Genomic DNA, 124,381 nt, shown 5'->3' with positions numbered 1-124,381 from the left:
TTTAAATTGCCTTCTTAGAATCCCACATCTCTTAAATAGTCATATCAACAGGAGAGAACTCAACAAGCGCCTCATCACAATGAATGCAAATCTGATTGACTGGTGGCAAATTTTGTAAAATATTAGGAATAAAAAGAAAATCGTCAACAATACTGTCATTCGTAAAGGCAACTAATTTCATAAATTGGAATCTAAAAAGGGTTTAGAATGTCAATATGGGAAGTAAGACTATAAAAAAGTTTATCAATAAGACCCTTAATATGATTTATATGATGAGAAGCACCAGATTTGAGAATCCAACTTGAATTGGAGGATAAAGCCATAGCTAAGAGAGCTTGCCCTTTTCCCAAGGAAGAAAACATAGGCATGGCAAGATTGTGTTTCCATATAACATCTTCCAATTTTTCTAGCTTTGCAAAAAAAAGTGCATCATTATGTCCTAATTTCCCAAAAAAACAAAATTACAATTAGAAGATGACTTTCTTGAGTTAGGAGGGGGTTTAGCATTCAAATCATTCTTTTCCATGGGCTTTGAGGGAGGCTCACCACCTACAAATGAATATCTCAGTTATCATCCTATATTTATCATTGCCCTTGGAAAGAGCATCCATTTGAATCAACTTGATCTACTTCCTAGTCAATCTCACACCCTCAAAAGAAGGCATTTTATGGTCTTCTCCCATGACATCCATAGTAGAATAGAAGGTAAAGGCAAACACTTGAAAATGACCTCAAGGATTATATAGGATCAAGAAATACACTCCTTATCTTGTCTGGCATGATCACATCACTTTAACTTCGACAAAATCAACTTGAATCATGCAAGTAAATCATGAATGGTGTGAAATGCATAAGTGGAGAGAGGAAAGAGATTAGCTTCAAACTACACAATCTTCAATCAATTGACCTTATCATACAACTTTGAAAGCTTGTCCTATACCTCTTAGGTGTTTGACACTTTAGCAATGTGTAACAATGTAGATTATTTGACACAGAGAAAATGATTTATTTTGCCTCACTCGTTTTGTTACAATGGAAAAGCTACTCAAATGTCTATGTTTACTCGAGTTGGTCTTCATCCAATATTTTTGAAAGACCCCAATCACAACAAAAATGCCATGTGTGATAGTCATTGGAGTGAGAAATTCAACTCTATGGTTGGACATGATGAGCAAGAAATATATGTAGAATAAATAGATTCCCAAAATATATACAAACTAATTATCCAATTTTGACACCAAGATTGCCAAAAGACATATAGAAACTTGGAACTTAAGCTATTAAACCTAGCATAAAATAGTCGTCCACAGTGAAGTTTGTTGAAATAGCTTTTCGACGATATCTTGTTTGTTGAAGTTTAACTTTAATTGCAAAAGTTGAAAAGAAGACCTATTGTAGTCACTTCTAGTATCAACAATATCTATTAGTCTCATTATACGACCAAGCTCCAATGCACAATATCACCAATGTTAGATCACTTTGGATATTAAGGCCCACAAGGACACCACACATCCAAGGGAGACTTGTTTACACGTTGCATGAGCCTTGTTTACAATTAGTAAAAGACCGCCAAACTATGTAAAGTTAAAAAATAACTTTCATTCTCCATCATGGAGCTAAAAGCCCCTCCCCTATGCTATATTCAGAATTGCACATGAAGGGGCCCATGGCAAACCATTGAAGCACAAATGAAATATCAAAACCCAGACTTAAAAGTGAATGAAATGTTTTCAAATTTAATTAAACTCTTCCAATCATCAAACGGTTGATTTAATGAATATATTTTGACAAATAGCATATGAGAAAATGAAACACACACCCAATGCCCAATCTCACGTGGTAACCACTACTTTTGACTGGCAATTTTTTAAAATGCTATGATCCATCACCAAAAATAGATATCGATCAAGAAAAAAGTGTTTACCTTCAAAAGAAATTCGCTAACAATAGAAATGTTGCCGGCCACGACTCAACCACAAAAACAAAACTAAAGCAAATAAATCTAGAGGACAAAATAAATATTTCTTACCAAGTGATAATTGGCAGAATGATTGCCATAAGGCGGCCCTTACAAAAGAAAGCAATGGACCTCAAGCCCAGTGAGAACTCAATGAACAGGAAGGAGTTGCAGTTAGTCACTTTAGAACCAAGTTGGTGTGCCCACGAGCATGTACTTCAAACAAAACATTCACCAAACATTGATAAACACAATAGAAGTTATTTCACCACCCAATGGCTAACTCATTGATGTGAATGAGATATATTACAATATAGAAAGCCTATTACAATTGGCTAATGTATAGTTGTACAGTATATTATAATTCTCTCAAGTGTCTAAAGTGATTGGTAGGCTCATCTCTTGGCACGTCTGTGGAAAGCTTTTGAACTTAGCTTTCGCTTTGCTGATTATGAAAATGGAAGCTCTCACTCCTGACCATGATGTAACATAGCATGACATGCTCAATCGTCCAGTTCAATTGGTATAATATCAAGATTTATATTGACGTGTTTATCTGGATACTATCTAGATCACAATAGCGAAAGTAAGAAAATTGTATTCTCACCCATTGCCTGTAATTTACCAACACTTGGATCTGTTGATTTCAACTCTTTTGTAAATAAAACTCTATTATCAAGGAATCACAATAGTTTTACCATGCATCTTCAATCACTTTTCTAGAAAAACTGAATTGGATAATGTGTTAGATTTATAACTCAATTTGATATAAAGGTTACAATTTCGAATTATCACAATAAGTAGTCAACAAACTGGTAAGCAAGCCAGCCCCATTTTAATACTTTATTCTCATAATTGGTAACTATTTTTCCTCACCATGTAGTCATTATATGGTTCAGTCCAGTTCACATTCTACATAACTCTAAAACATAGATGCATCGTGTTTGAAAAAATATTTATAGAATAGACATGAACTCACATACATAAATCATGCAGCTGATGCTTGCACCAGAGCCAAATCTTAAACTTAAACAATGGAAAAGAATAATAATTGGGATTAAAATCCTTTCTCGTTATGAGAAACTCAATTGATACTTGAATACGAGGCTGTTATCTGATTCTTCCAAAACAATCACCAGCAAAACCACTGCTAACCCTTCATTGTGGACCAAGAATGATGTATGGAAAACATTATCCATGTTTATTAGGATATTGGCCATCTGATTTGTTCTTTAGTCTACATTGTTCATTTTGATTTTGGCCATTATGGCTTGGATGATAAAGAAGACAAGCCAAGCCGTTCCAATAATCACCCAGGCTTTGCCCATGTTTTTTGGATGAAAAATATCCCAGTTTTTCAATTTTTATATGCCTCCTATCAGGTTCCAATCAAACCTTTGTAACGAGCATAACTCATGATTAACGAGAACATTGCAGCACAAAAAATCCCTGTAAGCAAAACCACCTGTTTGTACAAGCACGCACACATGGTAGCAATTGGTTAATGGTTATTTAACATAAAACAAGGTGGCTCAGGCCATAAATTTGGCAATGGCTTTTCAAGAAAAAAAAGCTGAAGATAAAAAGGTTTCAGGGCTCCTTACCCATTTGAACATATATCCATGATTTTCGTTCCATGGATACGGAATATTCACTCCGAATATTCCAGCCACCAAGGAGTAAATAGAGACAACTACTGTTGCTGAACTTAGCACCAACTCTAGCTGGAAGACAAAGTTCAGAAAGAGTTAAAAGAAGTACAGATTCTTTCTGTAAATGAAAATCAAAACAATTTAACCAGCTTATAATAAGCTAGTAATCATATAGTCATACTACATTTATTTCATTAAACAGTCACTCACAATAATTAGACCTCACTGTAACCAGAAACCCTAAAACTATGAAGCATTAAATATCATTGCAATCATGTTGTCTTTACTAGAATCCAGAGGACTTTCCTCTTTACAAAAATTCATACTTCAAACATTTCATGAAAAACACAATCTTACTGATTGGTTGGAAAACCTAACATTAGCCAGCAATTGCTCCTCTACATGTCAATGACAAGCAGAAGGCAATGACATGGAGAAAAGAGCGAATAAAGAAATTTAATATTTACTTAAAGAAAAGCAAAGAACGGCAACATGGTAGCAATAAAATTGATATACACATGTACAATTAACTCATTATTATGTGAAAATAAAAAACAAATTTCCAAACAAGCAGCATAAAATTTAAAGAAATAGAAGAGAACGAAAACATTCCTTTACCACTCTTATATTAATTATAATTGAAAGTTGCCCCTTATCACTTCATTTCCAAGGACATGAAAATAAACGAAGTTATGCATGCAACTTAAAGGACAAGTACTTGTTACCCAAATTAAAAATCCAAATGCTGCCTTAACATGATAATTGAAATGAGATTGCTAAAATAAGACTGAGTGTCAACCAAAGATCAGGAAAGCGCATTAACTGAATTTGAACTATTCAGCAGGGAAGCAAATAAGAAAGTATGATCAATAGTAACACCACCAACATGAAATTTAACAAGAAAGTTTTATCAAGATCTCAACAAGTTATTACCTGGATGAGCTGATTACGATGATTGTCAAGCTGCAAAACAAGAATAGAATCCACTGGTTGTTAGCATTTAAAGGTATAGATGTGACTAGTCTATGGTTATAGTTTTGGTTTTTCCCAAAAGCTAATATATGGATACCTGAATATTGATATAGTCTTCTGTATCATCTATGTACTCACGGAGCTGCAAATGGCAGACAACCATTTAGTTTTCATGTGATAAACAAAAATATATAAAATAAATGCATGTGCCCTTGCACACAACTATGTTGATAAATGATATACAATTGTGCTTCAAGAGATTAAGCCGTCTATTTGCAGATTCTGGAATAACTCAAGGAAATATTAAATAGGTTTTCTCATTGCACAATTTCAAGTCACTTTGAGAGTCAAGGATGTAGTTCTCCATTACCCCACTTCAATGTTGCAACTCAGACATTACTCTCAACACTCTAGTTTGTTCAACAAGTCACAACAAAATGAAAACTGTTGATATTTCACAGATAATAAGGAAATATAGATTGAGGTAAACTAATTGAAGCAAAGGAAAAACTAGAATAGAGAAAAGAAAACAAGATGGTAAAATTGGTCATTAAAATGATAAATAACAGATTCTCAAAAAAAACTGAACATTTCCACATGAAAAGGATTGTGTAACAATGAGAAAGAATAGGTTGAAATAAATAATGGCAGAGAAGGAAACTAGAAGAGAGTAAAGCAAACAAAATGGTAAAATTTATCATTAAAATGATAAATAACTGATTATACAAATAAAATAAACTGAAATTTCTGGATGAAGAGAATTCCAAAGAGAAATAAGATATTTATCAAAGGTGGAACTTTCAGCAAAGGAGAGGAATGAGGTACACAACATCAGTAGACACAAACAACAAACTTTCAGCGACAGGAACAAAGAAACTTCCATTGGTGGCAAGGTTTCAAACGAATGCCACATTAGTAACCAAAGAAAAGTGCCCAGATACCTGAACAATATAAATGATGGCCCGAAAAGATGAGATAACCTCAATCCACAACCTAAGTAACCGATGAAATCCTTCTATTAATATGAAGTCTGTCCACAAAATAAGAAATGTATAAACTGTAGAATTACATACATTCCTCTTGTAAAACAAACATATAGCTAGTGTATTCTTTTTTAAAAATGGTTATCAACATGTGTTATTTTCATCAGAACCTTGGACATGGCTCATATAAAATGCATCATCTTGTAAAAATTAATCATACGCAAATGCATTCAGATTATATGCTTCTCGTATTGACAACAACCTACCAGTGCATCCATATGCTGCATGATTGAAGCCAGAAACACAATTTTTTGTTGAAATTACTACAAAGAGAACCCACATGACAAAGCCACTGTCAAGAAATCTAAATGTAATTTTCTTAACACAATTATTCCTTTTGGACTGTCTTTTGCAAGATTTCCCAATTACCAGTCCATGGATGCAAGCCTATGGACCACTAATACGAAAGTGCTGTTTTTATGACATGCTACTAGCAAAATTAATACATCCCACAGAACATTTAGAGACATGAAAAGAGCAATTCAGTCCAGTCTGGGGTGTTATGCTTCATCAAAAAATTCAGACAGATTAACTAGAATACCTCTTGGAATCAACAACGTAAGGTAACAGTTACATCTTACATCATTCCAGACAAAAAAATATTATTATTTGGCTCTTCTATACCCTTAAAATTCGATGCTAGGCTCTCCCTTCTGGTATTGTCAAAATGCAGGGATAGTGCATGATGCCATAACCAGAACATCATTCCAGACAAAAAAAAATATTACTATTTGGCTCTTCTATACCCTCTGAATTCGATGCTAGGCTCTCCCTTCTGGTATTGTCAAAGTGCAGGGATAGAGCATGATGCTATAACCACAAAAGTAAGCAGTTGGTGAGCCAGAACTGTTTGATTTATTTGCCAATGTTGATAATAAATATAGGTCAGGCAGGAGGAAAAATGAAGGAAACTAAGGAGCAAACTCAACTAAGCACATTGAAGTCGCATAAATTCAGAATAAGCATAACAACGTTTTAACCACAAAGCACAATATTGCTGCATAGAAGCTGCAATCCAGTTGTGGACTGCAAAGATATATCAATATGAAAAGAACGAAGAATTATTTTGAAAGGGATTTCTTCACTAAAAAATTTGGGAATCGAATTAGTGGTAAAATTCAGAAGTTCTAATATTGGTAAGGCATTCACCATATACATCAAAGACCCTTATTATAAGAAATTAAAGCTAAACCCAGATTTCAACTGATCTTTGACCACGCAAATTAACAAATGTCAACATTTCATTATTTCCAATGCCATTTGTTACATCCCAATTTTTGACCTAGCTTGAAATATAGCCGTTGAGGTTCACATGAAGTCAGTTGGCAGTTTAATTTGATATAATTTAGCGAAACGGTAAGATAGTTAGTCGTTATGATTTCAAGTGAAGATGACATGCTAGTTATTCGTTAATTGCGAATTCATGGAGTTAAGATGAAAGGTTAACTGTTATGATTTATGAGTAAATAATATATAAATTAATTTCCAAGGATTTCCTTGCAGGAAGCATGTCGAAGGGGAGAAAGCATTGTCAGAAAAGAATTAGGCAGGGCATCATCATCACTGGGCAGATGGGTAAAGGATCTAGCCAGAATACGTCCGCGGGACTTGCATGAGTTGTTTAATAATTTAATTAAAATAATTGGGATAAAATATTAAACGTATCTTAAAGGATTTCAATTTATCTTTCATTATGTTATTTAGATAATAATTTGTATTCATGCATTTAATATAAAATGTTTCAATAATTTAAATAAGTGATTGCAATAATAATAATGTTTGGTTTATAATATTTGAATTATATTATCTTACTTTTAATCAATTTAATTTTTGACGATTTGAACCTTTCAATTATTTTATATAAACACAAAATGGCACCCTTACATTAAATTTCTAATCCTATAAAGCCACTTTGTATGTACATATTTTTAAACTTAATTAAGACAATAAAATAATATAAAATAATATTATCAATTGGACCCTTCATCTTTCCTCCCCTTTTCATTTTCTTTTTCCCTCTTCTCATATTCGTTCTTTTAAAAATTAGAAGTCGAAAGGAAAATCTTGTAACGGCAGGAAGCCGTAATGTCAGGTTTAATTATATTTATATGCTGGCCTTGTCGTCTATCGGGCACCTTTGATATCCATCTCATATTCATTTGCAATACGTCCATCACCCTGCTCAGTCACAGTATCTTTTACCCCTGAATACTCATGTTCTTGAAAATCTAATTGTCCGCTGATTCTGTGGAAGATCTGAAAGAGGCAAGCTGAGCAAAGAAATAGTGAACCCAACTGTAGAGCCGTGGGTCAAGTAAGGAAGTGTTTTCAAGTTCTTCTTCCATATTTCAATCATAGGTTTTGTCCTTCCTGAGTCAGTTTTGATCCAAATCTTAATTAATATTTAACACAGTAATAATCTTGTTGTTTTTCCTTACGTTCTGAATACTTGTAAACGCCTTAGAATCTGTATACATGGTCTTATTATGCAGTTTGGTGTTAATAATGTAAGCTGACTATGAAAGTGTTAAAGCTTAAATAATGTTTTATCTTCTTTCTCCAGTAGTACCGATTGCAATCACTTTGAAATTTCTTTTAATATAGAATAATCCATTATCAAACCATGCATGCCATAATCTGTAGATTTTACCTGAAATGTTTTACTTCAGATAATTATGTTTAATCAATATTGTAGACACCTAAAAATCCTTTAGAAAATAAAGTATTTTTATTTTCTGAAAAATTCCCGATGACATCATCATTAATTAATTAATTAATTTTTATGCCATTAAATCCTTTTATCTTAATTAAAAATATTTAATTAAGGAATCCCTCCCAAAAATGTTTAAATCTTATTTAAACATTATTTCCTTATTTATTAATTATTTAATTAATAAATTGACCAAAAATCCTAAAATAAATAAAAAATTTATTTTTTTCCCAAAAGTTGGCCAATTTCCTTATGACCAATAACCTCTTCCAAAATCTTCTAATCCTTCTTTAATTTTGATTAAAGGCTAATCCCATCATTTCCTACCCCTAATCCCAACTCAAAATATTTAATTAAAATTAAATATTAATCCTCATGTTTATTAAAAAAGTTTTAATAAATATCTCCTCAACCCAAACCCTTGAGATAAATAAACTTTATTTATCCTCAAAACCTTATGAAGTTCTAGACTCTTCTAGAAGGACTTTATCCTCTTCCTAATCCTATCTCTAAACCCCCTTTTTAGCTTAATCCACCCCATCCACCCACACTAACCAAGTTTAGCTACTAACTCACCCACCCTCATTAAATGCCATCCACTTGCATATCTCTAACATCCCTAATCTAATCCTAAAGCCAAGCCTAATCCCTCCCTAACCTTGTCACATTCCTTAAGCAAGCTTAAGACTTTCCTAAGCCAAGCAAAGTCAACAATCTCAACTCCCTCCAAAATATCCCAACCACCCAACCATAAATGCTCTTACAAGGCCATAAAGACTCTTACAAGCCTATTCATTGCTCTTACAAGCCATTTATGAAGGGTCTTTATGAAGATATTATCCCTTGAGCCTCCTTTGTTGACTCATCCTTGCCCTTCCTTCCATCCACTCACCTTGTGACATGTGTCACTCCCTGATTGGTGCTAAACAAGCACAATCCATATGCTCCCCTTTGAGTGCATCCTAGCCCTCCTTAAGCTTTCATCTCTCCTTGCATCCTAGCCCTCCATCCCTCAAGCCCTTTGCCTATTTAAGGAATCCTCTCCCAAGCCATTTTAACACAATCCATGAAGTAAAGTTATAATGCTATTTTGAGAGCCAAATCCATACTAAAGCCATCTATCCACACCAAAAATCCACAATCATCCATTGAAGCCTTTGGAAGCATATTGAGCATACATCCTATCTATTTAGACAAAGCTACTCAACAAGAGAGCTTCTTATTGAGAGAGTCCATTAATGGCTCATATTCTCAATTGAGAGTTCATCTTAGTCTATCTTGAAGTTTATGAATTTTGTTTAGTTTGTAGAAGCTTTATTTAAATTTGGTTTCTATTAGCATACTAACATTGCTCATATACATTTTGGCACGCCCAGTGGGACCCCGCATGGGTCATCTTCATTAGCTTTTTTAGTCAAGTTTTTATGTTATTTGCTGATTTTGGCTAATTTTTCTTGTCTTTGTGATTGGTAGGATTGCATAAATTGGTTTTGTAGGTCCACATGAGCATGAAGAAGACAAAGGAACTCATAATCTATCTCATAGTGTTTGCAGATTTTTCAAACTTATAGGTGGACAAAGAACTTGAAATTCTTCTTCCTCTTCTTGTCTATATTCTTCTTATTCCATCTACTTCTTCTTATTGTGGGAGTTCTTGGCCATTTTTTTTTAAGGAAGCAAAATCATACACACTTCTTTTTAGTGCTTAAAATGAACCCCCAAATCATACTTAGATCTATTAAAAAATTAAAAATTTTCAAAAAAGAAAAAATCTTTTAACAAGTGAAACTAAACCAATCTAATCATTTGCATCCTTGCAACATCAAGGTTTTAGATGCATTCATGCAAAGTTAGGAACACTTTATTTTTGGGAATTTAAAAAGAACTTCAAGTTTCCATTTCAAAAGGTTCAAAATCAACACTAAGTGCACACTAAAGTTCTTTAAAAAAAATCTCATGAAAACTAAGAGTCCTAAATGGTTGCCAAAAATTGTCCTAAAAACTTTGTTATTTGTTCCAAACAAATGTCTTGTTGCAAAATCTTGAATGTTTCTTAGGTTTTTCATGCATCAAAACAATCTAGGAATATCATTTTTGGGCTTAAAATATGCAAAGTAGAACACAAAATCTTGAATGAAAACCAAAGTCCAAAGAGTCATTTTCACTTTTGAGTCCAAAAACAATCTTGAATGATCTAAGGTTAAAAAAAAGCACTTCAAAGTTCTTAAAACAACACACAAAATCTCAATCTTGAATGCTCAAAAGAAAACACTTGAATGTTTAACCACTTGTCTTTGAATGCATGTTGCTAAAATCAAACTCCACTCACTTGGATTTTTAGTGGTGTTTCTAAAAAATTCCATGAATGCGCATTAATCTCGTTCACACTTCATTTGGGCATAAAAATTGAACAACTATTGACGTGGAGGGCCTCCTGGCGCGCGCTTGGCAATCGAGTTTCACACATCTTTGTTTTGGGCTTAAAACAAACTCACACTCAATCTTGAATGCCTAACAATCAATGAACATCGCATGGTTTTGATGCATTTTCAATAATGCTCGCATTTCTTATGTTGACGATTTCTCGATTTTCATTATGTTGACGACGTTGTCAAGTTGGAATGAACATTGTATGTCCTAATCACGAGTGTCTTCAATCATAGCTTACAAAATTTAAATCATCAATTGGAAAAGAACAAGCGTGTTTTTTAGCCCAAGATCATCCAAGTCTTCTCTCCCCTTGTCGTCTTTCGAGGCCATCTTGGGTGCATAAGATTAGAATCCAAAATCTTGTCTTAGCTTTTTAGGAGGCCTGCTTGGGGATTTCATCACCCCTTGGGACGACCTCAACTCCAGCGTTCCGGCGGAGTATAAAGATCGGGAGGTGAATCCAAAGACACCTCTCTTGGGATCAAAATTTTGTCACTCGGGCTAAGCCTCAAGGAACTTTATACCCTTGAGAAGTGAAAGAGGAGAAGTGGGTTACCGCTCCTCTCGGCTGTGTGACATCTTTTTGATTTCATCTATGGATTTGGGCCTCACGTACCTTGCGTATATCGAGGACTCCCTAGCTATAAAAAATTTCATCCTTGTAGAAAGCTTCCTAGGATGTTGGTGTGTTTGACGTGCTTGCTCCAAAATTTTGTCTGCTTGTTTGTTCATAGCTTTTGAATGAATGTTTGCCAATTTTGGTCGAAATCCCAGAAAAGCAAAAATCTCCCAGCTCAAGGCATACTTAGCGTAGTCTTTGCCTCATCAAAAAATCATCCAAGCTCCCCCGCTACAATCGAATCTATCTAGTTCCTTGCTTTAGAACAATCCCAAATCCAAAGTCCATCCAAATCATCCCCCCCCCAGCCAGCTAGTAGCCCAATCCAAAATCACACCCAAGCCTTTAGAGAGTTGTTGTCATTCTGCTGGAATTTGCTATCCAATCAATCCTACCAATCAACCAATCTCACCAAGGTTATCCCTTTGACAAAGCATTGTCTAGGGTAATCCAGCTTTGTCACTTGTATCCCTCATCACCTTGAGCTAAAGGTTGGGATCCACAAGTGGTCAATCTTGTGTCATGCCATAGGATCACTAGTCTATCCTTAAGTTGACACAATCACCACGAATCTTGCACATAGGAAAGCAAAACTCTCACTTTTTGACAGCATGCCCTTGAAGTCTTCCATCCACAGGAAAGCCAAAAATCTCCAGCCAATCCTCCTTAGGTCTGTCATACAGCTTTGACTCTCCCTAGGAAATCTTTCATCAGCCAATCCAAAATCTGTGCTTAACCCAAATCCAACCATGAGCTTCCGTGTTCATCCATATGCAAGACCCCATCCCCATCAAACTCATCATCAAAGCATGAAGTACCAATCCTATCATGATGTGTTTGGTCGCATTGTCCTTGCTCCCGCTACCTCCTATTCCAATGATGATGAAAATCTTGTTGACTATGACGGGTATATTGAAAGCCTTAGAAACATTCCCCCAAGCATCCCCCAAAATCCAAGAGTTATTCCAAACTATCTAGTCATGCCATCCGATATTCCAGCTTCCCCTCCATCACCCCATCAACCAAGCTTCCAATCTTCCACCCCCATCACACTAGCTATTCCTGTCAATCCACCTCCACCTTCGACACACGAGTCTCCAAGGAATCTCCTAGAGGAAATACAAGAAAATTTGCCTCCAACAGTCGATAAGCCATGTCATCTAATCCAACCATGTGAAGTAGTCAGTGATGAAGCTTCCCCATCTATAATATCACCTCCATCTCCCATAGCTATCATCTCCATACCATCCATCAAATTGCTTAAAATCCTTCCACTTCCCACAAGCATCAAAATCCCACCACCTATCAAATCCCTCCAAATCCTATCCACATCACCTCCAAGCATTTCCCAAATCTCTCGTAATGACCCTTATGCATCCATCTTCTACTCACCCATCTCCACTACTGAATCTCCCATCTATCCATTCGCTGCCTTTGAAGAATCCATCCCTTCACCTCCTATCACACCATCCACTCCAAACCAATCTTATCAAGATCCTGCCCAAAAGCATGTTGACATCCCCCAAAGCATAAATGAAGATATCATTGTACCATGTCTTCCATCCATAGTGCATTCACCATCTCCTCCATCTCCAAAACCTCGAGCCATATCTCCTCCACTACAAGATATCTTGTCATCCCACAAGCTACATCAAGATCCTATCCTTCCATCTCCCCTGCTCCATGCTTCCATCTTACCACCTATCCAAGCTATTCCACCATCTATAATCTACCCTCTTGGTTCACTTACATTCATCCATGGTGGCCCTCTCTCAGCAGAAGAATTAGGAACAATATCTCCCCATTGCAATACACCTAATAAATCACTTCTACCATTTTCTGCAAGCAAAAAGTTTCCTCAGCTTGTTCAAATGCTCAATCGATGGCATTATCAAGGTCAAGGTTTAGGACCACAAGAGCAAGGAATCAGAGAGCCTATTATTGCACAAAAAAATCTAGGATTTCATGGTCTTGGATATGTATCCAAAGGCTCAACATCTAAAGGTGTTGGTACACCACACCCCCAAACCAAGCCTATCTCCAAGCCCACCATGACAGCCTGCCATCACTCCTTCAAGAAATCTTATGTCATCCCCCCTCCACCATCTTTGCAACCCAAAACAACCTACCATATCCCCCCTTCATCCGCTAAATCCATTTTGGGTCCCTATGTCCCAAAATCTACCATCCTCCATCCTCCTATTAGCCATCATAAAAATTCTATTCCATCCATTCCTATGCAAGATCAACAAAGGCACATATCAGGGCACATCATCCATCATCATCCCCCTACATGCTCTTTCATATCCTCTCCATCTCACAAAGCTTCTCCTAACCATCTTCCCAAAGCTTACCACAAAAATGTAAATGCCAACTTCAAAATGCATAAAGCTAAAAATCCACATCCTAGGCAATCATATGTCTATTCTAAAAGACATACTCCAAAAAGGCAAAATCCAATCAAAGAATGCAAAACAATGCAAAAGCCTATGAAAAGAAAATCCAAAACCATGTGGATCCCCAAGAAAAAAGTTGAAACCCAATGCATAATGGCATCCACCATTGCTAATCCCCCATCTAGTGACTCATGTCCCCCATCTCCTAACTCCATCTTGGGTGCCTATATCCCTAAGCACGCTTCCACAAATCCTCCATCACGCCCGCATCTACCATCTATCCCCTATATGCTCTTTTCACACCCGTCCCAACATGTGCCAATGTTGCTCTTGCAAGAATCCCCATCTCATGCTCCTTTCCAACCTTTTCATTCCTCCATCTCTTACCATCAATCCCATCTAATCCAATCTATTGCATAAATCACACATCCAGTGTACCAAGAACTAGCAACAAAATTGAACATTCCAACAGCTAGTGAAAAATCCCAAAAAAGCCAAAATAGCTGAAGAAAGCCAAAATCATTCCAGCTAAGTCCAAAGTCAAAAAGTCAAAAAAGAAAAGAAAAATAAAGTGTCCACTGGTGAAAACTTGGCAAATCAAGCGCCTTGGACAAGTACCATGATGAAAACTTGGCAAACAAGCGCCATGCATAATACAGCCATCCCCGGCTTAGCCTATCACCCTCATGCTTTTGGTCATCTCTTGACATCCAAATCCATCTTCCAATCTATCCACCTATCCTCCATCCTCCAGCTTCCATCTCACACAATCCACTAATCTTATGCAGCTTCAGCCAATCATCTCAGCTATCATCCATCTCCCTAGCCCCCTCAGCTTTTTCCATCCTAGCTTCAATCCTATCACATCCATCACAAGACCTCCTTCCGCATGTTATCTTCTGATTGGGGGCACTATATTCCTTGGATATCTTGTCTTGTCCATCCTCCCTTGTCATTGGTATCTAGCTCTAGGCTATCCTCATGCAAACCCAATGTCATCTCTTTATATCCATCATAATCCTAGCTATCTACCATCCTATCCATCCATCTCATCCTGCTCCTCTAGCTATCCTTGGTCACAAAATCTCTCATCATCATTGGATGCATCTTGCCAAATCCATATCTTTCGCTATCACCCCACCCTTAGCTTTCGCATCTTGCACAACATCGAACCATCCCGCTATCCTCTCATCCTGAGCTTTTTATCCATCTGTATCATACCTATCATTGGTCTGTTAGCTTGTACCATATCTTGATTAGCCTACTTGTACATATCTTGGTCCATCAGCTTGTACATTCTCTTTAGCTTAGTACCATTGTATCTATCCAGCGTTCGTGTCAGTTCATCCTTGGTCAACATCTTGCACACATCGCACACTTTGGTTAGATATTCCAATGCATCCTTTAGCTAGATTTCCTATCACCAAAGTGTTATCTTTCTTAGTTCAGCTTGCCAGACGCATCACTCATCCAAATCCACTAGCTTAGGTGCTCTCCGATAGGTCCTTGCAGGATATAGCTTTCCTCATGTCTGATCTTGGTCCGTTAGTACCTCATCCTACCCATCTCGTTGGCAAACGGTTCTCTTTTGGATTTTCACTTTCTTTTGATTTGGGATCTTCCCTTTTGAGTATTGAAGTATCTTTTCCAAGCAATCTCCTTGTTCCCTCCTCAAGGTTGCCACGATCTTCCATATCATGGTATACTGTGAATGGGGCAATTAGAGCGTAAGGTCTTGATCATGTCTTTTGCTTGTTTTCTTTTTTGCTTGTGGGTTACCCAGTGTCGTTTCCACACTGCTTCCTCTGGGATTCATGTGTGATACTGGGGAAATCCTTGCGTGTTTGTTTTGAGTCAGTTCGTCAGTCCTCTGGATAGTTGGTGAAAAGGCCTTGATGTTCTTGGTAACCTTGGCAATTAACCAACAATCCTATAGCAAATCTAGTGCTCAAATACATGGTGGTACTTCTCTTTGAAGTATCCCCCCCGCTCAAAAAGCTTCAATGGTTTTCCTTCATCTCCATTATCCCCCATCCATATCCAGCATCCATCTCTCCTACCCCAGCTTATGCATCAGTATCTCTTTGAATCACTCATCACTCTTAGCTTTAGGGATCCACAATCCTAGTCTTAGGGATCCACCAATCCAAATCAATCCACCAAGCCTCATCTTTCGAGATCCACAATCCTAGTCCTAGGGATCTCCGAAACCCATCTTCCACCAATCTGACTCTTTGAAATCCTGTTGCATCAGATTTATAATCCCCTCATCCATCTCCCTATCCTGGATTCTTTTTTATAGCGCTCTGCTCCTTCATCCTCCATCTTCCCTAAGGTCTTAAGCTTGCTTCCTCTTGTGCCTCTGATTCTCCCTTTATCATTCTCTCATAGTAAGAGTTTGAGCTAACTAAACCTCTTCTCTTAATCCAATTTGAGTCTCCTTGCTCATCCCAGATTCTTGTATTTTTCAAGAAGCCACCAAGCCTCGCTTTCTCTCCCCGCTGCCTTCTTGAGGGGGCATCTCATAGTCCATTCTCTCCTCTTCTGCTCTAGCCTTGGGCATCTTATTTTCTTATCTTTGATGTCATGCCACTTGCGGCATCACATCAAAGAGGGGCAAAATGTAGACACCTAAAATCCTTTAGAAAATAAAGTATTTTTATTTTCTAAAAAAGTCCTGATGACATCATCATTTATTAATTAATTAATTAATTTTTATGCCATTAAATCCCTTTATCTTAATTAAAAATATTTAATTAAGGAATCCCTCCCAAAAATGTTTAAATCTTATTTAAACATTATTTCCTTATTTATTAATTATTTAATTAATAAATTGACCAAAAATCCTAAAATAAATAAAAAATTTATTTTTTGCCCAAAACTTGGCCAATTTCCTTAAGACCACTAACCTCTTCCAAAATCTTCTAATCCTTCTTTAATTTCGATTAAAGGCTAATCTCATCATTTTCTACCCTTAATCCCAACTCAAAATATTTAATTAAGATTAAATATTAACCCTCATATTTATTAATTATGTTTTAATAAATATCTCCTCAACCCAAACCCTTGAGATAAATAAACTTTATTTATCCTCAAAACCTTATGAAGTTCTAGACTCTTCTAGAAGGACTTTATCCTCTTCCTAATCCTATCTCTAAACCCCCTTTTTAGCTTAATCCACCCCATCCACCCACACTAACCAAGTTTAGCTACTAACTCACCCACCCTCATTAAATGCCATCCACTTGCATATCTCTAACATCCCTAATCTAATCCTAAAGCCAAGCCTAATCCCTCCCTAACCTTGTCACATTCCTTAAGCAAGCTTAAGACTTTCCTAAGCCAAGCAAAGTCAACAATCTCAACTCCCTCCAAAATATCCCAACCACCCAATCATAAATGCTCTTACAAGGCCATAAAGACTCTTACAAGCCTATTCATTGCTCTTACAAGCCATTTATGAAGGGTCTTTATGAAGATATTATCCCTTGAGCCTCCTTTGTTGACTCATCCTTGCCCTTCCTTCCATCCACTCACCTTGTGACATGTGTCACTCCCTGATTGGTGCTAAACAAGCACAATCCATGTGCTCCCCTTTGAGTGCATCCTAGCCCTCCTTAAGCTTTCATCTCTCCTTGCATCCTAGCCCTCCATCCCTCAAGCCCTTTGCCTATTTAAGGAATCCTCTCCCAAGCCATTTTAACACAATCCATGAAGTAAAGTTATAATGCTATTTTGAGAGCCAAATCCATACTAAAGCCATCTATCCACACCAAAAATCCACAATCATCCATTGAAGCCTTTGGAAGCATATTGAGCATACATCCTATCTATTTAGACAAAGCTACTCAACAAGAGAGCTTCTTATTGAGAGAGTCCATTAATGGCTCATATTCTCAATTGAGAGTTCATCTTAGTCTATCTTGAAGTTTATGAATTTTGTTTAGTTTGTAGAAGCTTTATTTAAATTTGGTTTCTATTAGCATACTAACATTGCTCATATACAAATATAAGAACAATGTTCAATTTTGAATACCAAGAAATTTCATAGGCTGTAAAGTCAGAATCTTAAAAATAGGTTCATGATATAATGGTTCAAGCACAGATACTCTTTAACTTTTGTTGCATTGTTATAAGATCTAGGTTTGATTCCCACAGTCTATTTTGTTTGGTAGCTGATGACCCGACAGGCTTGGTATTTTTTCAATATATGTTTTTGCATACTTTTTTGCTTCTACTAAAATCAAATTGGATCTTTATGCTTGATTGAATAATCGTCTATCCAATTACTGAAACCAATATAATACAGACTGAATCGGGTTGATTAGTAATAGATTTTCTAGTTCTTGGAAACTGCCATAAAATCATAGATGTTCTTTATTCATAAGGGTGTATCAAATCATGTATAAGAGATATGGAATTGCAATGATAACTGTGAACAGATAATTCAGTTTAGAATGTAATTCATACCCTGCAAGAATGAAATTATTATCACGAATCCAAACACCATGGAAACTCACTACGTGATATGGTAAAGAGGAGTTAAATAATTAGACATTCAAATTTTGAGATCTTTTAATAACATAATTATATGATCATGGTTTGTGAAATGTTGGATGCATGTATAATTGCCAGAACCGGTTAATCTGAGAATTCCTAACACCTGGGGCTCACCCAGCTGTGTAGTCAAGTAAAAGGGTGGCGAGGTGTAAGAGAGGAATCGTCATTAGTATAAACCAGTATCAGTTATGACATTTCTATATTTATCATTTAACATGAATTAATTAATAGCTCATGCATATTCCTATTATGATGATCTCCTGCTACCAAGTCCTATGGCGTGTTTATATCTTGAAGTTCAGTGGATGGTAAGATGTTCCCTGTCAATTCCGGGTAGGGAGGGCCTTTCTCGTTAGAGATCGTGTGGGGATATATTATGGTTTGAGGTCAGGTGGTTAAGCCCCTGACAATGTTTCACCTCTCTCAAGATGTCGGATATGCGTCAAATAGAGATAAGCCATGCATTCAATTGTTTATCGGAAATAGGTAATATCATTTTTGTTTATGAGAAGGTAAGATTAAATTGAAGTATCTCATTGTTATCATCATTTTTACTTTCATATAAATGAATATTGAATAAGAATTTATCTAATCTTAAGAAATTGTCATAGATAAGCAATTGGAAGGAAAAGAAAATCCGAAGCCCTAATTGATTGTGTGACAACTGGAACCCTAATTGATACAGTGGTATTGGAAGCCCTAACTGAATCCGTGGTATTGAAAGCCCTAGTTGAATCCATGGTTGCAAAAGCCCTAAATTGAATATGTTGTCGCGAAAACCCTAGATAAAATCCGTCATCGCGGAAGCCCTAAATTGAATCCGTGGTCGCGGAAGCCCTAAGTAGTAAAGCGGTATCAAAAACCCTAAATAAACCAATGGTAATTGATACCCTAAGTGGTAAGATGATATATGATGCCCTAATTTAAGTTATAGTGGTATTTAGTTACATTCATCAAATGATTTTTGAGATAGCAGTCGATTTGAGAAATTGTTATAGTGTATTTGTGGACTAAACCAAGTGGTTGCAGAAGCATACTTAGATGATTTTCAGTCTCAGTTTTCTGAGGTATGTGATTTCAATTTCTGAAGTAATTTCATTAAAAGGTATTTCAAGTATTTAGTTATGAAATTTTCATTTAACTGACTTTAACGGTAAATCTTCTTCACATGAACATGAATGATGTAACTACCTTCTTATGAAATCGAAGTTATAACTGTATTCTATGCTTATGTTAGATGTTAATTTAGACCTGGAAACATGGACAAAAGCAAGATGATTTTTATCCATCACAGCCCAAAATGACTTTTTTTTTGCTTAATAAAGCTAGAATGAAGATTTGGGGCCAACAATTTCTAGGGCAGTCTAGAAGCAAAACCCTCATCACCTAGCCCAAATTGAATGCTTGTGAGACCACACAAACCTTCAAGATACATGCATATATGCTCCCCGAGAATATAGAAAGTGCCTCGTGAACATTCACAAATCGCTTCTTTTGGACCAAACTTTTTAGGCAAAAAAAAAGAAACTTTTTAAGTTTGTTAAAAAAAATTGATTTCGGACCAAATTCTTCCAAATAGCTCCCAGGTTCATCCACTAGAAAGAGAATGCACTCAAAAGCCTGTTGAAATCCACCCCGATTCCTCTATCAGGATTAGCAACAAATTTTGTCTGCATAGCAGAATTACCTACGAATTTGACAAAAACCCGAGTTTGTGCAATATTGAGCTAGACTTTGCTAGGTATAGTAGTGAATCTGGTAACTTAGCTTTAATAGCTTGAAAGATAATGTTAGCAATAAATACACCATCCATCACCTCCCCCAGACAATCAAATGCTCTCAAAAGCATTGCCCTTTTAGGGACACTACAATAACATTAAACTTTCCATTCATTAAAGATGACACCCCTATGCAACCCACAGATACTTTATAGCATAGATGGAAAACTCACTCAACAAAAACTTGCGAAAGCCCAAAAAAAAACTTGGGAAAAATTGACTAAGGGAAAAACTCAAGTTCCTAAAAAACAGGTTAAATGTAATTTAAAATACATCTTAATGCAAAATTCAATGAGAAGATGCATCCAATGAGTTAATCAATGAGAACACAAAAGAAACAAGCAGAATTCAGATATATATAACTGCAATGTGGGTACAAAATCGCATTCTCATGCAAAATGTTGATCGCACAAAGCAAAATAATAAATAGTTTCTATACAACTAGAAGTAAATACATCATTGCAGTTAGTTTCTATAAAACTAGAAGTGAATACATCCTAGTAATTAGTTTCTATAAAAACTAGAAGTAAATACATCATAGCAAAATAGTCTAAGAGTGAGTTTGAACAATTTTGGTCTGCTAGAAAGTAATGCTTCTCTTGGGTGTGAGCAAGTGGTTGAGCTAAGTCTGTTAGTACTCAGGCATATAGAATTGAAACCGAGAGATTTATGAGAAAATGAGTTAGAATCATTAGAAAATCCTTGTTCTAGCTTCAATTTGACCTCAAATAGCCAGGAGAGGTTGTGGGAGATAACATTGGTAAAGGCATGCTAAATCCTAAAATTTGGCTAACCCTGGAATTTTTTTAAAACCACCAAAATCTAGAATCTGCATTTTAACTCCTATGAAGTTGAAATCTATCTCAAACATCCTGATAGTATTTATAAAAATTTAACTTAAAGTATAAGAAGGGAAATATTTCTTATACTTAAATGCCATATTTGTGTAAATCCTTTTGACTCTAAGCTCAAAAAATGACTAAATCCTCCTAAAAATAAGAAATGAGCTTCAAAAATGCTACCTTTTTTCTTATAGACGCAAAAAAAAATGCTGGTAAGAGTTTCTAATATAAAATCACCGATTTTTCAGCAAGTTTTTGGCGTGGTTTTCTAAAAACTCGCCCTCCTTAACCTATGAGTGTTTCTCTAGAAAACTCACCGAGCTGGAAAACTCGGCGAGTATTCTGCGATTTTTCCACCTATGTTTTATAAGTTTCAAGAACTCTACAAATTTCACCTATTGTTCCAATAGGAACAGGCCCTTGAACCCTTTTGGAGCCCCATTAATTGCTTTCACCATTTTTTACCAACATGGGGAATGGGCAACATTGAATACCAATCCATTTGCATGGACACATCTCAATATATGCTGTATATAAATCTCTCGAGACTCGTAATGATATTTTATTCCCAATAGTTCCTTTGATCTCTTATGTGTACAGCCTACAAGTTCTTCCTTTAAGTGCGGAAAAAATTTGGTGGTTTTATATACATTTAAAATAAGAAAGCAGTTGAAGAGGCTTTATCACTCAAGACCCTTTCCTTAACAAAGGAGAGATGATGGCCTGCTTTTTAATATTATTTTTCTCTCTTCAATATATGCCAAGAATTGTGGTTCTGAAGTCCCCTTATTAATGTCTTGTGCATGGATCTTGTGCAAATGGCCTTTCCCTCAAATGTATGAGTTTAAATATTTAATTTTGCATTCATTACAAATCCATATGTAGCCCCACCACCTAACAGCTACTATACAATTTCAAAATATTCCAAAAAAATGACACGTTGAGTCTGTTTTGAAGTGAGATCAACTTATAAAGCTAGAACCAACTACCATTATACTACCTAAACTAATGAGCTCTATTAGAAACACGTTCAAATATATAAATACAACTTAATAATTAATTTGTTTTAAACAATTACAGAAGTGTTAAAGATACCTATAGAAGTGAAAACAAACTAAAACAAGAGAATTCATTAGTTAAAAGATGAAGTTAATAAAAAAAGTCTACCTCTTTGAAGAAATCTTCCTCTACGATGTGCTTGACAACTACAAGAAATGAGCTCTAGCAAATGTGTAGGAGCAACAAAACAACCAGATTGAGATGTTCAACTATCAATCTTCAACTCTATTCATGAAATGGAAAATGAGAAAAGAAGTGCAGCAGTAAAGAATAAAAAAATTATTCTTCATTCACAATATGACAAATGAGTTTTCATTTTCCTTTTGGATGTCCTCAATACCATGTTTTAAGGTTCAGGAGAGAGAATTGCAATTTTCAGTGATTAAAAATAAATAAAAAATTGGCAAGATGTGCCAAATAGACATGGCTCCCCACCAAATTCCCCCCATGTTTGCCTGGGACAAACACACAGGCATTTGGCCAAATCTTGCATGGATCCGCAAGCATGCCAGATCAGGAATGACCTCTGAATCATACTGGTTTGGGACCACCCAGGTTCTCATGAACTGGAATGTAACATAGCCAAAAATCTCTTACAATTTGCATCATGAACAGACAAAGATGAGACGAAAAACAAGGGAGAAAAAAGTATGGCCATGTCATTTGAGCAACAAAAACTATAGGGACAGCTATGCTATAGTTTGTTCTCGTCTTCTATGGATAGATGGATAGGAGGTAAAAGGTTGTGAGACTATAACTTCATCCAAGGAGGCTGAGATTGTTGGAATTGATTGTCAATGATGTCTGTTATGTCCCTTTTTGGGACATTAGAAATCACTTAAATAATTAAGTTTTGTCACATTATATCAAATTTAATGACAACAACATTTAATTATTTAATTAAGCAGATAAAGTTTTTTATGTAAGTAGAAAATTATTTAATAAAGAAAAGTCACTTTATCATTTGAAAGTGAAAAAAAATAACAAAGGTCAAGTGGTGGGAAACTCGAGAGTTCTCAAGAGAATGCTATAAAAGTAAAAGGAGATAATTATTCAGAGTATGTTCAGGATTATTGAATTAAATTGAATCTGGTGCATTTGTATTAGTTGAACTTCTGAAGACAGCCCTTCTGAAGTTGATTGAAGGGTATTAAGATAATATCTTATACTTTTTATAATAGTCAACTACTTGTCTATAGTCCGTCTTTCAATCTAGATAGGAATGTTTCCTATCCCGTCTCTTTTTTCTTCAGTCCAGATAGGAATGTTTCCTATCCTGTCTCTAGTTTTGTTTCTAATTCTGTCTTCAGTCTACGTTGTTTCTAAAAAGAAACAAGGTCCTTGTAATTCTTTATAAGGAACACATTTGTTCCTCTGTTTATAAATCAATCATCCGGAAATCCGTTAATCTGCCAACTCTTCTTGAATCTTGTAACATGGTATCAGAGCTATTACTTAAATTTTTTCGAAAAAATTTATAATTTCTTCGGGAAATTATTTGTTTAAATTTTTTCAAAATTATTTCTGTTGAATTTCTCTAAAACCCGCTTAGGGTTTTCAGCCTAGGGAAATTCCCGAACTCGGGTCTGCTTGTGTTTGTTCAGCACACTCTAGCCCCATTCGTCCATGCACATCGATCCTTGAAGAAAAATCTGCCATTTTTTATCAAGAAATCTGAAGTTTTTTCAAGCTTTTTTCAGCTAGGACCGTTTTTTTCGAAACCCTAATTTTTGGGGTCGAAAAAATATTTTTCTTGCAGATTTTTGGTGGGTTTTCCGAGAGCTCAACTGGGTTGTCGTCCGTTTTTTCTGGGTGCCTCGATTTTCGAGCCAGCAGATCCAAAAAACGACAGCAGATTCCTTTTGGGTTTTTCGAGCTCTCTTCTGGGTCATTCTCTGATTTTTCTAGGTCATTCGTATTTTTGCCTCGAAGAACGTGCCTTCACAAATTTTCACAATTTTTTATTGAAAAGCGTGCCATGGCATCCTTGACAAATATTCTGCTCGAACATAATTCCAAATTCAATGGTCGCAATTATGGAACCTGGAAGCAGCGCATCATCGCAATCTTCGAATATCGAAACACCGATCAACTTGTTCTAGGTGTTACGCAGCGTCCGACTTCTCCGGGTCCTGATCAAGATACATGGGATCTAAACAATCGAGAGGCAGTAATGCTTCTCAAACTATCCGTAGCTGATGACCAACTTTTTCAGATTCCATCTGGCAAGACAGCTGCCGAAATCTGGACACATCTAAAAGGTCTTCATGAGACTTCCGACAAGAGCAGAGCCTTCTGAATTTGTTTCTGTTTTTTTGGGTTTGTTGATTTTCTCCTCAAAAATCATTTCAAGTTGTCTGTAATACGCAAGGTTGCATGAGATTCTGGGTTTGTTGATTTTCTCCTCAAAAATCATTTCAAGTTGTCTGTAATACGCAAGGTTGCGTGAGATTTTGGGTTTGTTGATTTTCTCCTCAAAAATCATTTCAAGTTGTCTGTAATACGCAAGGTTGTGTGAGATTCTAGGTTTGTTGATTTTCTCCTCAAAAATCATTTCTGTAATACGCAAGGTTGCGTGAGATTCTGGGTTTGTTGATTTTCTCCTCAAAAATCATTTCAAGTTGTCTGTAATACGCAAGGTTGTGTGAGATTCTAGGTTTTTTGATTTTCTCCTCAAAAATCATTTCAAGTTGTCTGTAATACGCAAGGTTGTGTGAGATTCTGGGTTTGTTGATTTTTTCCTCAAAAATCATTTCAAGTTGTCTGTAATACGCAAAGTTGCATGAGATTCTGGGTTTTACTGTTTTTCCCACAAAAACGAAGTTTTGTAAATGCAACTTATTTTGAGTCATAGCACTCTTCTGGCAAAGCTTCTTGGTTTCAGCATTCTGTAGATCCAAGGAGGGTCTCAATTATCACAAAATGTTCCGACATCCGTACGTTGACCATTAAGGGAGGGTATTAAGATAATATCTTATACTTTCTATAATAGTCAACTACTTGTCTGTAGTCCGTCTTTCAGTCTAGATAGGAATGTTTCCTATCCCGTCTCTTTTTTCTTCAGTCCAGATAGGAATGTTTCCTATCTTGTCTCTAGTTTTGTTTCTAATTCTGTCTTCAGTCTACGTTGTTTCTTTTAGAAACAACGTCCTTGTAATTCTTTATAAGGAACACATTTGTTCCTCTGTTTATAAATCAATCATCCGGAAATCCGTTAATCTGCCAACTCTTCTTGAATCTTGTAACAAAGGGTGGACGGAAACCCACTCTTCTTGGGAAGTGGATTCACTCGGAGTTCACTACTGTGCTTATTTGTAGAGGTTTGATATTAACTAGACAGTGTTGTATATGGTTTTAAATTAAATGAAATATTATTTTCTAGATGCTTTATATATTTCTGAAATTGGTATTCTGTGTACACTATTCTGGGGGTTGTATGTGTTCAAAATATTTAATTCTGAGCATTACAGACAAATGAGATCCGACTGCATTAGATTCTGAATATTTCATCACAACCATAATGGTTTACTGTAACCATGAGAAGTAAACATCAAATATTTCAATAAATAATCTTCTTATTGGGCTTCTGTCTTTCTAAGGTTTGATGGACACAACAATCTCTCATATTTCACCAAGCACTATATTTTGGGAGATGTACATGAGTTGATATTAATATGTGAGTGCTCCACTGCAGATGGGAGATACTGGACTCGCCGTCCTTCATATCCCAACTTATTAAATAGGTGCAATATCACACACGATAGATGAATAAAATATTGCACAAGCAGGTATTATTGGAGTCTTCTAGAAAAATCAAGATTGCATTTGGATTTGGCCAACAGATAATTAGTTGGAGTAACAGTTCATTGTTTCACCTACTTTTGACATTTCATTAAGTGGGCTCCCAGCAAAAGAAGAAAGTAAATGGGCTCCCAGCTAAAGAAGAAAGTAATGGTTAACATTTTTTCTGTCCTACAAAAAACAAGTCTAAATGTCTTTGGCTTTGAGTAAGGAAAACTACCAAATAAAATATTTGAGTTTCCCTCTCCATTCCAAGCTAAATATGATCACCTAAAAGATCTATCATAAATAAAATGAATAGAAAAATTGCTCTCAACAATATGATCTCTAAAAATTGTCCAAACTAATGACCGTATGACATGGTAATCCAATGATCCAGATCACCAGATAATACATACATAATGATTAGTTAGGAAATATTACAATTTACATTATTCGAAACTTCCATGGGGTTGCATCCCCTCAAAAGAAAACCTGTCTCCCCCGCATAAGTATGTTTCCAAGTCTCGTGGACTTGGTGGAAACTACCCACACAGCACCACCATCTCCATCAGAGACATCATTGTATTCCATGCTTCCATACTATATGGCACATGCCAGTTGCAGCCTTTAACATTATGAAAACTAGTTTGCCTTTCATGAGGCATTCAAAGGGATATTATATTGCAGCTTTTTCCTTGAAGATCTTAATTCACCTAAGTTTGTTCATCTGTGTTGCACCCCTCACTGCTGCTCTGCCTCAATCCCCCCACCATCCCTGCCCTATCCCTAAATTTAGATCCTTGGTCCCCCCCATCCACAAAACCTGTTCCAGTATTCCCGTCAAGAAACAGCACAGAACTATGAAATAATGAGTTCTTTGCAAATCCATAACCAGTATGGAATTGATATAAAAGTGGATGAGTCAAAGTTTTTGCAGGTATCGTTAAAATTTGTTATGAACATTAAAGCTTTCCAAAACCAAACACATTTATTTTTCCGAAGTCCAAGTGAACCAAATACTGTAATTCTATATTTTGCATGTTGGGACAAGTTACAGAGACTGATATACAATTATATAAGTCTTGTGGATACCTGAATCAATCAGATGACTTGTCCAAGAAGTCTTAGTTAACTCTCAATCACTTTCAATCAAGAGATGAGTTAACTCAGCCTAGCTAAGACAGAGTTGGCCTTGACTAAATAGAGATTGCACCTAAACGCAATCAAGGACTAATGAGTTAGTGGTGGCACTTGTTTATTTTAGTACGTGTCATTATTAGCTATTTAGATGATCCTGATTATCCTAACTTGTGGGCTGGTCCTCATCAACATGTTGGTAATCAATATTGAATAGGTTCATTATCACAATTAGGAAAGAATATATCCAAGATGACTAAAATATTGCAACAACAGCTATGATTGGAGCTTGCCAGGAAAAAGATGATAGGATTTCTAAAATTGGGTAACCTTTTCCACTCAATGCACCTGCTGGGACAAGGTGACTCTCTAAGCACATGCCTCTTCATTCTGTAAAGGATAATTACTCATAGCATGTTGAATCAAAATGCAAAGAATCCAGCTCCCACCAAAAGGAGAAAGTAAATATCAATAAATTGTATTTTGTCCTACAAAAAGCAGGCATTCTAAATATCTTTGGCTTTATGGAAGTAAATATACCAAACAAACAATTTGGGTTTCACTATTCATTGCAAGCTAAATATGATCATTTGGAAATCTATCAAAAATAACATAAAGAACAGACACTCCATATGGATGCAAGTGGCTCGTCCTTACTAGCATTTAGTTCAATAAATACAACTTGCAAGCTATTTTACAGAACTTTACATGCATAGTGAATGAACATTTCAAACATGACTTGGAGACTGATGAATAATCATGCCTTTCCTTGGATCATCATTATAAAAAATGATTATGGTTTCTAGCAGTGGAAATATTTTTTTTTGTCCCTAGGGTGACCAACCATCTCCCACATAGAAAAATTCATCGAATTTGAAATAGAGTGGCTGATTCAGAAAATCTATTAGCAGGCTGGTAATGGATGCAAAGAGCTGTTTTCTGTGTTACATTGAGATAGGTTTTTTCAATTGTTCCCATACCTGAAATGTTTCTGGGACACAAGGGCACATAAAAAATGTCCCCAGTCCATCCCCTGTCCCTCAGAGCCAACTGGAAAAGGTGAATGTAAAAGAAGAATTGGGCACTGAAAAAGGCATCCGTTATCATTATTACTAAAACCTGTTGCAAAGCTCAAGTATTATGTCCATTTGATGTCCGAGGATAAAAACCTTTTGATGCAGAAATATGGGGTATAAAAACCCTCTCAATTTCTGGTTTAAGTGATTACATTCAGGAGTCACATTTATTACAAAAATTGCAAGTTTTCAGTTTAAATCTGGTGATCAAATAAATTGGTGATTTTGAAAATGTCTAACTGAAGAATAGTTTTCCATGATATCAGAATATCATTGTACTTGGTGAGTGGTAAACCTTTACTAATATTAAATAGCAAATATTTTTTCATTATTACTCTTGGTTGTACCCTTGCTGGCAGTGACTTTTGAACCTGCCAATTATAATTGCGTTTCATAATTTGGTCAATGTTGAAAACAATTTATTCATTTGATGAATCAAAATATGACCAAACTCAAAACCAAAACACAATCAATGGATTTTAGGTTGGTATCACAGCCTTTTTATGAATGTAATCTCAGCTGATATACAAAACAAAATTATGTGATTTTGCAGTTGCATCTAATTTATTTTGGATTTTCTAAGAACATATAAATCAGCAGAATTTCCAACGACATATTGTATAAAATTTAAATAATATCAATTTCACGATGGCCTTAATACAGGAATGTCAAATAAAGAGTTGATATAATAGTTATTATTGAGAATTTTCTTGCTGCCATAAATATTTAGATATTACAAACTATCAGAATTTTTTTTTAAATTGCATATATCATGAAAATTTCAAAATGGGATTTATTATTATAAGAATCTAGCAGCATTGAATTTGTTCACTAATCATCTCTTTTCATTGCTCGACAGATACAATGTCCCATCTCCGATCCACCAGAAACCTTCTTTATTGCATAAAGGAAAAGGTCCACATACAACTTCATTTAGTTAGTCAAGAGAAATAGGCTTCCAGGTAAGCAGAGATGCCAGTGATCATGCATAGCATCTTGCAACATCAATATTGACAGGTTCATGAGTATTAACAAAATCAAGCTTTACAACAGGATGTTGATCCTAAATATGAATTGATGAGGCATAAGAGCGATTAATTATGATTCCACTGGATGAGTTGGTCCCTCATAGTTGTAGTGATTTAGATTTATACTTCACTTTTTTATTCAAAGGTGAACCAAAACCTCGCCGGTAATAGACCTAGTTATCTACATTTTGTCATTTTGTTGTGCATGCCCATTGGTAATGAAAACTCAAATAATTACACTATAAAATTCTGTTAATTTGTAACTCAAGAATTCTTAATTCACCTCTAATGTTTCATAATAGAATTATATAATGAATCTGGTGAATGTAATATCATCTGAAAATTTGAACATCCCTATATTGTAAATTTTCCCTATTCTTTGAATTGTCATCCAATATCATCACATCAGCAAATCCTTCTTGAACAATATAATACATTGCCTTGACCCTTCATTGTCTTGCCGTCACAAAGAGAAAACCCTTCATTGTCTTGACTCTTGACTCTTCAATGTCTTGTCCCTTCAAATTGAGGATACTATGATAACTTTAATAAAAAATGGATTATTTAAATATTTCAAATTGGGAGAAACATATCTCCTAAAGTTACATCTCTAACATTCCCTATTAGCCAGGGAGGTATCTTTCTAGATATCTATGTCATGGAATCTTTCAATATGACACCCACAATGGCTTACACTCATTTGTGGAAAAGATTTTTATCACGGAATCTCTAAACATGATAACTCATGGAATCACTCACATTATGCCCACCATGGCTACTATACACAAATGGCATCATGAAATCACTCAATGTGATGCTGTCATGGAATCTCTCAACATGACATCCACTATGGCTACTCCCATATGTGGAAAGAAGCTAATACACAATTGCCCATCACAGAATCACTCAACACGATGCCGTCATGGAATCTCTCCACATGACATCCACCATGGCTACTCCCACACGTGGAAATAAGCACATCTCTCAAGGGCTTTACCTCATATTTCTCCATCTTAGAGAAATCACCTCATATCTCTCTCACAGAAAACTATACATTACAAGAGCTTTCACCTCATATTTCTCTCATAAAGGAGCATACATAACAAAAAATCTTCACAATGATGTGACTCCCTTTGAAGCTCCAAGCACTTGCATTAACCTCTTGACCTCCTCGTTCGAGACTGCCTACGATGCTTGCCTTAGAGGAACGGTTTTCAACACTCGCCTTTGAAACTTCTGACATACTAGAGTACATAATTGTCCTCAACCTCATCCCGGATCACCCTATAAACTACTCTGTAGAGCTACCAATGTCAAATCTAGATTGACTCTGCAATTCTGTTCACTGCAGCTGAAGAGTTTTTTTCCCAAGGACATTAGCAGCCTTGCAACACTGCAAACCACTTAGCTGACATCTTCACTTCTTCATAGGACTCTTTTGATCCCTTATGCTGCAGAGATTGCAAAGAAATTCTAAGGAAGTGAACTCCCCTATATTAATCTAGAACCTTAATGCTCTCAACTCGTGCCCTGAAATCTTGGAAATTTAGCTCCCTTTGAATGTCATTTCCTCCTCTTAGAAAAAACTGATTACAAGACAATTTAAATAGGTTCTTTGAGAGAGATGTCTCCAATTGTGTGCCACCAACTTAGCCCTATGACAACAAGTTGACTTCATTCTTCAGCCTGTGTGACTTCCTCACATGACGCATCAAGCTCATCCTCATCATCCTTATGCTCCACGATACGTCTTAGAAGCATTTTACAGAGATTATTAATAGTTCATAGGATCAACCTATCCCAATGCGAAATATCAGTGCTAGAAGCATACATGATTCACTATTCTAATGAATGAATTAATAACTACGTAAAAGTGATATGAACATTATTCAAGAGTATGAAATACTTATCTCTTTATCATCTAATTTTCCTCCACTTGTTCTTTTCTGATCTTTTAATAGCAGTAGTTGATACTGATAGCACCTATTGGCTTATTCACAGCACCTCTATACAGCTCCCAAAGGAATGCCACAATGTTGTTAATCCTTGTAATACCAGGGCATGCTTAGGACTCCATTGATCTACAAAACTGAGTTAGCAGCTTACGTATGTGCTGGCACCTCCAACCTTTTTCAAACACCCATATTGTTCCAAGCAAATACTTGATTATAATCAACTGTGTTATAATGCATGGTTCCATAGCCTCCAAACACCCGTACAACTATCGTGAGGAGGCAAGTATGTCGTAATGTCTTTGAGAGACTTTAAATGGTCGCATGTAACATTTGCCAATCCAATAACCTTTCCCTACTACAATAAGCTTTGCCAGCATATTGGAGATGTATCATTTTAAATGTTCCTCGGCCAAATATATTATTCACGCCAATGCTTCTAATATCATTTGACATTAAGTTCCCACCAAATATTAGAATATTTCCCTAATGGAAACTTTAGCACCAATATATATGTCTTGACGATAATGTGAAAATTCAAGTGACAATAGTTATACCTATTTCAACTTGGGGATATATTTAAATGAATAGCAATGTTGAATATAGGAGATTTCCAAAATCCATGAAATGTGCAATTGTGTTTCTGGGCTAAATTGTGTGTAAATTTTTACCATCAGTGTTTCATATCGTACTCCATGATCCATCATCAGGATGAGAGTGTAGGAATGTGTTGACAAAGTTATCTTTAGAAAAATTATTTCCTTCCACATCAATAATATCCAACCCCTTATCATTGAATGAAGGAATGAAAGTTTTTAATAACATCCACAAGGCCAAATAGCCTATGAGACCCACAGGTGGCTAGCAATTAGATTAACAAGCGGAAACCAAAGCTGTGAGCCCCACCACCTAGACCTCTTTTTCTTTCTGTAGCTTGGATCTTTTGTTGTGTAATTTTACTCCGACCCCTTTGAATAATTGATCCAAATAGAATATCAGGGCCCGCAAATGAAAATGTCTGCTCTTTGTATATTTTTCATAACACTTCAATAAGGTGTGACTAAATCATAACCGTAAACGCCAATATTTTAGAAGACCAAATATCAATTGGCATACTCAAAAAATAATTTCTTTGCACGGAAAAACAAGTATGGGTCACACAATGCCCTTTGATACATAAAATCTCAAATTAGAGTATTCAAGATATAATATAAACATTAAATAAACTTCATACCAGAATAAATATTCAGAATATAATAATTGATTTTCAGTCAAGAAATATATCTCTTAAATTTTGAAACAGATTACTGCTCCTTACAAATTTGTCCTCTGATGTAGACATCTCAAATTCTACACGAATGTGAATTCTGTCACGAATCCACTCCCAGAAGAAGAAACAAGTTTCAGTCCAGCTCCTCTATCAAAATGCAATTAATCATCTGAACTTCTTTCAACACTGAAAATTTATCCTTTGGTGTCAGGTACCAAAGGGTGCACACATGTATAACTCAAGAAACCCCAAAGTTAGCAAAAGAGCCTATTCTGATACAATGTTGGAGTTGCATACAAAAAATGAAGATAGACAACAAACAAAATAAATGAACAAAGGACTCGACAAATTATACTGGGAAAACCTTCCAACTTGAGGGGAAAAACCCAGCCACATAAGAATCACTTTACTAATAAAAGAGTAGCAAACAGATTCACAACATGTCCAAAAATAGACCAAAACTAAAGCAATGATCATCATCCCTACGATCTGCAAACAATACATGAAAAAACCCTTTGATACAATCACTCAGCAAAGAACATCAAAAATCTAACAAATTCCTTCTTGTATAATATAAAACATTGCCTTGACCATTCATTGTCTTCTTGTTACAAAGAGAAGACCCTTCATTGTCTTGACCTTTCATTGTCTTGACTCTTCAATGCCTTATCCATTCAAATTGAGGACCCTTCGATGACTTCAATAAAAATTAGATTATTTATATATTTCAAGTTGGGAGAAAGATATGTCCTGAAGCTATATCTCCCACACTAACAAGTGAAATTTGAATTGAGCAATGAGTAAAAGGATCTCGACAAATGATATCTCAAGATGTGGTCATATTCTTGCTGAAGACATGGTCTTCATGTTTGGAAGGATGTCTAGCTATAAATTACAAAGCAACTTGTTTCCTTTTATAATTTGAAAAAACTTGTCTTTTTCTTTGTTTTTACACAAGACACTGAATCTTTTATGCTCCAGTTGTAAGTTGGGACTAAACTCCAATCATTAAATGTTCCCCTTTAGGATTTATAATAGAAAACCTTAATTATATTATATGAATCATCATATGGACTTAGAATCAACTTATCTGTCCTTTTCTTAATTGAAATTTACACAAAACTGGTGAAGCAACATTTAAAGTCACTAAAGATTTCAATTTTTTTACATGCTAGCGATGAATTTTTAATAGAAAAAGATCTATATTATGGGAAATCAAAACTCTACACATGTCTGCACAATTAAGTGGATTGGGAAAGAAACGTAAATATTTGTGCTTGAATGTTTTTCAGAAATATCAATTTAATTAGGGCATTTCCACATATGTAGAGAATAAAGTTCAATATTTAAGAGAAAGAATGTTCTTGGGGTTAGAAACTAAAGAAGTGGTTATAAGAGAGAGATACTTATATACACTTAACTGTGGTCAGCTTGTTCAGTGTGCCATCTACTTGCATGAAATAAGCCTACAATGTAAGATTTATAATAAAATTAGTTCATTTGATATTTAGAATTTCCTGAATTTTCTCAGAAAAATAGTAATTAAAACTTCAGAATAGAGGATTTACAAACACCTCCAACAACATTTCAAGCTCTTCAACATCATTCTCATTCCCATGTATGGTTGTAGCACTTGTCCTGCTAGCACGGCCAATCCTTGATGCTATAGTAGGAGAAGCTGGAGCCCAGTTGGGAGCAATGGACCCACCAACTGGTGAAGTTGACCCAGCTAATTTTCTTGATAAGTAAAGGTCAGCCATGTCGTCATCATCATCCAAAAGCTGTTCAAGTTCATCTCTTACCTGCAAGAGGAACACCTCATCAATGTTCCAACTAAGAAAACTGGAAACAAAACACATTTCTATTGTACAAACAATTGAAGTGTAATCATTAGAGAAAGCAGGCAAAATAAAAAAGATTATACACTACAAATCAAAAAATGTTACCTACGTCCAATGGGATATTCTCATCTTTAGCACATAAAAAGTGATATGCCAGATTTCAAGCCAGCATAAGTAAAAAATGCACAGAGCAACAATGCATGTACCATAAATAATGTCTGATCATTGTGTGTCTTCAGAACGTTGACATGGATAATGTTTGTTTTTAATACAATGCCTTAGAGATATCAAAGAAAATTGTCATTTCAAGATTCCCCCATATATTGATGGTCGTCACATCAAACTTGTAATAAATTAAATAGTCGAGAATTCTAAATTGTAAATTGATTATAAAGAAACGTTTCTACTGAGACTATCAATTTAGTTGACGTATCATCTGCATGCCATCCAAAGTATCAATAATGTTACCCAAGGGCATATTTGTTTGACTTCCATTCTCATGTGAACTCTCCACTTAAACTATTTAACACGAACGTTATGTCTAAGGTTCTATAATGTATATAAGCATGCTTTATTCATGCTTTCATACAAATATTTAAAATTTCCAAATAAATTTTTAATTTTCCTTACTTTTTATATAGCTGTCTCACTGCCATCCCCTGCTCTGGAAATACAATCCATCGTGGAAACCCGTTTCCCCATCCCCCTGTCCCAGAAACCCAGGGTAACAGAGAAAGTCCTAAATTTGTCTTCAATTACTTCTTGACTCTTCATCATTAATGCAGATCCCCGGAAATTTATAATATTATATGTTGCTTCCCCTACTTGCCTAAAGTCTATTAAATGTTTAAACTTGTCATTTTCAAATGCACTAGTGGTATTCCAGGTATTTCCTCCCAGCCAAATTCAAGAGAAAAAGATGGTCATCTATGCCACTCTTAAATGAGCTCCAGTATAACTTGCATAATAATTTTTATTCTCGAATGATCTACATGCTTTTTCAAATATTTGCTCTCAGTCATGCCTGCATTATTTCTTCACATATTGCAATAAATTGGCCTATTGCGGTGTTCATGTCAGCAATTTTCGATCTGATTGCTTTAGAACCACAACAGTTTAGCTTCATTTCATTAACCAAGAACTAACAAATATGCACATCTGTCAAGTTTCTATAAATTTGTGAAAAACAAATGGCAGAAATGGGAATTTCAGAAAAAACATAAAGTTGGCATACTTAGATATTTTTCAGAAATTACTTTTACAAAAGCTAGCATACATTCAGATATTTTTTCAGAAATTATTTTTGGGGATGTCCACAGATGATAACTAATTAAACAAAGACAATATCTAGGTATGCTAAGATAGAAGCCTGAGCCATAGAATACGTTACACTTGATTTATATTCAATAACACATTCAGAGACTGGAAAGATCAAAACGAAAACATAATTGCAGTGGTTGAGACCTTTTGAACACGTGCTGTCAGCCTTGTCATAGCACTCTTTAGTTTACGAACACGGTCCAAATTACGGCTGCTAATCTGTATGTCATGGTGAAAATTAGTATAAGCAAGAATATCTTATCTTTAAAGAAACAAAAAGAAGAATGATACAAATACAGAACTTGATAATGATTTTGTCTATAAAAAACATGATGCAACTAACATTATACATTATGTTAATTCCGAATCAACACAAGTTATTCCAAATTACTTAAAAGTCACTTCTTAAATGCAGTTAACACTAAAATACATTTACTAAGAATTAAGAATAGTTTCCAACAGTTAAGACTACCTCCTTTTTTATTTCTTTTGCATCCAAATAAAAAGCACAGATATGAATATAGCAGTAGTAGAAATGAAATTGAGTGGAAATCATGCAAACAACATGCGACAGCATCACTGAAGCATTAATAGATGCTTACCTATCATATATACATTTCAAGGGGTCTTCTTGAGGAACCAAGGAGACCCAGGACTGCATCCCTGGATCTTTCTTCATGTGTCCCCATTTCCGTAACATCCCATGCATGGAGGAATGGGTCAGGGATTCCCCTGTTGGCCACAACATCTGGGAAACAGTAAGAAATATCCCAGAAACAAGGGGATGGCAGTGATTCTCAGAAAGGATGGCCTGCCCTTCCCAGGATAGTCAGGAACATCTATGACACTTAACCATATTGCGACAGCCAGCCATCCCTCTTTTCCTAGAAGCGAGAACATTTTAAAAACACTCAAATTCTTTAAAAAACTATTTTTTAATTTATTTTGATAACTTTCATACACATTAAATTACATGTATTAGTTCTTAGCGCAGCAACATGAAATATGGTCTTTCATAGCATCATACGATTTAACGTCTGCATTAAATTTCTGATTTCAAAGATTGACAGAGTAATATTGCAGCTCTGATCTTATAGAAAATTGCAGACAAGTTCTTATTACAGAGGATCCCTGAAAAAGCGACTAGCTCCTAGGAGATAATAGTATTCAAAAGAATTGTGCCTTAACTAGCCTTAATAGCTGCAACAGACATGAAAGGGATTTGAGATTGATTTCTAAGCTTCACAGATTTAAAACAGCATAGATAAGCATAAATTTGTGTTATCATTTACAACAGGGTTGATGAGTAAAAACTGGTATGATTTTAAGAATTGAAATCAGTCCATAAACTACAAACTGGATGCAAACACTATTATTGATAAAGAATGAGAAAGGTGGCTGAAAGTGAAGCTACTAGACTTGCTAATTTCAATTAAGGTTTGGGTTTTTGCTAATTTGATTGACTTTAAGGGTCGCCCTTCAATCCAGTGAGTACCCAGATGCAGATGACTATCATGTGAACTGTTAATTTAACAAAAATGTTATATATTATGGTTCTATAATTTATATACGCATGCTTTATCAAATATTGATGTTATTGTATGAAATACTATATATATTTAAAAATTCTATATCTTTTATTTAGTCATCCTCCATGCTGTCCCAAAATGGCTCAGAAATCAGGGATTCGGAAACACGTCCATTGTCCCCTGTCCCGGAAACTCAATAGGGCTTGAAATGGTATATGGAAGACATTGTAGTGTTGTGTATGTTGTTGGCACCCAATTCAACTGTCCCCAAATTTACCAAAATTCTATTATGAAGTAACTGGTAAAATACTTGCTTGTTATTAACAAAGACCGAAAGGTCAATTTATACAAAAGAAAAAAACGATGTTTCCTTAGGAAATGATCGTAAAAAATAGAAACATTCTATTCTAACAGAGAATAGCTAAAAAAGCGAAAGCAAACTAAGGCTAACTAGATATTTACAATCGATAGCCATTAACTAATAATAGACGACTATCTATTATCATAATATCCTCCCTTAATGGTTAATCTATCTAGAACACCAAGCTGTCCTCTGAATTTGACTAACTTATCAGGTCCAAGAGGCATGGTGAGAATGTTTGCAGTCTGATCTATGGTAGGAACAAATCTATAGTCTCATCTTCAACCAGCTGTCATATATAATGACAGTGAACATCCACATGCTTGGTTTGTTGACTTGATAATGCCTTCGTTATCAACAAACAGAGTAGTCGGTCCTGCTGGTGACAACTACATATCCCCAAGCATCCGACGAAGCCAAATAGCTTCACATCCTGCCTTAATAGTCCCTCTGTATTTGGCCTTTGTAGAGGAGAGTGAAACTACCTGCTGCTTCTTACTGGTCCATGTGACTGCACCGGATCCCAAATTGAACACATATCTAGAAGTTGACTTTTTATCATCAACAGAGCCTGCCCAGTCTGAATCTGTGAACCCACTGAGTTTAGGATTAGAATTTCAAGAGTACAGAAGTCCATAACCAGAAGTGCCCTTCACATAACGAAGCACACGCTTTGCTGCCATCCAATGATCAGCCTTAGGAGCTGTCATAAAGCGCACACGCTTTGTTGTCATCCAATCATCAACAAACAACAGAAAATACATGGACCTAAGAACAAAAGGAGTGGTCATAGGGCCGCAAATATAGGCATGAACAAGCTGAAGTACCTAAGAAGATCACCATCAATCGCCACTAGTGAAAGGTGTGTGATGTTGCTTCCCAGCCTGGCATGCATCACAAACTCCAAGCTATTGAATCTGAATCTCTAGCAATCCAAGAACAAGCTCATCCCAAGCAAGCTGTGAGAGATAATGCACATTTAAGTGCCCATATTGCTAATGCCAAAGTGTGTCGATAGAAGACCGCCAAGTAGTCATAGCTAACTCCTGAGAATCACCAGAATCAGTAAGTCTGAAAAGACCATGATTCTCAAGACCCACTACAACAGTAGACTTAGTCGCTCGATCAGTGATGGTGCACTAATGTGAACTGAAGGTGACTGCCAAGTGTGGAGAATGTCGCAGCAACTAACTAACTGAGAGTAAATTTAGTTCCATCCGTAGAACGTAATAGATATCAAGGAATATGAGATTCCTCCCAGCAAACTGACTTTGAATGTTGTCTTTTCCTACAACCATGTACTCTTCTCCGCCACCAAAAATAATAGTCTAAATAAGGTTGGTAGTCAATAAACCAATCTTTATGATGAGTGAAATGACAAGAGCCACCTGAATCAATGTAGCAAGCAGATGACTTGACATGATCTGCACGTCTTTTAGCCATGAAGGCGTAAAAGGTAGATTCCACCTGCTCGGTGTGTTCTGCATTGTGCACTTTGGGTTGCGAACCCGATTGCTTAGACTGTGTAACTAAGCGTTTCTGACATTCAACCTTCATGTGTCCAAACTTGTGGCAATAGTTGCATTGAATGTTCTTTTGGGAACCATCCGATGCTAGAGCAGAAGACTTCTGGCTATTGAAACTTACCTTTACCCTTTTAAAAGGATTTCGTAGCAAAGGCTTGCTCTATTGAGGTGGAATTGGAGATGCTACCGAACTGTTGTTTCCACCGATCTTGCTAAAGCAACAAGGTGCAGAGATTAGTGAACTTCAAATCAACACTAGAAGATGTGATGTTGAGAGTCTCGATAAAATGCTCATAGGATTTTGGTAAACTCCAAAGAGTGATAACCACAATATCCTCTTCCTCCATCTTGAGACCGATGGCAAGTAACTAATCACAGATTTCCTGAATCCGATTCAGGTGTGCCTAGAGCGAGGTGCGCTCATCCATGACAATAGAAAATAAGAGTGTTTTTCAGAAAGAAGACTCTGCTTTTGTCAGAAGTCTCATGACCGTTAAGACGTGTCCAAATCTCAGCACCTGTCTTGCCGGATGGAACCTAAGAAAGTTGATCATCAGCCACAAATAATTTGAGAAGCATCACTACCTCCCGATTATTATATCCCATGTATCCTGATCAGAACTAGGAGCAATCGGATGCTTTGTAACACCCAAAACAAGTTGATCGGTGTTCTGATATTCAAAAATTGCAATGATCCGTTGCCCAAGTGCCATAATTACGACCATTGAATTTGGAGTTATGCTTGAGCAGAATGTTTGTCAGAGATGCCATGACACGTTTTTTAATGAAAATCTATGAAGGAATGTTCTTCGAGGCAAAAAGACGAAAGACCCAGAAAAATTGAAGACTGACCCAGAACAGAGCTCAGAAAACCCAGAAGGAATATGGTGTTGTTTTATGGATCTGATGGCTCGAAAATCGAGGCACCCAGAAAAATTTGACAACAATCTAGTTGAGCTCTCTCTAAAAACCACCAAGAATTTTAAATCAAAATATTTTTTCGAGCTCAAAAATTAGGGTTTCGAAAAAAGTATAGTCGACAACCATGAATGGTCAAAAATTGCAAAATTACTGAGGTTTTCTGATAAAACCGTTGAGTTTGCTTCAAGGATGGACGAACAGGTTTGTTGAACAAACACGAAAGAAATGGCATAGCAAGCGTGAGGAGGAACACTGGAAGGCAAAAGCCTATCTATAGAAAAAAGGTCCGTTTTTTGCAAAAAACAAGATTCAAAACACAAATATATGTGGTCTGTAGCAGCGTCAAGTCCCTCACAAACGAGACCAATAGGTTTGTAGCAGCGCCAAGTTCCTTAGCTGATGAAGAAAGGAGCAGTAAAAAATACGATTTTGTTAAAAAATACGATTTTGTTAAAAAATCGCAATTTTTGGAGGGCTGATAGCTCTGAAAAAACCAAAAAATCAGATGGGATGCAAGCTTGTTTTCATTTACAGACTAGAGATCATTCAATCTTCAGAAAAATTCGATGATTTGTTGTTGATGACTCCAAAAATCCGAACAGAAACCCTAGTCGGGTTTTTTTTCAAACAAGAAAACTCTAAAATTATTAAAAAAAAAAATTAACAAAAAATTTCAAAAAGAAATTATAAATGTTTTTGAAAGAATTTGAAGTATTGGCTCTGATACAATATTATTAAATAATTGGTAAAATACTTGCTTGTTATTAACAAAGACTAAAAAGTCAATTTATATAAAAAAAAAAATGATGTTTCCTTAGGAAACGATCGTAAAGAATAGAAACATTCTATTCTAACAGAGAAAGGTAAAAAAGTGAAAGCAAACTAAAGCTAACTAGATATTTATAATAGATAACCATTAACTAATAATAGACCACGAGCTATTATCATAATAGGTACATCTTCCTTTTACACCTATTGTCTTGTCTGGTCCATTATTAATAACCTACGTTCCCCCAAGTTTCAAAGACGGGGATGGGGACAGGGACAACAAGGGACAGCAGGATGGGTTTCTAGGACGGCAAATTTCTTTGCCAATCTTGGGGACGGTGGGGGACGACAAATGGGGATAGCTATATAACAATAGGAAAAATTAAAATATATAAAAAAACTTAAAATATTTATATGAAAACATGGATTAAGCATGTACTTATACATAATAGAACCTTAAAATATAAGAATCAGCAGAATTCATATGGCAAATTTGTGTTATTTTGAGAGTCTAATTTGTTCTAAAAGTCAAAGTCAAAATCCCCTAGGTGTCCCCAAGTCTCCAAGACATTTATGGGACGAGGACGGCTGAAAATATACCAGGGAAGCATCCCAAGGTAACACTGTTAATAACTGACTTGAGAAATTCTCTATGGATTCTTTTGGTAGAAACCATGTGTGTGTTGTTCCTTGCCATTCTTGAGGACATTAAATGTGTTGTAGGACACAAAAGTTCAAAAAAATAATCTCAGGTCTGGCAATGTTGGTATTTTGCAAGGTTGCATGGGTACGTGGGTACGGGAACGGGAACGGGTACGGGAGCGGGTACGGGTACGCATATTTTTCAAAATAGGGGACGGGGGTACGTGTGTAAGCCTTATTTTTTCTATATAATTAATATTTTATAGAAAATATAAAAATCAAAATATTTGCCATGAGTCATGACATTGAGCATTCAAAACAAAAAATTTGAAAATATAAGCCATAAGTCAAATATATATATATATATATATGCTATTGTTGAATGTTTAAAGTATTTTTCATAATTGGGGACGGAGGTACTTGGGTATGTCAAACTTACTTAAAAATTACACTTTAATATTTATAAAAAATCTGATTTTATGAGTCATGACAATGGTTTTTCAAAACAAGAACAGTGATAAAGTTTGCAAATGTAATGTACTATTTTCAGTTTCAGATTTGCTATATGTTTGAAATAATAATACATGATAAATGCTTAGATGCATAACAAAGAAGGCAGAATTTAAACATGAACAAGAAGATCCTAAACCATATGAGAATGACATATTGCAAATGATAAACTTTTAACTTGAACAGTGATAAAGTTTATTGTTAATGAGTATCAAAGTTTCAAACTGATTTGGTATTGAATTAAGTTTGATAAACAACAAGCTAATACAAAAACAAAAAACCAAAAAAAAAGATCAGAATCTTAATCAAGGTCCTTAGCTATGATGCTCTCCACCGAGTACCCGGTACGTGGGATACGTGTACCCGGTACTTGGGTACGTGGGTACGAGTACCAGGGGTGTGGGTACGAGTACCCATGCAACCTTGGTATTTTGTAGTGATCATTTTCTATCTTGTGGCCTTCTACTAGATGTCCAAGCATTTCTTATTCATCTGATTTCCACATCCATTTTCTTTCCCACGTGGAAGTTCCATAAATTCATCTCAAGTTGTTTCCCTTCTTCAAATTCCTTCATTTCACTAGTTTGCAAACCTTCAGTTTGGATTTGGACATTTGTCATTCATCTTGTTTCAGCACCTACTTACTGAAACTTTTCCCTCCCTCCTCCATTTTCCCTTCTATTGCCTTCTTGAAAGATTTTGAAATGGCTTTAGATAATTTCCCATCCCAGTACTAACATCCACTCCGCCCTTGCTTTTCTACACCCCTCTTAATAAAGAAATATTGTAGTGTTTCAACAATGGTCATCTTAGTTCGTTTAGCCAGTTTCTCATCATGGCTTTTTGGTTCACAATTGTTTCATTTAGAAACATTGTCTTATATCTCTTATAAATAGCCTTTCGTCTCTCTTGTAAATATTGTTTTATAAAAATATAGCATAAGAGTGAGTTGATGAGAATCTTTAAGTTTTGGCAAATTTTTTAATAAAGTGTTTTCCTAAATAGCTTATAGAAGTTGTTTTTATGTTTTCCCTTCAATTTTTTAACAAGAAAACATAATTTCTTATGCAATTCGAGGGCTATGTAAAGTCATACTTCTCATGCTTGGTCGCAAGTTGGTCATAAGGATTGGCAACTACAGACATTGACTTTGGTGCATTTGTTGTCCTTGTTCTAGGCTTGTGGGCTTTGGTTTTTTGTCTGCACCCTGCAAAACTCATGCCACCATCTTTCCTAGACCCTAACTACCTCAAAGTTGCATCTCTCTAGAATCTTCAACAATTTTGTGCTTGCAACTTTTAAAACCTCATTTTTCAGCAACCCACGTTGTTCCTATTCTTTTTGAGGGCTTGTTCTCAGCCCATGTGACTGTATTTTGCAACACAATTTCCATTTTAAGGCCATGTTTTCCTTAAAACCTTTCACAAAACACTTTGAAGTATTTTTTTCTTGCTGCATTTGGGACCATTTCTCAGACACGTGTGCTTACTTTATGACAGTTTTCTACAGGAGATTGCAAAGGGAACTTTTTCCACAACAAAAAGATCTTTTTGGATCATGTTCTTTAGAGCAACAAGAGCATCTTTTCATTCTTCTGCAACTCTTCATTCTGAGCTTTACTTTACAATTCCAGGCATCATGCTAGGTTTTCTCCTGCATTTTCAGTGCAGATCGAAGTCATTTTGTCAACAGAAATTCATTTCTTTGTACGCCCAGGGTTGTGTTGTGTATGGATATTGTGCAATTCTTCCAAATTTTTAGGTTTCTTTGCAAAAATGAAGGTTTATATTTGGGTATTGTGCGATTCTCCCTAATAATTGTAATTGTTTTGTAAAAGGAATTTTATATTATTTTTTACTAAAAGTTACTATTGGGTTTTATAATTTTTTCCACAAAAAGTTATTGCTCAGATTTATAATTTCTCCCTTAAAAAATTAGTTTTGTTTTTTTCAATTTTCTCCTTAAAAATTGTGTCTAGATATTCTGTCAAAATATCATGACAGATGGTGATCTCAAGGGTGTTTTTTTTCCCAAAAAAATCATTGGAGAGTTTGGCAATTTTTTCAAAAAAAAATTGTGGTTTCTTGCAGTCAATTTTTGGGTTGTAATGCTCATCTACAAATATTTTTGCCAATTGTTCGAACAAAAACATGGCTATTTTTTAAACCAATGGAGGGTTTCATGATTTTTTCCCAAAACGATTTATGCTACTGTAGTTGGAATGATGACCATTAAATAAGGGTATTAAAAAAATATTGTAATATTTCTATAATGTTCATCTTAGTTAGTTTAGTTAGTTTCTAATTCTGGCTTCAGTTCATTATTCTTTCATTTAGAAACATCATCTTGTAATCTATTATAGAAAAGCCTTTAATCTCTATTGTAAATATCGATTTATAATAACACTTCCATCACCCACTTTTGCAAACTTTTGCCATCCCTTATGATTTCCCCATCCTGTCCTCCTTTCTGTTTATATTTATTCTTCCATTGTCTCAAGACTCTCAACAATTGTGGTCGTTCAAGGTGGACATGAACATGGACATTTGCCTCGCATCCACATCCCATATCCTATCCCATAAGTTCATATTCCTCTCCCCTTTTCCCCAATTCTAGATTTCCTTTGTGCATCTTAATTTTTTTAGTCAAGCATCCACTCCCTTTGTCTTGTTGGGTTCCTCTTGGCACAACTCTTACTTCCAAACATTTGGAACCCTATCCAAATGTCCTATTTCGGCATCCACTTCTAAAATATTTTACCACAAGGACATCCCTTAACCTTTTTTTCTCCTTTCTTCTTATTTTGAAGGTCAGCTTGGCATTCAGACCTCCTTATTACCATCCCAAATCCGGTCCCAACCTAAAATCTTGCATCCTGTTTTCATGTCTAATAGCTCATTGAATCTCCACATATTTCTTAATTGCCTCTTGTTCAATCCAACCACTTCAAGACATGCCTAGAAGTTAGAACCCCATTTAATGACCCAACAAGATACTACAACCACCCAATCACATTCTCATGAATAGTAAAATTGTTTAATCTTAAGGGCATGTATTCAAATGCACTTTCAGCAATGGAGGAGAAAGGTAGCCATGTAACAGATTTTGTGGGTCACCTTGCACATTGTACTCCAAAATGTTTATGTCCACTTCTCCATTGGATTTCCATAAAAAATCGATGATAATGTTATTTGGACTTGAGCATGACTCGAAAGCCATCAAACCTCAAGGACAGATGCAACAAGCAAAATGGTAAGTTCCACACACTTCCAACTTCCAAGTACAAAATTAGATGATGGTTATGTAAGAAAGTACAGGTGACCTTTGTATTTGTTGGTAGACATGATTTTATCTCTCAAGGCAACTTGAATGATCAAATAACATAATTAGCCGATTTTCATTATCCAAGGGCTGGAAAATGGGTTACAAAGCAAGAACAATAGGCCATTGTAGATCACTAGGGTTTTTCTAGCAAATGGATAGAATATTTTGCATTATAATGACTTGGGTTTCATCCCAAATGTCTACAAAGATAATGTAATACTTGATAAATAACTCAAAAAGTGCAGATTTAGCTTTATTTGAATGTCTCTGTGTATATTGTATGCATTTGTAGATGTTATTTCTGATTTGTTAGCCAACATTACTATAAAATCCTTGCAACGCTTTTGTAAACTCTATTTTATCAAAGGATATAAGAAATGTATGGATTTATTATGGATTTAAATTAGATTCTTTTAATACTCTACAATTTCAGCAATCTTCTAAATAGAATGCATAGAGCCTAGCTTATGCATATGATTTGAAGGTATAATCTTCAATGACATCTTCATTAGGATGTTACCAAGTGGATTCAAGTTATTGCATTCTTTTGCATTTGAAATTTGGGACCATATTGCCAAACTAGATATGGCACCCATCTACTTCATGCTCAACCTCTATTGCACCAACACACAAAATAAATCAAGTTTAACATCATTTCTTATTACATTAAAATTAGTTTTTGTATATATGTGCATTAGCATGATTACAGAATATCAAAAAGACATCCTTACACTTTGTTCGGTAATTCATTTGCGTTACAAAGGCACGCAACCTTGCATGTTACAAACCAACATACAAATACAAAATGCCCACCTGAATAGGAATCTACCACACAATGGGTATGGTTTGTGGCAAGGTATATGTTCATTACCTATAATTATATTTTAAACAGCACCTTAAAGAAGCCCCCCTTAGTTTAGAAAAGCTAAAATTCAAAAGTTCTACCTGTTAGTTGCAGATTTTGCCCTCTTAAAATAACCTTAAAAATGACTCTTCATTGCCCAAGGTTGAGGACAAACTAGCAACCCACAGTTGAAGAGATCTTCCTTTGAACTTTAGAGATACAGCTCCCTCTTATGATTTAATTGGTTTTGAGGGTGTGCTTTTAACCAGAAAGCAGAAAAGGAAAACTAAAACATGCACATAGGCATGCTGCAGATGAAAATCACAGATTTCTAAACAACGGGATACAGGAACAAATGACATGAAATTCACTTTCTGAGCATCCACAGCAGAAATAATTAGGGAAAGTAACAGCAATTCTTTCAGAAAATGCGAGCATTTAAGATACAAAGCTCATTACATAATCACACCCATAATTCACCAAAACAGATAAAATACCTAGGAATGGTTGCAATTGACATTAGAAAATAACAGCCACAAAGAAAGACAAGTAAACATGAAGTTTCAGAAGTCCCCCTTTCTTTCCTGGACAACATCACAGAGTTCAAAGTCTCTGTTTCTGTAAAAAAGCCATGACTCCTCTAAAGAAAATTATTGATATCTCCCCCTTTTACAATCTTAAAATCAGAAAATATATCCTCTTTCTGAGCATAAGCTTAAGAATTCTGGAATCACCTCCCGTTTGTTATCTTCTTATTACATATTTAAAGAATGTTGGATAAGCCAAATTAGTACTTCATAATAGTTTCTTGAAAAAGGAAACTGTTTCCCTTTATATTTACCATTTAAACTTTTATGATCATCACACCTTTTCGCTTTCCCTATGATTCTTCCTTGTTTGAAAGTAATTTTTTCCACTACCTCTGTAGTTTTCATCAAATGACATGTGTCAGGTATGACATCAACAAAGTGGCACTTGAGTGCTATTACTTTCCTTGAGGCTCTAATGTACTTGATACATAAAGAGTTTCTCCTTTCTTTGCAACAACTCTTCTCCATCACAGGACTTGTGCCATCATTAGAACGTATATCACAACACAGTTCCTTCTTCCATTGCGACAACACTTCTCCATCGCAGGACTTGGTCCGTCATTAGAACATATATCAAAATACCACCTCCTCATTTTGAACTGTTGTATCACTCATCTTGAAGAGCATCTTTCAAAGTAGAATTTTTCTACCAAATATCACCACTTTCTACTGTTTTCTTATGCTTTGTTGATGAGCTGACTTCTTAACTCAAAGCAAATTGAGACAATATTAATTCCGTTTGATCTAAAACAGACCTTATTTCTTCCCTGAAAAGACTAGGCAAACAGAAGATATGTGCATCATTCTGAGGTAAACCCCTTACCTATATAACCATATCCTGTTACTTCAAAAGGTAAATTGAGTATTGCAAAAGAAACAATCTGCAAATCACCTTGACCTCCAGACCGTTCAAGGTTATATATTGCTTCTTTTAGCACAGAAAAATCAACCTCAATATTTACTGGCATGCAAACAATATTCCCTGTTGTAATGTCCCCTTTCTAGCACTTAAACATGATGATGTTGTTAGCCTGTTTGCCCTTGGTCCCATAGGCTAACCAGAACACTTAAGGGACTTATAGGCTATTTAGCCTAGACAGTTTCAGTTGCAGAACATTTTGAGGTGTTTAGAGGCAATTTCAAGCAAATTTGCTATTTATCATAGTTACACCACCCTGGGGGATGGGGGGACGGGGGGATGGGGGAACAAGTTTCTGGGATAGGGGGACAAACGGGCCTTAATTTGGGGACTGCAGGGGGACAGCAGGGGGACCGGGGGGGTCGTATATATTATACATTGATACTTTAAATGCTAGTTATGAAAAGATTTATTGCAATATAAGATATAAAGATGTAAAAGAGTAAATACTTGAACATTGCATTGGATTGGAACATCAAACATTGAACATAAATAGTCAAATCAGCAAATAGTTAACATCGGGACATCCCCCATCCTCAGCGGAGGTGGTGGAATCTGGTGGCACCACTGGGGATGGGGGAACGGAGTCCCCAAGTCCCCAGTGTATCCAAGTCCCTGGTGCGTCCAAGAGATGCGCCCCTGTGTTATTGTGTTATTTATAGTAAGTTAATCTAGACATCATTGGGACCTCTACTGTTAGTGACATTATGGTAAATGTTTAATATCAACAGAGTATTTTTTATCATTGATATGATTTTTTGTGCACTAATAAAGTTAATTTATAAAGTTGAACTAAATATTTAATTGTATTAATGTTAAATGGAGACAAAAATTATTGATGTCAAGTCTAAGTCTATAGTAATGGGAATAATTTAATTACAAGAGTTCCCCTTTATTTAATAACACATTGAAAATATATAATGTTTGAAAACTTCATATTAAAGCTATGATACCGGTGCGTGGGTTTTTAGCCAGGATGCTGGTGCGTGCAAGTGCGCATAGGTGTTTGGAAGTGTGGTGGAGGCGGGCAGGAAGCATCGCTTTTGCGTGCAATTTCCCACAGAATGCTTGGGGAAGCATCCGTCATGCATCCACATGAAACCACAAAGTATTTGGGCATTTTAGGTGCCAAGTCACTTAAGTGACACAATATAACATGTGTTTTATGGGTTTTTATTATTATATTTTGTCTCCTTTTTGCCCCAAAACCCTAAAATGACCCTAATATGGGTCATTCATTACTCATTCCTCTCATTTTGTTTGCAGTCGGGCTCTCTTCTCATTTAGTCTCTATTTTGGCATTTTGAAAGCAAGGTCATCATTCTTGAAGAGGATCATTCATAGGGTGTCTAATAGCTTCTACAAAGGATGTCTAAGCATCTAAAGTAAGCATTTGATCCATTTCAGGTGCCAAGTCACTTAAGTGACACAATATAACATGTGTTTTATGGGTTTTTATTATTATATTTTGTCTCCTTTTTGCCCCAAAACCCTAAAATGACCCTAATATGGGTCATTCATTACTCATTCCTCTCATTTTGTTTGCAGTCGGGCTCTCATCTCATTTGGTCTCTATTTTGGCATTTTGAAAGCAAGGTCATCATTCTTGAAGAGGATCATTCATAGGGTGTCTAATAGCTTCTACAAAGGATGTCTAAGCATCTAAAGTAAGCATTTGATCCATTTCATGAGCTTTTTTGGTGATTTTTTTGAGATATTCATAAATTTTTCAAGTTTTGGAAGAATTTTTCCAACTTTTTTCATATTTTTTTCTTTAAGAAATGAAGGAACAAGTTTAGCTATCTTTTTTTAGTATTTTTGTATCGTATATTTGCACTTCTATGTTTCATGTTCATAGTTTATTTAAATATTTCTAATTTAATATTTATTTTTCTTATTAGATTCATAGTTTCTATTGTGCAAGAATGACCACTACTAATACTCAAAGTCTAGCACCAAGGTGAACTGAACGAAGTGATAACTTCAATATTGATGTGGCATCTCCATTATGAAGATACACCACAAGATTATCATGGGTTTCAAGAGGTGGGTCATACATTTGGAAATGCAATGTATGTCATAATAGTAAACCATTCAACAACTCATATTCTCAAGTCAAAGCTCATTTTATGGGCCCTACTAGTAAAGGAATAGCATTGTACAAGGGAAGCAAAGATGGAAAAAAGATGAGCGATGCACAATTATCTAGAGTTATAAAGGAGCAAGAAGTTGTTGATCATTTAGTGAGCAAATCAAAAACAAGTTTGTACAAACCTTCATCCACAAAGAGCAACGTGAATGTGCCCCATTGATCATTTTGCATCCTCCAAACATCCATTCTTGGAAGTGGGAGAAGAAGATGAAGAAGTAGAAGTTATTACCTACAAAAGAGCTCCGTTGGATCAAGCATTCAAAATAAAGGCAAGAGAGATTGTTGATGAAGCAATTGCATATTGCCTTTATGTCAATGGTCTTCCTTTCAATTTGATAAGATCACCATATTGGAAGGAAATGGTTGCAGCCATCCTTAGAGCACCAGCTGATTACATTAGCCCCGGGTTTGAAAAGGTGCGTACTAATCTTTTGCAAAAAGAAAAGATTTCTATAGACAAAGCTCTTCAACCTATTAGAACATCTTGGAAAACTTCTGACAACTATTGTGTCTAATGGATGGAAAAACACAAGAAATCAACCATTGATAAATGTGATTGCAATGTCCCCCAAAGGGGCAATGTTTTTAAGGGGTACTGATTGTGCAGGACAAGTTAAGGATTCACAATTCATTTTTAGAATTCTCATTGAAGCAATATAGATGGTGGGCAGTGAGAATGTGATCCAGGTGGTCACAGATAATGCCAAGAATTGTAGGAGTGCAAGTGCTTTGGTTGAGTCTCAATATGACCATATTTTTTGGACACCATGCACCGTACACTCTCTCAACTTTGTCATACAACAAATTGGCACCCAAACAGATTGGGTGAAGCAAATATACCAAGAGTGAGAGGAGATACAAATGTTTGTGACAAACCACCACATCATGATCTATATTCAAATCATTCTACAAGTTAGTGTTGTTGACGGTAAATTTAAAATTGTAATATCTTAGTTTCACTTATTTATTTGTTTTGAATAAATTTTATATTCATGTTTAATTATCAAATGATTTCTTGCTTATAACTTTGTTTTATATTTGATGTCATATTGTCAATTTGCTTAGGTTGTTGAGACTAGATTTGCAACTCATACTATTGTTATGAAACAACACCTCAAGGTGCGATCAGCATTGGGCCAAATAGTTATTTGTAACCAATGGGCTGTATGGAAGGCTTCAAATTCAGAGAGAGCCTTGAAGGTTAGGGGTATGATCTTGGATGAGCATTGGTGGGTTCATGTGCAATTTGTATTGGGTTTCACCAAGCCTATCATGACTATGCTACCTTTGCCGATATAGATGCACTTTGCTTGGGGGATGTGTACAATGGCATGGACACCATGGTAGAAACGGTAAAGCTTTCCATACAAGCACATGGGACTAACCCCACAAAATGTGAAACCTTGTACAAAAAGGTGGAGGAAATCATTCATCATCGTTGAGAGAAGATGACTACCCCATTGCACCTCCTTGCATATGCCTTATCTCGAAGGTACTATAGCTAGGAAATACTCGCTAAGCCGGATAGAATTGATTATTGTACCATATGTGTATGAAGAAGTTGCTACTGGGTGCTACACTGCATTTTCAAGACTCTTCCCAAATGATGAAATGCACAAAAAGGTGAGGCTAGAATTTGGCTTATTTACTTCAGGATCCATATGCAATAAAGGACCAAAATGACATGGGAGCTATCACATGGTGGTACATGTATGGTCAACCATTCAAGCATCTACAACCTCTTGCAATCAAGATCATCTCACAAGTAAGTTTTCATTTTTTTATTTATTTAACAATTATATTCTACACTTTTGTGTTTAACATTCTCTAATTTTCTTTTCATTTGTATGTTTAATTTTATGAACATTATCTAGGTTGCAAGTTCTTCTGCTAATGAACAGAATTGGAGTATATACTCCTATATCCATTCAATGAAGTGCAACCAGTTGGGCTCAAAGAATGTTGAAGACTTGGTTTATATACATACCAACTTGCATCTTTTGTCACGTAAGGAGGATGGATACAAGGAAAGGTCAACCAAGCTTTGGGATGTAGCCCCTGAATGTGCAAACTTGGATGTAACACTTCAAGATCTTACTATGATGACAGATGATGATGTTGATTACATCATAGCACATGCATCTAGCATAATTGGAACCCTTTTGGTTCAAATGAACTTGCATGTGTTGCAGCAGAAAAAGATGATGAGAATGTGGGTTTTTTTTGAGAATCCTTATGATTTGTGAATCTTGAGCCTTGACTCTTGATTGATCAACATTGAACCATGAACTATGTTTTGATTTTGTAATTCAAATTGCATTGGAATCTTGACCTTGAGTAACTTACTAATTAGACATTACTGTTATTTCAATTTGATTATGCTAAATGGTTTATTTTTGTATATTTCTTGTATTTCTTTGCTTACATAAATTATAGTATACATATATATATTTATGTATGGACGCACCCAAACGCATCCAAAATCAAAAAAAAAAAATCCATGCAAAACACATCACGGAAAAAAGGAATTACAATAAAATGGGGGAAAGCAATCGTGGTAAAATAGAAATTGCTTTCAAATGGCAATGCTTGGTTGACGGGAGAGTTTCATATGAGAAGTTAGAGAGCTATTATTGTTTATCTTGCTGTGAATGAATTTGTTGGGAACTTTTTACATCATTTAGGGACATTACACATGCCATCCAAGTTGGACACAGCCCAAGCGTGAACCACAGCAGTTGAGGAGAACATTGCAAGAGCCATACAAGTATGTGAACCCCACAATAGTGATGACCCAGGTCTGCAGTGATTCATACCCAGTTGCAGCATTCTGAAATCACTCTATACTGAGCTTTACAGGTTAGAAGGAGCTGAAGGAGAGCTTTGTGCAGGTCTGTGGTAGATTATAAGGGAGCCACACTTGGTTGACAGCAACATAGAGTGCTGTACATGCTTGCATCAGGTCTGAAAATGTTATGACAGCAAGCTGGAGGGTCTGAACAGTGATTTTCAGGTCTCAAATCATAACCAAAGTTCCTTATCAGTTTATAGTTAATTAGCAGAGCTGAGATGATGGTAACATCTAGGCATGATTACTTGGTAAGCATTAAGAGTTTTTTCAGAGAAACAAATGTCTAATTCAACTTGCTACTTAAGTCATTTATAGCTGAAGACATTTATCTTATGCCGGCAGCACACACGCACACACATATGTCATTGCAGAGAATATTGAGATGTTTTGGTGATTGTTGTGGCTAGTATGTGCTGAAGATGATCTGAGGCTGGCGGCATTGTGCATTGCAAGTTCTTCACAGTTCAAAGGCTCAGACTTGACTTGTAATATGAAATATCAGAAGTTGAGGCTGTGATGCATGGGTATGTCTGTATATTCAGATTCTATGTAATATTTCATTTGAATTTTGAATGATCAATCTTCTATGCATAATACAAGAACATATTAGATTGGGTTGAAAAGATTATTGTGAGATTCATTGTGAAAGTGATCATATTAATATTTCAAACATTAATTATTATCTGAATGCTTTGTTGAATGTATTTTGTTTGTCATAAAATTTCAATCATCCCCATAGAGGACAAAAACAATAATTCTAGAACAAGGCTGCCTATTGCACCTCCATTGTAATCCCAAGGAATAGTATCTGGAATCCTTGTCCTGATTTCAACATATATGTTGCCAACTTTCAGTCCTTCCCTTTAAGCTTCTAGCTTGGTCAGTTTTCATTGCACTTATGTTTGAGTCTTTGTCTAGGTAGCCCCTAGGTGGCTCTCTTCTCATCAAGCATCCTCAAGGCTTGCCTTATGGGTCTCTCCGAGTTTTCCTTGCTCCACTACCCCCTACGCCTTTTTGCGGGATTCCTGTTTTTTCTATGCATCAAGGTCTTATGTGATCTAGGTTTGGGTGGGTTTTTGTCTAAGCGTCTTCCTGATGAGAAGGAAGCTTCTTTTTCGCTCTACAATTTGTTCCTATTGTTAGCAAGGTGTTTTTTTTTGGATACCGACCCCAGCTATTAAATTTCCATTGCTGGCACACTTCATCAGCTAGGATCCCAAAGAACGAAGTAATCTCGTCATCTCTAGGTGTATCTGAAGATTGATTCATGGTGAGAAGACCGGAAGAACAAAGATCTAAAGCCATGGAACTCTCAAAATAGAAATTTGAAGTCAGAATCTATTTCTATGTAAAGAAATGGAGTTCCATCAAACTGAATGCTTCTCCTTTGGAAGCGGACATCTTCAAGTTCATTTCCAAAGCAAAGTGTGGAAATAAAGAGGAATAGAAACCTAATCAACAGAGATACTTCTAGTTCAAATCTTTGAAAAATGTATGCCTCGACGATACTCTCCATCTAAAAGAAAATATGGAGCTTCTATTTCGGAAGATATAAAAATGTGGAAATACTAAATCCGGATGCGAAGACATTCTTTGGAGATACCACAAAGTTGTTTCTGATGGAGTAGTCCATGAAGTGCGAACCCGATGTAAAGAAAATAATAGTCCAAGCCCTCAAGTGGAAAGTTAATTTTGCAGCTTCTCCAATGAATGAGATATATCACAAAGGAAAGCTTTGTGCAGAAAAGAAAGCTAGTAGGGTATCCAGGGCACTAAAAGAGTATTGCTCATGATGCGATCCCGAATCAAAGGAAAAGGCAAGCTTACAGAAAGATTGTTTATGCTTCCTTCCCCGTACATAGAGAATTGTAGTGCAAACCTTTGTTCCGGATTCTGAAGTTAAAAGGGTTGCTTACATTAAAGCTTGAACCAATCAATTCGATAAGTAAATAATCTCACTAATACATGAGATTTAAGAGAATTTTATGTTCATTGAATTTATGAATCATCATATCGGTAGAGGTTAAATGATTTAAAGAGCTCTTAAACTAATCGATTATTGCAAATCCAACCGTCACGGCCATTAGTTGTGAGTTATTTCGTTCATGTGGCACCAACGTTCGAATTTTTGAATCTATATGATCGGATTTCTACCAAACGGAGTTCTTCATGTCGTAACGGGTATTTTGTCAAAATAATTTGTCCTCTTTGTGTAAAACTATAAGCTAATGGCAATCAAAGCAGTAGGGTATGATCGTCTGATTGGATTAGACAATGAGTTAAAGTACCTTACCAATACTTCCTTCAAGTTCTACGACCTAAGTGATCTGCACAGAAGACTGAATACTCGGCCTATCCATCCAATTACACAGAAAATAAAAGAAAGCGGATTAGTTGAAGCAGTCAGATTCCCCATGGCTATGCAAGTGCCAAAGTTGGTAAAAGAATGTATTGAAAGATACAATCCAGAGACAAAGCAGATATTATTGCCTGAACAAGCTATTCTACCTTTTGTGAACAAAAAATTGATGCAATCTGCCTTCAGCATCCCAGTGAAGGAAGAGTATTGTGACATCAGTTTCTCTTTGCCTACATTGATGTTTAACGATAAAAATACTCTAAGGAGAGAAGACATGCAGAGAACATGGTTTCAAACCCCTCATGGCAAAAAGAGTAAGATGCCAATGGACTCTTTTTGGAACCAATCTATAGAGGGAAATTGTGGATATCTTAGCACAATTGCTAAGATTAAAAGGAAAAGAGGAGATCTTGAATTTTATCGAGCATTACTTTTATTTGGTCTAGGCCATTTGTGCTGAAGGACTACAAATTAATTGGGCTCAAATTATGCGTGAGGAGCTTGCCTCTTGGCTGAATTCGGCAAAGGCATTCAAGCAAATCTTTATGTCATCATATTTGATATACGCCTTAGCCACACATCATCTCTAGCCTAGCCTTCCCGATATTGAATACTTTGATGAAAACACCAAGGTGTATGAATTATATCCCCACCTACAACTGCAGAGAAGTTTTGAAGAGTATGTAAAGGTAAATGATGCATTCACAATGACGCTATGTCGAGAATTGCAAGGATGCCCTGAGCGGAGGTTTTCACCAAAAGCCAGTTCGGATGTTGTTTCGTCCAATTTCCATCTTTCTCCTACCTGAGGATTGGTGCTTTTGATGGCTTCCCAAAGAGACTCCCTAGATATCCTAAAGATAGGGTAGTTCTTGTTGAGTTATGTAGACAAATACTAGAGGTGAATACCTTATGTTTGAATGTGACTAAGATAGTTGAGATTCTTGTTCCAATCATGGTAGGACCTTATTCTTGTGCCTCAAGATCTAATGCTCGGAATCTAGTTAAAGCCTTTGAGAACATAATTAAATTGATCGATTATGAGGTGATAAGACCCCAATATGACCCCATTAACTTTGTAATATGTAATATCCCTAACCAGATATTTACTAAATTTCTCCTTTAACAATATAATTAGAACTAAAACATTGTAGACGTATTTCAAAATAATGGAATCCAGCAGAAACCCCAATAGATATTTGACTAACTTCTTCTTGAATATAACATTCAAACTCAGATTTAGACAAAAGGAATACAATGCTATAATACAACCAGAAAGTTCTCCGCAAGTATATAACCCATCATTTTCAAAATAACATTCAAAATGTCGAACATACAACCATGAGTTACAAATCGGTAAGATAAAACCAGCAAACTCTTATAATTCCTTAAACAACATCATCGCCTTATACAGCAACAATATAACAACCAGCAACTTCCAAATAACTTCTAAAACGTTATTGTATTATACAACAGCAATACAATAACCAGCTACCACAATCCAATCTTATACATAGATTTTACAGTCAGATTGGAAAACAAGAAAAGAACCTGTAAGCACAAACAAGACACCTGAAATGATATCTCCACGGATAATGGGTTTGCGTCCACTGTCTGCTAGCACGAGGGGCTACGTCTTCCAACTAGCTGAAAGCTGAAGCTTCTGGAGACTCCCACAAGAGAGAAAGTTGAACTGAATAATAAATCAAGCATATCAAAAGGAAGGGGTCTCTTCTTCTTTGATTCTCGCAAGGGTGACCCCTCGACTTCCTTTCTGGGTTTTTCGTCTTATCTCTCCTCGTCCTCTTGTGACCACTAGGAATATTAATTTGACCTTTAATATTAAATTTCTAGTTCACATAGTCAAACTTAATATTGTAAACACGTTCCTTCTTAATATTTCTAATGTCCCCAAAAAGAAGGGACATTACAAATCTCCCCTCCTTGAGATTGCTTGCCCTCAAGCAATATGTACCAAGATCCCATATAAATCTGTAGTTAACCTAGTAACCTAAACTAACAACAAACCTGGCCAAACTGTGAAGCACGGTACCACTCTGCAAACCACCTGTCAATCGAATCCCTGGATCCCATATCACTCTACGAAGAAACGTTGCGCCTGTAAACTGATCAATACTGATTATCACCATATTCAACCTCAAACTGAATAGGACCACAATAAAATCCTCGTTCAACCATAGATACAATCTGCCAACACCTGGATCTCAAACTTTGTTATGCTGCCTCATTGCTATGATGAGGTAGAAATAAATCTAGGGTCCATGTATAATCCAGTAGAATGTGAAGACCTGACCTAAATGGATGATGTAAGAAATGAGCAGCTCAAAAGCTGAAATCACCATCCCATGGACATCAAAATTCATGTTGTCAGCATAAACTTGGAGAATTCTCAAGCGCATAGGTGCTATGAATATGAAAGATGCTGAAAATCGAACCACAAGTCCCACATAAATACTCCACTGAGAACTATTCAAAGGCTGATGAAGAAAATTCACCCAACTCCTGAATGGGGTGAAATTGGAAAATATGTTGGGGCTGATCAAATGATAAGCAACAAAAGTTGATTCATCATTCCCACGTTGAGATCCGGATTCACTACTAGGATCTGAGGCAGAATCCCAAAGCCTGAAATCAAACTCTTCCTCTTCATGGCAAACAAGAGATGATCCCTCATTTAACACAAAAAGAGGACTGTCGGACATCTGTCAGCCGACTGGATGGTCTCGGCAGTGTTTGTAGCCGACAGAATGATTGTTGTCGGTGTTTTGTATTTTGTAGCCAACGGGTAAATAGTTTGTAGCGGACATAATGTTTGTGGCCGACGGACTCCTTCAGGAAGGTTCGGTGAATAGTATTTATATCCCGTCTGGGATCATCATTAATCATCTTCTATCATTAATCATTCATCTTATGAAGCATAATGTAATGTCTGGCATATGCAAATATAATTATGCTATTCTATTCTATTGTCTGTATGCATTGATTTCTTTACTAGTACGATAAACATTTAGCACCGTTGCCCGATGGACCTGGTACGCAGGCAGGCGGATGGAAATTAAATGTCGAATTTGTTGAATAAAAATAAGAGCACGGTGAAGGATAAAGATGAGATTCGCGCAGCTCAAGCTAATTTAATTCTGGCACAGCAGGCAGAGCACCGGAGGAGATTCCAGAAGATTGTCGACAGAAATCGAAGCACGGAGGAATTGTTGGAGGAGACTCGACAGCGGGTGGAGTTGGTGGAAGAAGCACAAGAGGCATTCTTGAAATTGTGTTCGCCAAGGGAAGAGAATTCAAACGGAAGAGCATCGACTTGCACAGCTCAGAGTGCCGAAGGAGCACGAGCGTGGAGTGACCTCTTCGTCCGCGATACACTTCCACAGGAGACAACTTCAAAAGATCCTTCTTCTTCACCAAGGTTCGCAGCTGTTAAGACCTCCGCTGTGGGAGTTCAGACCTTCGATGTGGGAGTTCAGACCACCGGTGTGGGAGTGCAGACCTCCAGTGTAGGAGTTCAGACCGCCGATGTGGGAGTGCAGACCTTCGGTGTGGGAGTTCAGATCTCCGGTGTGGGAGTGCAAACCGCCGGTGTGAGAGTGCAGACCTCAGGTGTTGGGGTAAACAGCGCCAGTGTTGCAAGATTGAGCAACGCTTGTTTACAGAAACCAATTGTGATGGCGGGACCAAAAGAGAAATTGCCGATGTTCAATGGCGATGGTACGGCCAATCCCATTCGACATTGCAAAACATGTGAAACGATCTGGAAGGCAAATGGGATAACTGATGAAGACGACTGGATGAGGCAATTTTCGGCTACCCTACGAGGCGTAGCAATTGATTGGTTCACTGATACAGATCCATAAAAGCTAAACAGTTGGAATAACATTTAAAAGGAATTTCTAGCAGAATTTAAGCTGTTGCGGGATGATAATGAAATTGTAGCAGAGATCTTCAATACTAAGCAAGGGAAAAACGAAACCGTCTGCATTTACGCCAGGAAATTAAAAGACTTGATAAACAAAATGGAAAGTAAGCCGGCGGACAGACTTCAGGAAAGATGGTTCGTGGAAGGCCTACGCTTGAAGTTGAGGAGGAAAATGAAAATTGTGCCACCGTCGTCATACACGGAAGCTTATAACAGAGCATTGGACCTCGAAAGTGAGCAGAAAACAAAGAAGAAGAAGAACTCTAGCTCATCTGATTCGGATGACGACGAGCCTGCCGAAGGTGATAGCAGCGACGAGGAAGGCAACAGTAAGAAAGTTCATGCCCTCCAGAAGGACATGATCCGCATGATGAAGGAATTTAAAAACATGCAGAAGGAGCCAAAAGGCAGTGAACTGTGGTGCACAGAGTGTAAGACCGACGGTCATACTACAGGATCATGTCCAAAGAACCAATTTTGTGACATTTGTCAGATCATGGGCCATTCAACAAAAGAGTGCCCCTTTAACATGAAGACAAGAGGATCTCTGCAAGTGCTTCTTACACAGGAGGCTTCCCCGTTGGGCAGTAGCGAAAATACGAATAACACAGGTGCCACATCCAGAGGGTACAGGAATAATAGCAGAGGGCAAAATAACAACAATACAAATAATAACATAATGGGAGCCGAAGTCGAACTCAGTATGATGCAAATGGACGACCAATCGTTCAATGCCGAGCATGTAATTTGTGGGGTCATTTTGCGCAGGATTGTACAACGGCAAACACACCAAAATTATTATGCAGATGGTGCGGACCCGGCGATCAAGAAGATTCCAAGTGTCCAAAGTTTGGAGTAAACTTGATCACTGTCGGCATGGATGTAGAGGAGGTTCTAGCAATTACACGGAGGCAAGCAGAGGAAAAGAGAAAATTGGGGGAAGCGCAGCTGGAAATTGCAAAGGCATCGTCGGCAGGGACATCTCAATTGAAGGACATCACCGGCACCTTGGCAAGGAACTTCGCAAAACAAAACATTGTACGGCAGATCTTACAAATGGAGATATCGGTCAACATAAGTGACCTCCTCCTCACAATGCCCCAGTTACGGACGGCCATTCTGAATCATACGCCATTTTCGAAAGCACCGGAGGACATAGGAAGGGACAGTAGGGAAGTGATGACAACAAACCCAATGCTGCTGGCACTCACATCCGGACGACATCCGACAGTCGTCGAGATGGGGGTTTTGGGAAATGTTCTGACAAACACAATTGTCGACGGAGGGTCCAACGTGAATGTGTTGCCGGAGGATACTTGGAAGAAGTTAGGAAAGCCGACGCTGTGGCCACCTACATTCCAGTTGCTCACGGCGGACCAACACGGGATCAAACCGTTAGGAACCTTGAGGGCACAACCGGTAACCATTGGTACACAACCATTTCTATTGGATTTTGTGGTCATTCAATTGAAAAGAAAAGGATATGATGCTATTCTGGAACGGGATTGGTTGGTGCAAGCAAAAGTAAAACATGATTGGAAATGAAATACCCTATCAATGGAGCGCGGAGGCAAAATATTCATAATTGACCTGCACACACAAATGGTAGGTGAGGAGGCAGCATCGTCAGACTCAGAAGGTGAAGGCGACAGTGACGATGAAAGAAATGACGACGAAGGAAAGAGGAGAATGGAACCGGACGAAGAAGGAATATTGAGACTAGACAGAGGATCGAATGACGACGACCTAGATTCGATGAATGGCCTTTAACATTGGCAAATAGAAGACTACAAACTCTTTCTGAGTTGTAATATGCTAAGGGTCGACGAAGGTGAGAAAAAGGAAGAAAATGAGTGTCAGGAGGAATACAAAGAAGCAGATGATGCAAAGGAGGTTACGACTGAAGAAGGGAAGGACATACAATACAAACCCAAAAAAAAAAAAAGATCCCACCATTCGGTACATGGTGAACGGACCGCACAAGAGGAAAAGAACGCATCGCACCATAAAATTACTTGAAGGGTACCGACAGCAAGGAAAGAAGGTAGATGCGCAACGATCGCAGGCACAATGGGCAACAGAGGTAACACAAAACAGACATAAGGCATGGCATGACAAACTCAGTAGGTTTCAGTCGGGGCAGTTGGTACTCAAGTACGACGGTCGGGATGAAATCAAACAGGAAAGGTTTAAGGCAAGATGGGTTGGACCATATCAGACCCGGGAGGTCGGCGACAATCAGGTGATAAAATTGGAGACATTGAACGAGCAATAGGCGCCTCTGGTAGTCAACGGATTTAAATTGCAAATATATGGTGCCAGAAAGACTCCGTCGTTGTCACAGAATGGCCAGCTGACTTCGTCGTCGTTGCAGAATGGCGACGCCTGGAGGCAAAATTGAGGTGCTATCTTTCTATTTTATTTTATTTTTGTCAAAAAGAAATTTTAAAAAAAATTTGAAACAAAAAAAAAAAAGTAAAAGTTCCGCAAGTGGCTCCCGCGGGTAGCTGTCCGTGGACATGTCCCGCAGGTAGTCCCCGCGGACTGTCCCACGGCAGAAGTCCACGGACTGTCCCGCGGGTGGCTCCCGCGGACATGTCCCGCGGCAGATGTCTGCGAACTATCCCACAAGTAGCTCCCGCAGACATGTCCAGCGGATTGTTCTGCGAGAGGTCTTCCGCAGCGTGATCTATCTGTCTGTTTTCATTGTCGAAAGAATTGTTGAGCTTCTCATTGTCGGAGGAGTGGTTTCAGCGAAAGATTGTTGGAATTTTGTTTCTCATTTGCAGAGGAGAGATTGTTGAGTCTATGTAGAAGATGGGTGTGCGGGGTTTTTAAAAAAAAAACGACGACAGATTCAAATTGTTCAGAATGAGTGACAGATAATGCCAAAGGGAAGGGGAAGCATCAGTGGTTGCCAGAAAGAGTGTAGAATCGACAAAAAATGACAGAAACAGTGTGTTCCATGCAATTTTGTGGGTTTCAAAGTGCTAATTTGGTCTTGGCGTCAAGAGGCACTGCCCCTCGACCCCACCCTGTATTGTGAAGCACACCTGGGGCGCTGCCCCTCAACCCAGTCGTTGCGGATATCAGTCGTGGGAGTCTGACCAGTTGAGAAGAGTTGAAGTTGCTACAGGGATGGACTTTCTGTGTACCAGAGGCACTGGGAGTAGGTGTTGGTCGGGAGGCTGTCTTGGTGGATGCGTAGAGAGCTCAGGAGGAGCTGATCATCCAGTTGGAGGCAGTGCAGCGACACTTAGCTCAGTGGACCCAATGTTGGAAGCAGAGAAAGCAACACGGGTGGCTATCAAGGTCAGCTTGAGGAGACAGTATTGTGTTAGCAGAGGCTATAGCTGTAACGGGATGAATGTGGAAGTGATGCGACAGAAGCGGATTTCTCTTGTTGTAGTCACTTTGTTAATGTATTTTGTTTGTTAATTTGTTTTAGATATTTTGTAATTGTCGTCCGGAGACAACTTTTCTTTTTGGGGGGATGGTGTCAGCCGACTAGATGGTCCCGGCGGTGTTCTGTAGCCGACGGAATGATTGTTGTCAGTGTTTTTTATTTTGTAGCCGATGAGTAAATAGTTTGTAGCGGGCATAATGTTTGTGGCCAACGGACTCCTCCGGGAAGGTTCGGCAGATAGTATTTATATCCCGTCTGGGATCATCATTAATCATCTTCTATCATTAATCATTCATCTTATGAAGCATAATGTAATGTATGGCATATACAAATATAATTATGCTATTCTGTTCCATTGTCTATATGCATTGATTTCTTTACCAGTACGGTAAACAACATCCAATCAGCAACAACTTCAAACAAAGGGTTGTCAACAAGTTGAAAGTGTTCTGAAGTTTTGCTACTTAACCATTTGGGGCAGCTATCCAAGTCATACATCTACTGGATGCTCTCAAGTTCGTCAATGACTTCCTGAAAGAACTCCTGCCTTATTCTATTCTCATGTTCCCGAGAGTGATCCATGTGCTTGATTTGATTTTTTGCTCTCTGTAGAGAAAATTGAGTTTCACTCAGTGCCTCCCGAACATACTTAAGCATCATGTTAAGATCCTCGATCTCATCCTTTTCACTATTTGACTATGTTGCATAAATCTCAGCAACCTTAAGAATATAATCCCTGTTGAACAGTAGATATAAGTAATCGGATTTCATAGTCTCGAGGGCTATTTTGACCTTTTGTAAATCAGGGACATGCCAGTCACCTTCCCCTTCCCTTGGGACCTTTCTATAGAGCTCCTCAACCAACTCGTGGGTACATGTCATACTGCACCAAGGATGCCACAACCATGTCTTTACTAACCTTCAGTTGATTTCTAAATGCATGCAATTCCTTATCCTGTTGATACAACTCATCATCTTGTAATGTCATCTTGGATTGTTCTTCTGAATTTCTGTCATGGGCGTAGGTACTATATGGTTCATCACACAAAATTTCCAATCTATTATTACCTCGTGTGCAACCGTCCTCATCCGCCTGTTTGTCAACACTGACCTCCAATTTTACCAACATAAAAACTTGTACCCTAGGTAACATCTTCTACATGGTCGCTAGAAAGTTGTAAGTCAACGGTAGTTGACTACTCTTCTACTTCAAAAACCTCAATTTGATGACCTTGATCTGTGGGACATTCATCATACATAATTTTGCACTTGTCTTTTGTAAGGAGCTCTTGAGCTAATTCAAAATACTTCCTTTTTGTCGTGTTAGTCCTATTTTGGTGCTCTAAATGAAAATCCAAGTAATCATTGAATGATAACTCATTTTGAATTTTGATAGGAAGTTCTTCATACTCTCCAAAAATGTCAAGGATTTCTGCTCTCATGTTGGCTTCAGACTTCTGGGCTAACTATTCTTGTAGCTTTATAGTATCTATATACCTATTACCAATAGTAGCAGATAAGCCCATATCTCTCGCATATGAAATATAACCAAAAGTTAGCTCATTTGCAGATGTCACTACTCCCCATGCAATTACAACTGTTTGATGATTATGTAATGTGTCATTTCACTGTGACCTTATATTAGTTATTGAAGTGACAACTAGCAGATCTTGTAATGGATCATAAATGTTTTCAATATTCAATGCTAATAAAGATTTGGGAAACACATGACAATGTGTGGTGGTTTTCACAGTTGGCAGTTGTGATTGACGCTTTTCATCTAAAGGAATATGCAGCGCAGAAATTTTTCCATGAGGAACAGACTTGTTAACATCTGCAAAGGAATGTAAATAACGAACCCTCCCCGAAAGGAAACCTATTCCATGCTTATACAACATTTTCCCTTCATCTCTTTCCCTGCCTGACAAGATTGGATTCAATGTCATCTCTGGCGCAAGAAAGGGAAACAGGCCTTGCGGAGTTTTTGCTTGAGATTCTAAAACTTTGTGTTCTTTTCCACTCACAACATTCTCTTGATGTGATTGATGTGTGATCTTTCAAACTCTCGTTGCTTCTCTTGATATAATTTTGAATTATCACCTGAGTTACCTTGATAATCTTATTGTCCCTGGGGTTGAAGATTATAATTAACTTGTTTGTGTTGTGTTTGTAGCCTCGATATTTGTTCTTGTTCTTGCTGTTGTGAGCCAGATGATTCTTTAGACTGATCACGCTCTCCTTGTGAAGAGAGTTTCTTAGGCTGAGGATCTGATGATACTGGGCTTGCTTTTGTAACAACCTTCTCATTTAACTCATCTTTTTCAGTAATACACTGAAGTAAATCTTTAGGCAAGAAGGCACAATCTCTATTAAATGCAATTCAAACTCCAAACTCCCTCCTCTTTAAAAATGACTTTAGACAGTGTGGAGCTGCACAAATAAATATTCCCTCTAGCATTTTATGGATTGTATCTTTTGAATCCTTTCATCACATAGATAACAACTCGAATCACTCCTTGCACATGTCAAGCAAAAAGCATGCTCACTAGGACTCTGTGGCAATATTATGCATCTATAAGCGCGAACACCCATTGGCTTTCCTGTACTACCAGGTAGGACACGTCTGTCATAACAAATATCAAGAAGACCTGTTCAAAAACAATTAGTAACCAACCACTCACTGCTTCCCTCCTTGTCTCTATTGGTTCAAATTCTACCTGGGTTGCACTATCAGATTATAATGTCTTTTCCAGACTGTCGCGTCAGAAGCTAACCACAATATTGGCCAATGCTTGTATCTCTCGTCCTCGCTTCTCAAGATAATGTTATGCTTCAACATTGCTGCCTATGTACAAAATAACTCCTATCCCTAATGGTTCACTTCCTATCAAGAGAAAGAAGCTTTTGTTCCCCTTTGTAACTGTCAAACGAAACTTTTGACAGTATTAAGCGTATTCAAAAGATTTAGGCCCAACACCCATCTATTGTTAAATGACCCTGTGAATAACATCTTTTGCAAGGAACCACTCGTCACGTTGAATGCATATCCTCTTTCGTTCCAAGAACAATGATATCAAGGATACATTGCTGTTGTGGGTGTGGTAGCTTTGCCGAAATTATAGACGGCTATCGAGATGCTCCAACAGTGATGATGAATGTGCTTCCCTAAGATAATCAAACTTTATATGAAATGGCAGAAATTTTTATATTTCTTTCTTTTTCTCTGTGGCTGGAAGATAATCTAATGCACTACACCGTCGATTCATAAGGCTAGTCCCAACTTTGCTTGAAACGTAACGGAGGATGAGTTCATTACCAAAAAACTAGCTAACACTACTCGTGACTACAACGATCAACATAGGCTTTCGTTTCTTCATTTGGTTTATAGCTCCCAAGCGCTACAACTCCTGTAGCTATTTCCTTTCACGACAATTTGCGGCAATCTGACATAATTTTCAGTTGATCAAAACCATCTTAGACGGGCTCAAAATAAGACTTTCGTTGCTGGGGGTCGTGTCAAGACATGACTTCTATTGTGTTCCAATTTGATGTCAAATATCAGTCTTCTTGCAAACTTAAGACACCAACAGAACTCATGACAAATGATAAAAGGAACATCCAATTCTTTCAATTTGTTCCACCGCACACGTAAGACGTGAATTCATGCGACCAAGAGTAAGTCTTTGTATCGTTTCCTAAATACTCCTCTGCATTTATTGAAGGGGTAGCCACCTGATGAAGTGTTGAACGAATGTTGTTGCTAACTCCCGTTTTAGCTCCCACGTCTTGAAATAACACATAGCCCAAAGTTTATATGCCACCACTTTCCAAGCCACAGTCACTGTTAGTAATGACCATTAAATATATGTCATCACCTGCAGATGATCCCGTAACACACCGTTTTGGAGAGAAATGCAATCACGACTGTAAACTTCTTGTCCAATCACCTACTTCCAGTTCCATGTTCAGCGGTCTTCTTCGGCGCTAATGTCTTATACCTTGCTCACGAATAATGCATTGCTTGCCCTTGTTACCACTGCTGTTAATAGTTCAATTCGCCTATTGAATGTTACCTATCGCGAATGCTATGGTGGACTTGGATATAACAAGGTGAATTTCGTCCTCCCATACAATATCCAGATTTCCACAAACTAACAAGAAATGGTATTACACCTAATCCTACCAGCTATACATCCTTATTTACTGAACTCTGAATGTAGACTATTGACTTGCCCTTGTAAATAATGGAAGCCGCACATGCCTATCTCTGACCAAAGCAATTTTCCCCTTTTAGATTTTGTAAAACCTCACAAGCTGGCAGAAAAGTCGGCTCTGATATCAATGTAATATCCCTAACCGGATATTTACTAAATTTCTCCTTTAACAATATAATCAAAACTTAAACATTGCAAATGTATTTCGAAATGATGGAATCCAGCAGAAACCCCAATAGATATTTGACTAACTTCTTCTTGAATTTAACGTTCAAACTCAAATTTAGGCAAAAGGAATACAATGCTATAATACAACCAGAAAGTTCTCCACAAGTACATAACCCATCATTTTCAAAATAACATTCAAAATGTCGAACATACCACCATGAGTTACGTACCAGTAAGATAAAACCAGCAAACTCTTATAATTCCTTAAACAACGTTATTGCCTTATACAGCAGCAATATAACAACCAGCAACTTCCAAATAACTTCTAAAACGTTATTGTATTATACAACAGCAATACAATAACCAAATAACCACAATCCAATCTTATACACAGATTTTACAGTCAGATTGGAAAACAAGAGAAGAACTTGTAAGCACAAACAAGACACCTCAAATGATATCTCCACGGACAATGGGTTTGTGTCCATTGTCTGCCAACACAAGGGGCTACGTCCTCCAACTAGCTGAAAGCTAATGCTTTTTGAGACTCCCAAAAGAGAGAAAGTTGAACTAAATAAAAAATCAAGCATATCAAAAGGAAGGGGTCTCTTCTCCTTTTGTTCTCGCAATGGTGACCCTTCGACTTCCTTTTTGGGTTTATCGTCTTATCTCTCCTCGTCCTCTTGTGACCACTAGGAATATTAACTTGACCATTAACATTAAATTTCCAGCTCACATAGTCAAACTTAATATTGTAAATATGTTCCTTCTTAATATTTCTAATGTCCCCAAAAAGGACATTACATAAAAGATCATCTGAAGTTAGAGTACACTCATAGGCATGTTCCGGATATTGAAGACTATTGAGTTGGACTTATGATGAGTACCAAACCAGAGAAAGGTATTGATCTAGGTTGACACTAGATTAGATTAAGTTGTATAATGACACTGTTGATGTTAGTGATCTTGCAAATGATGCCTCTTACATGTGTCCCTCAACTTATGAGCAAATCAAGAAAACTCCTATAATATCAACTCCACTTGACAGCCCTGTTATCGATACAATCGAAGACCTGATGTGTTGTGTCAACACGAGGACAAACAAATGGGTGGAGTGGACTAGAGCGAGGAAAAAGAGAATTGGAGTCGTGAGTTCTACTAGTGGAGTAGCTGTCGAAACTACCTAATCATCTATTGCTACTTCTACTACTGTTGCTACATCGACATCAGCTAGACCAGCACAATCTGTTGGTGGAGGAGACCAACCTCCTGAGAAAAATATTCAAATCACTCCAACCTGTGGAGGAGGATCTTTGCCAGTTACTGGAAAGGTTGGAGAAAAGAAAGATAAAGATAAAGAAAAGGAAAAGGAGAAATCAATAGCCAAGGCCTCCTCCCCCATGCTAGTCATCAACCTTCATGGTGACAATAACAAGAAGCATCCTAGCAAGGTGACACTCTAGTCCTCTCTATTACTAAAGCGATTGTGTTTCCTATTGCCAACCAAAGCAAAGTAACACCTCCAGTTGCAAGGAAACTTTTGGATCCTACAGCATTGCAGTCAGCACGTAATGTCCTCTTAACCAAATCTTGGTTGGAAGAAACTATTGATCAAAAGAAGAGAAGATTGGAGGAAAGTTCTCCATCTAAGGACCTTATTGTACAAGCAACTTCAGCTCAGCCAGAATCAAAGAAGGCGAAGAAGCAGAAGACTATAACACCATTGGCCACGAATTCTTCTACTAGTCACATGCTAGTGGAGATTACAGAACCTTAGGAGGGAAAATTTCATGAGCTAACTCCTAATGATTTTCAGATTAGAACGGTTGACAAAGGCATTCCAATGCACGATTCTATGGTCAACATCTGGAAATCAACAAATGTGAAGATTGAGGATAGGCTGGAGGAGTTAAGGTCAAAAAAAGAGGTACTCAAAGCCTCAAATAAGGAGTTGATGGATTACATCAGAGCTACACTTGGAAGTACCTCTTCAAGCACATTCGACCCAAGTGCAGAGGAGAACAAGAATTTGATACTTAAGCTATAGCAGGAGAGGCAAGTTGGGCAAGTTCGCCGTGCTTGGATAGATGAAATGAAGGCCCAAGGTCCCCCTCTCATCGAGAAGCTTGGAAATACGTTGTTAGACACTGACAAATTGAGAGAAGCAGTGTCAAGTCACCAGACTTCAATGCACAAAGCATCAAAGAGCCTAACAGAGCAATTGGTCTTGTTGCAAGAGGTGATTGATATGAAGACAAATGTTGTTGTAACCCATGGGATACTCAAGTCAAGCCAAGAACCATTGCTTCGTTGGAAGCAATTGTTAGAATTTAAAATTGACAAGATATTTGAACATTTAAAGGTTTTGCACACTGAATCATATGTCACTAATAATGACCAGTTGGTAGACATCGAACGAATGAAAACTAAGTTTCTGACATTTGTTAAAGAGGCTACTGACCCATCCAATTTCCAAGTGGCCAAGATTCTGGAGCTTTCAGCAGTGGATGGTGTTCTAAGGCGGAGAAGCTCCAATCAAGAATCTCCAGAGTCGAAGAATTGACATAAATGCATGATCATTGGATGATCAGAGCCAACAATATTCTCATCCCAAGTGTTCATGAGCTAAAGAATGTAACTGATGCAATGAAGGCCTACAGAGCCAATGTCGTAACTCCAAAGAAGAACTGATGCTTTGACAGAGTATTAAATTCTTCTTGCAAAGATATGACCAGTGTCACCTCTTCTCGCTCTCACTTTCTGATATTGTAGCCATTTTAGCATTCTCCTCATATGTTAAAACTTTGTAACAAATGACATATCTAGTCAATCCTATTTTTAGAATGTTCAAAGATGCTCTGTTGAGCAATCATGAAATGTAACTACCCAATTTTAAAGGGCCTATAAATGTAACTTTTTGGGAAGTAAATAAGATCAGCAAAATTTTGATGTGGGCAAACCCCTATAGCTGGGACTACTGTGTGAGACTCTACGTCCATATTTTAATAATGTCGTCCATGTTAGTCTAGTTCTAGTTCTTGTATGGTGCTTGGAATGAAATGTGTTGTTAATGAAAGTTGTGAGATTGCAAATAAATTGGGTTTTGTTTCTTTCTTTTCAGTGGTTATAAGCTTTATTTCCCTCATGTATAGTATTTTCTCATTTCCTCTGTTCTATACAAGTTAGTTCATGTGTATTTTCATGATTGTGTGAGAAATTTGAGTTTGGTTAATGTGAGCTAATGAGTAGGAAGCAACTGGTTGTTGTGAAATCTCACTAACTTGGGCGATATGGGTATTGCTTAGTTAATCATACTCTCTCTTCTTATGCAATATGCATTGTAGATAGTCTTGCATTGTTGCATCTTGCATTCAAGTAGATAGAATAGACTGCATTTAAGTGTTAGAAGAGCTTAAAATTGACTTGAGTGCATTCATAGGTGTGGAGCTTTGTGAGTCATCATCTAAAATCTGCCTAGATTGTTAAAAGTTTTGGGCAATCTAGTGATACCTCTTATGCTATCTGGTTAAGAGCATAACCCCAAGTCTTGCTGATCTACTAAAAACAACATTCATTGCAAACCTTTGCATACAAGGGAGTTGTACCTTTTCAATTCAAGGGTCCTTGATAGAATACCTACATTGACCCATTTTGTTGTTAACTACATTGTCTTTCGCAAATTGGGCACATTAAGAGTCACGGTATAAACCAAATCAAGGAAGACAAACTGTTACCCAACAAAATATAAAGGCATTGTGCAAATCACTTGACTGTTTGGCATGGGTTTTGATCAAGAATGATTTGTTCTCCCATGACAACCAAATTCTCAATTGTTCTGAAAGCTTTCAAGTTGGGGAACATATGTCATAGTCCAAAGTTGACCTTCAACGTCATAGACTCTTGTCACTTCCCATCTCGAACATTCATAGCTAATTTTATAAAAAACAATTCAACCATCATCAAGCTGACCCTTATAAACCATTCCAAAACCTCCTTAACCAATCCTTAGTGTTCGTGAAAACTTATAAATTGTTTGTTGATTTGAGCCATGGCAAAGACAGTAGCTCCAACATTACTACTTTGAAGTGGAGAAAGCATGTCTTGATGAGGACTACCTGTGACTAGTTTTAATTGTGGAGCTCACCTCAAATTTTCAAAAGATGAAATTGAGTCCATTAAATGTGGAGCATGGGAAAGACCGGGACACTCTACTTCTTTCTTTTTGACACGAAACATGGGTATTGATCATGCAAAAAAATAAGGAATATTCCTGCAGCACCCCCTTTTGTTTCGTGTAAAGTAATACAGCTCTTCCTTGGATTAACATAGTTTTAGTGCTCATTCAACCATATCACATGCCAAACATCTGGATAAAACTATCATTTCTCACTGGATTAACCAGTGAGCATCTTGTTCTTTAGAACTGTACATGAGCAGGCATACCATTGTACCCTTCATTCAGATGGCGATAATGGTTTTCCTTTGGAATGATTCAGTTCAAGGCATTTTCCATGTCAAATGGGACACCATTACTTGCATTCTCTACTTCTGTCTCACCCTGTTCAATGTGACAAGTGCACCACGGACTTGTTTTATTGGAGAAGTTGTATGGCATGGAGATATTTTTTAGTCTCTTGTTATATTCAGTTCAAGAGTTGCAAGAAGGCCCCGATTCCCACCATACATCAGGTCTCAAGAATTTCACAACTGCCTATGAGATAAGTGTCTACATGAACTTGATAACATGTACTTGAGTTCATGAGTTCAAGGTAGAGCCCATCTCACAGACTACACATGAACTGCAAGCTATCACTGTTCAACAACTGAAATCTCTATATCACTCATGACCTTTTAAAGACTGCAACTGGAGTTGCTAAGCCGTTACTTCTCTATGAGTAGTATGATTAATAAAGGCCTGTTATAGTAAGAGGCTAAAAACTCAAAGTTTTTTTCGAACGATTTTTAAAAGAGTTGCTGATCACCTGAATCAAGTAGTTCCCCACCCCCAAGATGGTTCGGGACATCTGTTACATCCCCCAACTGTTCCAGGGATGGCCAACCATCCCTTTTTTCCCAGCACATTTTTTAAAAAGACTCGAATGCTTTTAATAACAATTTTTTATTTCCTTTTGTGGGTCTCAACACTCAGCAATAGTTCATAAGTGTTTGATAGACTTCATTTTCATTCATATTAAACTATATATGTCTGTTCCAACTACAACAAGAAGCTTGGAAAACACTGCAACAGATTTCGGCAGCAAGCACAACTCAGATTCACAAACACCCGGAACTTGGTAATGCATATGAAAGTGATTATAGGTCTGTATCATTTGATTTCTCACTGGTATGAGGGGTAATTATATCTGAATCAGTGCCAACAGGAGTTAGAAATTTAAAATAATGAACAGCAGCTTAGTAATATATCTCACAGACACTTAGAACTTGGTACTGTGTAAAGAAGTGGTTGCAGGTCTGCAATATTGGACTTTTCAATGTGTGAAGGGTAAACAGGTCTGAGTCATAGCCAAAAACACTCAGAAATATGAATAATGGCTCGGTACTCAATTCCACACACACCAAGAAATTGATACTATATAAAAGAGCGGCCACAGGTCATAATAATAATAGAATACTATCAAATATCCTCCAATCAGAAAAAAACAATGAACCACTCACAAACAAGTGCTGGAATGATCAATGTCAAGTCTGGAAACCACCATGCAATGTTCAAACCTAATTGTAGGTCTGATATTCAACTGTTTGCACATCAAAACAGCTATAATATCATCAAACACCTTTCCAAAACATCAAAGAACACCTCCCAACATTACCCAACAGCAACATACATCAGCAGCACCACTGAACAGCAACAAAGGGGCCAAGAATGCAGGAAATCATACCTACCAGATCACGCTAGATCTGCAAGAGGTACATTCTCTCCTGGACCATACTTTTCAGGCTGGAAAGTACTCATACTCCTTCAAAATCACACAGTTGGGCTGGAAATGAACATTAATGAGTACAGCTAATGTAGACTAATCAATACCATGAATATTAATGGTCAAACAAAGGCATCGATTCAACAGAAATTTATATGCTAATGTTCTATAATGTATATATACATGCTTTATCCATGTTTTCATGAATATCATGTTTTATCCATGTTTTTGCATGAATATTTAAAACTTCTCTATATATTTTAAATCTCCCCTATATTTTATATAGCTGTCTCGTACCAATCCCCTAAATTGGCAGAAAACATCAGCCCAGAAACGCATCCCTCCATCCCCTGCCATCCCTGTCCAGGAGACTTGGGATAACATAATTTATTTTGTATTCTTGAGTTATCTTCAATTGCCTTCCTTTTCAAAACAAGGAAATATAAGGGTGTTATTACACTAGCATGGTTTGTTACCACTTGTAATGAAATTACTTAACATGACAAGAATATAAACAAAACAAGATAAGAACTACTGATAAGAATGAGTCACTTCATGGGAGCAACCCCCTAAAGTCTTCCAATAAATACAGAACTTGCAATACCTTCCTCAACAACTCCCCCAATGCCTCCTATTTATAGGTGTCATTGGGCAATATTCATCCACTAATACCAATCAAACTGACCTAAATTAGAATAAATATTATTAAGAACTAATATATAACTAACATAGAGATTTTGTATATCATAGTTGGTCATCTCATATCCCCATGCATCCAAAGGGTTAGGGGCGTAACAGTTTAATTAATAAAAAATTCTACACCATCTTCAACTGGCCCTTGCATTTCTAAGTTTCTAGCATTATAATTCCTACATTTTTAACTTCTAATACCAATGGGATGGAACCCAAAGGGAAAAGAAAGGCCATGAGTTTGATCACAAACCCAATTATAGATATGTAGAATGCATATGCTCAAGAAGATGAAGATGATCCCACTAGAAAATTCTTCTAAGCTGATGGAAATCCACTTCTACTGCTCAATCTCAATATCACAAGAAGGCATTTGCCAATGTACACACTGTAGATTGATGTCATTGTTGGAAACTACAATTGTTATGTTGTCATTGATGTTAAACCTTACTGGTGAGATAGTTGCTACCTAAGTAGAGTGTCACATCATTTGATTGATGAAGAGGATTTGAAAAGAAGAGATAACAAGAAGACCTAGTGGAAGGTTGAGTGGAACTACAATTGGCACTTGACTAGTTGGCACCTTGGTAAGACAATGTGTTGTTTAATCATTACACTAAGTGGAGAAGATAGTTGAATTGGATGCCTACAAGAGATGATCAATAGAAGACCAAATGCATAGGTGAAATCGAGCCACAGAGTAGAAGATTAACTTATACTTGAAGTCAAGTTTTGCTAATGTCAACCGAGTGAATAGTATAAGCTGAGCAAAAATAGTGTCAATTGAGCATCAATAAAGACTGAGTATCAGAAAAGTCAAACCAAGCGAAGACAAAGTATGCTAGGCAGGACAGTTAGTATTGCCCGAGTTATCTAGTGATGGCCAAGGCCGAGGAACAAAGTATTGGCCAAGTGACAACATTTGATAGTTTGAGAAGGAATTCAGATTCCCAGCCGACACAGTTGAATTTTCGGATTGGTCAAAGCGCGTAAAGGATAAGCATTGATGAGCTGGAGCATTTAATGCACGGTAAATAGTGTTTGAGCATTCCTAGGCATGGATTCAAAGAGAAGTTTCAAGAAGTGTCTAGAAGGAGGAGGAAACAAAATGATGGAAGGATTTGATGAATCTGATCCAACCCTAAGATCAGCAGTGATGTTTACGTGGCAAAAGATCAAAGCTACTTGTTTAAGGAGGCATAAGGATAACCTAAAGAGGTTGGAGTGATTGTTGATTCTGTTGATTAGCGAACTTGAACAAAAGGTTGTGAAGAGTTCAGCAAAGGTGAAGTGTTGATTGCTTAAAGGGTTTCCAAGTGAATCAATGATCGAGATATAAATGAAGGCCAGTCAATGGATTAGCAAATGAGCTACATTGTGATTTGCAAAGTGAGTTTTATTTATCAGATCAACCTGTTGTTACTTTCTAACCATTTTATCAGTTAAAATCCTTTAATCAAGGTTGACCTAACAATCATTTATAAATCCTGTAATCAAGGTGACATTCTAATGGGATGTTCTTCAACCCTTTAACCAGGCCACTCCTAATAGGGTGATTAAATCCTTTAATAGGATCACACCTAACATTGTATATTGTAACCTTTAACAGGGTTGGGTCTTAACTGAGCTCACTTCAGAGGAGTGAAAAATTGGTAACATGTTACAAGTGGTTTTTTTCAAATTGGGTTTCAACATTTAATCATGTTGTCATACTTATATGAATGCTATTTGATGTGTTTAATTGCTTATTGCTTGACATTCTAGTGGTAGGTTACCGTTGGGACAGTGAACTACAAGTTTATGTTACTAATAAGTTGTTATAGAGACCTAGTGGACTAATAAATAAATCTGAGTTGTTAAAAGTGGTTAAAAGTTTATTTGGAACAGCTAGACCTAAGAATAATTGATTTACCCCCCCACCTTTTCAGTTATTCTAAAATCATTCTAACAATTGGTATCAGAGCTTGTGGTGCTTGTAAGGAAAGTTTAAAGGGACTTAAAACTAAAGATCAAGATGTTCAGAAAGGAGGTACCCAAGTTGAACAAGGAGAACTTCCCTGCATAGTAGAGTTTGATGAAGCTGCACATTGTTGGAATTGGAGATTCACTAGTATAATTCCTGGAGCATAACTACATAGCAGTACCAACACCTATGACAACCCAGCAAATGCAATGTTGGAGATTACATTTGCCCTAAGTTACTCAGAGTTTGATGATATAGAATGCACTACTGCAAAGCATATGTGGGACAAATTGACAAAGATCCATAGTGGAGACAAGAATGTACTATGAGCTAAGTCAGTAAGCTTGAGAGGCAAGTTTGATGATATGAAGATGAAAGAAGGTGAGAACATTGCCCAATACTGTGGCCGAATCAAACAAGTGGTGAATACAATTAGAGGAGCTGAAGGAAAAATCAGTGATAAAACTGTGATCAGTAAGGTACCAAGAACCCTGCTTCCTATTGATGCTATTAGAGTTTCTGCAATACAAGAATCAAGATGTACTCATGGTAATGATCTGACCTTGGATAGTCTAATTAGAAGGCTTGCTGCTATTGAATTGTCAAATTTTGATAAATCTACTGCCCCTACTATCGAATATGCTTTCAAGTCAAAATTGGTTATACATAAGTCTAAGAAGAAGATAGGAAAGTATGAGGATAGTGTAAGTGAATCATCTGATGATGATCTTGAGGATCTTGAAGAATTAATGGCTAGAAGACTACCAAGAGGCAAAGGAAAATTCAAAGGTAAACTTCCTATAATCTGTTTTTCATGCAATAAAGTTGGTTATATTGCTGCAAGATGCCCTGACAAGGATGAAAAGAAAAACAACAAGTACCAAAGAAGAAATAGACGAGACAACAAAGGATACAAAACTACAAGGGAAAAGGTAAGAAATCTTGTTACATTGCTGAAGAAGAAACCGATAGTGATTCTAATAGTCATGATGAAGTTGTTTATGTTGCAAAGAAAAAAAATTCTGATGAAGATGAGAAAACTGCACTTATTTCATATGCGAGGAAAGGTGGTAGATGGATATTTGACAGTGGCTGCTCATATCACATGACTAGTGATAAAAGTAAGTTTGAAACCTTAGAACACAATAAAGGAAGTTGTGTTAAGTTTGGTAATGATGCACCATGTCTTGTGAAAGGTAAAGGATAAATAAAATTGACAGATAAGATCATATGTGATAATGATTATTGAGTTGAAGGACTGAATTACAATTTGCTGAGTGTTGCACAGTTGAACAATTCAGTTACAAAGTTGACTTTCAACACAAGAAAGCTAAGATTTACATTGGTTTTGGAGAGCTTATTGGAAGTGGAGAACAAACAAAAGGTAACTTATTCTACCTTGACCTATCTGATGATACATGCTTGTTTGCAGAATATGAAGACATTTGGTTACGGCATAAGAGTCTATGTCATGTCAACTTTGATAATTTGTTAAGCATTAGCAAAATGAAAAAAGTATGAGGATTACCAAGATTGAAAAAACCTAGTAATGTAATGTGTAAACAATGTCAATTGAATAAAATGACAAAGTCTATTTTCAAGAGCAAGACCTAATGTATTGAAGTTAGTTCATATTGACCTTTGTGGACCTATCAGAGTGCAAAGCTACTATGGTGGCAAATACTTTATTTTATTTGTTGATGATTACTCCAGAATGATGATTGTGATGTTTTTTAAAGAAAAATATGATGAATTTCAATTATTTAAGTGGTATTTGGCTACAGTTGAAAAGGAAATAGATAAGAGCTTGAAGTGTCTAAGATCTAATAGAGCAGTTGAATTTATATCTAAGGAACTCAACATATTCTGCAATGATAAAGGAATCAAGAGACAGATGTCAGCACCAAGGACTCCTCCACAAAATGGTATGACTGAAACGAAGAATAGATCAATCATGGATTGTGCTAGGATATTGATGATGGAGAAGAATGTTTTACAAAATTACTGGAGAGAAGCTGTAAGTACAGTTGTTTATACTTTGCACTAAGTACAAGTCAAGAAAGGTACAAATGTTACACCTTTTGAGTTATGGTATGGATATGCACCTAATGTGAAGTATTTCAAAATATTTGGAAGCAAATGTTATATATTGACAGACAATAGACATGGAAAACTTGATGCTAAAAGTGATGAAGGCATATTCCTAAGATATTCCACTAAAAGCAAAGCATATAAATGTTTGAATTCTAACACTAACAAAGTTGTAGAAAGTGCAAATGTTAGAGTTGATGAATATGCAAAGAAAAATGAAGTTGAATGCAAACAAGAACCTAAAGACTACAAGAATTATGTATATGTCTATGAAAGAGAGCCTAGTACCCTACCTAAGCCTGAAAAGAAAGTTGTCGAGCAATAGCCGCCAGTGAATGTCAAATCACAACAAAAGATTGTCTAGCATCAGACAATTGGAGCCGAGCGTCAGAAAGTGATTACCGAACAACCAGAAGAAGAAGCTAAGATACAAGAAGTGCTACCATAAGTGAATTTACAAGATGAACCTAATGAACCAGTGCAAAAAGAAAGAAGAGTTGAACCTGTGCTAGCAAAGTATGTAAGAAAAAATCATACACCAGATCAAATCATTGGAGACAAAGATTCGAGAGTTATGAGAAGAAAAAGGTTAAGGAGTGATACATGCTCATTGTGTGAGTATGAACCTAGATCAATCAAGGCTGCACTTGAGATGAAGATTGAATTGCAGCCATTAATGAAGAGATTGAGCAAATAGAGAAGAATAAGATTACGAAACTTATAGTTGACACCAAGTTGTGCTTATGTCGATCGAGTGAACACCATAAGCCAAGCAAATATAGTGTCAACCGAGCATCAGTAAAGACTGAGTATCACAAAAGTCAGACCGAGCGAAGACAGAGTATGTCAAGCAAGACAATTAGTATTGACCAAGTTTTCTAGTGATGACAGAGGTCGAGGAATATAGTATTGGTCGAGTGATAGCATTTGATAGTTTGAGAAGGAATTCAGATTCCCAGCCGACACAATTGAATTTTCAAATTGATCAAAGCGCATGAAGGATAAGTATAGATGAGTCGGAGCATTTAATGTAGGTAAACCGTGTTTGAGCATTCCTAGGCATGGATTCAAAGAGAAGTTTTCAAAAGTATCTAGATGGAGGAGAAACGAAATGATGGATGGATTCGATGAATCTGATATAACCCTAAGATCAACAGTGATGTTTAAGAAGCAAAAGATCAAAGCTACCTATTTAAGGAGGCGTAAGGATAACCTAGAGAGGTTAGAGCAGTTGTTGATTATGTTGATTGGCGAACTTGAGCAGAAGGTTGTGAAGAGTTGAGCAAAGGTGAAGTGTGATTGCTCGAAGGGTTTCCAAGCAAATCAATGATGGAGATATAAATGAAGGTCAATTAGTGGATCAGCAGATGAGCTACATTGTGATTTGTATTTGTAAAGTGAATTATATTTATCATATCAACCTATTGTTACTATCTAACCCTTGTATCAGTTAAAATCCTTTAATCAAGGTTGACCTAACAATCATTTATAAATCCTTTAATCAAGGTGACATTCTAATGGAATGTTCTTAAACCCTTTAACCAAGCCGCTCCTAACAGGGTGATTAAATCCTTTAACAAGGTCACACTTAACAATGTGTATTGTAACCTTTAACAGGGTTGGCTCTTAACCAAGCTCACTTCAGAAGAGTGAAAAGTTGGTAGCATGTTACCGGTGGTTTTTCCCAAATTGGGTTTCTTCGTTAAATCCTAGTGTCATACTTGTGTTAAAGCTATTTGATGTGTTTTATTGCTTATTGCTTTACATTTTGCAAGTAGGTTACTATTGGGACAGTGAACTGCAAGTTTATGTTACTAATAAGTTGTTATAGAGTCTGAGTGGACTAATGAATAAATTTGAGTTATTAAAGTGGTTTAAAAGTTTATTTGGAATATCTGGACCCGAGGATAACTGATTCACACCGCCCCCCCCCCCCCCCCCCCTCAATTATTCTGAAATCATTCTAATAGTCATATGTCACCTCCTAGAAAAAACACATTGAGAACCATCCTCCTGAAAAAATACATTCCAAAATTCATTAATTGATAAAGAATATCTGGTGAATGAGCCATAGGTATTCAATCATCATGGATGGGAAGACAAACTGTCCCCAAACAACGTTGAACATTATTTCAGAGATGCTACTGAGGAGACTGTCCCTTCAAATGAGCAATATGGTGGTCAGGGATTCTTTTTTGTCTGATGTGACATATAATATGTCCATTGTAACTCATTTTGATTTTTCAACTGTCATAAGGACACTAACACTCCTAACTTTGGCAAGAGCTATAAGTGTAAAGATACCATGCTTAACTTAATTAAGGCCACAATTCTTGTTAGAGACACCACCTTGGCATTTTATCATGACTAATTCTCTCAATCATCCAATAGATGTGATCAAAATTTAAGAACCTTTTACAAATGGTGGCATATGAAAACTAACCCAAATGGTTTGTAGAGAAGCCTAAAGCAAGTGGAGGTGGAATGGGTTACTCATGATGATGATCAGGAAGTCATGGTGGTGTTCATAAAGGACTTGTAGATAAAGTATACAAAACTTCAGCTAACAGACCCAATATGCTGCAAGAAAAGATAGTCCACTGATAAGAATTCTTGTCACCTCTTTTAAGTTTTTTTTGCTCCTCTTCTTGCTATGGAGACTTTGTTAAAATATAGTTCTATCCATCTAGTATTAGGAGAGAATGCTTCAATAAATGTGAAGAAACTTGGTTTACATATTGCAAGAGAGATATGTACAAAGAGGTCATGCAACACAATGGAACGTAGATCCCAAGGAGCCAAGGGAAGTTGATGAAATCTTGGATAGGTTAGAATTTCAAAAATTTCTCATGGCAAGGAGCAGTCATGGAATCTCTATCTGATGGTGACCATGATAATCTAGTTTGTTGCTCAATGTTGCTACGCATTATTACTTTGGCAGATTGATCTTAAATGTTCAGTTTATAACCTCAAACTTATTGATAATTAGTAATAAATAACAATTCTATCTCAATTCACTTTCAATGTCATGGATAGTCATTGACATAACTAGATTATTATATTAGCTTACTAGATGAGAATTACAATTTTGAAATTTCAGCCCTTTATAATGTGTGAATATCATTCACTGCTCAATTATGGATGTTCTTTAATTTCAGCTTTCTTTCACTTTGTCTATAATATTTTAATAATCTTTTATAATTTACTTTTCAACTGTTATTTTTGCATATAACTCTACCAGCCACCCTCATACTATTGTTAAATTTGGAAAATCTTTTTGTATATTATTCTTGTTACTGTTATATAATTCTAGAATGCCAATTTAAGATCTGCTATAGCTGATTTGATAGTTGGTATATCTAAAGCTGAAAATGGCAGTTACTCTGAGACAGATGAATAAATCCAGAGTTGCAATACTATAAAGTTGAAGCCGGTGTAATGAACAAAATCACTACAGTGCATAAAAGTGAAGCCTGAAACAGCTGGAAACTACAAATTGAAACTTCTAAAATAATATTTTTGGAAATTGAAGGAAACAGTGAAAGAGCAGTAAAGTGTTTGCTTTTGTAAGGGGATCCGAATGCAAAATCAGACCAAATCTAAGGCAATATAGGGACTGCCTTGATATAAAGAGAGTCTTCAAGCCTGTGCAAACGAGCTTTCTTCCAAAACCATGCACTCATCTACTACCTAGGTTATATTCATGCTGTTTTTTAGTTCAAGCTCTTTTTCCTTTTGCACGTGATATAATTTATCATGGTCACATAGATGCACCATATCTATCCTGCAGAAATTGATCTCAACGACCTCACCTGCAATAAATCCTAATGGACCCCACTAACTAAAATGAACAATTTTAAATATCATGAACAGTACTGAATAGGGTTCATAACAGTTGCAGGGCAAGAGAACAAGAAGGAAAGTAAGAACCCAATAAAGAATAGGACACATGAAAAAACAAAACTTACCTTAGATGTGAGTTCGTCTAAAGCTGGATATGCAGCAGTCTCTAATTCTGTGGTACGAGCATCCAGAAAACTACATATAGCCTCTAAAGCCACCTCAAGAGCACGAAATTCGAAGGGTGACTCTACAATACAGAATCAGAAACATCATGGAAATCAGAATGGAAGAAACATAGAGTAGAGAACCGTCAATCAAAACATTGCAAGGGAATTCCAACAAAGAGATGTTCTTATGTATTTGATGTTTCTGCAGTGCATTATTATGCAATATTTTTTTCCTTGAAAACAGCTTGGGGTCCAACACAGTAGATACATGGGTATGATGGGAATAAACAATGATCCTAGACCCAATACAATTTTCTACAGAATAGAAAAGTTGAAGAAACAGTACTCATGCCCACCGTCTTCCGCAGCATCTGTGCATTCTTGCTGTGCATTTGATTGCTGTCTTCCATCTCCCAGAAGGTCTTCCCTATGAGCGTTGCTTAACTTGGGCAAACGCCTGCACATCTCTTCAAATATTGGAATGACATACTCATCCCCGGGGTTTCGCAGAAGGACCTGCTTGCACCGATCATCATATGAACCTGTCATCCTCATTACAACCTTAAACTTACAAAATGCAACAAATTATCCAGTTTTGGTTCATACTGGCAACAACTTCAGTAGATAAAGAGAAAGCGACTCAGTAATCAAAGCCCAACTAAAACTAAAGCTGCCACCACTATAGCAGGTGATGGAGCCGACTAAAGAAACGGAATCACTGAGTTGTTCAAACGGATTGGCATAAGCCAGCACAGTCGTAACTCTAGCAACTGAAATTCAAATTGGGACAAACTCTAAAAGCCACCTTAAAACTATACAGCATAGCATAAACCGAAAAGGGTAAATCGACAGCATACCTCTTCTGCAGTGATAATTGCCTTGATATGCTGCATGCCAAGTGAAAATTCAATGCATCCGTATCAAATTAAATAGACCCACATCAAAATTCAATTAAGCTACACCGAATTCATTAAACCAACTTCAAACTCAATCCGAAAACAATTAAATAAATCACAAAAAAAAAAAGTGGAGAGAATTATAATTGACCACAAAGTACAACACAAATTGAAAAAGATAAAGTTGGGAAATGACCTCCAAATTGAGAACAATTGCCCGTTCACGTCCAAGAATAGTGGAGGGGTATGATAGAAGAGGATCAAGAATGCGGAGATCTCTTGCATGGATTCGAAGGCGGTGCATTATGGAATACTTGTCCGCATCCAGCATTTTGGTCTCCCCATTGCAGTCCAGAAGAGCCCAGCTTCTCGATGCCACCTTCTTCTTGCCCGCCTGCTGCACATCGTTAGAGACTGAGCCTGAGCCTGCTCCTGCTCCTGCTCCCCTCCCCTTTGCCATTCCCATTACACCATATGCCCGATTGCAACTATTTCTTCCCGCTTTTCACGTGTCACTATCTTCACTGATCATGGCTGGAGAGAGCAGTTTACATCAAAAAACGAAAAGTACGGTCTGAAGAAGACCCCTCCACTAGAACCCGCAGGAAAACAAGAATTGCAGGTGCAATCAGAAAAAAGGTTTCTAATTTCCACCATATCCGTCCCAACCGTAGTTGCTATTGCAAAAGAAGAACCATAACAATCATACTAATAATATATACGGGAGTGGGAACTGATTATACGCCGTCTTCTTCGCTTTTCTCCCCCCCATCCGCTCCCTGCCCTTCACACAAATTTTTATTCGACTATAAATTATTTCCAAATTTATTATCATTAAATCTGAATCGTATTTTATTACATCTGCAACTTAAAATAAAACTAGCCGCATCGCGTCAAAAGGATGTTTTGGAAGCATGCTTCAGGGGCGGTGCAGCTAATGAGCTTATAAAGCGACAATCTTAGAAGTTGACAGTTTTATTTTTAACTGATTTGATTCACGCTTGAAACGGACCTTCTAAAGAAATTATTTTATGTCGGAATTTTAATTATTATTTATCTTTCTTTAGATTTAATTTCTTATTTATCTTTCTTTAGATTTAATTTCTTTTTGAATTTTTTTAAAAGTTCATTTACAATTAAATGGCTGAAGCCTAGATTAATTATTATTATTTTTTGGAATTAATTATTATTATATGTTAAACGAAGGTAAATTTGAACCCAAGACCTCCCATATGAAAGGCTCGCAAGTTATCATTACGTTGTAGACTTTTGCATTGATTTTTTTTTTTATGAGTACTGAGAATGAATTTTCATTATTAATAGGTAAATATATTAGTAATTCATTACTTTAGTTTAAAAATATATATTATCATATTTCTAATTAATTATCTTTATTGTTTCTCACATTAAATTATTTAAATTTAATCTTGGAACAATATTAAAATTATCTCTTTCTTAAGTCATTTGTATCAAGCATCCATCAAACATCTAGGAGATGTGTGCATAATTAAGTAACATGCTCGTTCTGACATGTTAGCACATCTATTTATCACAAGGCATCAACCTCTGTTATTCAACTTTCTACATCAATTGCTACATCAACACATGGTAAGATTCTAGTATGGAAGTAATCATTCCAAAATACATTGCATGTATTCTATTGATATCAATATCTAAGTATTTATCATGTCACGTCATCATAAACACGTCCATTCCATTTGTATAGTTGATTATAGTCTTCCAACCCTTTTTAACTAATATTCTAGCTTGTTGAAGGCAAAGATTCTTGAATAGTGAGCATCAAACCATGTTCATCAATACCACTAGGATTTTCCATAACAAGTAAAGACAATAGGCAGGTCCCTTTGAAAGTAGATAGGATTTAAAGTAACACAAGAAAAATGAATCAATTTGTTAGGATTGAATTTGTAATTGTTTGGGATAAGTTTTACACTTGTATTCTTGCATAATTCCAAGATTCACATACTTTAATCAATTCATGATGTATTCTTTTTATTTTGGGTAATAGTTGTGTGACATAGCCTTTTTCCATCGCCACTTCCAAATTAATAATTTTTTTGGCATTTGATTCCTACTTTAATATTTAGTCAAGTACGTGTATTTTGTCCCAACTCTATATCCATGCTAATTTGGTTATTATTGTTTAATTAGCATGTACTAGCCCTATATATATTAATGTAGGGGTGTTTTGTTTCTTCACATAAAATGTAAACCTAACATTTTAGACCATCTAAGATATTTTCTAAGGTTTTGACCTTCTTTATATCTATATTTTTTTCTTATATTCTATTTTTATTTCATTAATGTGTGTTTGATTAGGATTTAGATCTGCAACCATTTGTATTGTTGTTACTAAGATTGCAACCTTATGTCAAACTGTAATACTTAGCAATCTTGTGAAATAGGGATAAAATTGAGGCTTGTAGGTATGCCTATGGTCAAGATCAATCTCCATATTATGGGTTGACTTCTTGTTATGATTGTCTAGAACTAAACTTGGTTGACAAAAGGTAAGAAATATATGTTGTAATTGAAAATGATAACTGAAAAAGGTGATGTCCTAAATGTTTGAATCTCTAAAATCCCTAATAGTCAATGAGTTCATAATAACTTTTTAAACAAAATCACTATGCGCGCACAACTCAAATGAATAACTTAATACCAACTTAATATGAAGGATTAACTTTTTAATATCTATAAAGGGAATCTTATATTTCCACAATTTAAAACATCAAGTTCTTATAACATAAATGTAATCTATACTAATGAGTTAAATTATACCAAATGAATACCTTGATAAGATAATTAAAGAGTTTGCATAGAAACCACAAAAAATAATCTAAGAGTTTGCATAGAAACCACAAAAAATAATCTAACTCAAAATCCTACCACTAATAACACAAATTGGAAGGCTTGTTCCTTTGGTGAAATGGTGGGGCTTCTTTCCTATAATGCCTACAACCAAGGTTCAAGTCTCCATAGGGTCACTCTCTATTGTGGTTCTTAATTGAGAGTTGTTGACTTTGACCCTCAGTGAAGTAGTGGGGCTTCTTGCCTATAGTGATTACAACCAAGGGTTAAAGAACATTACTGGCTTCAGCCTATTACCACAATTTTTTTACTTACTTGACAAGGGCAAGATGGATAGATAGATACAACACTCATCGTAGACAGTTTCAACAACCAAGAAGGTTTGAGCCCTTTAGAAGGCATGAGGATTTGACCTATTGGGGCAACTGTAATGAGAAATGGCAAATGGATGGAAGACAAAATCTAAAGAGATTTCAATGGAAAAATGTGGAGAAGACTAGGGAGAGTGGATGGAAAAATGGGAGTGGGAGGATCAGAAACTCTAGAAATAGAGGTCACCCAATGCAGCGGTTTATATCTTTAAACTTGGGGGGAAAGGTAGATTTTGGGGATATTGCTAAGTGGATGAGGAAACCACAAGTAGTGGAAAACTAGGAGAAATAGAGGATAGATGCCCTGTTGCAGGAAAGATGTACAGTTGAAAGGGTAGTTTTAGAGCTCTATGAAGAAGAAGTGTAGTTTTTTAGAAAGTAACGCTTTCTTTTTAAAATGGGGAGGGCAATGGCCTGCAATAGGAAAGCTAAAAAAATGGTGTAATGAAAAGTGGGAAGGGTTAACGACTTTAAAATGTTGGAAAATGGTTTTTGCATGGTAATGGTGGACATTGCCAAGGATAGGGATTGAATTTTGAACAGAGGATCATATTTTTTGGAAGGCTTTGGCTTTTATATGAAAGCATGGGTTCCAAAATTTGACCCAACAAAGGAAATCATAAAACAATTTCCCATCTAGGTGGGGTTGCAAAACCTCCTGCAAGAAAACTGCAATGATCATTGTTATAAGATGATAGGCAATAAGCTAGGAACCTTTGTGAAAGTTGTGGAAATGGTTGATAAGGAAACTTTCCAAATGTTCCCGAGGATCTGTATTATTTAGAATGATATATTGTCACTCAATACCAAAAATGATTGAGATATTTTCAAAGGTGGGGGTATGGAGACAACCTCTATCAATAGAGGAAGGACTAATGGTGTGTGAGCATTGTTTGTGTGAGGACCATATTTTGGAAAATTGTTGGCAAGAGGGGTAACATAAGGTTAGGGAGGATGAAATTTTATTAAATAAAGCGATTGATATGTCTAGATTATGGTTGGGGTGTAGAAGGAAAAGGAGGAAAACTCTAGAGAAACTACAAGAGAGATGGAAAGTATTATGATCTTGAAAGCAAGAGATAATAACTTTCAAGATAATGAGAGTGAAGGAGGCAAAAAGGTTTTAAATGGGTGGGGGTTGTTTAGTAGAAGAGAAAACTTATAAGGAAAATGAGGTAAGACTTGAAGCTATGGAGGCTGAAGGAGTCCAAATTTTAGAAAGGTTTGGGGGGATGGAAGGTGTGGAAGGACAATGGATGGCTAGGGAGAGGGATATTATAGATAGTTCTTTGACAAGAGGAGTTAATCTAGAAATGAGTAGAAGGGAAGAAATCCAGAACCAAAGAAAGGAGGAATGTAGTCGAGAAGTAGGGAGATGGAATGAAGTTGGTGTACATGGGGGTTATGATGAAGAAGACTATAGGATTTCCATAGGAGGGGAAGAAGAAGGGTGTGAGGCAAAAGTCTTTATAGACATAGAAATCTCCCCAATAAGAAATTCGAAAGGGGTTCTAGAGATTCTAGCTTGGATGAGCATGTTATGGAAAAGGAGGATATATTGAATGATGACTTCCCAGACTTGGAAGTGTTAGCATGAATTTTGATGATACTACTTTGGGGGAGTATCCTAAGCATTGGAGAGTATTGACATTTTGCATTCATGACAGTGTTTGTCATTGATGTCAATATAGCATGGTTTATGTAAAGACTAGTTGAGTGGTAGATAGAGATCTTAATTGTATGGACAATGTTTTGATTGTCTGGTGATGCACAGTTATGGAAATGTTCTACATTGTGTCTTGATGATGTAGTTGAGTGTATAGAGTCTAAGTTGAAGATGTACAGAAGTTGTACCTAATTTTCAAAGAGTAGTTCAGAGATAGTATTAGGAAAACTATTCCTGATGTATGTTCAGTATCTTAAATCTGAGATATAGTAAGAAGATGTGCAGTTAGGTAGTGACAGAGGATAGTTTTTTGGTGACATTAGTGAGTGCACAAGCCCTAGTATCGCACGTGTGAATTTTTGTATAGACTATAAGCCGACAATGCTATTGTAATTGTAATTAATTAATTATCTTGTTATAATTAATTGAGAAAGCCTTAAGGCCGACTCAAGGAATTATTTTGAAGATACGATATAAAAGAAAGATATTTTACTTGTTTGTATGCATGGTGATTAAGTATTGTATGAAGTGAAAAGTGTGAAAAGGAGCAGAGTGTTTGAGGAATGTGTGTAAGCAATCCAATAATCCCTAACAGGGTTGACACAACTCCTAACAAGGTTGGAATCTCCTAATAGGGACTCATATGTATTGAATGTATTCATTGACTCCTAACAAGGTCCATCCTCTAACAAGGAATATTTATATTAGTACACCATCTTGTGGGTACCATCCCCACCGGGGTTTTCCCTCTGATCAAGGTTTCCCCTAGTTAAAATATATGGTGTTATTGCGTATGAATATCTTGTTGTGGTTTTTAATTATATTGCCCATATGGTTAAAGTTTAATAAGGTTGATAATTGTGATATTAGTTGGATAACTGATTCACCCCCCAACCCCCCTTAGTTATATTGGTGGACTATATATTCTAACAATTGGTATCATAGCTTGGTCATAGGTTTGAATCCTTAAACCCTCGGGTAACATTGAGGGGGAGATTGTTAGAAATTTTGTTTAGTGCTCCTCTTGGGATTCGTGACAAGGGCTTAACTGCCTCTAGTGTACTATAAGTTGAGTGGTTGTATTGGGCATTGAAAGTTTGATCTTTTGGTGCAATGACAATTCTGGCCTTCTAAGAGGAAGATATGATGGCCCTAAAAGAAAAGAGAACCCTAACAAAAACTGAACGAAAGAGTCATAAAATTCAGGTTGGGGATTGTGAAAAAAGAGGAAGGAGGGCACTAAATGCCTTAATCCAAATAGTAGGAAATACAAGGGGTCAAAGTAAACTGAAGACGGGAAGGGGGAAGACCTCTTCTCAAAAGGGATGAAGATCCTTTCTTGGAATGTCAAGGGATGCAATGCCCTTGACAAAGTTCATTTGATCAAGAGAGGCCTTGATCAAGTGAGATCAGATGTGGTCTTTATGTAGGAAACAAAGATAAGGGTTGAGGATGTGGTTGGAGTTAAAAGAAAATTTGGCAAATGGAGAAGTGAGTGGGTTATTACGATAGGAGCTTCAGGGGGTGTTTGTGTGTTATGGAAGGAAGACTCGGTAAGGTTGTGTTGATGTAGTAGGAAAGTAACTAGCAATAGCTTAAGGTAAGGTCAAAAAAACTTGAAGTGGAATTTAATGTGATCAATGTGTATGGTCATGTGCCAAGTAGGGATAAAAAAGAATTGTGGAAAGCTTTATTAGATGTAATAGAGGTCTTGCAAGATGACATGACTATGTTTGGTGGAGATTATAATGCCATTCTCTACCCTAGGGAAAAAAGGGGGGTAGATGATGGAGATTAGTAAATCAAGAAGATTTCTCAGCCTTTGTAACAAGTAATGGTCTACTAGATATCCCCTTTAAGCAAGCAAAGTTTACATGGATTGGTAGAAGGTTAGGGTTTATAAATATTGCAGAAAAATTGGATAGATTTCTATTGGGGGGATTAAACCCAAGTTGATTGGATGGTGGAAGCTGAAATTTTTCCTATACATGGTTTGGATCATCTCCCAATTAGGTTGAGAATCTAGGAATATTCTTCACTAGATCGATGCCCTTTCAAAATTGAAGCAATGTGGTTGAGGGCAGATGGTTTCAAAGATTTGATTAAACAATGGTGGAGAAATGCCCCAAATTTTTCTGGAAATAAAGCCTTTATTGTTTTTAAATTTAGCTACAATTTATTAAAGGGAAACTGAAGGTTTGGAATAAAGAATCCTTCTAAACCATTTTTAGGAAGAAAATGGAGCTGGAACTCTCTTTAAAAGAACTAAATGATAGAGTGATTCTATAGGAAATGAGGGAGGAGAACTTCCAAGAAGAGAAAAAGTTGAAAAAGGCCTATGAGGAGATTTTATCTAGAGAGGAAGTGTTTTGGAGATAGAAATATAGGGAGACATGGCTAAAGGAAGGAGATAGAAATAACAAGTTCTTCCATTAATCAGTTAAAATAAGAAGAGCTCATAACAAGATTTTCTCTATAGTAAATTCTAAAGGTCTAATGGTGAAGGACCTAGAGGAGATAAAGGGAGAGGTTGTATCCTTTTTCCAAAATAAGGGAAAGCTGGATGCAGAAGGTTGGGATGTAGAGGATAAAGTTCTGGACTGTATACCTAATTGTGTTTTAGATATGCACAATAGAATGTTGTTTGCAATAGTGACTAAGGAAGAGGTTAAAACTACTCTATGGGGTTTGGGAAAGGATAAAAGTCTTGGGCTTGATGGGATTTTAGGGAGGTTTTTCAAGTTCTTTTTGGATTGTTTAGGAGATGAAGTTTGGGATGTTGTTGAGGAATCAAGACAAGGGGCTTTTGTTTTGAAAGATCTGAACAACACCTTCATAGAATTAGTGCCTAAGAAGGAAGCATGTAGGACCTTTGAGGAGCTTAGGTCTATTTATTTATGTAATACTCTTTATAAAATCATTTCTAAAGTGGTTGCAAATAGATTAAAGAAGGTTTTATATGTGGTGATTTCTATGGAACAAAGTGGGTTTGTTCCTGGTAGATCTATCTTTGAAGGCATCATTATAGCTCATGAAATGATTCATTCTATTATAGTAAAGAAACTATGTAAAATGATGGTGAAGTTAAATATTAGGAGAGCTTATGATGAATTTAATAGGGACTTTCTACTTAAGGTTTTGAAAATGTTTGGCTTTAATGAAAGATGGATTAGTTGGTTCAATGGTTGTATGAGGTCAACAAGGTTGTCTATCTTGGTCAATGGCAGCCCATAAGGTTTTTTTTGAATTGGAAAAAGTCATTAGACAAGGGGATCCCTTATCCCCCTTTCTCTTTATCATTTTAGCTAAAGTTTTGGGAAGGTTGATCACTGTTAAAAGAGTGAGAGGCCATTGGAAAGGTGTGAGAGTGGCTAATGGAGTTGAAGTTATGCCTCACCTTTAGTTTGTAGATGACACTTTCCTAGTAGGGGATGCTTCAGAGTGGGAGGCTAGGATGATGAAGATGATGCTTGAGATTTATGGAAAAGTTTTAGGATAGAAGATAAATTGGTTAAAATCTGAGATTTTGTTCTTTAATACCCCCTGTAAGTAAAAAAGTGGCTATTAGTAGAATTCTAAATATAAAATAGGGGTTACTACCAAGTAGATATCAAGGGATCTCATTGTTCCAAGATAGTAATAAAGGTAAAGTGTGGAAGTGTTTAGTAGTAAAGTGTTTCAAGAAGATAGAAGGGTGGAAGGGGAAGTGGCTTTCATCAATAGGAAGAATTTTGATGTTAAAATCAATGGTGTCTGCAGTCCCAATTTTCTTGATGATGTGTCTTAAAATTAATAAGAAAGTAATTAGTAGTGCAGAAAAATAGATTCACAGGTTCTTTTGGAGTGGAGCAGGGGAAAGTAATAAAATCTTGTTGTTAAGATCGGATAAGATCTGTAGACCAAAAAAAGTATGGTAGAGTAGGACTAAGAGACTAGAATCAAATGAATGTGGCTTTGGGTGCTAAATTGGTGTGGCAGATTGTCTCAAACTCATAGCAGTTGTGGACTAAAATTTTAAGAGAAAAATATTTGAATTCTAATGATGAAACAAGGATCTTAATAGTTCAAAATCCTTTAAAAGGATCAGCTATATTGAACTTTATTATCTCTTGTGAACATGTTATTTCGAACCACATCTCATGGAAGATTGGGGATGGAAGGCATGCAAAATTTTGGGTGGACACATGGAATGGATATCAGGTTTTGGATGAAGAATGTCAAGATAAAGACCTAAAACAAATATTATGTGATTTGTCAGGTTGTAAGGTCAGGGACTACATGATAGCATCTAATGGGGTGTTTGGTAAGACTTGGGTTTGGAGGGATTGGCAAGGGGAGGGCCTTTCTCTATAACAACATCAATCTCTAAAGAATGTCTTTTCTGGAAGGAATGTATGTTTAACTGAGATAAAGGGCAAGATTAGGTGGTGTGTTTCTACCTCAGGTGAGTTTTCTATAAGGTTAGGCTATGAGTTGATGGAAAATAGAGTGGATGAAAGCTTTGACGCTAAGGATTTATGTTTGCATAAAGAGATTATGCCTAAAGCAAGGACTTTCTCTTGGCTAGCTATCCAAGGGCAAATTCTAAGTGGGGAAAGAAGAAAGAAATTAGGATTTCAAGGTCCAACTAAATGTGTGATGTGTGTTAAGGAAAAAGAATCAGTAAACCACCTATTGTTACAGTGTGAAGTGGTAGTGAAATTTTTGTGTCATGTGCAGAGTAAGTTGGGATGGCGTGGCCCTTGGAGATCTTCTTTAGTTGATTTATTTTTATCCTAGCCACAAATGAGTAAAAGAAATATGCTTGAAAGTGTGTGGAGGATAAGCCCATCAATTATACCATGGGAGGTGTGGAAGGATAGAAATAGGAGAATCTTTCAAGAGGTGTATGAATATGTGGAATAGCTCCTGAGAAGGACTGACCATTCCATTGAAGTAGTTAGTGTTGTAGTGTTTAGGAAGGATTAGTTGAAGCGTATTTTTATGAGAGAAGATAAAGTTATTCAATGAGAATGACCAGGGAATAAAATTAGATAGGATGGAGCTTTAAGTGGGTTTAAATCAAAGAAAGAACAAAGACAAAAATTAGTGTGGAAAGCTCTAGAGAAAGGTTGGATAAAGGTAAATTTTGATGGAGCTATGAGGAGTAATCCTAGTAAATCAAGGGCGTGTTTTACAGTGCGGGATCATCATGGAGAAACTTTAGCTTTTGGGGCAAATAGACAAATGGATGGAACAAACAAAGAAGCAAAATTCCAAGCAGCATTATTAGCAATTTAATGTGCTAAGAAGGTGGGTGGGGTGAAAGTAATCATGGAAAGTGACTTGATGGTGGTGGTAGAGGTGATTAGAAGAAATCAAATTTCGGCATGGCACTTAGAAAATTTCTTGATAGTGGTTAATGGGGAGTTGAAATATTTGAAAGATTTTAAATTTTGTCATGTTTATAGAGAGGCTAATGGGGAAACTGATCAGTTATCAAAATGGGTGGCAAATTGTCTAGAGGTGGGTAAAGGGTGTTTTGAATGGTGTAGCCATTAGGATAGGGTTTTGTTTGATGTTTAAAATAGTGAAAAGCTACCATTTTTAAATGATAAAGTGGAAGGTATCAACTGAGGTGAAATGTCAAAATGGAGTAATGATGAAAAGATTTGGGTGATCTGAAATCAATGCTCACATAATGTAAAAGTCAGGTTTTAACAGTAAAGGACAAAATGATGATGAGTGCAGGAGGAATTATCAGTTTGATGTGGGTGATCTAAGCAAAGGAGGGTGATGTTGATATAAAATACAGAATTTGAAGAGGCCTTTTTTAACAAAAAAGAATAGTAAAAGTGCAAAATTGTTGGATAGTGATAGGGAAAAAAAGTGACTAAGGGCTGGAATAGAGACTACCTTTACCTTTCAGACGGCTAGACAACAAAAAGTGCTCTTTGGTCCAGTCCAAAATCACCGACTTCGTTTGTTGCTTCAATGTCCATCACCAAAAGTGATGGACGCAGTGAAGGGAACTGTTGGAGAACTATTTTAGAATTTGAGCCACCATTGGAAAATAAATGTTAACATAGTTGCAATGGTTATGGCGTGGTGGTTGGAATTGGCTTTTTCAAAAGAAGAAGTGGAGTGGGTGATGAAATTGGTGCTTCCAAAAGACATGATTATTGGGATTGAATCCTTGTTAGAGTGGGCATGGCCAGGGAAGGGCTTCAATTATAGTGAATGTTATGTGAATGAAGTAGAAGGGGAGGTGAGAGGGAAATTTGGCTTTATTTGGTGGCTAACTGGTGTGAATAAGGAGGCTTATAAGGATAATATTAGAGTTGAATGGCTTAGATTGGTGGAGGAGATTTTCTCTTTTTAGGAGAAGATAGGGAGAAAGATTAAAGGGTTTATGGTTTCCCATTCGCATCATCATCACACTGCAGGAAGCCGTAAAAGGTGAATGGTGGTGAGGGTAATTTTTTCAGTAAAGGTGTAAGTGGTAGAAAATTGAAAATGACCAAATTTTTCTATTTGAGGATGGCTTGAAGGAAAATGGTCCTAAGTCTTTGTTCAAGGTGGATGATAGGAGTTTTGGGGTGTAAAGCTTCTGTAAATGGATGTAGAAGTTAAAGTCTAAAGCTTCAACGAAGGGCAAGGAGCTATAGAAATGAAAAATTTGAGCTAACTACTATGAAGAACCACATAGAGGCGTTGAAAGCCAGAAAAGTCTTAGATCTAGGGGTGAACAAAGGATCAATCCACTTATGGAAAAGACAAAAGGTGAGGAAGGTGGGAAAGGAAGCGATAAAGGTGACACAGTGTCTGAGGCATCGGGCAGAGCCGAAGTATGTTTTTTAGTGCAGTGTAATCTTAGGGCTTTTTTAGTTTTAACGTTTGTGAAAACAAATATATAAATCTTTGTAGCCATAAAAAACCTCGAAAAGATGAGAAGTAGATGATGATTGTGTGTTGGATAGTAATAGTTAGATATGTAGTAAGTTGTAAGTGGTCTTTAATGTGAAGGTTATTTTGGAAATTTAGCCTATCTATGTATCTTTGGAAGTTTATGAATATAACAAAATATTATTACTAAAAAAACACAAATTTGAGGAGGAAAACTTTATTTTTATTCAAAAACCACAAAAATAATTTGATTACGGAATCTAAAAATAAATGAGCTCCATGCAAATATACCTGAATTCATAGAAGCAAAATAAGGCAAAAAGAAAGAACTTTAGAAATAATTACAAAGTATAGCTTTGTAGAAAGGTCAAACTCAAAAAATGGAGTGGAACTGAACTAGAGCTTAAGCATCACCCTTGCTTATTCTCTAAATGAAAAAATATATCATGGATTAGATTCAAAGAAGACTATGCATGAAAAGATAATGGATCTAGAAGTAACTAAACTAAAGTGGGCTCAAAGTCTCCTTATAGGACTCCAAAACTGATGAAAATTGCTCTAACTCCTCAAATAATACTTATCAAACTCCCTTGCAATGCAAGTGATGACATATGATCTCCAGCTACTACACTTAACTCATCCTTTGGCTTTTTATTTATTTTAAATAAAAAGATAATTTTTTAATAAAAATAATTCATAAAATAATATTTTATTATATATCATACATTAAAGCATGCAAAACAATAATAAAACTTAAAAGTCATCTACTCCCTAATTTTGCATTTGATATTTCCCTAAGTGATTTATAACACATCACTAGGAATTTACAATATAATATAATGCAAACTAAGAGAATCAACCAAAAGAAATTTGACTAGGATTGATAAAAATGAAACTTGGGTTAAAAAAATATTTCATAATCATTAGTCATTTAAGGTAAATGAAATGCTAAAGTCAAAGTTACCCTAAATCTATTTAATTTTTGCTTTTTTATTTCTCTGTCTCTTTGCTTGCCAAGAGTTTGCTAGGGTTTCATGTAATGCACCACTAGGGAACCCTAAAAGAAATTAACCTATTATGTCACTAAGTTTGCCAAAAAAATATATTTAAAGATTAAAATAATAAGAGATAACATAGCAGAAGCAATAACTCACATACATACATAAGCAATGCAATAACAACTACATCTCTCAAGGGTTCCATGATGATGAATCACATACATAAGCTTTATTAAAATTAAATTTGATACATAACAAAATCCATGTCATATAATAACTACATGTACAAAAACACACCTGAAAAAATATACAAGTACATAAGATGCCACATGGCATAACCAAAATGCATAATCATCATCTCTACATGTCATAGGGTATGAAATGTTAAAAGAATATACATCAAGATAAGATACAACATCCCATATGATCTTAAATAATAAAAGTACAATAAATCAGAATATGACCATAGAACATAATCACAAGATCAAAAGAATGGAACAACTACACAAGCACATCCAACTGTCAGATCTCAATGATATAAGAAACACTACCACCCAACCTCATGGAACCTAAATGGCCCACTCCCACCATGTTGAGGAGATAATCTCAAGTCCCAAATGGATAACAATCTAAAAGTTGAACAAGAATCTAGGTCAAGGAATCATGATAACAATCTATCTCAAAAGTACCAAGTACACAAGTAACATATAATCCCATAGGCAACAAAGACATTTAGGAAACCTAATATGGGCAAGTCTCATCACATGATCAAACTCTAAGGTTATCTTGGCAGCCTCTCTAGGCTCTAGCCCCCTAGTGACTATATGCGGCATCAATATCCTTTTATACAAATGAGGCAAGGTTGCAACCAAGCATCATCTCTACTCCCATCCTAGCCTGTACTAGCACTCGAGGCATGGGTGAGGTAAAACATTGACTCTTGTTAATTCATATTATCCCCATTAAGTAAATGTTATCACTTATTAATACAACTTACAATGGGTTACCCAGGCAACCTCTTTAGTGCTTTGATCTCCATTGCAACATACACATAGATAACCTACCCTAAGCTCATTAAAGTATATCTTGTAAAACCCCAATATTCACCTTAGTCCTATACAAGCAACTAGAAATCATCGATAGATAAATGACAATATTCACCTTAGTCCTATACAAGCATCTAGAAAACACCTATAGATAAATCACAATATTAACCTCAGTCCTATACAAGCAACTGCAAATCACTGAAAGATAAATCACAATATTCACCTCAGTCCTATACAAGCATCTGGAAAATACCAATAGATAGATCATGATATTCACCCTAGTCCTATATAAGCAATTGGAAAGCACCAATACATAACTAATCAAAAACCTCATAGGTTACACCAAGAAAATCACAATACATGAGCCTACAAAAAAAAACTCGATCTCATCACACAAAAATGTGGATATAGCACATTGGTTGGGAATAAAATAATCGTGACAAAACAACATCACATAAAAGCATCACAAAAACAACCAATTCTCAAGCCTTTGGTAAACATGCCTATCTAGTCAAACTACTAGGTTTTCCCTCAAACCTAGCACAAAATAAAACATGACATCTCGAAATGCATTTAAAACAAGTGTAGTTACTTAGTCCTTTTAAATAATAATTTAATTTTATAAAATAAAAATAAACATTCAATTAGTATTTTTTGCATGTCTTTTATTTCTCAAATCATGCAACCATAATATACTTAGTTTTCTATAATTAGTATAATATGGTTAGTTTTCTATAATTAGTATAATTGCTTTCAAATGCATATATAAGTTTAGCTACAACATGCTTTCCTCTCAATTAATCTTTTTATTTTTTCAATAAATTTTGCAATTAAATTATTTTAGATATAAGAAGAATATTTATCTTTATTTAGAAAATTCATGATAATCACATGACAAATTAAAAGTTCAAATGCTAGTTATTCAATTTGTCGTTTTCTTCCAATTTTCTATAATTGAATTAGAAAGGATTTTAAAAGAATATAGTCATAATAATTACCTATAAAAAAACTTTATAATTTTTCCTCAATCACGTTTTCTTGATTAATAAGTTTTCCTTTTCAAAATCTACAACATAATTATTTATCCAAAGATTAATACAATAAATTAATAAGCATTATGCAAGCACCTACGAAGACACAGAGTAGACAAATATTTCAATAAAATTCTACAATGGGTTTTCAAACCCTACCTCAAAACAACAACTAAAATCTAAGACAACCTATGAATGCATACAAATCCAAATCCTTTGAAACTTTCAACAATTCTTTTGCTCCAATTTCAACTTTTGCTCCCCAAAACCTGTGTGAAAAAATGAGCCCTAATCTCCTAATAAAGAAATTATAATCTTTTATTATTTTAATTTATTGAATTCTTTGTGCATACTTTTTATGTTTTAATTAAAATAAAGTTTATTTGAAATTTTCTCACTTACTTTTATTAAATAATAAGATGTAATTAGAAAGTATATTTATTAATTTCACTAACAATAATATTTAGAGTTCATTTTTAAAATGAAACTTCTAAATTAATTATTATTAAATTAAATAAATATAATTTTTATTTTATTTTTATCAATAAATGATCAAAGCCTTGATTATATTAATTAAGATAAATAACATACAACATAATGTCTTCATTCAAACGGGCACTAGTAGGAAAGGACGGGGAAGAAAACCTCCAGTCTTGCCTAGGACCATGGTCTTTTATTATTACAACATGAAAGGGGCATACCCCAATAGAATTATTACATAACTGTTATTGTTACAACATAATGGACATAATCCATGATATCACTATATCTATTGCCTCTTATGTCATATGAAAACCTATTGCCTGAGGACCATACCAACTGATACTGTATGCTCCATCCATCGTTGAGTGTTACATTTGCGAATTCCTTACCGACTTGATCAACATAATGGTTAGCAGTAACATATTCAATAGCTTCCTGATTAGATAAATAATTAGATAACCTAGGAGGGATCAAATAGATTGTTCCTTCTTTATCCATCCAAAATTACTCATAATCATCCCCCTCATCCATTTTATAAAGCTTTGCCATTTCCTACTTAATAGATTTATAAAGTATATTATCAATATAAACTAGCATTGACATATATGGAAAATTCAAACCTGGTATGGCTAAGTTAATAGATTAAACCATTGTTAAATTCAAAACTAGCAAAATCCTTACAAAGAAAATTGAGAAGTTATAATATTCCTCTTAATACATATAACTCTTCTGCCATTCAAAAACAAAATTAAACAAACAACTCTACACATAACGAGAACCATATGCTGCTAGCATCCTCCATTTAAACTAAAAAGATTAAAGTCAAATTTAGTAGACAATAGTTCTAAAAGGCTCATCCGAGCATGCTGAAATTAAGATTAGTAGTGGTAGAACAGAGTAATACTTGAATGGATAGTCTATAAGAAATTACAATAACAAAATCAATTAGAGTATTATCCCTACATGCTTAAGAGAATAGCCATACTTGATACTCTAAACTCATGAAAATCAATCAATCTGCAAAAACTAAACTAGGACTGCATAGCTGACTTACTTGGGAACAGAGTTCTTGTTGAGCCACCCATGAATGTTAAGATATTTGAATCAACTAATTTAACTAATCTACTATAATACCAAGTGATCATCTTAAGTTTTCAATACAAATCCAATCCTAAATTCCTAAGTGTATTCCCATACTACATTCAGAAAAAAATAGACTGCATGAAGACCATAAAATTAACTATAAAAAGATGTGAAAACCTTGTTGTGTAGCAGTAACTCGAGGATGCCACAAATACTAATAATATCCACTTATATATTAAGATTAGAGTTATATACATATTTGCAGAATCTTCTATATGGCATAATGCCACTACTCTAACCCTCCTTTTTTTACTATATGAAGAACATACTATAGAATATTGCTACTAAAACAAAATCCCTAATAGGTAGGTAGAAAACTGAAAGAAACTATATGAGCTACTGACCATACTAAAACCTAAAACCTAAGATAATAACATGATACCATCAAAATTCCCTATCGGAGAAACATCATTAGGCCAGTGTTCAACCACCATCGCAGTACATAGCCGACAGGTTGACCCACCCAAAAACAAGAGTTGTCTTACTATAGACCAAACACACCTTATTTCTTCAATTAAATAAATATAACTATGCCGAAATTGGACTTTTAATTAAATATTTAAATTTATTTCCTCTATTTAATTAATTTCCAAAATAATTTCCAAATTAATTAAATTTTAATTTTTTAAATAAAATTATCGTTAAATTAAATCATTTAATAATATCTTAATTTGATTTAATTATTATTGAAAATCACAACACACCCACAAAATGAATAAGAAAACTCATCTAAAAGACAAAGTACGAAATCAAACTCAAAGGGTCAAAATCTTGAATTCACGTCACTTGACGAATTCATAAAGGTAAGTATCTCATATACTTGTCTTATATTCTAGGATAATTGACTTAGGGTTAGGATTTGAACTTGAAAACTATCTCCACTCTTTACCATTGAGATACTGTGATAGGGCACACTCATCTTGGCAATTCAGGGAAGTCGATGCTCGATACCTGCAATCTACATAAAAGTCAAACATGTACATATGCATATATATCTAAACTAAATAGGCAATGGTGGGGAGTGACACATCGTGTAGATCTTGACTAGCAGGTGACTACAACTCCCTCCCTCAACCACATCAGAAGTATCAAACATAAAGTAAAACATACATGTACACCATACACATGCAAGTATGGGGTAAGTAACCATAAAAATCATATATAAATCATCCATCTAACTATCATCATGAAACAACTAAAATCACCATATGAAACATACAAAGTATCATCATCGAAAGAAAAACCATAAACACATGAAATAAATGAGTATCAAGTAGCTCATCAAATAAATAAGTAAGTATAAAATAAAATCAATCAAATAAGGTAACCAAGTACCACTAAATCATAATAGATAACCATAAAAGCTAGCCTAAAAGAATTTGGCAATATAACAATAAAACAAACTAGGGGTAAGCACTACATTTCAAACCAGAGTTTGAAGGTTTTTCTCTATGAAATTGGCTGCATATTTATACACATTAAAAGTATCTCTTGAGCTTATACTCCTTTTTCTCTAGTTGTGGGCTCATCATTCTTTACTTGTGAAGAAAACACAACAATTTTTCAATTTGTCCTTTACAATTCTTGATTCCATCTTTTCTTTTCTTTTTGGATTGGTAAGAGGTAGAAGCCAAGATTATTATTGTGAGTTGTGGTCAATTATTATTATTTATTAAACTCGAGTAGATTTGAACCCAAGACCTCCCATATAAGGGGCTCACAATTTACCATTGTGTTGTAGGATCTTGCCTATTCTTGATGCCATCTTCAAGCTCCATGTGTTATTTTATTTAAATTTATGTATTTGATATATAAATTGTGCTTCTATATTTTGTGTATTTCATTATATTTTCAACATGGGGATTTAAAATAATGACAAACATTAAAATCCTTTTGCCTTGTCTTGAAGGAAAATGAAATAAATCTTATAGATTTTTTATGCTCAATGTTGTATGTCTTGAATCTTTCTTCTTTTGTATATATGTGGTTGTACAAAATTATTTGAGGACCGTATCTTTCATGCTCACCATGGACGTGTGTTAGGGTACAACCTTTTACATTTCTTTGTGTATTCATTTTCAACTCTAAAGAATTATGGTAAAACTTGAGATACTTGTGCCATTTCCTTCATTGCTTGAAAAGGGAATTCAAAAGATAAAATAGCCTAATACCAATTCTTTTGAATTATTGTTATTTATTTGAGGATTTCCAAAAATTGACTCGAATTTTCACATCTTTATGGAGAGATATCTTGTATTTCTAAACTCTTTTGTAACTAGTTGCACACACATCATTATTTTGTTGTTTGAGCTATTATCTTAGGGTATTCCATTGTATTTTCAACATGTTATTTTCATTGTCCCTCCCACTTGAAACTAGTGCTATGTGAAACTCTTAGTATCTTGTGTTGTTATGATTCATTTCAACTGTTATTTCATATATGTTAATTCATGATTCTAACATCTTCTCTTTGTTTATCTAGACTTTTATCTTTGTGATATTCTTGTTTCCTCTTAATCTTTATGATAGATCATTCTCACCTACCTTTATCACTATTATGGTTTACTTTTATTGGTTTGAAAAGTTGGTCTTCATTTCCTTTGTGACAATGGCTATATGAAACAATATTGAAGACATTTTTGAACTCTAAAATGCTAAAGGTGCCCCAATAATAGTAACAACATCATAAAATATGGCGATAAATATTTGAAGAAAAACTTTTTTATTCAAGAATAGTAATTAAAACTTAAGACTAGTTAAGAATCTCTCAAAATATTGAAAGAGTTTAACCAATAATCAAATAATTATTTTTAATGCATGAAATATATTACATTTTCCTTTACAACATTGTTCATTGACTATTTTATTGATCTTTGACCCATATTTATAACATTTCTTCCTCTCATGCATTGTCATAGCCTATTGACAAGATCCAGTCGATTGTGATATGACAATGTTATATATCACTATTCTTACTTGGTAATAACCTTCATATATTCTCTTTTTTAATGGTAAGTAGCACTATCATCTTCTTAATATCATTCATTATTCTTCTTAATCCATAATACTGCACATCCTTTCATACTTTTACTATTATTACAATTACATACCTGTAACACCTTTTTCTTATTGATCTCTATGCATATCATTGATTACAACACATTTCATATCTATAATGGTTTTCTTGACTCCCTTAGTGGTAATTGATCAATGTATTTGCATTCCCTTATCTTGAAATTCCTCTAATCATCAATAATTCATTGCCCCTTTGATAAATCATCAAGGTCATTACAATTGAATAGTGTTTCTCCTTCATGGTTTGATGAGGCTTTATGATAGTGGTTTGATTGTTATACTTTATACATTTTTTTTCTCTCCTTTATGCTCTTTCTCTCATTCATAGTTTATGAGCCTTTGTTATCAATATGATAGTGAACTCCCTCGATCTTCTCACATATTTGATTTGTAATAGACTTCTTTGACATGATGAGGTTTTCACTGATGTTTACTCCATATTGTTGTCTATTGCATAGTGCCATTGATTTGTGTATCATTAATGATCTAATATTTCCATGATCCTTTGATTGTTTTATGACATGAAATCTTTGTTACTCCAAAAGTGCAGCAATATGCATTATATGTCTTATATCCCTTGTCTTCATATTGCTTGATTTGACTTCATCTTTATTAAATTACGATTGTTCATTCAATATATATTATCTCCTATGTGCTAGAGGTTTGGTTGATCATGTTAGAGATTATTGAGGTGTGTTGACATTAGTGTCTTATTATTGATGTAACATGTTATTTATTATTGTAAACATGGCATTAAGAAGTGTTTAGTTTGGTTATTTAAATGGGTCAAATACTATATTGAAGATTTATTATTGTTATTTGTGTTGGAGATTATAATATGTCTATAGTTGATGCTTATCAACTTATAGAGGTTTGCATGATTATTTTAGTGAGTTTTGGTTGAGTCACTGGTTATCGGTATTACAATGTCTACTTGCAGAGGTTGAGTATTTGGTTTGGTATGAATTGGATTTTATTTGACAAATTTTTATAGTACATTATTCTTAATGATCAGTGTTGAAGATGGGTTTGGATTTTAAGTTCGAATTGATGCAAATGTTCTAGATGGTATTCATGTTTATTTTTTATGTTCTTGGATGGTATGATGATCATGATGTTAGTTCATATTAATTGAGGAGATCATAAATTTTGTTTTGGTATCATGTGAGTGTTTCTTCATTTTGGTCCTAATTGACTTGACGAAGTAACATGTTGTGATCAATAGTGTCTCATTGGCGATGGTGTAGTGTGTTTGTACTTAAATATTTGGTTCTTCTGTGAGTCCTAACCAACTTGATTTTGGATTCTATTGATGTTTTAATATATTGCTTATATCTTTTATTGTACTAGGTTGACTTCTACACTGAGTGGATGTTTGTTCTTTATGATTAGTATAAATGAGAGATAATTTTATAATTGAGAGTGTTGAAGGAGTGTGAGAGGATAAATGAGTGAGGTGATGAAGACTATACTTCTTTGGAATTGTATTGGCTTAGAGTTTGTTATTTATCAATTTGGCTATAATAGATTATTTGTCCATCTTTGATGTAAAGGGGCTAGGTTGTCTGTAATTTCTTTCTAAGATCTCTTATGCCTTAACCTTTTCAAGGCACCATCATATGGTACACCTTCCCAAAACTATCTAGAGGCATTGTCATTCCTTATTAATTCCCCATATCTTCCTCCCAGGGATCCAAAATTTGAGTAATTAATCAGCCTTTTGAGAGTTCCTAACTCCCACCAAACCCGATCTTCCTAAATGTTCCTTACAACATGTCTCTTTGAAAAAATCAAGATCTCCACTCCATGTATATCTTGTAACTATTGTTGGTGATTCTCATACCTCTAAAATCCTATTGCAACCATAATGCTACTTTTACCCATGACTCGTAAGATAAATATTCACCAAACTGGGCTACTAGGAGACCTAATAGAATTAGCCATGATATTCTTCCATTTTGTTCAGAACTCCCAAACTTTCTAGACAAATATACAATCTAATTAAAAATATGTTTACTATTTTGGCTCCTCTTTTTAAAATCATAGTTTTTGATATGGGTTCTATTGTTGACCCGATCAACTAGAATACTGCCAAATTAGCCCTAATAGGTGTTTCCAAGGCTAATTCAACAAAACCCCTCACTAATCAACTTTTTTAATGAATCCAAATATTGGAATATGTCTATACATGCTTAAGGTTTCTTATAAAACTCTTACTTCACACCCACCAACTTGAACTCTTCTTCTACAACACAAATTACATTCTTTCCAGGCTCGTCACAACCTTATGTCAAGCCTAGGATGTCACCTTAAAAATAGAAGATTTGTTATTGTACATGAAAAAACCTAAAATTTCACAAGGAATTGGTTAGATCCCATGGTGAAATGTTAGGCAATTAACATTTTTGTCCAAGATATTAGGGTTTATGAGGGTTTCAGACTACTTTTGGAAGGTTTGGTTCTCTCTTGTTTCTTCACCAATTTATGTAGATCAAATGCATTAGAAAGTTAAGTCACAAGACTAAATACTCATGAAAATGATTTAATGCATCCAATTGACAAAAAATAAAAAATGAACAATGAACAAAACTATTGCACCACAACAAAACAACACCAGAATTTCCTCTTTAATTCTCCAAATTACATTAGCATTCAACCATTCTGGTCATATAAAAACTTTATAAATCCTGCTTAATTAACCCTAACTGAAATTCAAACTAACTAGACATCAGGAGGCCTAATTGCATGTTTGTTTAATGTTGTCAACAATGTTCTTTTACAATATTGTGAATCTTCCTTATCCAACCTCAATTAGAAACCATCCAAACAAGTTACAAAGGACCTATATGAGCCTTACACAACATTAGACTCCTTACTATAGACGTAGGAAAATCTTTGACATTATTTGACCATCAAGGGCCTATGACCTTATGAGTAATCAATTAGATTAGTAGGCCTTATTACATTAATGTAATTATAAAGTGGTCACTATAAGATCTTATTATATTAATGGACCTCAATAGGAATCCTCATTTATCTAGGTGTCTTGCATTATGCTCCCTTGGCTAAAAAGAGCTCAAGTCCCTTGAGTTCTTATGTCTATAATTATAGTTCCATGCTTTAGCATGTCTTCTTCTAACATATATGTGATTTTAGAGTTAGGAAATCCTTCCCATTTGATAAGAAACTCTTTATAAACACTCATCCTTGTTCCTTTGACCACCTTCATATAAATGATACACTCCAAGTGCAATGACTTTCTAGGGGGTAATTCCTTAATCCGATCTCCATCTTCTTCAGTAGTTGTTGTAGCTAACTAACCCACTATAATATAAACTTTAAAAGTAAAATATCAAAAACATTAAATATTGGTGAGGTATCAAGGTCTTGAGGTAGTTCAACCTCATATGCATTTTTCCCAAACTTATACGAAATCCTAAAAGGACCAATATTCTTTGTAAGAAACTTCGTAGGTTCACACTTAGGAATATTTCCCTATTCAAACAATCCATGAAAAAAACCACTAATTTAAATTGTCTTTCCCTCCCTTCGACATATACTTTAGCCTTGTATGTCTCTCCACCTTTTTAAAGAGTAGCTCAGACTATGTCATGGAGATCATTCATTGTGATAACAAAATCCTCCCCTTGTGCACTCCTCTCCATTCCAGTGAGATCCCTTAAATCCAAAACTTCCCTTGGAGGAATACTATACATAGTTTGTAAAGGGATCTTACATGTACTCTTGTTAATAGAGTCATTGTATGCATATTATGCTTTACTAGTTACCAAATCCCAAGCTAATCCATGTTTCTTGTGATACACCTTAATAAATTTCCCAAAGATTTGTTTGAAAATTTAATACAAATTTTAGTATGTGGATGATAGGATTATTTGAATAGTAACCAAGTCTCCTACTTTCTACTGTAACGTTCTCTAGAAGTTCCCCACAAGTTTGGGTTCCTATCTATCACAATATTAAGAGAAAGCCCATGAATCCTTACAACTTCCTTAAAGAAAAAACCTACTAAAATTGATGCATCGTTGGTACATTTATTGAGCAAAAAATGAGTCGTCTTATTGAATCTATCGATAATAATAAAAATATTATCAAACTCCCTTGGGTTTTTAGGTAGACCTAGTACAAAATCCATACTCACACTATCACAAGGTCTGTTGGAGATAGGATGAGGTTGATAAATCCAACATCATAAGAAACTTCCTTGGCCCTCTGACATATAGGAAAACCTTCTAAAAACTTCCTTACATCAATGTATTCCTTTAGCAAAAATAAAACCTTGAGACTTGTTCTAGGGTTTTATGCATCCCAAAGTTACCCCCTAGACTACCATTATGGTTTTCCCTAATAATGTTATCCCTCATGGAACATTTAGGTATATACATCATTTTTTTCTTGAACAAAAACCTCCTTGCAACATATATTCAAACAAATTAACATGACAAGCATTCAAAAAATTAAAACATATATCATAAATGTCCTTGAAATCATTTTCATCTTTATACATATCCTTGTGTGAATCCATCCCCATACCCTACAACTAAACCCATTGTACTATGAATACTCTCCTACTCAAGAAATCTATCATCTTATTGAATTTTTCCTTCTTATGTTTGATGTTGAAAGTGTATTCTTATAATTATTCAACCTGCTTGATGTACCTTTGATTCATTTTTCCTTTCCCGCTTAGAAAATTCATGGCATGATTATTTGTAAACACTATAAACTCCTTAAACAATAGGTAGTGTCTCCACTTTTTCAGATCTCGTACCATGTCACAGAGCTCAAAATCATAGGTGGAATAATTCATTTTGTCCCCATTCAACTTCTCTAAGAGAAATGCGACTAGTTTTTCTTCTTAACTTAGGGATGGCCCAATTTGTTAAAATTGGGGATTATTAAGGTAGGTAGTTTTTCCACCCTCTTCTTCAAATACTCAGAGTTTTGAACTATTTTATCTATCCAAGTGAACTCATATCTAACTATGTTGGTTGAAGTGTCTTGAAGACTGATCAGGAGACTTAGTCATCAAATGTGTTGTCATTATTGGCAATACATACGAAGGAATCATGATTGGTTGAGAGGCACAACTAGAAAATCACACTAATGTGTGACTTTAACTCATGAGGATAATAAAAGTAGAGAAGATGTGGAAGCCCAATAGAGGTGATGAAAAAGGTTATGCACTTGGACAAAGCAAGCTAAGTGAAGTATGTGTAAGAAGAAGGAATAAAAATGGAAGGTAAAACAAACAAACCAATGCATTGAATCAACCAAGTTAGCATGATGAGCACAAATCAAGGAACTCATGACTACCTAGTCATGTAGAGGGTAAGAGCGCACTCAACGTCACATTTAATGATGATTAGGGAAACAATCAAGGAACAATTGAAAGAATTAAATTTTGAATTCTTTCCAACAATAAGTTACGCAGAACATGTGGCACTCATGACTCTTGTACAAACACACCATAACCTAACAAGAGTGGTAAACTAATGCAATATGAGGTTGCGATAATAGTAGGGTGGGAATTCAAATTTTGAATTCTTAGATCAAGGTGTTCAAACAAAGCTAGAGGAAAGTATAAAAGAAAACAAAGTTGAAAGACTAAAGGTAAAATTTCCAAGAGAATAGATAGAAGAGTCATAAGAGCTAAGCTAAAGTGTAATTTCATAGTGTGAAGGAGAGATCAGAGAAAGGTCATCTTCAAGGAGTTATTACACTAAGAGGTAGAGAGTAAGCTCGAACAACACAAGGTCTATCATGTTTATGAGAAAAGATAAACTAAGCACACAAGTGATCAGAATTTGAAGTTGCAGAGACAAGAGAAGGAAGAGATTAGTTCTAGATTGGTCAAGAGAGTTGAAGAAGAAACTATTTCAAGCTAAGTTTAGCAACTAAATTGTTATATCATTTTCTATTGTTTAATAATGTTTACAACAATAAATCTCATTGATAATGGACCTAAACATGTTCTTTGTAAAAATCCCTTTATATGGTGACACATTAACTTTTTTTATAAAGTTATTTAACCAAGTTTCTCCTAACAAGGAAAGACTTTAGTAGGTCTTAAAAAATCCCCTAACAGGGTGGCACCTTATAGTGTCATTGAAATCTTTTAATAGGGATAAGATCTTGATTGGAAACACTACTAAATAGTGAAAAATTGTGAGAATCAACTCACACGCTATGTTTTTTACCCTAGTTGGGTTTCCATGAGATAGATATTATGTTATGTGTTGCTATTTTCATGTTACAAGTTTTTTCTTAATCCTAACCAGTTGAGTTATAACTAGCACTAACCTATAGATAAGTTAGAAGTGTGATCTAAAGTAAAAAGTTGTGATTAGTGAGTATATTGATTCACCCTCCCTCTTAGTATACTGACCTATGGTAGGGACAAAAATTGGTATAAGAGCCCAGGTCCTCATGAGATGAGAGTTTAATAGCTCAAGGAAAAGATCAAGATGTTTAAAAGGGATGCATCCAAGTTTTATAGGGAAAAATATAACTCATGGTGTAGGAAGATGAGTTTGCATCTGTAGACTCTTGGATATGCTTATTGGATCCATATAGAGGTACAATATGTTGAACTAGCTGATAAACTCAATGTAGACTAGTTGAAGGAGAAGGAGATACACATGACAATAATGGATTCTCTAGCAAGCAACATGTCCTACTCTGAGTATAAAGATGTGGAGGAACTAGAGAAAACATATAAAATATAGGAGAAGTTGAAAGTCATCCATGGTGGGGACAAGCATTTCATGAGGGCTAAATTTGAAACCCTAAGAGGAAAATTTGAGGACATGAGGATGCAAGAAGGTGAAGAAATTGAAGCTTATGGAAAGTAGGAGAAAGATGACATGCTAGCTATTAGAGTATGTGGAGGAGTAATAACAAAAGATGAGTGTGTGAGAAAGGTATTAAGAACCATGTTGCCCAACTATGCCATAAGAGTCCTAACCATTCAAGAGCTGGGAACTATAGATCAGATGGAGGTATCACTTGATGCCCTGATAGGAAAGTTCATTGCATTTGAACTTAGAAACATTGATAATAGCCAATCACCCAAGGATGAAATTTCATTCTAAGCCTTAGTTTCACCAACTATAGTAGTGAGAGAAGTAGGAGAGCCAAGAACATCTAGACATAGGAGGGAACTAGAGAGTCTGTATGCTAAAAGAAGCCAAACAAGAAGAGTTGGAGGCTCTTATCACAAAAAGAATGGTCAAAAGAAAAGGGAAGTACACGAGTAAGCTTCCTCTCAAATGTTTTAACTAAAAAAAGGTAGGACATTATGTTAATAGATATCTAGAGGCTGTCATAAATGAGGCTAGTAATTGGAAGGAGAACAACAACTAGAAGGGTACCAACGAGAGGTGGTCAAATTCTAAAACAATAAACAAGAATCAATGCTACATCACTAAGGAAGGTGTGAATAAAAAAGAGTCAACCAACAATGAGGATGAGGATGAAGATGAAATATCCTTTGTTGTCATCACAAAAGAAAGGGTAGAGAGAGCCCTTATAACCAATACTAGTATCCACAAGAAATGGATCATAGATAGTGATTGGTCACAACACATGTTAGGTGAAAAGAGTATGTTCCACAAGGTTTAGGCCTACATTGGAAGAATATTAAAGTTCAACAACAACTCACCATGCATGATAATAGGTAAAGACATGGTATCCCTAAATGAGTTGACTACTTGTGATTATGTGTATCGAGTGGAAGGATTGAAATATAACATATTGAGTGTGGCTCAAATAATGGACAAAGGTTATAAGTTTGAGTTCAACAAAGGGTATTGCATTATATTTGACAAGACAAGCAAGCTACTTTCCTTAAGAGAGCAAAGAAAAGGTAATCTCTTTTATCTTAATATTTTTGGTAATACTTCTATAACAACTAAAAATGATAATAGTTGGTTATGGCATAAGAGGTTGTATCATGTAAATTTTGAAAGCATTGTCAAAGTAGGAAGGAAGAATTGTGTAAGGGGTCTACCACTATTACCAAACTTGACAATGTTATGTGTAAAGACTATTAATTAGGAAAGTTGGAAAGTTTAGGTTATTCTAGAAAGTCATTTACTTCAGAAAATATTTTAGATCTAGTTCATATTGACTTGTGCATTCCCACAAAGATAAAAAGTGTATCTGGTGACATATACTTTATGTTGTTTATTGATGCTTTTTTTAGAATGATGTAGATTTTCTATTTGAAAGAAAAGTTAGAAGCCTTCCACATGTTCAAAGTGTAATGGTAGAGAATTGAAGTATTTGAGGTTAGACCAAGGAGGCGAGTTCACCTCACAAGAATTTGAAAGCTATTGTGAGGATCATGAAAGTAGAAGGAAAATGTTATCTCCTAGGACACCTCAACAAAACAATGTTGCTAAAAGAAGAAAAAAAAGCTATCATAGATTGTGCCAGAACATTGATGATCCAACACAATGTTACACATGTCTACTGAAGAGATGTTGTAATCACATCCATGTACACCTTGAATAGGGTACAAGGAAAGAAGGGGGCAAAGAAGACCCCTTATGAACTATGATTTGGTCACACACCATTTTTTAGTTACTTCAAGGTGTTTGGAAAAAATGTTATAGCAAGAAGGATGAATACCAAGGGAAATTCAAGCCTAAAAGTGATGAGGGCATCTTTTTTGGGATACTCTACCAAGAGAAAAGCATGCCAGTGCCTAAATATTTGGACAAATGTAATTGTGGAATCTGCTAATGTAAAGGCAAATAAATTATCAAATAAGAATGAGGAAGACAACAAGAAGGAACTAGAAGATTAAAAATAATTTGAGTAGATTCCACTCAATGATATAGTGGAGAGAGTACTAGTTGAGGTAGAACCTGTACAAAAATTGTATTGACTCAAGTAGAAGAAGCTCAACCCAAAGAGAAAAGAGAAGAAATACCAAAAGGAGAAATAGTGCTAGCTACGTATGTGAGAAGATACCACTTAGCATATCAGATCATTGGGGATAAGGATGCTAGAGTATCAATTAGGAGAAAGGTGAGGGAGATGATATGTCTCCTCTCACACATAGAGCCCAAGGCTACAAAAGAGTCTCTAAAAGATCAAGACTGAAGAAAGGCCATGGAGGAAGAAATTGATCAAATAGTGAAAAATGATACACAAGCCTTAGTCACCTAACCAAATGATGAGAATGTTATTGGTACAAAATAGGTGTTCCAAAACAAAATAAACAAAGATGGAGAAGTTGTTAGAAACAAGACCAAATGCACAAGAGGAAGGCATAGACTATGGAGAAATATTTACACCAGTAGCTAGAATGGAAGGAGTCAAGATACTCCTAGCATTTGAAAAACACAAGAAATTTGAGGTATATCAGATGGATATAAAGTTTACATTATTGAATGGGGTTTTGGAGGAGGAAGTCTACATTGAGAAATTGAGGGATTTGAAAAATGAACAATGTAGGAACCATGCATGTAGATTGAGAAAAGCCCTGTATGGACTGAAATATGCACCAAGAGCATGGTATGAGAGGCTAAACTCATACTTAATATAAATTTGGTTCATAAGAACCGTTGATAACTACAATCTATACATGAAGCAATAAATTAAAACAAGTTTGTTGATTGTAAAGATCTTTGTGGATGATGGTATCTTTGAAGGAGATGATAGACAAAGTGTTGATTTTGCAGAAGCCATGAAGAAGGATTTAGAAATGTCCATGATTGGAGAAAAAAAGTTCTTCATTGGACTTCAAGTGTCCTAGTTGGAAGGAGGAATATTCATAAGGAAAACTAAGTATGTGAAAGAAATACTGAAGACATTTGATATGGAGGAAGCAAGACCAATAGGTATTGCAAGGACTACTAGTTGGAAGCTATCAAAAGAGGATGAAAGTACTAAAGTCAATGAGATACTTTAGTGATCCTTGATTGGTAAATTACAATATGTGATGCACAACAGACTGGACCAAGCACAAGCGGTTGGGCTAGTGGCTAGATTTTTTGCCAACCCAAAGGAATCACACATGGTGTTCATGAAGAGAATCTTTGGGTACCTAAAGGGTATGAAAGAGTATGGTCTATGGTATCCTTGTAAAGGAAAATTTGAACTTAGTGTCTTCACATCTTGATTAGGTAGGAAACATAGATGATAGAAAGAGAGCAACTTGAGGTGCATTCTTTCTTGGAGGAAGACTGGTTGCTTGGACCAGCTTGAAGCATAATTGCATATCACAATAAAAAAATGTAGCTTAATATGTTACTAAAAAATTAATTGCAGTCAAGTTGTTTGGATCAAATAGTTGCTTGAAGAAATTCAAAAGAAAATGGAGGAAATGGTAGTTATCAACTACGATAACACTAGTGCAATCAAACTTGGTTTTTTTGTGTTAGTTTTGTCTTTTCTTCAGGTTTTAGGTCCTTGTAAAACCTGGTGGTGCTTAATGTTTATCTCTAGTTTAGTATAAAGGGTTTCAAGTCCCTGTAAAAATTGTTTTTACCTTAATCTAAAACACTAGTGCAATCAATATATCTAAGAATCTCTTTATGCACTCATAGACAAAATACATATCCATCAAATACCATCTTATGAGGGAATAAGTGAAAAAAAGAGAGGTTAGGTTGGAATATGTACCAACCAAGGAACAATTGGGATATATCTTTACAAAGTCTCCCTAGAAATATACTTTTGAGTATTTGAGAGAAAGGTTAGGAGTCTTACCCCTATCCTTCCTAAACTAAGCTTAGGCAGGCACACATTAGTCCATGATCAAGAAATATAAGACTAAAGATAGGTTGATGAGAACAAGGGATTAATTCATAGGGGGGGCATTCAAGAGAGAAATGTGCAAGAACAAATGGGTTTCCTTTGGCATTACTGTCACAAGTGGAGAAGTTGAGAGAAGGAACATAGGAGCCACAAACGATCAAAGCATGAAAATGCACTATCTTTGGGGGAAACAATGAAAGAAGGAAAGACAAAAACCTACATAAAATAGTGAGTGATAAAATTTTACCATCAATTCCAAAGGGGGAGATTGTTGGCCTAAGTGTCTTGAAGACTAGTCAATAGACTTAGCCATCAAAGATGTTGTCATTGTTGGAAACACATATAAAAGAATCGTGAATGGTTCATAGGCACAACCAAAAAATCACACTAATATGTGAATTTAACTCATGAGGATAATTAGAGTAGAGAAGATGCATAATCTTAGTAGAGGTGATAACCAAGGCATCCACTTAGACAAAACATGCTAAGTGAAGTATGCATAAGTAGGAGAAAGAAGAGTGAAAGGTAGAGCATACATAATAGTGAGTTGAACAAGCTAGGTTAGCATGATGATCATGACACAAGGAACCTGTGACTACCTAGTCATGTAGAGGGTAAGAGTGTATTTAATTTTGTATTAAATGATATGGGGGAAAGGACTGAGGAATAATCAAAAGAATTTGAAATTAAATTCTTTCCAACAATAAGTTATCAAGAATACATGATATATGTGACTCCTGTATGAACATGCCATAACCTAACAAGAGTGGAACACTACTATAATGGGAGGATAAGTTATTAGTAGAGTGGGAATTAAATTTTAATTCTTAGATCAAGGTGTCCAAGTGAAGCTAGAGGAAAGTATAAAAGAAAATAAAGTTTGAAGAGAAAAGGTTAGATTTCCAAGTGAATAGCCAAAGAGCTAGAAGAGTTGAGATAAAGTGGAATCTCATAGTGTGAAGGAGAGATCATAGAAAGGTCATCTTCAATGAGTGATTGTGCTGAGAGGTGGAGAGTCAGCTTGAACAACACAAGGCGTATCATTTGCATGAGCAAAGATATCAAAGCACACAAGTGATCCGACTTTGAAGTTGTAGAGCTAAGAGAATGTAGATCTTAGTTCTAGACTGGTTAAAAGAGCTAAATAAGAATCTATTTAAAGCTAAGCTCAGTATCTAATTATTAGATCATATTCTATTGTTTACTAATCTTTACAACAACAAATCCCATCAAGGGTGCACCTTAACATGTTCTTTGTACAAATCCCTCTACAAAGTGACACACTAACTTGAGTTATAAAGTCCTTTAATTAGGCTACTCCAAATATGGCAAGACTTTAACAAGTCTTATCAAAATCCCCTAATAGGGTGATTCCTTACAGTGTTGTTGTAATCTTTTAAGAGGGATAAGCTCTTGACTAGGAACACTTTAGAAGAGTGGAAACTTGTGAGGGTCAAATCACAAACCATGATTTTTACCCTAGGTAGATTTCCATGAGATAAATAATGTTTTATGTGTTGTTATTTTCATGTTATGAGTTTTTCCTTGATCTTGATCAATTGTATTATAGCTAGCACTAAATCATACATAAGCGAGAAGTGTGATTTGAAGTAAAAAGTTGTGATTAGTGAGTATTTTGATTGTTAGTTTGTGGTGATTGATAAGGGAAGTATTGTACAATCTCCATAATTCCTTGATGGGGTTATTTTATCAACAATTTTTTTGGTGAGATGTTGTAACTAATTCTAACCCTAAAGTGGTAAAAATCTTGTAGAAAATAGCTTAGGGTTAGGGATTTCATAGTATGTGATGTGATAGTAGCTTCTTGTGGTGGTATTGAGTTATAAGGGGTTACATATTGTAATCAGTTTGTAATCACTGGATAATAGCCCAGGGATTGGGTGAACCACATTAAATCTTCATGTCTTGCATTCTCTTCTATATGCATTAATATTTTTTGTTGTTAAATATATTTGCATGTAATTATTATTTATGTCTCTTTAAATCCTAACAAGTGGTATTAGAGCCTAGTTTTTTTGGTTATCCTCTACAAAAAATTCTCATAGTTGAGTGGGAGTCTCACAATTGAGTGAAAATGATGGCAAATGAGGGTAAGTTGAAGGCTAAGAATTTTAATGGGAAAAAATTTTAGTTATGGAAAATGCAAATGGAGGAATATCTTTATCAAAAGGATTTATGGTGTCTATTGGAAGGAAAAACTAAGAAACTGACTGCTATGACAGATGAGGACTGGAATATTTTACACATAAAGGCACTTGAAAGTATTCATTTATGTTTAGCATAATCAGTGGCATTTAATATTACAAAAGAGTTGATGCAAACCCTAGCAAGGTTGTATGAAAAGCCCTCTGCTTCAAACAAGGTATTTCTCATGAAGCGTTTATTTAATATGAAGATGGTAGAAGGTGGATCTATTGTAGATCATTTAAATGAGTTTAATATGGTTACTAGTCAATTATCTTATGTATGTGTTAATTTTGGTGAAGAAATTAGGGCTCTCTTGATTTTGTGTTCTTTGCTTGAAAGCTAGAATGGCTTAGTTAATGATTGTGAGTGATTCTATTTTTGGATCTAATAACCTAAAATTTGATGACATGATTGGTGTTATTTTGAGTGAGGAAACTCATAGGAAAAGCTCAAGTGGATCTACATTAGGAAGTGTTTTGAACACACAAAGCATAGGTAGATCAACTAAGAGAGGAAACAATTTTGAAAATCATGGAAAATCAAAGGGGGAAGAGGTCTCAATCAAGAGGACCAAGAGATTGCTAGTATTGTGAAAAACCAGGGCACAAGAAGAAAGATTGTTTGACTGAAAAGCATAATGAAAGAGACAAACAAGATGGAAACAAGGAGGGAAATGTGGTAAAAAATAAATATGAAATGATTAATTTATTCTTTTTTTAGAAAGAATTGATGATTCAGGGGGTTTTAGATTCAGGGCTTCATTTCATACTACTCCCCATAAAGGTTATTTTCTTGATTATGTCTAAGGGGATTTTGGGCTTGTTTATTTGGGGGATAATGAACCCTGTCAGATTGATAGAAAGGGAAAAATTGAGATTAAGTTGTAGAATGGGAATCATTGGCTAGTACAAGAGACAAGACATGTTGAAAGACTGAGTAGGAATTTAATTTCAGCAGGGCAACTAGGTGATGAGGTTTGCCTAGTTACTTTTAATACTAAAAATTGGAAGGTTTCAAAAGGTTCCCTCATAGTAGAAAAATGTGATTAGACATCTTATATCTTTGTACATGTCATATTTCTCCTTCTACTTTAATTATTTTAGAGAAAAAATGAATGTTCAGGAATAGTTGATGATGTTGACTAGGGAGAACAAACAATTGTTGTAGATTTTGAAACAACACTATGACACAATAGACTTTGACACATGAGTGAGAAAGGTATGAAATTAATTCATTCAAATAATTTTTTATGATGTCTAAAATGTGTGAATATGGATTTTTGTGAAAGTTGTGTGTATGGAAAAAAAAAAAGCGAGTTTTGTGAAGAGTGAGAAGGAAAAGAAAAATGAAAAATTAGAGCTTGTGCATACAGATGTTTGAGGACCAACTTAGGTATCTTCCCTTGGTGGCTCTCATTATTATGTTACATTTATTGATTATGCAACTAGAAAAGTATGGGTTTATTTGCTTAGATGAAAATATGATGTATTTATAACTTTTAAGGAATGGAAATGCCTGGTTGAAAATGAGACTGGTAAAAGATTAGAATGTCTCAGATCTAACAATGGTGGGTAGTATTACAATTTTTTTTTTGAAGATTATTGTTCTACTAATGGTATTCATAGACATAAAAATGTTCCAAGGACCACAAGAAAATAGAGTGCTTGAATGCACAAACAAGACAATAATGGAGTGTGCAAGGAGTATGAAGTTACATGTCAGGATACCATTAAACATGTGGTGGAAGATATCAATAATGTTTTATATTTTATTAATAGAGGTCCCTCTACTCCTTTAGGTTTTGGTATTCCAAAGGAAGCATGTATTGGTAAGAGGGTGAGTTATTCTTTTCTCAAAATCTTTGGTTGTGAAGCATTTGTACATATAGATTCTAAACATAGAACCAAGCTGGAAGCTATACCTAAGAAATATATATTTTTTGGATATGGAAATGATGAATTTGGTTATAGGCTTTGGGATTTTGAAAATCATAAAATTTTAAGAAGCAAGGTTGTCATATTCAATGAGAAAGTTGTTGTAGTTGTTGCAACAACATGAAAAAAAAGAAAATGATTATATAGTGTTGGATGATGCTCAAAAGGATGATGTTACAATAGTTCTTGGTTCTTCACAAACATCACAACAATAAATACCACACACCCTAGTGAAATTTAGCTAGTCAACAAGACTAAGTAGACCTCTAGAAAGATTTTCTCCCTCTTTGTATTCTATTTCATTAATAGATGTTGGTGAACTTGAATGTTATGATGAAGATGTGCAAGTGGATACCAAGATTCAATGGGAATCAACAATGACAGAAGAAATGGACTCCTTGCTAAAAAAAAGACTCGGGATTTAAGTAAGTTGCTTGCAAGTAAAAGGGATTTACAAAATAAATGGGTTTATAGTTTGAAAAAATAAGATGGAGGTAAGAAAAGATTTACAGACATGTTAGTTATAAAAGGATTTTCACATAAAAGGGGCATTGATTTTGATGAGATATTTTCTCTTGTTGTTAAATTGACTTCTATTCACATTGTTTTAAGTTTTATGGTTACTGAAGATTTATATTTAGAACAACTTGATGTTAAAATAATTTTTCTTTATGGTGATTTGGATGAAGAGATATATATGGCACAACCACAGGGATTTTAAGTCAAAGGTAAAGAGATTTTAGTTTGCAGATTGAATAAAAGTTTATTTGGCTTGAAGAAAGCACCTTGGAAATGGTATCTTAAATTTGACAGTTTTATGTATGAGCATGGTTACACTCAGTGTCATTCAATCATTGTGTTTATTTTAAGAGGTTGGATGATGATAACTATATTATTTTATGTTTATATGTTGATGATATGCTTGTAGTTGGGTCTAACATGGATCACATTAGGGGGTTGACATGACATTTTATACATTCATTTGATATGAAGGATTTTGGAGTAGAAAAAAAATCCTTGGTATGAAAATTTGCAAAGATAAGCTAAACAAAATATTGACTTTATCTTAGGTTGATTATATTGAGAAGGTGTTGCAACATTTCTCTATGGAGAATTCCAAAGCTATCAACTCACCTTTTCTCGATCATTTCAAATTGAGTAAGGGGATGTGTCCAAAGACACAAGAAGAGGAGGATAAAATGTCTGAGGTAACCTATGCTTTAACTATAGGAAGTTTGATATATTCTATGATATGTACTAGGCCATATATTGCACATGCAGTGGAAGTTGTTAGCATGTATAGGGGTCATCCTAAAATTGAGCATTGGAATGTAGTCAAATGTATTCTCAAATATTTGAGAAGATCATCTAGTAGATGTTTACATTTTGGAGGCTTTACTACCAATTTACAAGTCTATATTGACTCAAATTTGGTAGAGGATCTTGATAACAGGAATAATACTATAGGTTATATATTTACTATTGGTGGGACAATAGTGAATTGGGTTTTTTAGATATAGAAGATGAATGCTTTATCTACTACAGAGGCAAACTATGCTGCTTCTACAGAGGTAGTTAAGGAGATGACATGGCTTTAGTTCTTCTTGGAAGAATTGGGACACCCACAAAGGGATAATTATTTATATATAGATAGTTAGAGTTCTATTCATCTTGCCAATAATTCTACTATGCATTTAAAGACAAAATACATACAGTTGTGGTACCATTTCATTTGGTCTATTTTGGATGATGAGCAGTTAAAGCTAGAAAAGATATATAAAGGTCATAATCCAATAGATATGTTTACAAAGGTAGTAACATGGTAAAATATGAACTCCTCTTCAACTTTGGTCGGTCTTCTAGGTTGAATAGAATAAAGGAACAACTGAGTTCAGGGTGGTTCAATCTAGTGGGAGCCTCATGGAGTAGTGGTATTTCTAGAGGATTAGTCTCTAAGTGGGATATTGTTGACTAGGGTGGAGCCTGATCATTCCCTAAGTGAGAGATTGTTAGTTTGTGATGACTGATCAAGGAAGTATTGTACACTGTCCACAATTCCTTAGTAGGATTTTTTATCAACAATTTTTGGTCTGACATATTGTAACTAATTATAAACCTAGAGTGATAATTTTTTTTGTATAAAATAACTTAGGGCTAGGGATTTCATAGTGTGTGATGTGATAGTAGCTTCTTGCGATAATATTGAGCTGTAAGGGATTATAGATTGTAATTAGGTTGTAATCATTGGATAATAAAAATATTAGAGTCTTTGGTGGATGTAACCCATGGATTGGCTAAACCACATTACATCTTTTTATCTTGTGTTCTCTTATGTGTGCATTATTATTTTCAGTTATTGAATATATTTGCATGTAATTGTTATTTCTATCTCTTTAAATCCTAACACTGATTCACACCCCCCAGAGTATACTGACCTATGGTAGGGACAATAGACTCCCCCTTTTATGTTATCAACAATAGGATCACATATATAACTAAAACCCCTAATGAATTTCTTGTAAAATGTTTTAATCCATGAAAAAATCTAATATCTCCTAGTTTCTTAGATGTGGGCTGATTGAGAATAGCCTCAACTTTAGAAGGATCCATTTTCAAACATCCTTTAGAAATAACACAACCAAGTTAAACTAATTCATTTTTCATGAACTCACACTTATCTAAGTTAATCATCAATACCTCTTCATGAAGTCTTCTAAAAACCTTCTCAAAATGCTTCAAGTGCTCCTCCCTAGACCTGCTAAAAATGTCATCAAGGTAAACCACAACAAATTTAATAATAGATTCCTTCAATACCTCATCCATAAGGTTCATGAAGATTCTAGGGCATTGGAAAGCCTAGATGGAATCACCATTCATCCATAAAGACCCTACTTGGTCTTGAATACCATCTTCCACTCCTCTCCCTACCTGATCCTTATCTGATGGTAGCTTGACTTTAAGTCCACTTTGGAAAAATAACAAGACCCTCCTAGGTAGACTCTTAAGAATTCAATCCTTAGCATTGGGAATTGGTACCTTGTAGTGATTATGTTTATGACCCTTGAGTTAGTATAGATCCTCCACTTACCATTCTTTTTGGGTGCAAGTATAATGGGTACTACACATAGACTAAGAATTTTTCTCACCAACCCCTTATCCAAAAGGTCTTTTACTTTCTTTCTATCTCTTTATTTTAAAATGGTGTCATCTTGTAAGCAATTTTATTTGGAAGAGTGAATCCCGCTATAATGTCTATTCAATAACTTATATCTCTAGTGAGAGGCAAGGTATTAGATATGTCTTAAACCACAATTCCCTTATATCTATTTAACATCATTTGTAATCACCTTAGAACTTCTCTTCCTACTTTCTCCCTAGGTTTTGTCTCATCCTTTAGTTTGAGTATTAGGGAATACTCTAGTTGGTTTTCCTCCTTCAATAGTTCTAAGAACTCCTCAAAAAATTACAAACATAACACTAGAACCTACATTTTTCTCTATACTTTGATCAATTAAAGGATCCATTCTGATTTTTTTCTCATTCTTGGTTACCATATATATTTTATGTTCCCCATAATGTTGGGCCTTGAGATAAAACTTCCATGGCTGACCTAAAAATATATGAAATACATCCATATGAATGATATCACTAAGGATTTTGGATTTATAGTCCCATATTTCAAATTCAACCCATCCTTGTTCATCCTCTATAACATATTGCCCCTTATTTAACCATAAAACCTTATAAGGAAAAATGTGAGATAACCTTTTCAAATTCAATTTATCTACCATTTCTACTAAAATTAAATTTTTAACATAGTCAAAATCTATTATTACCTTACAAGGTTTTCCATAAGCTTTACATGTTTTCCTAAATAAATACTTCCTTTGAGGGGGTTATTTATTATGTGACACCTTCAATAATCTCCTCCTTATCATCAAGATCTCTTCTTCATAAATTGGCCATGTATTTTGAATGGGTTAGTTGTCACTATAAGAATCATCTTCTCGTACCAATTGGGTTGTTCTCTCTCCTTTCCAAGAGTTTAAGTTTGAGGTTTTTCTTTCTAAACAACTACTAACCAAATGCCTTGCCTAGAATTGCAATTGTAACATCTTCCTATGAAAATACTAGGAATTATTCTTGGTCCCTCAAATTTCTCCTTCCATTGGGTTCACTTCCTTTAAAACCTCCTTTGGAATTAGAGTCCCCACTCTATTCTTGGTGATTTGATTCCCTATTGGCTCTATCAAATTGATTATTTCCTCCAAAATTTCTCTTTCATTTAAAGTTCTTTCAAAATTATTTTTCTACTAATTTTCTTAGCCTCTCCTCAACCTTGAAGGCTAATACAAATACTCATCCAAGTTCCTTGTAAATGTCATGATCATCTAATATTATAGATTATGCTATAAATAGACAATACAAAGGTGTGGGGGGGCGGGTGAGTCAATATTGCAACATTTTTGTACCAACTTTATATTTCAAAACCAAACCATATGCAACTACAAATGAATGAACTAAAAAGCAAACAATACAACAATAAGAAACTCATAACACCATGATTTTGTTTTTGAGGAAACCCTGGCCAAGGGAAAACCCCAATAGGGATGGTACCTACAATAATACACTAATTTGAAAGTTTTTTGTTAAGATATTTGACCTTGTTAGGAGTCATCACATATATTTAATATATTTCTCCATGTGAGAGGACAAGACATTGTTAGAGGTATCATCCCTACTAGGAGTTGTATTACAATGGAAACACACTTCTCTATAGCTATATATAGATATAATACCAAAATTATTGTATTGTGTATCATCTTAAAATGGAAGCACTTCCATCTTGATAGATTTAAAACTCTCTTTTAGTACATTTATCATGATATATTTGCATTTAGGATGCATTTTGCACTTGATTCCTTCGTTCTAGGTGAAATTAGGGTTAGGATCTCAAAGATTCTTCTTATTTTCCTTCCTCTATGCCTCTATTTTATGGGTAGGACTTAGGAATAGGTTCTTGTAGACTTCATCATATTCATTATAGGATTTTGTGTCTATTCTTGGCATTCAGTTCTATTCTTTTATCATTTCTATGTTTCTGGGTATCCTTAGGAATTTCTTTTTTCTGCTCTAGTTGGGTTTTGAATCTTAGGTCGACCCTGACTAGGGCAAGGTCAATCAGGTTGACCCCAACCTAGGGCAGGGTTGAGGTTGACCCCAACCTAGGGTAGTGACCTCGACTTAGGGCAAGGTTGAGGTCATCCTAGACATAGATCAAGGTCAAGGTTGTCCTTGACCTTCTTGAAGGTTTGTTCCCCCTTTTCAGATTTTGGTCCCAAAAGGTTCCAAAATCAATGTCAGGCTTTTAGATTCAAATGTGGAAGGGGTTTAATTCAAGATTCATTTAATTATTTTCCCTCCTTAGTTGGTTATTGTGATTGGACCATAATTTTAGGTGAAATTTGAATTATGGGTCCTCACATTACTCTAGGAGCCTCAACTTGAAGCCTCTATATAAAGAATCTCATTTGCATCTATCTACAACTAGGAGACAACTAGAAGAGAACTAGAAAGACAACTAGAATCAAGAGACAACCTTATGAAGATGCAAGATTGCAAGAGAATGATATAGAATATCAAACTACAATGGATATCAAGCATTTTTATACCACTACGAACATCTATTTGGAGCAAGAGAGATCCAATCTTCCTTGATCCACCATTATCAATGTTCAAGAATTCAAAGATACAATCATGGGGTAGCAATTACAGATTATGCATTTGGTAGGAGTACTTTAGCCTTAGGGGCTTGGTATGCTTTCTTATCTTATTCAAGTCTATGTATTGCTTTCTCATGTACACATAATCATGCTAGGGTTTCAATCTAGTAGATTAGATCTTGGAATTACACATTCTATTATATCTGGCTATTTGTGGAGGTGGAAATCACCAAAATGGGGGTTTGACTAAGGCAAAACCCTATATAGCCTCTCCAAAAATCCCATTTTCAGATATATGTAGGTGTTGTTTCAAAGATTGGAGTACAAATTTGGATACCCTTTTTGGAAAACTTTCAAGATTTGCGAATAGAATTTTCATTAGAGCAGTACAGGTCAAGGTTGACTTTTTAGGGCACAATTGTGCCCCAAGGTAAGATTGTGCACCGTCAATTGGATCAATTTTGACCTACCTTTAGAAGGATTTTTTTTTTTTGGGTTTTCTTTGTCTTGACATTTCCAGTCTTGAACAGGTTGCAAATTTTCCAGAAACTACGTATAGGTATCATAAAACAAGTATTTCCAGATCGGTGTTATTTCAAGGTATACATCTTATCTTGTTTAATTTCAAGCATTTCTATTACTTATTCCATATCAAATCTAAAACAATATATGAATAGTGGTGAATATCTTACGCATTGTTAGAGATTCATTTTTACCCTATTCATTTTTATGCTATTTAGTTTGGTGAATCTACGATAGACAACTCTTTCTTTTTGGTGTTAGATTTTCATCTTGTGTTAGATCTTGTATGCTAATTAGATTTATTTCATTTATATGTTTCAAAAAATACAAAAAAATTGCAAAATTTCTTCAAACATATAAAAACATTTACGTTTTCATGCTTTTCATATTTCAATATGCATGATTCTTGTTTGGAATAATTTGATGAGGTTTTTATTATAAAAGACGATAGATTCCCTAATGAGGTACATGGAAGTGAGGATGAAAATGGGTTGGATAAGATCTCCATTGATCCTATTCCTATTTCACTCTCCTCCACAACCTCTTCAATTACCTTTACGATAGGGTGTGTGAATTGTTACCTTCATTTTCTACTATATACAACATTGATAAACCTGAGATGATATATTTGTTGGAAATATAGATGGTGTAACTAAGGAGAGCGAGGGTGGGGGTGAATTAGTTACGACAAAACATATCCACAGATCCTTTAGATGTTTAACAAAACTAATTATTGCTATCACTCAGTAAACATACTAAAAATGTTGTAACTTGATAAATGAAGAGTATGTTTTACTTTAGCAGATCTAACATCACTAGTATTAATTTGCAAACATGAGAGAAAAAAAATGAACACAAGAGACACCATATTTAATGTGGAAACCCAATATGGGAAAAACCACCAATGTAACTAGTTACTATTTTTCACTCTTCTGAAGTGAGCTTTGTTAGGAGCCAACATGGTTAAAGATTACACAATACACTGTTAAGTGTGACCTTGTTAGAGGATTTGATCAGCTTGTTAGGAGTGGCCTTGTAAGAGGTCTTTAAAACAATTCAATGGAATTGCCACCCTGTTAGAGGATTTACAACTGGCTATTAAACCAACTTTGTTAAGAAATTTTGGATCACTACTACAATGGTAAGAAAGTAACAATGAAATGACCTAATTGTGATGTAACTGAACTGCTGATTATAGATATCTATTATGCTTCATACTAGATCCTTCTTGATCGAATATTACTTTGCTGCTCCACAAGAATATCTGACCATCCTTCAAGTTCGCTCACACACTTTCCTTCTCAATCAATCAATACACTTGCATACTACTAAAAATCACAACTTGACCTTATATTTTTATCGTTCAGATTGTCAAGTTAGCTCAATACAAATTACAATGACCAATAATCATTACCATAGTCGGCTAGAATCAATACTTGAAATAATTAAACTTCATATCCCATATCAGCAAAATCCTTCGATAGCTGACCCAACTCGATAAACACTGGTCCTAAAATGATTTCCTATGTTAACCAACAAAAGCTTAGTCAACACTATGAACTTTACACAAATCCTTTGGCAACCGAGTGAACTCGGTTAATACTAGCTTTGACCAACTTTCCTTTGTTAACC

At 35.6% G+C, this 124,381-nt stretch overlaps 1 protein-coding gene across 1 annotated transcript; it reads right to left on the bottom strand.

Moving 5' to 3' along the window:
• Positions 1 to 2,758: 2,758 nt before the first annotated feature.
• MGT9 (magnesium transporter 9) lies at positions 2,759 to 82,960 on the bottom strand. The gene is made up of 11 exons (XM_089807420.1): positions 82,241 to 82,960; positions 82,006 to 82,035; positions 81,505 to 81,664; positions 81,107 to 81,228; positions 35,570 to 35,644; positions 33,839 to 34,066; positions 33,686 to 33,730; positions 4,679 to 4,723; positions 4,543 to 4,572; positions 3,562 to 3,681; positions 2,759 to 3,422 (listed from the first exon to the last, which is right to left on the bottom strand). The coding sequence occupies exons 1-11, from the start codon at positions 82,508 to 82,510 to the stop codon at positions 3,336 to 3,338; spliced, it is 1,212 nt and encodes a 403-aa protein (XP_089663546.1). The 5' UTR covers positions 82,511 to 82,960; the 3' UTR covers positions 2,759 to 3,335.
• Positions 82,961 to 124,381: the final 41,421 nt, after the last annotated feature.

The sequence above is a fragment of the Cupressus sempervirens genome, chromosome 10 (genome assembly GCF_028749045.1).
Source record: "Cupressus sempervirens isolate cs-2001-9-10 chromosome 10, ASM2874904v1, whole genome shotgun sequence".
Taxonomy (NCBI): domain Eukaryota; kingdom Viridiplantae; phylum Streptophyta; class Pinopsida; order Cupressales; family Cupressaceae; genus Cupressus; species Cupressus sempervirens.
This window is presented reverse-complemented; position numbering and strand designations above follow the sequence as displayed.

Bases quoted from the DNA above. Each gene is read 5' to 3' on its own strand.
- MGT9 (XM_089807420.1), bottom strand. From the start codon at position 82,510: ATGGGAATGGCAAAGGGGAGGGGAGCAGGAGCAGGAGCAGGCTCAGGC. The intron at 81,229-81,504 runs GTGGGCATGAGT...TCTGTATTGTAG, and splicing joins CACAGATGCTGCGGAAGACG to AGTCACCCTTCGAATTTCGT. The intron at 33,731-33,838 runs GTGTTTGTAAAT...CTTACATTGTAG, and splicing joins AGCTTGAAATGTTGTTGGAG to GCTTATTTCATGCAAGTAGA.